The 112,099-nt window shown below is 38.2% G+C and overlaps 8 protein-coding genes across 21 annotated transcripts in view; 2 read left to right on the top strand and 6 right to left on the bottom strand.

The window, feature by feature from the left end:
- The first annotated feature begins 5,113 nt into the window (after nt 1-5,113).
- LOC127364097 (pituitary adenylate cyclase-activating polypeptide type I receptor) lies at nt 5,114-35,124 on the top strand. 4 transcript variants are annotated; one of them, XM_051401291.1, is made up of 16 exons: nt 5,114-5,463; nt 5,582-5,860; nt 9,625-9,855; nt 14,665-14,761; nt 19,711-19,821; nt 19,935-20,038; nt 20,121-20,218; nt 21,334-21,466; nt 22,805-22,958; nt 23,555-23,615; nt 24,203-24,272; nt 24,398-24,489; nt 25,686-25,769; nt 28,150-28,279; nt 29,354-29,395; nt 30,388-35,124. In XM_051401291.1, exons 3-16 carry the CDS (start codon nt 9,814-9,816, stop codon nt 30,532-30,534), a joined length of 1,365 nt encoding a protein of 454 aa, XP_051257251.1. In that variant the 5' UTR covers nt 5,114-5,463; nt 5,582-5,860; nt 9,625-9,813; the 3' UTR covers nt 30,535-35,124. The 4 variants fall into 4 exon arrangements, with proteins under 4 accessions (XP_051257251.1, XP_051257242.1, XP_051257233.1 ...); XM_051401282.1 differs by having other exon boundaries at nt 5,117-5,463; nt 25,689-25,769; nt 30,401-35,124; XM_051401273.1 differs by having other exon boundaries at nt 5,118-5,463; nt 30,401-35,124.
- Nucleotides 35,125-35,320: 196 nt separating this feature from the next.
- On the bottom strand, nt 35,321-67,285 carry LOC127364085 (pituitary adenylate cyclase-activating polypeptide type I receptor). 3 transcript variants are annotated; one of them, XM_051401251.1, is made up of 13 exons: nt 66,960-67,285; nt 65,984-66,092; nt 53,121-53,228; nt 50,792-50,892; nt 48,884-48,981; nt 48,305-48,437; nt 46,262-46,415; nt 42,768-42,828; nt 42,565-42,634; nt 41,543-41,637; nt 38,525-38,654; nt 36,859-36,900; nt 35,321-36,750 (listed from the first exon to the last, which is right to left on the bottom strand). In XM_051401251.1, exons 1-13 carry the CDS (start codon nt 67,074-67,076, stop codon nt 36,604-36,606), a joined length of 1,365 nt encoding a protein of 454 aa, XP_051257211.1. In that variant the 5' UTR covers nt 67,077-67,285; the 3' UTR covers nt 35,321-36,603. The 3 variants fall into 3 exon arrangements, with proteins under 3 accessions (XP_051257211.1, XP_051257201.1, XP_051257221.1); XM_051401241.1 differs by having other exon boundaries at nt 35,321-36,900; XM_051401261.1 differs by lacking the exon at nt 65,984-66,092 and having other exon boundaries at nt 35,321-36,900.
- A 6,510-nt stretch (nt 67,286-73,795) lies between these two features.
- On the top strand, nt 73,796-84,031 carry eef1da (eukaryotic translation elongation factor 1 delta a (guanine nucleotide exchange protein)). 7 transcript variants are annotated; one of them, XM_051401337.1, is made up of 10 exons: nt 73,867-73,951; nt 74,421-74,442; nt 76,098-76,682; nt 77,859-77,982; nt 80,454-80,510; nt 81,611-81,692; nt 81,786-81,880; nt 82,264-82,461; nt 82,644-82,838; nt 83,903-84,031. In XM_051401337.1, the coding sequence occupies exons 3-10, from the start codon at nt 76,129-76,131 to the stop codon at nt 83,939-83,941; spliced, it is 1,344 nt and encodes a 447-aa protein (XP_051257297.1). In that variant the 5' UTR covers nt 73,867-73,951; nt 74,421-74,442; nt 76,098-76,128; the 3' UTR covers nt 83,942-84,031. The 7 variants fall into 7 exon arrangements, with proteins under 7 accessions (XP_051257336.1, XP_051257354.1, XP_051257297.1 ...); XM_051401359.1 differs by lacking the exon at nt 76,098-76,682 and adding an exon at nt 75,331-75,366 and having other exon boundaries at nt 73,877-73,951; XM_051401348.1 differs by lacking the exon at nt 80,454-80,510.
- Nucleotides 83,778-90,109, bottom strand: LOC127364064 (E3 ubiquitin/ISG15 ligase TRIM25). 2 transcript variants are annotated; one of them, XM_051401213.1, is made up of 7 exons: nt 89,476-90,109; nt 87,914-88,000; nt 87,577-87,810; nt 86,117-86,276; nt 85,967-86,017; nt 84,715-84,780; nt 83,778-84,625 (listed from the first exon to the last, which is right to left on the bottom strand). In XM_051401213.1, the coding sequence occupies exons 1-7, from the start codon at nt 90,058-90,060 to the stop codon at nt 84,093-84,095; spliced, it is 1,716 nt and encodes a 571-aa protein (XP_051257173.1). In that variant the 5' UTR covers nt 90,061-90,109; the 3' UTR covers nt 83,778-84,092. The 2 variants fall into 2 exon arrangements, with proteins under 2 accessions (XP_051257173.1, XP_051257182.1); XM_051401222.1 differs by having other exon boundaries at nt 84,715-84,774.
- A 314-nt stretch (nt 90,110-90,423) lies between these two features.
- On the bottom strand, nt 90,424-95,220 carry ftr67 (finTRIM family, member 67). The gene is made up of 7 exons (XM_051401322.1): nt 94,533-95,220; nt 93,761-93,856; nt 93,335-93,568; nt 93,083-93,242; nt 92,894-92,995; nt 91,728-91,826; nt 90,424-90,947 (listed from the first exon to the last, which is right to left on the bottom strand). The coding sequence occupies exons 1-7, from the start codon at nt 95,127-95,129 to the stop codon at nt 90,880-90,882; spliced, it is 1,356 nt and encodes a 451-aa protein (XP_051257282.1). The 5' UTR covers nt 95,130-95,220; the 3' UTR covers nt 90,424-90,879.
- Nucleotides 95,221-97,329: 2,109 nt separating this feature from the next.
- Nucleotides 97,330-100,419, bottom strand: LOC127364212 (protein THEM6-like). Its single transcript, XM_051401591.1, has 3 exons — nt 100,313-100,419; nt 99,278-99,782; nt 97,330-98,682 (listed from the first exon to the last, which is right to left on the bottom strand). Exons 2-3 carry the CDS (start codon nt 99,776-99,778, stop codon nt 98,575-98,577), a joined length of 609 nt encoding a protein of 202 aa, XP_051257551.1. The 5' UTR covers nt 99,779-99,782; nt 100,313-100,419; the 3' UTR covers nt 97,330-98,574.
- Nucleotides 100,420-101,590: 1,171 nt separating this feature from the next.
- LOC127364203 (protein THEM6) lies at nt 101,591-104,026 on the bottom strand. The gene is made up of 3 exons (XM_051401578.1): nt 103,870-104,026; nt 102,094-102,601; nt 101,591-101,972 (listed from the first exon to the last, which is right to left on the bottom strand). The coding sequence occupies exons 2-3, from the start codon at nt 102,595-102,597 to the stop codon at nt 101,865-101,867; spliced, it is 612 nt and encodes a 203-aa protein (XP_051257538.1). The 5' UTR covers nt 102,598-102,601; nt 103,870-104,026; the 3' UTR covers nt 101,591-101,864.
- Nucleotides 104,027-104,804: 778 nt separating this feature from the next.
- LOC127364035 (uncharacterized) overlaps nt 104,805-112,099 on the bottom strand; it is a 14,364-nt gene continuing 7,069 nt past the window's right edge. For both annotated transcript variants that reach the window (XM_051401128.1, XM_051401137.1), the window contains exons 11-25: nt 112,058-112,099; nt 111,508-111,650; nt 110,596-110,707; nt 110,391-110,454; nt 109,913-110,116; nt 109,648-109,793; nt 109,391-109,509; nt 108,550-108,671; nt 108,335-108,432; nt 107,404-107,540; nt 106,966-107,090; nt 106,661-106,806; nt 106,070-106,172; nt 105,841-105,977; nt 104,805-105,572 (exon numbers count right to left, since the gene is read on the bottom strand). The exon at nt 112,058-112,099 is cut by the window's right edge and continues 109 nt beyond it. In XM_051401128.1, coding sequence (XP_051257088.1) covers nt 105,458-105,572; nt 105,841-105,977; nt 106,070-106,172; nt 106,661-106,806; nt 106,966-107,090; nt 107,404-107,540; nt 108,335-108,432; nt 108,550-108,671; nt 109,391-109,509; nt 109,648-109,793; nt 109,913-110,116; nt 110,391-110,454; nt 110,596-110,707; nt 111,508-111,650; nt 112,058-112,099 — 1,813 coding nt within the window. In that variant the 3' untranslated portion in view covers nt 104,805-105,457. The remainder of the gene's footprint in view (nt 105,573-105,840; nt 105,978-106,069; nt 106,173-106,660; nt 106,807-106,965; nt 107,091-107,403; nt 107,541-108,334; nt 108,433-108,549; nt 108,672-109,390; nt 109,510-109,647; nt 109,794-109,912; nt 110,117-110,390; nt 110,455-110,595; nt 110,708-111,507; nt 111,651-112,057) is intronic.

The following is a 112,099-nucleotide window of genomic DNA, read 5'->3' as shown; positions in this document are numbered from 1 at the left end:
ACAGAACGTTTCGTTGAGCTGCTTTTTTCTTTCTCTGACAACCTGCAATTATATCAGCACGCTCTGCGGAGTCAATCCGCACTGCCAGCCACACATTAAAGTCAATCAAAAGCTTTTGAAGAGACTTGTCAGGAACAAAATGGAGGTCCAGGCCCTATACTGTTATACTGACACTGACAGCTTAAGAAAAAAGACCCTTTAACACCATGAAAGTCTGTGTGTGTGTGTGTGTGTGTGTGTGTGTGTGTGTGTGTGTGTGTGTGTGTGTGTGTGTGTGTGTGTGTGTGTGTGTGTGTGTGTGTTAAATATTAACCTCAATATATCATTCTCAAACTACTAGTTGAAGAATCCTGGAATAATTAGGTTAGAAAAAACATTACGTTCTGCATCCATGCTGCATCCAATCCTTCCTCCAATTCACTGGCATATCTCCACATGCATTTGTTTTTAAGTGCAAGAAAGAGGGCGAGAGCTCATAACTGAGAACTGAGAATTTTCCATCAGCCTTTTGCTCATCTCACCATCTGCCATTGCGAGAAAACATTAGCTCCTTCTGTGCTGGAAGATCAGCAGCCCTCCTCCTCTTCCTCCTCTTTCATTTTTTGTGCCATAAAGCAATCCAGCACACTTCCTGTGAAAGCTTAACCCGGTAGCACATGAAATGTAGCGGACAGGGCCAGTTGAAGCTGCCAATCGTCTTGGCGGGGATCTCTTTGTTTATGGCAATTATTTTAATTTATCAAAATTAATGGTGGTAATGATTTGTAAAAGTTGAAATGCTACACACAGGACCTTAAATATTTAGAAACACCCATTCTAATGACACTGAACACAGTCTTGTAAAATAGGTCAGCAATAAATAAAAGCAGCGATGAGAGCAAACTTAACCAAAATTGATGGACAGATGAACCTATAGAGGCATTCAAATATGTGTATCTTCACTTACAGCGAGATATTACATGTTTATCATTAACAATGTGGGTAACGTTGTGAGAAGAATTCCACTTGGTCAGCCACGAAGCCTTTATGAACTGCAGAGGCTAATGCCAATATGGAAATTAATTTTATTGGAAAACATGCCCTTTTCTTAACAACTCCAGAAACAATAGTGGTGTGATGTACTCAATATTAGGAGCAATTTCTAACCCTGTGGAGTTTATTTTTGCAACGTTCATGTTTACGCTCAGTGTCACTCAACAAAGGTCTAGGTTGAGCTCTTACAAACATGTTGAATGCATGTCCTTTCTCATAATACATTTGCAGAGCTGATTTTAAATCCTGCAGTGCTCGCATTTGTGTTTAGGGCTAGCATTCTTCTTCTTCACTGACGTTTTTGGTGCATTGCTGCATTTCTTTGCTAACCACATGTAAGTACAGGTCTTCTATGGTCTTGGACTCGTTGGTATTTGCACTTGGACTTGTCTGGGACTTGGCCATTGGTCTAGCCAGATATTCTAGTTGATCTTGACTGAGTCCAGTAATGTGTGTGTTTTTTTTCTGAAGTTACTTCCTCCATCCAACTAAATCCATTAATGAATGAATAAATGCTTTTTCAGAAAGGGGGTACTGGTTTAGTTTAAAATCCATCTACAACAAGGATTGACATTGGCAACTGATATTTATTGGCATCAGTGTCACTCATAATTGTATGCCTGGCTGTCAAAACTCATCTCATTGGCAATGGCAAAAGCTTTTTTTTTTAAACGGAAGAAATAGCCACCAACATATCACAGATATAAGAGAGTGATGATTAGTGAGTCATGATTTAGAGTTTGGAATGGGCAAAACCAACTATTTCAGACCATTTATGGACAATCTTCTAAAAATAAACCTTTTGGAGTTTTAAACTTGCCGCAGCAATGAATCCAGGTAGGTATGCACAAATTATGCACTATAATTTGATAATCTCTGTATTTTCTGTTTTCTCTTGCTCTTGTTGTCTAATAATCCTAAATTTTAAAAAAAAAAGGTAAAAACTGGATGTTTTTTAGTTTTCCCATGTAATTCAAAGGTTTTTATTGTAAGTTCCACATTGTTCCAACTGTTGTGATATACTGAAATTATCTTTTTATTTTGATACCCATTTCTTCATCAAAAGTACATCAATTAAATGTCCATTGCACAACTTTACTGAACAAATTACCAAAAAGAAATGTAAACTCCCCTATCTGGTTTAGTTTGGCTTGAGTAACAGAGGAAGTAATCTTGTCATTTCACTTTTATATCTTGCTCTTCCTCCCCCTTATCTGCCTTTTCTAATGTGCATAGCTGGTTGATTAATCCTCCACAAGTGAGACACTCAGTGGGAGACAGATATGTGGGAGGAGATTGGAGAGGGAATGGGGGGTTAGGATGAGGTCTTGCCTGGTTCCCCACAGCGTCCTCTTTGAGATGAGGTGGGTAGGTGGGTTTAGCACTCAAACACTTGATGCTTCCCTCCCACATTCGGTCGAAGACGAGTCACCATGGCAATCCGGCAGTCTGATTGGTGCATGATGGCAGAAGAGAAACAGACAGAGAGGGAAATATGTCCTGTGGAGAGCCTCATTGAGTGGCAGTGCAATGGAGCAAACACACCTTCAAGAGACTGTTTTATCAATAAAGCAGCTGAAGAAACAAACACACTCTTCTCATCTGTTTGTGGGCTTATTCTCAAATTCCTGTCAAATCTATTTGTAACTGCGCCGAGTATAACATAACAGGTTAATGCTATTATCTGTGTAGAGTTTAATACTTATCAATGTTTGTGGTTTCTGCCATTTCACACTAGGAGCTGACAAGTCAAGGGAATAGCAGGTAACCAACTGTTTATCACTTATTAAATATTCAGCAAAACATTAGGAACGCTGACCTAGAGACTATTCAACTTTTTTTTTTTTTATGGAGGGTCAAGTACATGAAGGTTATTTATTAATTTGTCCATATCTGAAGCTTTCTAGGTTAGAAATTTTATTCAGGGACCTTTTCACAAGAAATGATCACTGAAGCTTACAGTGATCATTTAAAATGTCTAATCTTAGACAGACCAAAGAAAGACCATAACTATTTGAATTTCGTAAGCAGAATTTATTAATACTGAAAAATAAATACCAGTGAATTTACAGCATTGAAATATTTTGCTGTGGAAACCATCTATCTGAATGTAAGAGTTTGGACTTCCATGTGCAAAAATGTTTTATTCTTCACCTGAACACCCCTTTCTTGAACAGAACATAACCTAATTGGTCCAATTTTAATAAATTATTTGTAAAATTGAAAGCTATTTACAGCTATTCACAAAAAAAATCGATCCCTGAGCCTACAGCTTCTCTTGGCAATATTTATCTTGGTAAAATGGGTTTTATTGCCATGTTTATAGTGTGAACAAAATAACATATTATCAATTCATTTATCCATCTACAATAAAAAAATTCAAACAATCCTCCTCTACACATCCATTATTCCAAGGGAACTATGTTGAAGATTTCGATTTGATTATGTGAAATAAGCAGCTGTAGTATTCAGTTGGAGTCAAAACTCATGAACACAGACTTGCCCTGTACATGGGGTGGTGAGGCTATTTAATAGCCAGAATGTTGGGTGTTTGACCCTTGACACTGACAGACATTTCAATCATGGTACCCACCATCAATGTCACTGTGTCCTTGAGTAAATGTCTGAAACCCTAAATCGTTTATTTTATGCAGTTACCACAATGTGTGACACTGTCTGTGTTTCTCTCTTACTATTCTGATCACACATAGTTGTAATTATACCAGCAGCATAAGACAGTCTTTGGCTCAAGTTCATAGAGAATTAGAAAACCAAAACACAACGTGAGTGTTTTCCATGGAAACAAGGCTCAAATCATGTCTTACCTGCTATTACGCTACAAAAATAGCCTACAGAATGCTGACTGCAATAACAGAGAATTTTGAAATTTCTCTCAATGGGAGCATTTCCATGGATGTCCTTGAGGCAGGTCCAGTAACAGTGTTAAAATGTTCCCGGAATGGCAGGAAACATGCGTCATACTCTTCATCCAATCAGGTGTTTTCATGGATTTCCCCCCCCCCAACATTTAATATAGTTTGATAGGGCTGGTGTCTTCAAGGCAGTTATTGCAGCCTCTCCTATTTTCTGATTTGTTTTTCTGAGAATATCCATATCATGGCAGTGTTTAATTCTTTTTATGCGTCATTGATTTATGGCCAACCCATCAAAAGGTCCCAGCTGGGTGATCAATTACCCCTGCACTCAAAACACTAGCCTGCATAGCTGCCACTAGAAACTGTCTAGCCTGAATCCAGGGGTGGGTTTATAAACTTGAATTGGGAGAGAGGGCAGACTGCACTGTCTTAAAGAAGGGTACATTTTTAAAATGAATACAAATCTAATACTCGTATTTAAAGCCCTAGTTCTTGGCAATAATAAGCTCTCTGGTTCATCGTTTATCCAGTGTGACAAATGAATACAAAATCACTTTAAATATTCTAATAGGAAGTAATATCAATAGATAGCTGCTGATTGTAACTCCAAATATCCTGTCATGGACACATAATGATACAACAGGTGCCTAGCTACACATGTTTAAAAGGCCACCGACCCTTCCTAAAAGACTATGGGTCTGTTTGTGGTCTGTTTTTGGTCTGTTTTGCATCTCTTTGTAGTTGTTGTGGGTCTCTTTGTGGTCATTTTGTGGATGTTGTGCATCTCTTTGTTGCGATATTGCATCTTTGTGGTCGTTTTCCCTCTTCCCGAAAGCAACTACAAACACTACGGCTGCAACGTTTGTGTCTCTTTGTGGTAGTTTTGCATCTCTTTGTAGTTGTTGTGGGTCTCTTTGTGGTCATTTTGTGGATGTTTTTCATCAGTTTCTGGTTGTTTTGCATCTCTTAGTGATCCTTTTGCATCTCTTTGTAGCTGTTTGAAAGACTAACAATAAATGTTGACAGTTGTTTAATACAGACTCTGTCCACCCCCTGCCTTGATCACAACAATCTCGTTGAGATTTAATTAGAGCAGCTCCTAGTATTCAGACTGAGAAGGTTGTTTGGGTGCAGATATAATGTTGTAATGGGCTTTAGTTGAGCCTTTGTTTTGAGCCCATTGATGGCCTGAGGCGGGTTTTTGGTCGCTGTCCGTGGTTCTGAAAGTAAACAGGAATGCCTGTGGACACAGAGGCCATAACAGATCACTTCCATGGGAATATAGCTGCTTTTTGGACTAACATGCCACAGCAGGATACAGCTTGACTAACCAGCGTTTTTGGATATCTGTAGAGCACATGCGGGAATTCAGATGTTAAACTTTTGACTAAACGTGAGTCACACTCATCATGGGAACCGACTCAGCGCCTCACAAATTGCACCCAGCAGGGAACCGGACCTTGTGCCTTTAGGAGCGCAGGCGCAAATGTCAGACAGTTTTATGGCAGAGTTTTGCTTCTGGAAGTACAACGAATGCGACGCACAGACACATTAGGTGATTTTCCAATCAGTTCAACATCCCAGTGTTGAGAATTGAACAAATCTATCTCTCTCCTCCGGCCACATTTGTAGACTAAACTGTTGTGTCACTTTTGTTTCCTCTGTCTGATGAGGTGCGAATCCCGAAGGAACTGACACCATCCTCCTCCACCTCCTCCTCTTCCACCTCGTTGTGGTGCCGCAGCAGCAGACAACGCGGCGAGTGCGTCCTGCAGCAGCAGCAACAACAGCAGCAGCAACGGCACCTGTCGTTTTCAGGACGAGCTGATACACGATTTAGGAGTAAAAGAAAGGTGTTCTCCGAAACAATTCCCAGCCACCAACACCGCGGGGTTCCGTGAATACCGATGGCTTCATGTGTAGATATTTGCGCCTCTCAAAATTACGCATCGGTAAGTTCCTTTTGACTTGTTTTCCACGCCGAGTGCTGCGCGCTTTTACTCACATCTCTGGCATTTCGCTGCGGCTGATCAATTTAAGAAGCATTTCACCGAACCCGAGGGTAGCCTTGTATGTCGAAAAAAACATAGGCTACTTCTTCTTAAATGACAGCAGGGGGGGGGTGCATTTCGAGTGAGAGTGTTCAGTGAATAAGCGGTGCTTTTTCCTGCTGATGTTTTTTCTTGTGCAAAGCGAAGGTCACCCACATGCATTGGTGAATTAAAGGTTTTACGAATGCGGGAATAAAAGGGAGAGAGGCTTGGATAAATTAACCCATTGATTCTGCATCACCAAGGGAAAAATGATTTGTCCCTGATTGGTTTTAATAAGACAGTTAGCCATTTTTTCTCTCCCTCCGATATGCCCATAACCCGTTTGACATTTTGCTTAAGATTTAAAAAATAAGAAAAGAAGCGGTAGAGAACAGTTGTTTCTGTAATGTATCCTATATATCCTGTATGATAAGGGTACAGGAACATTAGCTGAACATGACAAAGCTGCCAAGAACTAATGATTTTGAATGGCTGCGTTGTAGCACACTGACAGACATGCAGTCCCCTGTCACAGACATTGACAGACTAGTATGTGGGTTAAATGAAAGCGTCCCCCTGTCTTACTGGGGTCGTTTCAAACTGAAAATGAATTATTAATGCACCACGATGTTCACAGGAATTCAACACACATGAGGAGGAAGCTAATGTGTTGAGACAGATCTTTGAAATTCCCATTGCAATCGGAATAAATCATCAGGGAGGGTGCACAGCCCTTTCTCTCTTGTTTTTCTCTGTCTGTATCTGCATCTGTAGATACACACACACACACACACACACACACACACACACACACCTACACACACTCACACACACACACACACACACACACACACACACACACACACACACACACTTGCAGTTGTGGGGTTGATTGACAACCTAGTGGTCCCTGTGCTAATTATAGCCAATGTGGTTCCCAATTCTTCCTTTCAACAGTTAGTTCATTTTCTTTTTAGGGTGTTTCTTGCCAGTTTTGGATCAAGTTCAGTGCCTTACATTTGATTCAACCATGATTTATGACTGGAAATCCTCATGAAAACTGTTCCATCCTGTTCTGTAGTGTGTCTTGTCTTACTGGGATACTTTGAGAAAATACACAGTGCAATCGGTGCTTTCTGTAAACCCTCTATTTTCATAGGTACTGGACTAAACGCAATTTGATTTTTCCTCACTATAAAGCTCCACAGATTTCTAAGTGACTCACATGCATCCAGTGCTGAGCAAAGCAAAGACTCTATTGCTTTCTTGCCCTCAGGATAGTTTGATGTTTAGCCCTTATGCTGTTCCCTGCACCATTGCTTCCTCAACACCAAAGCCATATGGATTTGTTCTAAATACCAAGCTCTGTTTTTTAACTTCATTTAAAGCCTCCAGCAACATGGATGCTGTGACATTTTGGGTTAAGGAGATGGAGAGAAATTGGTCCACGTCTGCCAAGTTGTCATTGTGTTTCTCTCTGCGTCTTTCTTGTGTGTTTTTCTGTTCAAATGTGCATCCCGACAGTTTAGTTTCAGCCCTGCTTGACACATGTTAGCCCTCGTCTATATCTCCAGGTTTTTCCTCTGAGCACGGTCTGTCCTATTACTTGATAAAGCATCTGAGAGATGCTTTAGAGGTAATTGGATTCGGTACTAGAGAGAAGGAACACAGAGCGGAATTTGTCTGTGTGTGTGCCTGAATTAGCTTAGGGTGAAGACGTGTGTGTGCGGTTTCTTTGATTGTATGTGTGTTATGTGTCTCTGCTGGCCAGTGTGCTTTGTGTTTGCAGTGAATCATTGTGTTTTCAGGAAGCTGTGTGGATGAGTAAGACATGAAGGGAGGAGGTTTTTATCTGCACATAAATTGTATTCTCTTAAAAGAAATTTATGCGTTCCTTCCGATTTTTTTTTACCTTCGGTAATCAACTTGTCCTTCATGAATCTATGCCTTTCTTTCAAGTTTCTGCTTTAATTTAAGATTCAGGTGATGACATATCTTCACCAACCAAAATGTTGCCTCTGTGAATTGATCAAGGTTTTTTTTTTATGAGTATGAGATTCTGTTGGGATGAGATATGAAGTGATACATACCCACTGAAGTGGTGTAACATACAGTATATATCAATTTTCTGAAATAAAACTTTATTTATTTAATTAAAATCCAGCTTTTAATCAAATTGTTTGCACTTCTTTTTTTTGTAAGGCTGCAGGCTTTTCTTAATCAATTGATTTGTTTGGTCAATAAAATGTCAGAAAATTGTGAGAAATGCTCACCACAATTTACAAACTCCCAATTTACTGTCATCATGTTGCTTATTTTGTCCGACTACAGCTCCCAACCTACAGATACTCATTTTACTGTTACATAAGCCAATGAAAAGCAGCAATTTCTTACAATTACTTAAACAATTATTTGAAGATCAAAATAGTTGTGTACAGTCTAGACCTGCTTTAAATGAAAAGTGTCTTATTTTGATTTTGTGCAATACAAACAAAAATACAAAACTTAATTGAATTGAAAAATGGACTAATCAGTTAAACAATTGATTGTTTCAGCCCCAGTTTTATTAAATTTACTGTGGCTTCTTTTTCACCAGTTTTACCAGTTTGACATTTCAAAAGCACTCTATTTGAGACATGGTTATTTAAAGGTTAACCATGATCATTAGTGATGCCTGAAAGTAGCAGGGTACCACAATAAATGTACTTATTTATTCACATTGTTGTCCTCAACATGTCTGTAAGGCAAGGCAAGTTTATTTGTATAGCAAATAAGAAGAAAGTGCTGTATATAAGAAATTAAAAGGCCCAAGGCAGAGGACAGAGTAGAATAGAAGATTAAAGATAGAACTCTTCTCTGTTTTTTAAATGACCACTTGAAGTTGAAGAGATTTACTGACAAAATATAAAGTTACAGGTTGTTTTTCGTTCCACAGACGCACTGACTGAAAGCTAGTTGTGTAGTGGGAGAAGCTATTTTGGGTGTTTTTCTCATAGACTATGTTACGTGACTTACAACTGGAGCAATGTTTGGATCAACATACCTCAACCCTCCTAATGAAATATCAGTGCAAAAAAAGAAAATGCACAGCTGGGTCAGGAAAAAAAGCTAAAGATCCAAACCTCTGTACATAAAAGCTAGAAGTTAGCTACAACTCCCATGGTGCATTTGAGCAAGAAACAGTTTAAAGTGGTGTGACAGCGGGTGGAAGCTAAAGATTATGGTGTTGATAAAACTGAAATTAAATGAATTCAGACTTAAATTCTGGATGAGTTCAGCAACTATGACGCCGCGTTTTGTTCTCAACTGCCCCGATGCAGCTGTTTTAATTTCACTACCGCGTCTCTGACTGGTTGATTCTCCATGGCAACGGTTGCGGAGGCTCATGGGTATTAAAGTATTTTGAGCCATCCGCGCAATTTCTTAGAAACAAAGTTTGAAAAGCATGTGACATAATGCAGCAGATTCTTGTTAGCAGCAACAATTATTCTATAATCAAGCTTCCAAAACACATTATAATATCAACTAATTGTAAAGAACTGAAGCTCGGCTTATTGCTTTTCTTATGACTCTTACTAATGGAACAAAATAATAGAGCGAAATAACACAGTGATTACGCTCTGTTGTTATGTTGTTATTGTTTGTTCTATTACAGCCTTTTTCCTCTGTGTGTTGTATTTCAGAGCCCTTGATGCTCAAGTGTGGTGACGCTGAGGGGAGCAATTTCAGTGCATCCCTGTGAACACACACAGCCAGACAGACAGACACACACACACACACACACACACACACACACACACACACACACACACACACACACACAAACACACATATTGTGGAGACTTTTGGATACAAGTGCTTCACAGGAGACAATGAGAGGCTACCTGCTGACTGCCATCTTTCTGCTGCCCTTGGTGAGTAGTTTGTGTGCATGCATCTCTGTACAGTACACATGTGTAGGTGTGTGTGAGCATACAGGAATGCGTAACAGGAATGTTGAAGCATGTATCCATGTACGGGATTGGGGGTGTACATGGGTCTTCGTCATCTTTCTCCTCAGCTTTCAGATTTTGATTTTCATAAGTACACTCTTGAGGGTGTGTTTGTGACAGATGCTGGAAGCATGGAAATATCCATATGCAGCATCAGCACATCAGCATACGTTACAGGTCCTGGATCAGCTGTTTTAAGGCGACTGGTTGCCTGTTAGAACAATAACAGATGGCCCGGCTGACCGAAGAGCTGCCTATCCATCTGCTGTGACTCACTTTTATAAGCGGGTCTCATTGAAATAAAAAGCAGAATGGAAGAGTTGTGCAAGATGTGTGGGAGGAAATATATTCAGCACACTGATGCAGCACAGCAGCAGTTTCCTTGGTGAAGCTACACAGATACAGAGATTGTTTTTTGGTTTATGTGAAAATAAATCATCCTGGGTATCATCCGATATCTAGGATTTTGATGCTTATGTGCTACCATTTTATAATTACCAGTAAAAATAGTAATAGTAGCAGTATTAGGGAGGTTAAAATTAAATCACAATGCCATATTTTCTAACCTTTCAGTTAACACTGCCCCCTAGCATATGTGAAGTGTTTGTCCAGCATCTTTGCACAGTCTCAAGCTGACCTTCTGCGGCTGATGTGGCAGATCAACTGTTGTGATGCACTTACAATATTGCGTGTCAAATGGGTCTGTACAGTGGGCCAGTGGTCTGCGATGTCAAATTGGAGTTTTATTATCTGTGCTGTGCGGTGCTGTGGGGAGCTCCTGAGTTATCTGGTCCTCCAAAATAGCCTTGGGGAGGGAAACGTGGTTCTGCAGCTTCAAAATGGGCGGCTTATCTGGACATACATCTGTCGAAGGGAGAGGAGAGGAGAGGAGAGGAGAGGAGAGGAGAGGAGGGACTGGCGAAGGCGAAAGAGATGCACACTTTCATTGCCCTATGTTGTCATGGTGCCTGTTTGAGGTTAGAGCTTTTAAACCCTCAGCAGTCCTCAGTTAACCTGGGTTGAACCATCTCTTGGTAAACCATTAATAAATTGGTGTGTCAAGTCTTTCCTAATTTTCAGTTTTTACTTGCTAATTTCCAACTAGGGATTTGAGTAAATGTTGCACCATTAAAATCGGAATAATTTGACATTTTGGTAAATATGCTTTTTTGCCTTCTGGCAGAGACTTGGATGACACAATTAATACCACTCTCATATCTGTTAGCCTAGCTTAATGACTAGAAACAGGATCAAACAGCTAGCCTGGCTCTGTCCAAACCTTATATACTCTCAACGGTCCAAATGTAACAAAGTCGGCCTATCAACACCTCTAAAGCTCGCTAATCAAGACGCTATGTATTTTGGTTAGAAAGTAATAATTATAATAACAATTATAACTTTATTTGTATAGCACTTTGCCTAAACAAGATTACAAAGTGCTTGACAAAATAAATGAGATAACAAAACAACAAAATGACAGTTGGCCGCAAATGTGCGGAATTATTTCTTGGTTGAGAACATAAAAAATATGGACGTCGCATCTCCACTTCCTCCCACTGTACAGAAATGAAGTCAAAATATATCACTCTATGACAGAGACTGTGCAGTAGTGATCAGGGTTAGCGCCACGGTATCGAAGTCCCGCCCATACACATGGCAGACTCAATGGCGAGCAGGGCTCAGCTGTCAATCATGATGTGAAACCCCCTTTTCATAGCTTTCATAACACCCTCATAAAACAGCAAACTGTGATTTTTACACTTTAATTTTAAAGTAAACTAATTAAACTAATGAGATATTACGTGTTAATTAGTAAGCTGTCAGATTTTGTTTTGTTGACAGAGCCACCCGTTTCCCTGTTTAGATTCTTAAGCTAAGCTAGGCTAACCTCCAATCATGAGAGTGGTATTGATCTTCTCATCGAACTCTTGGCAACAAAGCCCAAAAGTGCTTTTCTCAAAATGTCAAACTATTCTACTGCTTTAATAAATGTCTCTAGAAGCCAATCCTATGTAAATGAATGTCTTGGTGTTATATGTAGAGAAATGTTGTTTCTAAGTTAGTACTAATCATGCAGTTTAGAATGAGTATAAAAGGTTACACAATCAGATATTTCACAAACTAAAAGTCTATATAGTATAACGTAAGGTAGTCATATGGTCAGATGTTGTTGGCGTAACTTTTTGTAATGCAGTATATCACAATGTTTGTGTGACATGTAATTGATATGTTTCCAGTTTAGTTCATCATTATTAAAATGCATTTGATCTGAACATTCACTTTGTTGGAATAGCTGTTAGATACGCAGTTGCAGTTACTGGCTGCAGACATTTATTAGCAAAGAAATAGCTCTTGTGGCGCAACCTGTTTTAACACATTAACACAAAACACCTCAGCCAGTTTTGAACTTACTAAGAGCTGGTGTAACCCACTCCAGAGGATTGTGTGTGTGTTTGTGTGTTTGCTTGTCTGTTAACTATCCAAATCAATTTCATGATCCTTCAGTGTGGGAGGTGTGTGACAGAGCACAGCAGGAGATGTGAAACGATCATACAGCTAAGAACAACAGCACATACACACTTCTTTACAACAGCTGCTCCCTCTTTAGGAATGTGTGTGTGTTTGTGTGTGGTAGATGGAGGTGTAAATGCAGAATTATAGTAAAATAAAAACCAAATACCAATCCAGCACAGTATCATGCCCTGCTATCCAGGATTTTATATAAATAAATTAATGAATAACACATTTAAATCTGTCATCTTACATGCCTGTTTGCACTCATGCCAAACAGATATTAGTCATCTGCATCCAATTATTTCTCATTTCTGGGAAGCCTTGCCCACAACATGTATTGGCTCCTAGCTGGTTACCTGCTGCTTAGCAACATGGATGCGTGCTACGGATGAGGTCTTCCTTTCATACAGAGCCAGTGTCGGTTTTGATATCAAACACTATTGACAACATGAAAAAGTTCTTTAATATATTTTTGTTTTGTTTTTTGTTTAGGTGAAAAATGGAAAACCCTGTAGAATTGCACTCAAAACTAGATGGAAGATTGTTCCAATGATGTTTCACATAATTCATGCAGTGTTTTAAAATTCTGCCCACGTGGAGCACGATAAAGAAAGGAAGTGAATCCTAGGATGTCTTCACAGTCGGTTGATGCCCTATCTTATCTAGGCAGCGAGGCCTGACGTGAATTCATATCGGAGGACAGAGGTAGAGTGATGAGTCAGCCATGGCTCAGAGGGCTAGGACATATTACACCTATCATTTCACAGTGAGAGAGAAGGAAGGGGTGCAAGAAAGCTAAGGGTGCAAAGCAGAGATTGGCCTTAAGAGAGTGAGGGGAGAGTTATAGAGACATACAGTAACTACAGTACTACCTCTGGGTAAAGTTTCCCTGCCTGCACTTTGGAACCAGACTTTAGTTACTCCACTATGTTCTCTTCCTCGGCCGCTTATAGTTGCAGTGAAATGGCATTTAGAGCATCTTTAGCTTTAGTACTTGACGTATTTCCAAGTGAGGCGGAATATGGAGGTGGGATACAAATTTAAAAGGGATCAGAAGAAATTGCTCAGGGATTTGATTTAATTGCTCAAAAGTTGATGTGAAGTTCTGGAGAACCACACTTTAGAGCCTCCACTTACAACTACCTCATCCACCGCCTTGTTAAATCAGGACACGCAGAACAAGAAAGATAAAATTAAAAGTTAAAAAAATAACTTTCTGCCAATATAATGACGCAGACACCTTCGACCCATGATATTGCTTTGCATTGCTACTGCAACCCACAATCTAGAGGATGAGTCATCAAAAATATTTTAACATTTTACAGGAAGAGAAAAAAAAAGAATTTAGTATTAAAAAAGACGGCTATTTGACCAATATTTGACACATGCAAACAGATAGTAACAATTCTTTCAGAGACAAGAAATACAGTGCATTCATTTTATTTTACCCAATGCATTGACATATTATAGCTCTATAAAGTTATGTTATGATATAAATGTGTTAGCAAACAGTTTCTGATTTACATATAGACACATTAGCATTTGTCATATTTCTGGCCACCTGAGAAACATTCACCTCCTTTTAATTACCAGTGTGTAACATTTTGGAGGATTGGCAGAAATGGAACGTGTATTATCATCTGAAAATAAGAGTCATTGTGTTTTCATTACCTTAGAGTGAGTTTAAGGAGTCTGCCATGTTGAATAGGTCGTTTTTCAGGAGTTTCGTGGTCACTGTAGTTTCTCAGCCCGTTCTCATTCCCAGGTTGTCAAATACACATGCGAGCAGTGTTCAGTTAGTTGCAACCTGTAACTTCACCACTAGATGCCACTAAATCCTACACACTTCCCCTTTAACTGTTTTGGTCTCCACCAGCTCCTGAGGGAAATACTTGTCTCTTTGCTAAATTTTCCACTATGTTCAGCTGGAAATGAAGCCGAGCACAGTGAGTTGCCGGCTGTGGAACCCATTTGAAGTTTTATTGGCCACTGTAACTACCAGACATCACCTTTTTCCAACAAAGCTCTGCCCACTTCAAATCAATGAGAACACAAATAAAAATATATTTTAACCAGTATCATGGCAGATATTACATGTGTTGTACCCCCTTGGCATGAGCAAGAAGCTGGTTAAGAAAAAGTCCTTCAACACTCTTCTCTATGGTACAGTGTATCAGTATGGTCATTTTGTATTTTGTTTTTGTTTATTTACTCCAGGTGGCCTCAGAGTCCGAGCACTGTATAATCAAGCGTGAACATGAGATATGCATGGAGAGGATCATGCTGCACAACCCCAGCGATGACCTTGAATTAGGTAAGTGAGGATGTGTGAGTGTGTGAGTATGGGTATGCATGTGTGTGTCTGTTCCCGCATCCTTCTGTGTGCATAATTTGGCATGAAGCCACCGGTTTTAATGCCTCTGCTGTGATTGAATGGTTTACGTCTTTGGTTCTTCAGAAAATACAGAACTGCTGATGAAAGTCATGTATCTCCTAAAAAAAACTAACTTTCCGGGAACAGATACAAAAAAAACAAAAACAGGCTTGTTTTTATACTCACCGATCTGGCATTTTTCAGTTTATACAATCAGTTTTGAAAACGTCATAGAGGGATGTAAGAATGAATGATGAGTGCAGTTTTATTACAAATACATCTCCCTGAAAGGCAGCTCGCTATACAGCACAAATAATCATCCGGTGATATATACAGTTCACAAACCAAATGTCTGCCTGTAATGTCACACTGAGCTGCTTTCACATTTTTCCCACATGTCCTTTTTCCAAAAACACAGGAAGCTTGGTATGTGAGTCCTGGAAGCAATTATTTTCTTGGCTACGGACTGTGGGTTTTCATTAGCAACTGCTGCAGGCCTCCCGCTGCTCAAAAGTTGTCCAACAGACTGCATCTCCCAGACTGCACTGTGACTCACGGCTTCGCTGACAGCCACCGGGTCCTTGAAAAAAACATGAAACATAAAAGATTTAGAGTGTAAGATAACAAGTTTAATGAGGAGGAGAGCTGTAAGTTCAGCTCGTATTTCATCCGTACATCTTGAAGGTCGGGTTGCTGCTAGATTTAAAGAGCACATGCGGTTTTCTTTGTAAGTTTTGTATTTTTAAATCTTTATTTACAACGTCTCATGCTCAGATGAAGGTTAGACCACAGGTTTCATTTATAAATGAGAATTTGTTCACCCTTTTCACCCCTATAGTTCAAAATCAAGCAGTCTCTTATTCTCTCTGCATTGAGCTATCCATTTTCAAACCATGTAGTCACACGTGTTGACCTTCCTCGACCCTTTAACTGATCCTTGCTTCCGTCTGTCCCTTTCAAAAGGAACCATTCTGTGTTTCTGCTGACAGCAAATCGTTGCAGAGGAAATAAAAAAGCCTGGTTTGCAGAAATCTGACTTGGGGCTTTAGAAAAAGTAAAAAAGGGGAAAAAGAAAAATGAGAACAGGGAACCAATAAGTAAAAAGGAAAGGAGATATGTGGTGGTCTGTTCTTTTTTCTGATTTATTAAGATCCATTTCTAAAAGCATATTTCATGATTTATTTGTTATTATATTTTTAATTGAGGTACTCTGGCCTCAGTTTAGACTGCAGGCCGTGTGAAATTGCTACATAATGATTTGCTGTCTGGTGCAATAATCACCGTCAAGCTGAATTTAGCCAGTGCAAAATGAATAGTTAACATTAATTAGCCTGCACAGTGTTTATTATTTCAGAACTACATCATCTTCATTCAACAGTTTATCTAAAGCTGAATGAGAATGAATTTTATTGAATTTAGTGACATTTTAAATGAATTTGGACACCTAAACACAACGAAGTACAATTATACACCCTTGTAGAGTGTTTTAAATTTAGAAAACTAATTTGTTTGTTGATACATTAATTGACAGAAAGTTTATCTGCAGCTATTTGTCATTTTTCAAGCAAATCTCTAGTTTTTACAATGTGACAATCTGATGCTTTTCCCTGTTTTATATTATTGAGAATAGTTGTTCCACTATTTTCATTTCATCATCGTCCACATTTTGTAGACCAAACAATTAATCAATTAATCAAATAAAGAGTCAGAAGACAGAGTAATGAAAATAGTTTCAGCCCTATAAATTTGTTTGACATGTTTGTCCTCTTTTAGCCATATAACATTCTCAAAAGAGCAATGGATCACACTTAGATCTCTCCAAGAGCTTCATGACATATTTTTCCTTTCATACCAGTGTTTAAAGTTTAATAAGAAATGATGAATGAATGCTTTTGGCTGAGTATGCCACTACAGTCGCACCCCATGACTCAGAAGACAAAAAACAAATCTCACCCAGTTGTTCAATAAGATCAGATTTAATAAGAAAAAATGTATGTCAGTGTGTGTTCACGTACTCTATACTATGCATGTGCAGTATATGTGTGGATACTATGCAGCCTAGTGAAGATTCAGTAAACTGTGGGATTTTGTGTGAGCTAGCCAGTGATGCAGACAGAGTGCTTTATTAAGCCGGTTACCTCTGTAGCTCAGTGCGGCTCATTTGGCTCAGATTTGCCCTTTAAAAGGTAATTGGCTTCGTGTCCGGCTCACCAGACAGAACCAAAACAGATTAGAGAGCCAAACAGAATAGAGAAAGGTCTGCACACACACACACACACACACACACACACACACACACACACACACACACACACACACACACGTCCAGGAACACACACAGATGCATCCACAAAAACACATTCAAAATGCATGCGAGCGAACGCACATACAATCAGATTGTACCTGCCTCTGCAGCACTATAAAACCACCCAAGCATAAACAACGTGGTAAACCTAGAGAGATGCAGAAAGAGAAAGGGGAGGTGCTAAATATAAAGGACATGGAAGCAGAAAGAAAGAGAGGCCCGAGAAATCGAAGCAGTACTGGGAGCAGTACTGAAAATACAGGATGTGTGATTTTATAGTGAGCATGAGTCAGGTAATGAGTGAGGCAGATGAATGGAAGGAGATCAAAACAAAAGAAAAACAGAAGATGGAACTGGGTTAAGTAAGATTTAATTTCTGCTTGTTTGTGATACCAGATGGGTAGATAGTATCAGATTAAATTGACAAAAACATGGATGAAATCGACCGTCAGATGCACTGCAGTGATTTGCTAAACCCTCAAGTAATTGTCAAACACACCAGCCCTGCAATAAATCCTACATCCATGAACGTTATGTTCAGTTTCTGTTACAGAGAGGTTTTGAATCAACTTGATTATCATTTTGGAGGTTTGGTCATGTAAAATCAAAAACAGGGTAAACCAATAAGTTCACATAAGTAAATGTCGGTAGTTTTATTTTAGTTCCAGTCTGTTAAACAGGATCAGCCATACTCTGTCTACAGTGGGTTTTTTTTTTTCCATTGTTGGTGTGATCTGGTTGTGGTGTTGTTGGGGATATGGGATAGATCAGCTGCTGAATCAGAGAGAGCAGCAACATGTTTGCCTCATTAGGTCTTTTTTCTATTGATGTGAATTAATGCCACCTTCACCGAAGAAGAACAGTACACATAAATTAAAGCGGCATAATTCTATCTCTAATATTGTTGTTATAACAATGTTTCAAATGACAATGTGAAAGCTTGTGATGAACCTATAGAAATGTATCACTTAAATCTGCAGTTCCTCTCAGCTTTATGGAGCTATATAGTGAGTTTCAGCTCATTGTTTAGCAGTCTGGCCCACAACTTTTCTGTTTGGTTCGGTCTCAGTGCTCTTATAGAGTCGTTTTCCGCTGCAGCAGATAGGGGCTTCTAAAAAGACATGTGCCCCTTACTTTTATAGCTTTCTTCTTATTGTAAAACAGAAAGTGCTTTTTGAAACTTTTTTGCCCTTGCTTTTGTTTCTCAGGCTTCAACACAGGCTGCTGGGTGCAACTTAAAAGCAATCTCTGCAGACCTTACTCAAGGCTGAAAAAGGCACTAACAACTTCGGGGCAAACTCACAAAAGAATTATGCTACTTTTGCGGCTGCTAAACTTTCACAAATAAGACAAAAAAATCATGCTCCTCTTACTGCGCTGCCAAGAAAATAGCGTCTCGGTGCTCCAGTACTTTTTGGAACATTTATGCACATTTATGAGGGGTGCCATGCCCTGACATGATTCCAGTGATGATGACAGCAGTGACTGTAGCCTGGTGAAGAAATCACAGTAATCATCAATAATATATGCACAGATGGCACAGACACCACAAACCTGATATTCACTATGAGGGAATGAAACTGGAAAACAACATAAAACCTATTGCTGTGAGAAATGGAAACAACGGTTACGCGCTGGAGAGGAAACAGCTCTCCATGTGCCCAGAGGCATGAGGGAGAGTGCACAGTTAAAGTGCCCCAAATAACAACGACTGTGACAAAACACACCACAAAGCTTGTGTCATAGTAAAACGAGAGACATCCCACAGACAGAAATGAATGAAAGAGCAGGGCAGATAATATATAATCAGAATATATATATATATATATATATATATATATATATATATAATAAGTTCTCTTTCAAATCAAACATTTTAGAATATGAGTGGAAAGTATTTTTCTTGCAACTAAATTTATAACTTATAACTTCATCAGGCCCCTCACACTTTTGAAACCAAACCTCCACCAAACAACAGACAGGCACAGTTAGCGAATAGATGGTGAACATAGTGGAAAAATCTAGCAGCTAAAGAGCCAGATATTTCTGTCAGGATGTGGACAATGGACTCCAAATTAATGATAGTGTTTCTCTGTAACTGCTTGATGTATAAATAAGCAGCTGTTTGCAAGTTCACCATACAATAAATCTTAAAAGGTCATATTATGTCAGTGCTGTGTTCACAACCTTCTTCCAAAAGTAGCCAAACAAAATCCGTTATTAAGTTAAAGGAAGAACTGTTCAAGTAGAAAATACACTGCATTTTCATCACATGGTTGTCAGGTTTTCTAGCTGAAATTTAAAGTGTTAATATGATCTGACTGAGATAGGTCAAGAGATGTAATAAGACTTGCAAGCTGCTTCCATGTTAGCAATAGTTTTGGGTGTCAAGAAAATGCTGGATATCACTGGAAATTAAACTCTATTACCTCCAATTCAATTACGTTAACTTGAATTTAATTCAGTTCAATTAAGTTCAATTAGTGTCAGTTTCATTTCATCACTTTTATAACAGCAGTAATGCTGATAGGAGCTTTACCCTGACCTCATTGTGTTTCTCTTTCTCTTGTTCTCTGCTCCTCAGTGTGTCCGTGGCTGTGGGATAACCTGACCTGCTGGCAGGCGGCCAATGTTGGTGAAGTTGTGGTAGTCAACTGTCCAGAGCTCTTTCATGACTTTATGGGCCCTGACGATGGTGATTAGCTGTGTCTCTCATTTGATTTGATCTCATTTGTATTTTAAAAATTCCTTTTATTCAGCTCAGTTCATCCCAACTCAGTGCAGGCATGTTTTTTTTTTTACTTTCAGAGATGGGAAAGGTCAGTCGTAACTGTACGGAGGATGGCTGGTCTGAACCGTTCCCTCATTATGTGGACGTCTGCTTATTCTATGACAATACCACTAAACCACTTGTATGACCTCTTTTACCTTATCTAAAATTCCTATTACATTTACCAAAGACACACATGACTAACCCTCTGTCTCCAACATTAGGACATGTACTACGCCTCAGTCAAGGCTCTGTACACAGTTGGCTACAGCACATCGCTGGTGTCTCTGACTACAGCCATGGTCATTCTTTGCAGATTCAGGTGAGCGTTACAATCTGACCTCCAAAGTCCTGGAGGAGCATAACTGGTCAAAGATAAGAAAATTATTTTCTATCTGTCTATCTCTGAATTTCCTTTAAACATTTGCATGCTGTCAGACAAAAGTCACATTTAGCCAGAATGGAAAGAAAAGCATTAGGAGTGAAAAGGTCCATTAAAATTAGCATGTTTTAATCAGTACATTTAATTACAGTACTGAGGCATCAAAAGTCATATCATGATAATTAATCGTCAACATTTTTCAAGCAAAGCAAACATCACCTACTTCCTTTCAAAGTATTTGCTGCCTTTCTTTGTCTTGAGTGATAGTGAACTAAATATCTTTTGGTTGTTGTTTGGACAAAATAAGCTAATTGAAAATGTCACTTTGGACTCTGGGATGTTTTCCATCAGTAAGTTAGTTGCAGCCCTACTGACATTCTCCTCTATCCATATACACATACAGATGTTTGCTGTGTGTTGAAAACCTCTGGATATATACAGTCATAACCCAAACAATTTGAATCTGTGATTATTCTTTTTCTATAGGTCCTTCTATTTAGCATGTATAATAATATTTAAATATTTAATAAAGGGTTTATAATACACTATAATGTATTCTGTGGGTAGACAATAAGTGAAGCTGGTGTATGTACTGATAATGAATGACAATAGAGTAAAACACAGTAACAATATTATCATACTATCATTAATCATAGTTAATTGTTGACAAATACTGTGCATTAATAAACAATTACAGATTTAAGTGTTTGTAAGTGCACTATAGTGTGTACAACAACATTATAGTGTTTAATAAACCATTTATTAAATGTTTATGCACTGCTAATAAATGCTAATGCATTTTTCAGTCTCTCTTGTAAGTTAGAAAAGAATTATTAATCATGCTGTAACAACTACAAAACAAAACTGACATGGAACCAATATCGATTTTTGTTAATATCCTTCGTACGTAATAATGGTCTTAAAAAGTCTTACATTTTATCTCTTCAACAATCCTAAAACCCTGGGTTAGACACATCTGCATTAATTAGTTTTCTTATAATTAACTTACAAGAGTGAAAACAAGATGAGATGTGATTTCTCTGTCTTCTCTCCAGGAAGCTCCACTGCACCAGGAACTTCATTCACATGAACCTGTTTGTGTCTTTCATCCTGAGAGCCATCTCAGTCTTCATCAAAGATGGCGTGCTGTATGCTCAGGAGGACAGCGACCACTGCTTCGTACACACAGTCAGTAACAACAACAATGTGGCCATGTTCTGTACAAAAATACACACATTATCTGTGGCTGATAAACGACAGGAAAGAGGAAAGAAAACAACCATGACTGCTTGTTTGGTTATTAATTAGTGGAAAAATAAATGGGTTATTTTAAATTCACAAGGCTAATGATTTCATTAATTCAAATTTGAAGCAGATAATTGCAAAATGAGGCCTTTATTAATCTAATTGATCCCCACTCTGCCAAAAAATAATCACTGGCAGGTTTTGAATCAGTACAAGAACTTTGTAGAGTGTATTGGCAGTAGCTAAATGTTTTCAAGATTATTGGAGAGCTTTATTAAAGGATTTCATCGAAGTGCAGCCACGCGTTTTCTAAAGGAAAGCATGTGTATAAAATATGATCGGGCCTGTTCTGTCTGAGATACAAAGACAGAGGGCTTGAAACACTTCTCCTTCAGTCTTTCCCATTTAATATGCACCTTTGAAGGAACCTCAATCACATGCAAATTTTACATAAAGCAAACACGCTATTAGATGACTAATACTCCCTGATTACAAATGCAGAACAAGCTCTTAGCCTTTGTCTGGTAACAACACATTGCTCACTCTTGTTAAGCAGGCATGATAAATAAACCTAATTAGGTACGCTAATGGCTTCAGCAAGGCCAGTGGAAATCTTCTACTAGAGTCTCATTAACATATCAATGGGTACTTTGCCCTTTTTGTCAAACAAACTGCTTTACCGTTGTTGCTATGGCAATCACAGGTCACCATCATGGCGTCGTAGTAGCGGGAATCAGATCAGTGCTGTAATTGGTTGACCCCACTCAGAATATGGACCCTTTAATTAACATGATGTCATTAGATTACCTTCCACCTGACTTGTAGGTGGGTCCCTACCGCCGGCTGTGGAAACATTTTTAGTCCACACATCGGTGCCAAATGCAGCATTTTTAGGGTAATTGCAGTGTGTTGCAACCCTGTCGCCACAGTGACAACGATCTCTGTTCACACTGTGATTTACAGGAAAGGGTATGTTTTTATTTGGTCACTCTGACATCTTTTGTCTTGAGCTTTTCAAAAAAACAGCCGACCATTAAACATTCATTTTACATTTTGAATCTACAACAAAATGCTTTTAGTGTACTTAAAATTGCTGATACTGTTTACACTTTTAAGGAATTGGCACTTGCTTCTAATTGAGATGATAAGAAATACAAAGTTCTTCAAATACCCTTAGAAGGATTGTCCAACATCAGCAATCCAGATGTGAAATCACTGATAAACTAGAGTTCCAATTGTTTTTTGCCCTACTAATGCACCTCCCTGTGTTTCCCCGTGCAGGTGGCGTGTAAAGCTGTGATGGTTTTCTTCCATTACTGCGTCATGTCCAACTATTTCTGGCTCTTCATTGAAGGTCTGTATCTCTTCACTCTGCTGGTGGAGACTTTCTTTCCTGAGAGACGCTACTTCTACTGGTACACCATTGTAGGATGGGGTGAGTATATATTCCTAAACGATTACTATTAACGCCGGAATTATTAATGCAACTTCTCTTTCTGTTCATGCTGTGAATTCAACCATATAATACATAATTTCAACTTTCAAAAGTCAGAATGATTAAGATTTTACTCTCATATTTGTTTCATGTTTAGAGTTTCGAGAGAATAGAGATAGGGCGATGAGATACAGTGTTACCTACACAGTATGTCTTTATCCTGGAGGTCTTGTTAAATTTGTTTATTTGCCAAGGCGCATGAGATTTCAGCCAAACTTGCCGATAAATGTTTTTTTAGATACACAATAAAACAGTAGCATTTTAACATTGTTTCTCTGCTAATTATGAAAAAAGCATGTAATAGTTACCTCTTTTATCTGATATTTATATAGATAAATACAGTATAAACCAGCTTACAACCACAAAAATACAAACCTGTTGTTACACTATATGTTGGTGTTTCTAAAAGCATGATTATTGGACTAATTCCTTTAAAAGAAATAGTGTAATTAACCACATCTATGACATGATACGTTTTAATAATTGTACTGTATTTTTATCCAGTATTTTAGTATTAATGATTACTGTTATTACAGGAACTCCCACCATTTGCGTCACTGTCTGGGCGGTTCTGAGGCTCCACTTTCATGACACTGGGTATAACTCTTCTTCCAACTTTAGATTTAGATGAGACCTAAAGGGAAATTACTCCCTTCATTGTTGACACCATTGATAATTGGTATTTATGCTGACAGTGTTTTTAAAAAAGCATTGAATAAATCCAGTCTTTTTTTATTATATTATTATTATCATATGTTTCATGGGGTTAAATAACTAAAATACTGATGTTTTAGCACACACATGTTACCCTTTTGGAGGGTTTCACAAGCTTAACAAGCTCCTGTTAATTTCCCTGTCTGCGCCTCCATCTTTAGCTTGTTGCATTTCTTGTCCACAATACATGATGTAGTATGTGAGTGTAAGCAAACACAAAACATTTAGAATTATTAGACTGATCTGTCTGAGTAGGTTACAGTAAATCATCATGTTTATATTATTTTGTTAGGTCTGCTTCCATTTTAAACTCTCTACTCCTCTCTGACCGTCGCCTCCACCTCTCTCACTCTGCAAATGGCCACTTGATTGGCGTATTTTATGGTGCTATTTATTACCAAGTGTCGAGAGAAAGTGAAGGAGAGCATGTCGAATGATTATTGAAATGCATTGTTCTCTTCCTACTTCAGATGCTGGGATACAAATGAGAACACTGCCCTCTGGTGGGTGATCAAAGGACCAGTTGTGGCCTCCATTATGGTATGACAGATCCTCATGTTCTTTCAGTTTTTCTTGCGTATTAATTTTTTACACGTGCTCAGTCATTGCTTAATTGAGTGGAAGGTAATTTATAATTTCTGTTATTTGGATTTTGTTTTTCTCAGATCAATTTTGTCCTCTTTATTGGAATAATAATCATCCTGGTCCAGAAGCTGCAGTCCCCTGATATCGGAGGCAACGAATCAAGCATTTACCTGTAAGTCACAATCAGCAAATTGACTAACGCCAATGTTATATCTTCAGAAAAAACTTTAAACTACATGTGTGTGCATGACAAATAATGTACATAAAAATCTATGAAGTAAATTAACATGTTTTGATCTGTGGTACACTGTGCATATAAACAACCCTGCAGCCAACCTTGTTATTCACTGTTGCTTAAATGAGGCAATATCTATATCTTTCTTAATGTAAATAAATCCCATGAGAATACTGAAACCACAAATTAACTGATCCCACTCGTAGTATTGCCTGTGTAGCCAAAACCTGATATCACTTATTCCTCAGGGCCATGGAATTGTTGTCTAAAAACGTTAAAAAACATGTCCCTTCATTATGATGAACATGGGCACTGCAGTTTATTTTGAGTCAATCCCACACAAACCGTCCTGCTGCTGTAAAAACCCACTCGAGCACTTTGAGTTATTCGCTAAAACTACAGCACTCAGCTTGTTTTTAGGAAATTACTGAGCCTTTTAATAAATTAAATTATATATTTGTGACCTGTTTTAAAGATTTACAATAAGAAATAATGGGCTTGGGACCGAGACAGGGTAGGGAAATTGGAAGGTATTGAGAGATGGACTAATACATTGTTGGTTTTGGTGTTTTCATGGGATAAGCTTTATACTTTAATCGTACACACAACACCCTGGACACAAGATGAAAACTCTGGCCTTTATTACCACCACTGTTTTTTTCTCTGTGGATCACTGGGCATTGTCCCTTACACTATCTAAACATGTTTTTATTCTGGAGCCATGCATTTATAAATGAATGAATAAATGAATTCTTCTGAACAGTCTTATTTTCAAGTTTTTATCATTAAAGCTCTGATGTGTCATCCTAGACACTTTTCAGAATATATTAATTTGTAGTACCTGTTGGCAGGAGGCTTGAGCCTCATTATGGAGTTGTACTGTAGCCAGACATCACTCCTGTTCTGCTCCCACAGGATTGTGCCTTTTGAGACCCTGCAGATAATGTCATTCTCATCTGTTGCTTAGACCTGTGCGTGCGTGACCAAGTGTGAAGGTGTGTGTGTGTGTGTGTGTGTGTGTGTGTGTGTGTGTGGGGTGGGTGTGGGTGTGGGTGTGTTGTGTGAGACTGTGTGTCTCTGTCCCTAAAGACACTGTCTTTGTTGTATTGTTGTGTTGTCTTTGTGCTGTGTAGCAGCTGTGCTCAGAAATGCTTCAGTGAGCCCACACAGGCTGTTCAGCATTCGTGCAGGATGTCAGAGTTATCCACCATCACACTGTAAGTGTGTGTGTGTGTGTGTGTGTGTGTGTGTGTGTGTGTGTGTGTGTGTGTGTGTGTGTGTGTGTGTGTGTGTGTGTGTGTGTGTGTGTGTGTTTGTGTGAGAGAATTTGTCCACCAACACACGTGTTTAGGTGTGTCTGTCTTGTGTCTACGGCATGTGTGTAAGTATGTGTGTCTGTGTGTGTTTTACACCAGGGGTTCTTAGAGTTTTTTTACTGGTCTGGACTCCCAAATGCATACTCCCTCACACACACACACACACACACACACACACACACACACACACGTATACTCACATAGGTACCTCTGTACTTGTGAGGACTGTCATTGACATAATGCCTCCTCTAGCACCTAAACCTTTACCTTTAATGATCACAGCTACATGCCTAACCCTGACAATTACCCTAAACTGAACCTTACCCTAATTCTAACTTGAATCTTAAAACCAAGTCTTAGGTCGGTTTGTTAGTTTGTGTTAGTGTGTGGTGTTTTAACATGTTATTTTGAACTCACCAAAGTTACACAATAACATAAACAAACTAACCAATGAAGGCAGCAATAGACCAGCAACTCCCATGGTTTCCATGCAACATAAAATTACTGTTTTTTTAAAGGAGTCTGGTGGCTTTGAACAGCTGATCAAACAAAAAGGATCTTACTCTTTAACAAAAAGTCTATCTCTGTAGGGATCCTTTCCATTATGTTGTCAGACATTTATAATAACAATCTGAGCCTGTCAGTGCCAAAAACAAAAGCAGTTTTAGTGGACGTATATTGATGCGCAATTATCTCAAAGGATTACACATTGCAGGCTGTTTCACGGCTGCTGGCTGCAGCACTATTGCTCAATACTGGACCAATTTAAAAAAGAATTCCCCTTAACCCTCAAAAGGTGCTTTGAATGTCCAACCCAAAGTGAGGACGGCCAAATTGTCCTCACAAAGATAGACGTACAAGACCACACAAACACATACACACAAAACTTTGTTAATCTGCTAAAAAATAAAATAAATCAAAGTTTTTAGATTTGGTTTAGTTGTTTTGCTGGTGCAAGTTGAGAAACAGTAGCCTAAAATGTTACATCTACGTTTTGATCACAATAGTGTTTCATATAACATTAATGTAACATATCACAATTTAACTAAACTGAACTGAGTTCAGAGAATACTGGTTTTGTTCTGCTCCTTAAGGACCCCTGGGAGTCACTGGACTGCACAGTAAAAACCACTGTGTTACACATTTGTGCCTTCTATTATTTTAAGATGCCATATGACGTGTGTTTCTGTGTATTTCCATTTCTTATGTGTATGTCAGACATTGTGTTTTGCTGCATGATACATGCTGAACAGAAATAGTCTATTTTACTATATGATCTATTGCACATGTCAACAGTTTTGTGTTTCTTATCTCAGTCTCAATCTTGTGATAATTTTCACCTATAAATAGATTAGAACACTAAATCTAACCTCAGTCCTAAAGGATAATAATACGGCTGATTTTATTCATTATTTTTCTTATTGTCAACAAATCCTATAAAAGTGCAAACATACAACAATCACACCAATCTCTAAATACTTTCTGACTTCCCCACTTTGTCTGTGGTGCACATCCCCTTGTCAATTTGTTCTTACTGAATATGTAAATCTATAAAACTGGGTAATAAATGCGTAGTACATTTTCTAGTAATTTCCTAGAATGCTGGTCACTGTAGTTTTTAGCAAACGTTACTCAAGCAGGAAATCCAGATAAATACACATTTGATGCTCTAGTAGCTGCGAGTATTCAGGGCAGCAGGATGGTGTATGTGGGATTGACTCAAAATAAACTACAGTGCCACCCAGTGCAATGGTGCGGTTCATTTACATGTTTTTAATAGTTTTTGCACAACAATGGAGCTCTATTGCACAGAGGAATAAGATCAGCCTTTGGCTACAGAGGTAATACTTGTTAGTAGGATCAGTTCATTGTTGGTTTTGGTCTTTTTATGGGATTTGTTGACATTTATCTTTAAATGTGAACACTAGAAATAATCATAGAATTGTGACTGAGCCTGCATTTTAAAACAACACTGATGCCTTGACTGAACTTAAAGATTAAGAGTGATTTCACTTCTTTGTAATCATTCAATCAAACTTTTTTTTTATTTACACAAAAATTGTGTGTATAAATGACCAAGGCAGAAAATCTGTCATAACATTGCATCAGTAGCCCTGATGTTACATCACATGCAACTGACCATCACCAGTAAAACATGACATTGAAGTGTGATTGACTTACACTGCAATCTTATTAAATTGTGTGTGTGTGTGTGTGTGTGTGTGTGTGTGTGTGTGGTGTGTGTGTGTGTGTGTGTGTGTGTGTGTGTGTGTGTGTGTAGGCGTCTGGCACGTTCCACCCTCCTGCTCATCCCCCTGTTTGGTATTCACTACACTGTGTTCGCCTTCTCACCTGAAGATGTCAGCAAGAGGGAGAGACTGGTCTTTGAACTGGGACTGGGATCCTTCCAGGTACGCTTTTTACAGCTCTTACAGCTCCCTGAACGTCCGGATTCAATTAAAGAGAAATACCAGATGATGAATGAGAGAACATAATGGGATAATAAATCATCTGAGTATACAAGGTACAAGGAGGCTCTTTGAGAGAGTGTTAGTGATACTCAAAGCTAGTATTCTGCCCACACTATCTACTGCTGTGCAGCGAGCTAAACACACACACACAAAATAATTGAAGGACAGCAGCTGGTTTCTTGGCAAATGTGAAACTATGAAAACAGTATTGGACAACAAATTCAGTGACAGTGAATACAAGTCAGAGGAAAATCCCATAAACAAGAGTTTAAACAAAGCTACTTTACAAAATCATAGACTGGCTGTCAAATTGGGGACACAGTCACCGATTGGCTCTAGTAAGCACAGTAATAAACACACACATTGTGTCTGAACTCAATTCACTGATTCACTACTCCTCATTATAGATGGGCAAGAAAATGTGATAGGAATTTTAAACTATTTTCTTACTTTATATAGACAACGTGATTAATCAGTTTATTAATCTGCAGATTAATCAACACAAATTATCTTAAATTGCAGCCCTGAATGTTATGCTTTAAATTTTTGAATGCACTAAATCTTCTATAGCTGGTTTATGAAAAGATACACACATTTTCCAGCATAAGCCATAAAACTTAGCCGCAACAAATGGATGAAGGAATGTCATGTTGTTCTACTCAAGACACTATATTTTTGTCAATTTGTATAAATAACATAATGTGGGATTAGTGTGGGATTTCTTAAACAACAGCTCTATATTCTCTCATGTTACATGAAAGAATATATATAATCAAGATACACGACACTGATGACACAATTCCTGAATAATGAAGCTGCAATATTTCAAGCAGCTACTTTCTGCTTTTCAGAGCCGTCAGCACTCACTGTTTTGTAGCTTTTAATGGTTGAACATTTTAGTGTATCCATGACCTTAACCTGTCTTAAACCTTTGCTGATAGGGATGCAGTTGTTTTTAAAAATGAAAGCTCAAACAGTTTTTATCTTATTTGTTGTCTTCATTCTCCTTCTAAGGGCTTTGTTGTAGCTGTGCTCTACTGTTTCCTCAATGGAGAGGTATGTTTTTTTGTCCCTGTTCATAAACACATTCACTTCACTTCTGACGCACATTAACACCAGGAATGCTCTTAATGCTATTTTTCAGCTTTTTTTATGCTAGACATCTCTAAATATGAGTCGTAAATTGTATATATGAACATATTAAATGTTTTATAACATACCTTAATTTGGATGTGAGTAAATATAAGGATATTTAAATTGTTTATTAATGTGTCAACAATTACAACTTCTCCTAAATACAAAATTAATTAGTGTTAATGAATTAATAACACACTATAACATAGCTGTAATCATATTTAATGAGGTATAATTTAACAAAAACAAAATAACAAACAAATCCTTGCATTAACTGTTTGTACACATGAACAAAGTATTCAGTTAAAATGGTCTATAAATGTGTTCAAAACTCATAAAGACATGTTCATGGTTCACTGTTGACCTCAGAAATAGTAGCATGACAAACACAAATATGTGGCCAGAAACAACAACAAAAACAACAGTACTTTCATTAAGCCATAATTAAAACTGCTGTGTGTGTGTGTGTGTGTGTGTGTGTGTGTGTGTGTGTGTGTGTGTGTGTGTGTGTGTGTGTGTGTGTGTGTGTGTGTGTGTGTGTTGTGTGCGTGTGCGTGTGCGTTCGTACACATTTTTGTATATATTTACATAAATTAGTTGTTTTTGCCAAATGAATATTAAAATAATGTGCGGCACACAAATTGCCTCACCTACTAATGTAAAAAACTAATTAAAAGAAATAAACAGACAAAATATATGTAAACAAAATACAGACCTTTCATGTGTAGGTCTGCATTCTGCAAAAACAAACAAACAACCTAATTGCTGACCTCTGTTGCTGCCATTTGTTGCTATATTATATTGTCAATCATTAGCTAACTGTTAAGTTAAGTGTTGCCCACACAGTTTAAGTGTACTGTACCTTTTCATGGAGATGGTACAGCTTAAAGTACATTAAAAATGACCTTGTGAAGTTTCTCCCTGAAGGTGCAGTCGGAGATCAAGAGGAAATGGCGCAGCTGGACGGTGAACCGGTACTTTGCTGTGGACTTGAAGCAGCAAAGGCACCCTTCATTGGCGAGCAGTGGAGTGAACGGCGGGACTCAGCTGTCGATCCTTAGCAAGAGCAGCTCCCAGATACGCATGTCGAGCCCACTGGCGGAGAACGCCAACATCAGCCTCCCCACCTGAGCGTCTGATTGGCAGGAGTCAACTTCAAGGTGCCATTCCTCTTACGTACATCCAGACCAACCAGAACAGACCAAAGTGGCCCCTCACACCTCTTATATTTTGTAGTTTGGCCTTTAGATAATGAGATATTTCTGAAAGAGATTAATTGGAGGTGCAAAGCTGGCTTTCATACTTTCTAATTTAATTTGAATATACAATATAATTGAATTTATCTGAGCATTTTAGTTGACTCTGTGGATTGCAATTGTTTATGATTAATGATGCACTTAATATTTTTACGGATAACTCAAATTACACTCCATTAATTACAACATGAGCGAGACGATAGAAATTCCCTTCCTACCAATTGTTTTATTCAAAATGTAGCCCCTGTTATTGTTTTATTTGTTTAGTTGGTGCCAAAAAATAGAATAGTTGTAAAAACAAAACAAATGTAGGGGGTCATAACTGGCTGTTGGTGTGTAAAGTAAATGTGCTTCAAAGTGCCATGCAGGTTGCCTGACTGGATCTGATCTCATAACAGTCCAAAGTTAAATATCAACCAAACGTTCGCCTTGCTTGTACAAATGCTCATTGTTTAAATGTTTCATCTTAAATTTAAACATTTTTCTACAATCAGCCGTAAGTACAGAGTATGTCAAAAGATATATATATATAAAATCTAAAAAAACTCATGGACTTTGTAAATAGTTACTTTTGGTGTCTAGATCAGAATTTCTTTCTTTTGCTTAATGCAGTATTGTAATGACCTTTTCAAACAAAAGGAACTGGAGCCCAAATCTGTAGACTTCATCACATATCCTGAGGACCCAGAAGATCCTGCCCACTATATTCTGAACTATTTGTTTGTATTAAATATAAACACACACACGATATCTATATATAAGAACATAGTGCCAAAATGAATGAGCAGTGGTTCCCAACCTGAAGGTGACGAGATGAATCTGAGGGGCCGTGAGATGTACCATGATGATAGTACAACAAGTTTGGAAAGAGGAACAATATATTTCTGCTTCATTAATTTCTGTTTATTTTCAGGACATTCATTTAAGCTTTTTGTCTTGTAAATGACCCGATAGTTACACGTCTTTAAGCTTCTAGAAACATTCATATTAAACCATCTGAGAATGTAAAATCACTCTTTGGTCGAAGTGCTCACCTTTGACTTTGGAATGTTTTAAAGAATGAAAAGACCAAAAAGGTTGGGAACCACTGCTGTAGAGGACAGCACAGTAGCCTACACAAGGGAATACAAAATTGAATAAAAAATGAAATAAACAAACTAAAAATCCACACTCTGAACTGATGTATCCTCACAGATAGTGTCAGTGTTGAGCCTCCAGATGCACTACAGTAGTTTCCTCCAGTTGGTTTTTCCCTTTTATAGACATGTTCTTTGCAGACTTTGAACATAAACAGTACATGTGCCATTCAGTGGATGCTTTTATCCAAAGCTCCTCATAGTGCCATAAGTTTATATGTACAGCATTTTATTTTAGGCATTGAAAATCAAACCCCTCAACATACTATACTAAGGATAAAGATGTTCTCTTTTCTCTGAGCCTCAAACCATAATGCCATATTAAATTGCTCTTCATTTATTTATTCTTTAATTAATCATCTCCTATACTCATATTCCAAAGTGCCTAGTCAGTCACAAATAGCTATCATTTTTATTTACAGTGCAATGAACAGATATCTTAAAGGTGTAGAAAGAGTAATTTCTTGCAAAGAATGTACAGACTGGTGTGTTTTATTGTGGATCACTTTTTCAAAGTTATGCTTCTTCATAGATAAATATTTTATCCATTTGTTGGTGAAATTCTTCTTTTTCTCTTTTTAAATTTCTTAGACATTAAGTGAAATGAGTCCTGCTGTGTTTTTTTCTTTTGAATCATGACAATTTTTTGACAAGACTTGAGTTACAGCTCTACAGAATCGCTGCTTTATTTAGCCTCCTGGTTACAGCTATCATCTATTCAAGATAAGTCCATTTCAGTTCAGCGCCAACTTCGAACACATAGACGGTTTCAAAATAGAAACAGTACATGTTATTACAGTCGACACAAAATGCTTTAATGTGACAGCTCTTGACAATCGCGGAGTGTTGCCCATTTTCTTTTTCTGTCTTTTTGTTTGTGCAGAAACAAGCTAACAAACAATAACTGTCCTGGTGGGGAAATCATTTAAAGAGACAAAATGTGAAATGATTTGTACAGGAGGATTTATCCACAATATTTACTCAAGATATTTATTTTTTGTATTGTTATCTGAGTGCATTAAACGAATGTAGAATCTTTAAAATGGATGATATTGTTGAACAGATAAGGATGTATATTTATTTTCCATAAACCACTGACATGTGAAATGACTCAATGTACAGTATACATGCTTTCTTATGTGTCATTTAGTTATATGTCAGATGTATAATTTCATTACATTGACTGATGTTGACTTTCTTGGTCAAAGTGCCATAAATGTAGTGCCATAACTGGGCACAGTGGGAGCTGTGTGACACAAAAACAAAAACATTCAGAGGAAATTGCTGTCCAAAGCTGCAGAGGATATTGCGAGTGATAAAACACAGCTTTAACCTCTAAAAAAGCTAGATAAAACACACACTACTGAAGAGATGCATCTGTTTTAATGCATCCGCTTTGCTGTTTTGGGACAAAACAGTGTGTGACTGTGAAACATGTCTCACTATAATCAGAGATAGGCTAGAGGAGTATTTATTTTGAATTAGGGGTTAGAGTTTAGAAGGTGGAACAACTGCGACAGATAAAACACAAAGTGTGTACTAGGGTGTGATAAAAATCACACTGCTGCTGCTTACGTGTTCTATCACCAGCCGTCACTCTGAGTCTGAATCGGCTCAGATGGAAACGACCATGTCTCAAAGCTGTTACTGTCTGAAAAGAAGAGTGGAAAACTCCTTACTTGACAATGTCTGTGTTGTATATTTATCTACCACAAGGTGGCGACCAAGTGTAAGAATTGTAGTTTGATAGTTTAATAGGGAGGGGACATTTGACTGGCATCGGTTTTGCTTTTTGAGCCTTCTACTTTGGATTTTGGATGAAACAGGGGTTGGGGTGGGGCATTTAGGGACTCTTACGCCACATGCTTAACATTGTTCACATCTACTTTTTGTATTTTTTCTTTACACAAATCAGCAAACAAGCCTACAAATGAGATGTTTCTAAATGAGGCCTGATGTGCAATTTTGAAACAGTTTGAAGTTGGTTATTTTGTTATATTTCCCCCTCTCAATCCCAAAATGTCCTCACTGCTTACTTTAGTTTCAAAACCAACTGTGAACTGTTTGAATTTCAAAACATTTACTGAGATGGGAGGACATTTGCCCTTTCGAGTGCTAAAGCAAAATCAGGCAGTGTAACTTTGAGCTTAATTTGAGCTAAAACTGACCACACCTTTCTTCTCACACACACTCTTCTTACAGTGAATTTAGCATTACAGTAACACACTAATCTTTATATATGTGTGTCAAAGCCCGACATGTTTTCTTAAAGCAATAGTCTGACATTTTGGGAAATATGCTTATTCGCTTTCCTGCTGAGAGTTGCATGAGAAGACTGACAGTACATTCGACTGTGGGATATGCTAAATATGAAGCTACAGCCAGTAGCCATTTAGTTTAGCTTAGCACAAAGACTGGAAGCAGGGGGAAACAGCTAGCCTGGCTCCGTCTGGCTTTTTGTAGGTTAATTAATTTGTCAATTAGTGAGCTGCTAATATCCACTAGCTGTGGGTAAACAGTTGCTTTCCCCCAGCTAGGAGATAAAACAGCTAGATATTAGATATTAGTTAATATTACATCTACTAGCTACTTTTTCCCCTCATTTTTCAGTCTTTGCGGTATCAATCTTCTCATCTCTCAAGAAAGCAAATACTTTGTTTAGCTGATTTCCTAAAATGTCCTAAAACTATTCCTTTAAATGTAACTATTCTCAGTGTGGCGTATCTCTGTATTTAGATGCCTTTTCTTTGACGGTTGTGCGTGTTGAGCCAGTTTTATCAAGTGTTGAGTGTATGTGTGTGAGTTCTATTGATTGCCAATGAATTTTTTGAATGTACTGATGTTGCTCAGCTGCTCTTAAATGTCGCCTGCTATCAATTTGCCATGGTGTACAAATGATGTCTTTTCTTGATCATGTATACAGTACACTGTATATGGATATTTTTGGCACACAGGTGGACCCCTTGACGAAGACCTGTAATGTTTGTGACCGTGTTTTTGTATGTTTATGTAACTGTCTTCAGAGTGTGTGTGTATGTGTGTGTGTATGTTTGAAAGTTGAAGAGAGTGTAGTCTGTATGCATGTGTATGTAATGCCAAGCATTCATGAGGATATAAGTAACTTAAATGTCAAAAGAATATCTATAAAGCCCATATTATGTTCTACTTGTGACAGTGTTTTATGTATGTGTTCTTGTGTCCAACATTCATGTCCCAGGTTGTGTAAATTTGACTGCAAAATAAATCTATCTGTGGTAAACTCTTGTGTGTGTTGTATTTATTTTGCTCAGCTATCGTGTGCAACAGCCAAATTTTTCTCTTTTCTAATTTGTATCCTTTAAATGAGCTTTGGGGCACCAAAAGATTCAAATTAAGGTATCTGGAAACCAAGTTTACAAAATGTGATGAAATTCCTTACTAATTGCTATTGTCAGACACAAAAACAATGCAGTTAATACCTCTCAAACCACATTTATTACTGTGCCTTTTCCCTACACAGGCCCAACAACAATGAAAATACAGTTTATCCAATGCATTATAAAGTGCAACATTAAATCATAATATGACAGTCAAAGTGCTTAATGGTTCAGTTCCTACAATGCGTTATTTATGGTCTATAAAAAAATAAATAACAAAAAAAAGCACAGATCTGACTTTTCCTCCATAATCAAAATCTGGGCAACTTGTATATGGGTGAAATGTTGAGCTTTAAAAACATCGGATATAAACACATAGTGTATCTTCAGACACTACCACTGTGTCAGTCATACAGTACCATTTTGATGCCATTTTACCATTTAAATGCTTGGCGCCGTGTCGCATTGACACATATCGATCAATTTGGTATCTCCATATAGTGCAACAAATGTGCCAAGAAATTAGGATCATCACATCTGATAACAACATGAAAACTGACAGATGAAGAAAATACAAGTGTATACATTTTCACAAATGTGTTTTCAAAGATGGCTCATCAAAGCAGACGATTCCTCAAAATAAGAAGTCCTTCAAGAAATGACGTACCAATATGTGGCAGCCTCACACACACACACAAGCAAACACACAACATTTAATACATTCGCTTATAGGCCCTTCTGGATCTTCATGATTGAAAAATTCTGTCAAACAGCAGGGGAATTTGCTACACAGGAATCCATTAGCACATTCAGTCCAGATCAGTCCTGCATATATTTCCAACTGCTTCTGTTCAGTGCAGCACAAAACGTTTAAACAAGTCAAGCTTGTTTCACACAATTTAGCCAAGTTTAAACATCCACTGTTTCCTCAGCTGTGTCTACATAATCCCTCAACATTTGCTAATTTTTGTGCTCGTGCAGTCCAAACTGTACACACAACCATGTGAGATCATCCTTCTACGAGCTCATGGTGAGCTCTGTCTCCACTGTGGTCTCATCTTTCCAATGTCACCATGACTTAGAAATCAAGCACCAGTGTTCTTTTACTTTATAGTATTTTTTGGTTGCAACAATTATAGAAGGCGGGCCGCACTGATTAAGCTCAGAAACGTGTGCTGTCAGGGTCGTAGCGGCTGTTGACACTGATATAATGCATCCTGGCACATCATTTCCTCAATCACTCACCAGCGTTCATTATGGCCGCCTTCTGTCAGAGGGGTTGTTGAATTAATGTCATCAGCAGGCTGAGCTTTGAGGACTGCCTCTGATACTTTGTTTGACATTCTCACAACAACTTTTCTCTCATGGACGGTCTCTTAAAGTCATACTGAAGAGATGTTGCCGCTAGAAGGAGGCCTCCCGAGCCCTCCGCGGGCTCGAATTGTGATCTGGGTAATACTTTGCTTAGCTGGGGTGAGATGATTTTGATTGTGACACTTCCACAGCCACCTCCGCAGCTCTGTTTGGACCTGCAGACAAGCACATGCATGCAGAGCTGTACGGGATACAGAAATTGCTTTTGATAAAGTCACGTACTGTACGCCACGCGCGTACAGTTCAGGAATCCATTCACTTACCTCGCCATTCATGAAACAGTAAAGCAGTGCCACAACAAAACCCTGCAACACAAGAGACATGGTGACTTTTAAAACATAATTCTACAATCGTATATGCACATTCCAATTAAAGCTGCAGTAGATAACTTTAATAAAAATACATGGTACATGAGACGGATAATATGTGAAAAAAATCAGGTTTCTCTGGCTCCTCCTAGTGCTCCTATAGCATTTGCAAGAGTCCCCCATGTCTCAACAAAAACAACCAATGAGTTCTAGGAAAGATAGTTGATTGTCCCAGGTTGTCAAACAACAACAGTGTGATTTGGTGGCTTGAAGATAGTTGATTGTTGAGTCGCCTGAGAAAGAGACTCAAGAATTAACTGTCTTTCTGGTTTGTTGTTTTCGTTCAGAAGCGGTGGATTCAAGCTGTTTTTTTCACAGATTATGTCTCTCATGTACTACAGTTAGGATTTAGTGAAAGTTCCAGCAAATGTGACAAAAATGTATTTTTGTATAGTTACCTACAGCTTTAAATTAGTCAATCCACACTTAACATTCACACATAGTGCTCACTACAGTGGACAACTATTCAAAAGCAGTTTTCTCGTATATGCAGGTTTTGATGGTATAGTTGTGAATCAGCCACCACAGTGGAGCGCGTGATCCCATACACTGCCACCCACTGGCCAGTGCAACACAAATTTCTGATTCCAAGATGGTCGACAGAAGGCTAGAAATGCTGAGCAGTTCAAGAATATCTAACCAGGCCTTAAAATTTCATAACATCAAGTAACAACTTAGAAGTAATACAATTATTAAAAAAGTATTTGTATCATGTTAGGAGAAAATTAAGATTAATCATCTGTTCACTATATTGGACATCATGCTTTGCTGGCTATATTTCAACTAGCCAGTGATTCATGCTATTACTCTGACTCTGACTGTGTTCTTGAATAATCTTCATCTGCAGTAACTTTTTAGGTTGTAAATTAGTTGATTTATGTTATGAAATGTAACTTTTTGTAACAAAAAACATATTTTGTTAGTTCAATTATGTGAAGTAACCGTTAACATCTTTATGTCTATGTATATTTATGTGTGTATATATGAACAGGTTCATGAGGTTGTCATAGTTCATGCATGAAAGGGTTAAAAGACCTTCATCCCTTCACTCGACATGCAGTGACCAACATATGACCTTTCTTTTATTCAAATTGTATTAAGACATAAGTATTGCCAGCTTAAAAGGCTGTTTGAAATATTTTTTTACAGTAGATTTAGGTTTAAGGTACAGACCATAAGCTGGAACATCCCTGGTCAAGGTTTGGTCTTTCCCTGTCACTTCCTCCCTTTATCTTCCGTCATATCGCCACTGTAAAATCTTGAATAAAGACATACAATTTCCCCCAAAAGGATTTGAATCCCACTAGGCCCTTTCCATGGAAGACATTTTGCATGCTGGCTCACTGTCATGTCTTACTGAGACACTTAGATAGAACAGATCCATCGGTAATGTTAGTAGTTACACCCGTGCTTTTCCTACTAAATCAAAATGTCTTCTGTGAAAAGGCCTATTGAGAGCATTCTTCTATAAGCAGTTCACCTTTGGTCGCTTTTAGTGATATCTCAATATAGTTTTTTAAATCTGTCCTTTTTGTTCTGCTCCCTCTTTGTTGTTCAATACCTGAAAGGATCCCAGTCCCAGCTCGATGTACAATCTGGCTGCCACTCCAGTGTTCTCAGGCAGGAAGGCAAATACTGTGTAGTGCATCCCAAACAGAGGGATAAGGAACAGGGTGGATTTAGCCAGCCTCCTGAGGGAAACAAATAATAGAGGAATAAAAGAAAGAAGAAAGACTGAACATCAGTCCAGGTAACGTAAAGGCACAACCTTGTGCTAATCCGTATAAAGGACCTGAAAACACATTTTCTTAATCAGCTTCTCACTCTGAGAGATGGGTCCTACATGAACATTTGCTAGACATAAAACAGTAGGGTGGTTACACATGAGAGATTTGTCTTTTTTTCTCTTTTTTTTTTTAAAATCGGTGCTCTTCTTTTGTATTTTAAAGTGTGTGGGGCTCGGTTTAAAAAATGTGATGCCACATACTTTAATCAGGATTTAGCAACTTTGAATCAAACTGCTCAAACACATAATCCTCAGTGTTAAACTCTTGAGAAATAATAACAGAGGATGTTTCTTTTTACTCTGACTTTGATTGTTGCTTATTAATATTTCATATTACAAGTTTTCAGGAGCTTTAAAGAAATGTATCATCTCAACAACAAAGTAATCAGAAAATGTAAGCTAGTAGTAATGATGGCCTTTCAAGTTTGAAATATTCAGCTTTATCAGTGTCGGTCTTATCAGTGTTTTAGTTTCTAAATGCCAGGATACAAAGGCAGAATGCATCATTCAGCCAAGTTTCATCAGAGGTAGACCGGATGTTGCTGATATCAGATCTTTATTAAACAAACTGACCTTTAAAACAACTCTGTCCTCAAGCCAATCAGTGAATAGATTCAAATGTCAAAATACAAAACCCAGATGCATTGTGCTCAAAGCTTAGCTCAAATCACTGATGTCTAAATATCATATAAATGTTGTTTTATTTTGGTGATATTACATTACATTACAAGTCATGTGGTTCAGAAAACAAAACCTCCACCTCTTTAATACATCCCACAAAAATCACAAAATCACAACTAACTAGCTTAGCTTTTTATCTTCCTTTTTTGTTGTTGTTTATTACTTCATGTCACAGTGATGATAAACTATCTGGGCACATATCTAATGATCTAGATCACAGCTGAATCAAAACATATTTAATTTATATTCTATCACAGATCAATAAACCAGGAGTTCCCATCGTTTCTACTTAAAGAAAAGGGGTCCTTTTTCTATAATTTAGTATTTAATGGATCTCAGTAATTAAGTAGTTTGTGTAAAAGGAGTGATTTTATTTTATTCTTAATTGGCTTCTTTTTTTGATAAGTTCAGTGTTTTCTTGTTCCTGATGCTTGGTCATTGTTCAATTAGACAATCTACCTTACACTTGACTTTTCTTCACAGAAGTGAACCAAACGCTGAGATATAGGCGAACTGTGTATATTTTTAGTTATATATATTTTAAGTTTTCCAGCACGCCTTAAACTCCAGAAGGCCTTGCAACCCCCCCAATGAAGCTTTGGCAACCCCTAGTGGGGAACCCGACCCCGAAGTTGGGAACCACTGCAATAGACAGCAGTTTAAATCCCAAAAGAGATGTCTGCACATGGTCTTGTTCTTTGATCGTTATGTCAGATTTAAGTAATCTAAATATTCTAAAAAACTAAATAATCACTCTGATCAGAAATAACATCACTGCCATGGCTGCTGAAAGATTAAAGATTAAGAAAAGAAAAAAAACCCATCAGATTATTTTCAAGCCCATAATAGGATTGTGTTTGTCTTTTGTCACACCTGAGATTTGTGCTTTTGTGTTAACGTCACAGAGCTGCCTGAAGCAGATTGAAGTTTGTAAGAAAGAGATGAAGCTTTTGAAAGTGAGTAACATGCATTGAGCTGGTGGAACAATCCTGTCGCACGGCGATAGAGGAGACGTCTATTTCTGGTATCCGGTGCTATTTTTATGTGCTGCGCTCATTCTAAATTAATTCAGCTGAGCTGGAATCTGCACCGACCAAAATGTCAAACGGAATGAGGGATTTACTCCAGTAAAGCAGGATTTCTGGGCTCCCAGAGTAGATTCATAGACACAGCAGTTCAGCATTTTATCAAGGGATTTCATCAATTCACTCTCCTTCCCCTGTAGTAAATTCTCCAAAGAAACTGTACCAACAACATACCAGAACCATTTCCAACATCTTAAAATTTCTCACTCAGCGGTTTTACCTCAGCACTGAACAATTGCTTCATAGTAGAAAGAAGCCATTAAGACTTTTCTAAACTTTTCAACAGTAACAAACACAAACTTTACATATTATTAAAATGACTTTTTAATCTCATATGTATATCATAAAACTAGTACGTGGCATTACGTAATACCAAAATACCGTAAAACTCCCCACATAACAGTTGAATTCTTTAACCCTCTGTGATAAATCATTCATTCCTCATAATTTCTTAACAGGTCAGGCATTAAAATCCTCAAACTTCCTAAATATTTAAATGCCAGAGAACTGAAATTGAACTAAAATGAGCATCAAATCTGAAGCAGTTTGTTAGTTTCAGGAAGAGCTCTGAAGTCATGCCTGCATTAGCTTACTGGCATCAGCTGCTTCTTTCATCCGACACAATCAGTGGTTTATTCATCAGCTGTTTGGTTACCTGCTGGGAGGTAACATCCAATCTCATTATGAGTTGCACAAGGCAGCTTTTATAGCCTGACACTTCTCACTAGTCGCTCTGCTGATCTACACTCTTGCACTCACCGTTCGCTGCTGCAGCTCCCTTAGTCTCCCCAAACTGTTTTTACATTTCTATTGTGTTGAAGCTTTTGTTATTGCTGAGTTTACCGAACTATAACATTAATATATTTGCAAAGCTTCCTCAAAGAACAGTGACTTTTCCACCAAAACTAACCATGTAACAATTTAGAAGGTTAAATTCCCTGACGCAAGTGCCTCTGAAGGAACTGTTGTTTGTACAAGAACAACTTTAAGGTCATGGTCCAGTTGTTTTAAAAAAGTTGTGACTTACATAAAATGTCCTGTGTCATTGTTTCCGGCCATAGCTGAAGATTTAAGCTTTTGAACCAGAATCCGGATCACGTTGATGAAGATGACTATGTTGACCTGGTAGAAATACATGCACACCAAATGACAAAATCCACACAGTAAGATAAATAAAAAACATACTACTTTAATACAAAAAGATCAATTTAAACCCACTAAATTCCCACAAAGCTCAAAAGAGAAAACTTTGATTTATATGTTAAATTCATTGACATTTAAGGATTAAACAGAAACTGATTGACCATTGGCTAAATCCTCCCCCGAACAGAAATTATTTGATTTGTATTCCTCCACATGTTGATGTGGTGTGTATTAGACTGACTGTATTAAGAGCAATATTCTGCAAGTGTTTAGAGGGGTGTGTCCTTTTATTTAGCCTTTCCAGACCCAAAAACAAGTGTAAGGAATAGATTAAACAGTGTGTTTGTCTGCAAAGCTGCAATGATGGTGTTTTCAACTGGTGGAGGTAGTGTTAGGTTAATTAGCTAGGCAACTAAAACTAATAAAGTCAGCCAGCAGTGTTTAAGTAGCGTGGGAGCCACTGGGAGTTAAGCTACCATGAAAGCAGTAAAGTCATACATCTGTGGGGTCCCTAATACATTACCAGAAGAAGGGAGCGTGCAATGAGATTACATAATTAATAGAGCACCAGTCAAACCTTAAAAGGAAAAATTATGGCATTTGTTTTACATATTATTTTGAGGAAAGTTACAGTCTCCTCATCGCTCCAGACAGATCTGACGTTTTAGTCTGCTGCTATTTTTCGTCTCCACAGTGGACGTTAAGGCACATGCCAAAATGCACATAAAAAACAAATGATGGAAACTCAACCAAGTGACAGTCAAGTGAAAAGAAGTACCCTTCGTTTCAAAATGAACTATGAATTTTGATAGTAAATCAACCATTTTGACAGATGTAGTAACTGTAACTAAAGGGGGCGGGGCTTAGTGAACAGTTAGTGGTACAGTGTCGCTGCTCTTCACTCACCAGTAGCGAGGCTGTTATTGGTCCTTTAATAATCCACCAAATACCAACTTTGTCCGTGTCATCCCAGCAACTGCAATTAAAAAATGAAAAAAATTAAATTAGGCATTAAAATGATTTTCAAGTTGAAAATGATTAGCCTACAGTGCAGTGAAATATTGAGAAAACGTAAGCTGCTTTGCTGCGTATCATGTAATATTTCGTACCCTTTGTTATCAAAGAAGAATCTGGTCAACACCCAAAGTATAAGAACTGTTGATGGGAGCCCTGAAACATAAGAGCAGAGATGAATTATTAATGCTTTGTGTTACTGTCAAGTAAAATTAGTCTGAACAACACTCAAATCAAACTGCATTTTTCATGAAAATATTATCAGGCATATAAAACATTGTGCTTACTGAGTATATCAGACTTATCTGTCTCCCTCTTGCATCTCCATGCTATAAGAATAATCAGACACACACTAAAAAGCAGGAGGCAAGATAATACAAACCAGAAAGAACCTGATAAGACACATGAGAGGTTCCCTTGGTTCCTTGTCAGGTTGTAAAAACATAGATCCTCGGGTCAGAGATAAGTTCCTTAGCAAGAAGTGCATAGTTTAATATTTGAATCAGGTTTGAATGTGTTTTGATGTGGTTGAATGGAGTATATGTCATGTATTCTAAATTAAATTATTGAAGAGAGACAGTCAAATTTGTGTACAATTTAGATTAGGCATTGCTAATGTTATTTGAAAGTAATATTATAAGACAAAAGGAAGATATTCCAAACATCCAACCCATATTCCAACCCTTCATCATCTCTCTTCATCAGTACAGGAGGGGATATCTAAACCCTGCATGAAAACAAGAGAGTCTACAGTAATAGCGGCTCTGTAAGGCTGTACTTCCAAACAGCAGTGCTTTGAATAAATAATTGAATGCCAACATCAGCACAATGACAATGCTAACAAGCATAAGCCACACTGTTTGTTTGTTAATATATACAGTATGTTAATGCTAAGCTGAATTAAATAATCTTTTTGTGTGTGTGTAGCATGAAGGAACTGCAAACTTTAATTTTGTTCTACAAGCTTCTGTTGTATAATGATTAATACATTTCCACAATTCCTTGATAAACCTAGAAGGTGCAAGATAAAAGGTAGAGGATGACAAAATTTCATGGCAATCCTTTCAATAGTTTCCAACTGACTGTAACCCCCAGAGCAAAGGGGGAGACAAGGAAGACACCACTCCCTTCACCGTCTCCCAGACCAAAAATATAACTGGTTCAGCAAACCTATTGTTCAGTCTTCTTTCTAAAGGAGGATACAATTAGTTTCCTGTGGAATTTCTACAAACCTGTGACATGAAGACTGCACCAAGACTTAGATTTAGAAGAACCCCAGTCTTGCAGAATCTATTTATCTTCAACACGGATTGATGGACAGAGGCAGAGGGTAGCTTTTTCGAACTTCTCCCTCCATCGTCCTCCTCATTTTGACCTACAGTATGTTGTCTGGTGATTTAATTAAAACCATTTTATTGTACAGTGTGGCTTGTCCAATAACTGCACTAAAAACTACAAATCCTCCAAAATTGAATGATCATGTCTGCCTGAATGCTGCAGCACCAACTATTCCTTAACGAGACTGCTGAGACTTGATTTGAGCATCAGTCCTGCTGTCATTCTTCACCGCATTCTGCCATTAGGTCCTTCTAGCTCCTATTAAAAATACTCTATTACAAAGTCTTTTTGACTCTGACTACAAAAGGCCCAACATGCTCTCCAGAAATGTTGTTTCATCAATTGTAGGTTCTGTTGGCTAAAAGTTTCAGGAAAATTTCACAATCTGTGTCCACAACATCATAACAGGTATGCTGCTGTTGCACCTTTACTGCTGTACTAAACAGAACTGTTGGGTGTCTTCTAAGCCTGTACTTGCTCAATTGCACTGAAACATTCTGGTAACAGTACTGAAATGATACAGACAAAGGCTGTGGAACTTCACTACAAGCACTTGAGAGTACAGACTTAAACAGGAAAATACACGGCAAACAAGAAACCAAAAAAGACAATGGGATAAGAAAGGGAGGATAACGGAACAGTTGACTGAGCAACACACGATCACACAGAGGGAAAACTCTTAAAACATCCGCAGAGAGCTCAGGGAGGCAAAAGATAAGGGAGAAAACACAGGAAAAACAAGGGCACGTTCAGCTGCAATAGCAGCTCAGGCACTGCTATTGTGTAAATAAAATGTTGCCACGTTTTTGGGACTGAATTATTGTCTGGATTTACTGTAGATTTCCAACCCAAATGTGAATATATTGTGCAATAACAAAGGGTGTGCATAATAACAGGAGAACCTTACAAACCATTGCACTGTAATGCAACACCCCAAATGAATGGGATCAAAAATTACCAGCTGAATCACTAGCTCTCTGTCTCACAAAGGACTGCTGTGTTGGATAGAATATTATTATGGGTTTTTGTTATTATTAGGATGAATGTGCTGTCACAAATAACCAGCCAACCAGATGCTCAAGTAACAAAGAAGCAAAGTGAAAAAACAACTGCAACACAAGCTGACAGCACACAGTGTTTGTCATATAGTGTTTACAGAGTGTGTAAAAAAAAACAAGCTCCACAGCACATACACCAGTGACAGGATTGCAGGGCAGTCAGGGGGTCTTAGCTCCCCCAAAAGAGAGAAATGTGGCATGTAACAGTGAATGGAAAAACACAATTGATGTGCAAGGTTTTTTATGTATCATAGGCTGCTTCGCCTCTGTGTGTTATTGTGCATGGAAATAATGTCAAATCAGCAGTTCTGCAGCGTACCTCCTGAACATCGCCATACAAAAAGGCTGAATCTTTGTCAGTTATCCAATGAGAATAAAACACGTACAGTAGATGGACAGCCTCTAAAAGACACTAAACATCTAACACATAAACTAAAATCATCACACATCACCATTACATCATGATAAAATATTGTGCACCCAGTATTGTGAATTAAATCATAAGTTGAGTGTATTGTTACATCCCTTATAAAACTCTCTTAATGCATAAACATTCATTCATTGTCCTTGGATTTAAGCTTCTCACATTGTAAATCCATTAAGCCGCTTTAAGTTTCTTAACTTTGTATTTCATATCACAGAATGCGAATACAATTTTTGAGGTTGCATAACTGTGTACAAAGTCAGTGGAAAAATGTGTTTAGATGCGGGGCGACACAAAATTGACGAAAAGATGCATCTGTGCAAGTCGATATCCAGGGTCCTTACGAAACTACTTTATAAACTTACAGACATGAAAGTGGAAAAAAGGAGAGACTGGAGGAAAATAACAGAACGAACCAGAGTTTCTGATGAGTTTGAGTTCAGTCAGGTGCTGAACACACCGTATGAAAGTTAATGTTTCCCCCTCTGCATCCCTGATGAAGCTTCTCGATAGCAATACAACAAAAATTGCCCATTGTCTTGCAATTGAACTCCTATCATCGATAACCATGACTCCATTCCACATATATGTAATTTATTGAGAGCTGATCATATGTCACATGTTTTGTTCCTTAGGTAACTTCCACGCTGGGATGGTTTTATCAGGCGTTTGTATGTGTTATGAATATTATATATCCAACCATCACTTGATTGTCAGTCTGTCATGGGCTTGCCATCCTCAGATGACCTTTTCAGGCATCCCTACTCACCCCATCCAATCAAGATGTACCACCAGAAGTATTTCCTCTGAGAGACGAAGGTCAGGGCCAGCAGGGTCTGCAGATACATGCCCTCCACCAGCAACCAAAAGTAATTGGCCAGGATGCTGAACTGGAAGAAAGCCACGGCTGACTTGCACGCCGTCTAGAGAGGAACACAACAAATCAGAGTTATTTAATGCTGAATTAACACGCACAGTTTTGGTTGAGGAAGTACAGCAGTAAGGTCCAGATGACTCATTAAGAACTTTTTCTCATGTGTCAAAGAAGTCTAGACAAGTAGAGATTAAAGTTTTCCTGTCCTATAATAATATATTATCTAACACACCCTTTTCATATTCCATTCTGTTATGAACAGTAAACAGTATAAAAGTAAACCCACAGCCCCAAAATTTGGATTTTATTTATTATCTCACTTGCTGTTGGAGGTTGTTTATTTTTGTTTATATCTTGAAATGGCATTATACTTATAGTTACGTGAAAGTTGTGTATTTGTGTATTCCTATTTGTTTTTAAATGTACTACAAGTTGTTTTTTTAACTGGTTATGTCACAGTTTAATACTAATGCCTCTATATGACCTACATAAGCAAACACAACTGGCTTTTTCTATATTGGTATTTTTAATGCCTGCCAGCGGGTCAGATTAGGTCACATTCCCCTAGAAATCAATTAAATGAGGCGATAGAAACGCCACGTATAGTTCCTTGTAGGGGCTTTAAATGGTTAATTTAGTTTAAGATGTAGGAGGATTTTCTCAACGCATAACAGAAAGATTAAACAAAACCACCAAATTTGGGGATTCATGGTGGACAGCAATGATATTACACATATGGTCTTTGTCTTTATATTTCCTCATGTGTCTATGAATATGCTTCGCCCTTCATCACTGCAGCCATTGCAGCACAAATGTGAGCATATGAAGAGTTTGTGTTTCTAGTTTATGACTTGAGAAGATTGGGTTCTGGGATGTGCTAAGATGTATCTGTAGAAGGAAAGAAAAAAGTTTTTGACAAGCTTGCAACTCGTAAAGCATTTCCTCAATGACTCTGGATCTTTTTATCCAAACAAATTCTGTTTTACAAGAGCCCAAATGGTTTGTTTCAATTTGACATCTTTTTTGTGCAAGTCCTCAGAAGAAAATATACTGTTACTGTTATATTTGTGACTTGAGTCATATAAAGCTTATTCTTTGTTTTTGTCATTTTGATTCACTGTTTCCATTAGGATCTCTGGTCCTTCAGGGAAGTTTAGTCATCTTGCTTCTGATTTAAAAAGCAAAGCCTTCAATGTTCAGGCAATTATTGCATGTGTATTCTTCATTCAATGTCAGACCACTCTTACAGACATCCTGGGGGGATTGGTTGGCTGATTATTGATTGAGTCTATTATTGTTTGTTTTTTTGTGGTTTCACACAAAAAGCAATTTTCACCACATTGTGTGTAAGACTCTTTTGATTATGGATTACAAACATATAATACATATGTATCATCAGTGACTCAGATCAATGCACAGAAGACAGAAATCATGGAACATGGAAACCTTTTGAACCTGTTTGATGAGGAAGGACCATGGCAGTGCAAAGGCAATAATGACTGAAATACTGAAATATTGAACACAATTTTTAAAAAGAGTCAACATTGATTTAGAACAAACAAAGAGGAAAATACTACAGGCTGAAAGGATGGCCCTGCCTCTACACAAACACAAAGGACAAAAAAGTCACTACAACAATCTAGTGTATCTAATTATAGATTGGGGGAAAAGTTCATAATTTCACTTTGTCAACACTTCCTCCACAACTTCAAAAAATAAAACAATTTTGCAGTTTTTTATGTGTTTAAACTGCATTTAAGAATTCATCAATCTTGTCAACTAATGAAAGGAATTTGCTAAGAAAAGACAGGTGCCATTCATCAGTTTGCCACGTGTCTCCCCCTCTTTCCTGTCTCTGTACATAGTTAACTCAATCACACGGCAGATGTGGGAATCTGCCTCATGATGGGAATGTTATTGAATAATTGGCACGCTCACCGTGGACACGGAGCAGTGGTCCAGGGTTTCATCAGCAAACAGCACAGTGTCTTTGATGAAAACGGCGCTGGCTCTCAGGACGAAGGAGGAGAACAGGTTGATGTGGATGTAGTTTCTGGTGCAGCGGAACTTTCTGAAAGAAGCAAAAACAGATGGAAAGGACAACAACATACATGAAAAACACTGCCTTTCAGTTAGAAAACATCAAGTAAAGAAGCATCCTATGCCTTCCTCCAACAGTTTATGTGACTTTGCCCAACAGTACTTTATAGATACTTTTTTTTGTATCTATAATCTTGGGGCAAGGGACATTTTTGTTCACAGACATTCATCCCCTTCAGGTAAAGAGTAAACTTCCTGTCCCACTGCTGCATCACTTTTTCATTGTAATTTTGTCAGCAAATCTCTACAGAGCCTCCAGGTGAATTTCACCCTCATTTGCACACAATTGTCAACTTTTGACCCCAGTCTAGGCTCTTTACTCCATAAATGTTGGCTGAGTAAGCATCCTAGTTCTTGTCCTTCATTGCCCTCTGTTTGTGTGTGTATCTGGGACAGTGTGTGCTGTCCTGGTCTTACCTGAAGGCTGTGAACACCACAATGGCCGTAATGAGGGAGATGAGCGAGGTGGCATAGCCCACAGTGTAAACCTGTCTGAATGTGGAGAGGTAACTCGTCTGGAGAGAGAAACAGAGAGTGGTCACATGTATGTATGGGAAATGGCTAGATGGAACTGGATCTGACTGGGATTGATATAACTACAGGTTGTTATTATTATTATTATTACATTTATTCTTGGAACAAAAGTATTACAAATGCATGTTGGCTTTGCACTAAACCAATGTTAATAATTGCACTGCTCACCAAGCTTTAATTGGCGGCTCACATGGCAGCTAATAATCATATCGTAATTCAGCCAATACACATACTTTCTAATATACTCAAAACAGCTACACAAATCATACACAAGATGGTAGTACGGCCTACAAACATGGGCCTGTCAAAACCTGCTCACACCTACTTTAACTCAATAGTGCAGTGTTGCCAGTTTTGGCAGCCTTGTGGAGCACCACAACAGCTAAAGTGCTGCTGGATGGCTCAATAAATAGTGGGCTTGTGAAAGACAATTAGATTGTACATGCTGCAGACTGTAGGCATCCAATCATTCTATGTATATTCAGGTTTTTTTTTTTTCAGAAACAGAACTTATGATGTAGTTATTTTTTGACTACTGGGAACGTATTCTGTTATTACCGGGTCTGTATGACCTACTTAGTAATAATCTGGACGGCTGTGGGAAATTTGGAGATATATGATACTGTACTCATTATTTAATTACTGGGGACCTATTCCAAGTACCAGACCATCCAGCTGATCAACTGATCAACTGGAGCTTTGCAGCATCTGACTAAGTAGGTCATACATACCCTGTAATAACAGAATATGTACCCAGTGGTTAAAAAATACTATGTAAGTTCTCTATTACCCCCTTATTCCATAACTTCACATCTGGTTCGACAGTACCTACATATATGTACTGGTACGTACTGTATTGTTACACCATTAGTACTAAAGATTACACTGTAACTACTTAATTACCTTTTTTTCTTTCTAAGGATGAGGAAGTTCGCCATTATCTGTATCTTTTCAATTAACTTAAACCTACAACTGTATTCGTAACTGTACTCAGAGTGGGCTCTGATGGTGCTCAGACTGGAAGCGGGTGAGAGACATTAATTTAAGCCTGAAATTGATATGGGTTGCTCAGACGTTAGTATAATTATAAGAAAATTAATAGAAACACAAGAGAAGAGAACTACTTACAGAAGGTTTTTTAAATAACAAGTTGCTACAAATATGAGATAGATATTGACACATTTTATCCAGATGATACTTGTAAAAAGAGCATTATCTGTACAGGTACTTCAGCTCAGTACTCGCTCAACTCTAGTTTTTAAATATTGCGACTGAACTGCTCACTTGTGCAGAAGTTAGTTGGCTATGGTCTCATGCTATTAAAAATTTTGTGTATGAAAACTGAAAATGGATCAATGGATTCTAATCAAACAAAGTTGCAAACCAGTTAGTCAGAGTAAAACAAGACAGATACAAGCCAAACACAATGACCATAGAAAATTTCAAGAAAAATGGAAAGAGGATGTTTTTTATTTGTCCTACATTCATGCGGTCCTTTGTGTTTAATATGAAACCAAACCCGTTCCTTTTTCAAGCAAAGTAACCTGGAGTACCATTTCCAAATCACACACCCAAAATTGCATGGTCTTTGATGTGTTGCAGTAAAAGTGTCTCTGCTGCTATTGACTGTGTCCTGTCGGTGTGGCTCTCATGGAAAAAATTATGAAGACCAAAACCTACAAACAAGTCTAAACTGAAAATGAAGCAGCGCGGGGGGAGAGTGGAGAGGAAACAGAAACAATATGAATAAGCTTAACTGATTGGCATGATTACAACAACATGTCTTTATACCTCAGATTCAGGCTCGCTGTCATCACTGAATGCACAGGCCTCCTCGTAGGGTGGATACATTTCTGACCAGCCGTCAGCAGTACAGTTCCTGTAAACAAACCCTGATGTGGGAGCAGACAGCAGAAATTCAAACTGGATTCAAGTGAACTGACCATTGCAAAGAGTTTCACAATACATCTTTGATTTAGAAGCTCAACCAATCTGCTCTTCTTCACTTTCTTCTTAATCTTCATCTTCATATTGTCTTAACTTGATCTTCTTGGAACAGGTAGTTTTATTAAAACATGCAGTATGTAATTTCTGCTGCTACAGTAATGAAGTTTGATGATGTGAAGTTGCGTGGGATGATGGGAGTTGTTGTCTTCCCCACCACTGCAGTCAGATTCACCCAGTTAGGATTCCTTCAATGTTCATCGCGCACAAGGTTTCTACAGGGAGTGGAATTACCCACAGAGGTCTCCTACTCTCCAAAACAATCATTAAAACCAGTAAAAACACTGAATAAAGCAGTTTCACGTCAAAAATTAGTGTTTATCTGACGCCGTTAGAAGAACGTCCTAGGGGGCCAATCTGCGCTAATGTTACCTCAGCTTGTATTTCTGATAACTTCTGATGACTTAAATCCTTCATTCAGTTAAAATATATATTTGAAAATTACCATGATCTAAAAAAAAAATTGTAAAAAGAGTATTATAGTAGTATAGACCACAATGCTGATGCATGTGCAAAGGGGACATGACACTATTGACAGACGACCAGTGAAACGCTTCCGAATAAAATCACAGATTACTCTGTATTTGAACAGTGTTAGTAACATAATGTTAGTACACAACTCAACACAATATATAACATAGGTCTAGTGTTAAATATTATAGTTTTAACTGTGATGTGAAATGCTGGTGTAAATTGCTGGTATTGTGTTGTACCTTATTCCTTTGCTTCAGGGTACATAAGTTATAGTCATAACATTTAATTTGTAAGATTCTCAATCGTTTTGATACATTCACACATAAAACCTCAAATCTTTTTCAATCTTCTTTAGGATTACCAGGTCTAGAAGGGAAAAAGGCAGCAACACTGTAATAGGAAGCTGTCATTCCTGTGCACTGAAATATCAGCACATTTGGACAACTTCACTGACATTTCCTCTCTTGGACCATTTCACTCCATTAGTGCTTTCAGTCAGAAAACATCTGACGCTTTCATGTCCTTCAATTCCACTGACATTTAGTCCTGGTGAATGTCCATTTGGAAACAGCAGGTGTCAGGAGGAGGTTGTCAGCTGGATCACTTTCTGTGCGGCTATGTTTGTGGTGGGATTGTTCAGCTAAGTCTGTATGCAGCAGGTAGTGCATGCTAGCATTAGCTGGACTGTTGGAACAAAGACACACAGAAATGCATGGCAGTGGGTTATTCCCCTTGTGCTGAGCAGATGGAGACTAATGCTGCCAAATGCACTGCTGAAAGCAAATGCTGTGGTCTGTTTGAGCGATCTGCAATTCAGATCATAATGAGCCATGATTCCCATCAAGGTAAGAAGGAAAGGACATTATTCCCTAATGATCTTGACCTTATCTTCCTTAATGATGCCATCATAATGACTGTTTGTAAGACAACATAAACAGCCCCACATTTTTTTTATTTACACTGTGTGTGTGCTTTTAGAGTGAAAGACAAAGGCTCCCATATTTAAAAAATGTATTAGCTGTCCTATAAACACTAATATACAGATGCAAACGATTAATAATGGATTCAAATGACTTATTACATAACTCTTTTGACACCTTAATTATTTGTGGAATGAATGAATACATTAATAAACACAACATAAATATATTATTTCAAAAAGGATATTAACTCTAAATATAAAACCTCTTTTACTCAACAACACTCTCACGACTACATTATTAAAACTTAAGAATATTTCGCTCTTGGGGTCATCAGCAGTATCTTTCTTGAAACACAAATCCTACAACAGCCCAAGAGGATGTCAGACTGTGACGTATGAACCCTGCAGACTAGATTTAATGTAATTTCTTCTGCCAGAAACTTCCCAGAGCATAATATATATTCTTGCCAACAAACATACATGAATAATTCATACTGTGCTCCTTCATCAGAGTGACTCCAGCCTGCATTAGCGCTGCAGATTATACAGTACAGATAAAAATAGTGAGTAGTAGTAGTGACAGTGCACCAGCAGAGAATGGGACTTCCATATTACCTTAACGAGTTTATTGATTATATGAATGGAATTGTTTGTGTGTGTGTGTGTGTGTGTGTGTGTGTGTGTGTGTTTGCTGGGATTGGGATTGACATGGAAACCAACCTTGGTTGCTGGAGAAATGCTGGAAGACTTCAGAGCAGGATACGTTGACCACTTGCCCGATTTCAGCTCTCAGCCAGCATCCGATATCGTCCCACTCTGTTTTACATCCTACAAACACATACAGAGGGTCAGTCAGTAAATGTGTTTACATCCGTTTTTATGCACATTTTCAGTCTGCACATAAAATGAGTTCTACTTGGCTAAAGTGGAAAAACAAATAAATGCCATATTTTCATCAGGTTCTTTATTAGTAGGTTTTGACTGCTGCTTTTTTAATTACACCCTGTTATTCTGCAGTGGTTTAATGGCCCCTAAATGGAAAACTCAAATCATATTACCAACGTCTTATATGTGTGCAGAGGGGAACCTGCATTTATTTTCAGATTTTCTGGATATCCGGTTTAAATTTGTGCTACACAGAAACCTAACTTTTCACATCCATCAATCTGTCTTCTATATAGAGGGAAATGTTAGTTTTATAACCAGCTTCTTAAATGAAATTATTATATTAAATATTAAAATATTTTTGACCACTAGAGACAGAGACAAACTCAATATGTCAATTTAACTAACATGACCATTCTTTAAAATTCACATTTCCAGCCAGTTGATTGATTAAGTTTGATATTTTAGGTCTGTTTTGTTCTTCATCAAGTCTTAAGCATGCTGCGCTCAATTTTCTTCACCACACTGTTGTTTACTTTGTCTCTTTGTCATTTCTGAGCAGGCAGAATATCACAACAATGAGTTAAATGGTGCTAAAAGCTGCAGTGTTCATTCTTAAGAGCTTTTGACACAGTGCAGAATTTCATTTTGATTCAATGTAAATATGATATACAACTCCCTCACATTTTAAAGGGCAGAGTGAACCCTTCAAATCACTAAGTAGAAACTACGGTGGCCACGAAACGCATAAAGAACTTGAACGCCCCTATTTAGAGCCAGTGTTTGGTTCGTCCCTACTGTAGAAACATGGAGGTTCAATATAACAGACTCCATGAATGGGGACATGCAGTGCCTGTAGATAAAAACAGCTCATTCTAAGGTAACAAAAACTTATTTTCAGGTGATTATACACTAATAAAAACATACCTACTATTAGATCCTCCTAAATGTTACACTTAATTTGCAAGATTGTAAAAAAAAATTATACAACTGCATTTATGAACAATTCATGTATACCTCATGTAAATGATTATTTCATAAGACATTTAGAAGAAGACAAACAACTGCATGAATTAGCTTCTGTATGATGATTCATGAACCTTTATATTTCAAAGACTGTACTGGGACTCTACAGATCAAACAGTCCATCATCTGGATATTTTTATGTTAAGATTTGTTGCTGAGAATCATTCCAGACACTCATCTCTACCAAATATCCTCTGAAGTCCTCGTGATTTTGATCCGGCAGACAAACCTGTCTTTAAAGTAAGAATATCCCCCAGGCTTTGTTTAATGTTACTTCCACGAGCTGCATACATATGTTGATTTCTGGTCACATTTCATTGTCTACAAAGAATGGATATGGATCAGATGTTATTCCGGTGACCTTTAAGTTATTCAAGACATTTCTGTGTTTTTCTCTCAGCCGCTCTACACATTCATAGCGGTTAGTGCTTCTTTCATATTTCGGTTGTGTAGAGTTCATACTCTGTCAGTCCTGTGTCATCACATTAATATCAGTTGATTAGTTCTGTCTGCTGGACTGAAGCTGTCACACGCATTTCTTCAGAGTAAAACATGGAGACACAAAAAGAGAGACATCAACCAATTTTCTTGCTGCTTCGGGCCCAGACTATAAAGCTTGTGAGTAAATGCTTTTCTGTTTCCTGAAATGTTGTTGTGTTGTCTACGGATAGCAAGGTTGGTCTGTCATGTATGTATTCCCATGACAACTGTATGGTTCCTGTCTCCTGTCTAGCGTCATCACCAGGTAAAAAAAAAAGCTAACTTTGTTTAATACTTTATGTACAAATGCCTGCACTGACATGAATATTATCCCTATGCTCTTTATGTTTATTGCTATTTAACAAATGTTAGCATGCTAGCATGCTAAACTAAAATGGTGATTATGGTGATGATGTGAAACTTGCTAAACCATTGGTTCCCAACATAGGGATCGGCCCCTCCAAAGGACCACCAGATAGATTTGACAGCTTTTGAGATGATTGATGGGAGAGGAAAGAAGAAAAAAAATCTAATATATAAAGATAATGGATAATGTGACCCCCTTGGCCCTCAGACACTTATTTAAATGAGTTTATAATGGAAATGTCTCTTTATTAAAACAGCTAACAACTCATAGATATCTGAAATGTGACAACGTAGACGCTGTGTCTTTGTTAGAGGCCACAAGCCGAAAAGGTTGTGAACTATATAAACAGTCAATGTTTGAGAACCACTGTGCTAAACTATTACATTGTCATTGTAAGCATGTTAGCATTTCGCTCAAAACACTGCACTACAGAGCTGCTGGCATGACTGTAAACTTTTATTCTTGTTTGAAATGTTTTCTGCAAACAATGCAAGTGTGTGTGTTTATTTAATTTTGTGTTTTGCATATCAGGACAAACCCCTGGATGATCCAAAGAATATTTTCAGTTTATAATGGGGAGCAGCCAGTTTATGCATTCACATAAGCAGCTTAAACAGACGATTTCTTTTCCTACAGAAAAGCACAATTATTGTGTTATTGTGATCCGGCACTGTTCTGCATCAGTCAAGTGCTTCATACAGTGTTCCTGAGACGCTCTATGAAATTCAAATAGTCATGCACTCCAGCAAAAGAATGATGAGTTTCTCACAGCATCACAGACCTCCTGCTGTCATATTTATTGGAAACATTTAGTCTCACCTCGCCTTCATCGGCACAAATTCACCCACATCAACCACAGAAACTACAGTACATACAGGTGACCTGATAACCTACTCACATACTTCTTCTCATGTAATCAAAAAAGGATATTTCTGTTAATCCTGGCTTAATAAATCTTTACCAGTGCATACAACCAGCAGAAAGGTTTTATCTGCAGTCCAACGGTGTTTCTGTAAATGCATTGCATTAAAAGCTTTTGCTTAATGTCACACATGCCAAGATTTTCCATCTACTGTCCATATTCTAAATAAATCTCAGATTACTTACGGGTATATAATGGACTAATTAACATATCAAGAAGGACATGGTCTCAGGAGGCGAGGTGACAGGTTTGACAAAAAGGGAACAAATTATAATTAATAGAGTTATTCCACTCTGATACATATGAATCACAGTGATAGGCCTTAGTGTGTGGTGCTGCAAATATATGGAGCCAATTCCATTCACAAGCAGTACATGTCAACAGAGCTGATGGTTTCTTTTTTTTTCCTTTTTTTTTTTTACAATATAATGCAGTGACTTTTTTCATTTATCCCCAGGGCGGAAGTGAGACTTAAAATAAATGTCAAATACGTTTTTAGCAAGAAATCTCTTCCCTTAAAAAGTTTAAACGCCTCAGGCACTCTAAGTTTCGAGGAACAAAATGTTTCAAAGAGCTGGGAGTGATTTCTGACTAAAACATAAACACAGTCTGCCTGCATGTAAAATGTACTCTGAGTGTCGCCGAGCCACATTTAGTGCATTTATTTATTCATGTTTATTTGTCTATATATTTAACATTTTCTTGATTAGAGTGTGGCAAAACTCAATTTTAATGTAAAGCACAAATTGGAACAGAAATTAACCAATAATGTCAATAACTGTAATATTAAAGGGACACTTCACCCATTTGCATTAAGCTTTGTATCATTAGAACCCCAGTCATATTTTTGAATGGTCGTGCATCATTCCCTCACTTTCCCTGAGAGGGGAGAAATAAGGATTTTAGTGTTGCACTTCCTGCTTCCAATGATGTAAAAATCGTCATTTTGCATCATTGGAAGCAGGAAGTCTCATATCTCTGTAGAGGGGGTGAGACTACAAACACTACTTCCTCATTTTTTTTTCACTCACGCTACAGACCTATTACAGATCAATGGGTGGGACTTGCAGAAACTAAAAAATAGTTCGGAAGCTAAGCGGAGGCGCTGGCGATGTCAGACTATGGTAATCAATCTAATATGGAAGAAATTTCGTATGATGATGTTCGTGGCTACCTTTATGAGCCGCAATATAGCGAGCAGCAGCTGAGGCTTCTGCAGCCGAAGCTGAGGACCTGCCTGTTGCGGACGAGGAGCCCGGACTGGCTCGAGCTGGGGCGGACTGCTGGTGCCTGTGCTCTCGCTGTGCGCCTACGGACACACGGACGTCTGACTGTAAAGTGAGTGTTTCTATTTTCTGTCTTATAACAACGTGGCATGTATGTACACAATTTGTTCAAGTATTATCACAAAGTTATTCCCGGTTAATACGTAACGTCAGCCAACTGAACTAACGTTACCTTCTTTACTGCACAAACAGCTTGTGGCACGCTAAAAACAAAGACCATGCATCGCTAACTGTGTGCTCAATGTCTTGTAGACAATATCGCCTAACAGCCTTTCTGGAATGGGTCCTGCAAGGCGAGAGATTGGGTCGAGGCGTCGTTTTACCCGCTTATGTGGTGCAGGCTATCCGACAGAAATATCCAGCTCCAGATGGCCAGTGCTGCGGGCACCAAGGAGTTGAGGACGCTCAGGAGGAACTATAACTGTCATTGTTAACATATTTATTTTTGTTGTTGTTGATATATTTCTGTAAATAAATGGTTTACATTCACGTTGTTGTAGTCCTTGATAGTGTTAGTGGGAGCGGCTTGCGGAGCTGTGCATTGTGGGAGTTGTTGTCTTTAATACAAATGCGCCCTAAAGTCACTTTCTGTCTTTTCTCGGTCAAATAGGCACCAAATTCAAAATGTATGTTACATTTCAACTACATATATAACCTACTTTCAATAAATATTAATGTTTCCACGGGTGAAATGCTCCTTTAAACCACCTTTTGATGTAAATGTCTTAGAACATGTAATGGCTCACTGGAAGGTACTTTAGCCATCAATGTTTTTATTATAAAAAGACTAAAGTTTAATAAGACCTTATTATCCTTTAACTCAACAAAACGCAACATAAAAAGTTTTATTGTTCAAAAGTATGCAATTTCACATTGGGCCCATTCTTTAATTACCTATCCTTGAAAATAAACAGAATAAAACTGATCACAATAAAGAATCATATGAGTCATCCACGGTGGCTGGTGACATTAATCTGAGAAAGAGCAGCGACTTACAGACAGCAATCTGTCCAAGTGAAATATCAATGTTTTCTCAGTGCTTCATTTCATTCGTACAAAGAAAGTGTATCTAATCGATTATCCTCCTTCACCCGTGTTCCCCTATCTCACAAAACCACTTGCATCCAATCAGGTGGTCTGACGAAAATGATGTCACCTCCAACGTAACCCACGGAAACGATAGTGGGGCAGCGGTGCACAATTATTCACGGAGGAGCTGGGAGCTGGAGGATTCACGTCAGCGTCTCCTATGTTGCTGTCGGGCTGACTCAGACTGATATTCCTGAAGCTGAGGATCCAGGAGAGGCAGAGGGGATTGTGTTGAAGTGCACCTTCAGATTGTCTGTCATCTCATTGAGTGTTTGCTCAATGAGTTGTCATGTCAGAGGTGGTGCTATAAAATTGTGGGGATTTTACACTGCGGGTAACTCAAGCTCCAAACATGTAACACCCTCATATTTGAATCATTTATTTATTCATTGTGGTTTGTATTTGTTAGCGTGACTGCTGCTGTAGCACATTTACTCTACTGCTACATACTATACTGTTAAATATATGTATGTAGCAGAATTTAATAATTGAATCATTTTCTGCACTTTTTTTAAATAATGGTTGTGATATTCCTGCAAAATGTGACTTATCTAAAGACTCCTGGTACATACATCCTCCTATAGGTTTAATGCTACCAAGCAATGTATATATCAAATGTAATCCAGGATCCTGGATTTAATTATCATTATTGATCCTTGATTTGAAATTTTAACAGCAATCCCATAGACATTAAATGTATTTAATTGTAATTGTTAGTGTATATGGTACAAACTCCATATCTCCCACTGATCAAATGTACATAAGCTCATTATGTACAATTTCTTTTTTATTATGTTTATATGTTATATATTGCATCAATGTCTATGGAGGCACATTCAGTCCCATTGTATTTACACCACAGAACCTGTATTCAGTAGAAACATCAAAATACTCAGTGTTGCACCCTGATGAAGTAAAGTTAAGTTCCGTATGATGACATCTACAGATTTATATTAAGTCTACTCAGCACCTGTATACAATACAAACTCCACTGGTATTTGAACGTTTTAAAGGCCCATTCATTGCATCCTGTGCTGATAAGTTGATGTTTATATGATTACTTACAGTATATGATTTAATGTAACTTATATTTGTCTTTTTTCTGGTTTTGTTTTTATATTCTTCTTTTGCACTCTCTCTCTCTCTCTCTCTTTTGTTGATTATTCAGCTCTTGTGAAACACTTTAATTTCCTCTATTTGCATGGCATGTGACATATAAATAAAGTGTGCTGTTATTGTTAGTAGTAGTATCACTAATTGATGTTGTTATTGGACCAATCCCTCAGTTAAAATCACAAGTAAACTCTGCCAGGGGAGAATAACTTGGCTTCAGTCTGCGCAAGAAAAACATCATTGTATTTCTGCTTGTTCCAGTTTGTCTCAGAAAACAACACAAATGCTTTATCATATCTTAGAAAATAAATTATTTGTTTGAGGCCAGAGCAGTGTGAAATTAAACTATGAAATATTTACAGATACATATTTGGGCACCACAAAAGTAATTTTAGTAAAGACAAATCTGGAGCCATGAAAGCTTGTATTCTAATAGAAAATCTTTACAGAGGACATGTTATAGCCCAGATGTAATTAATAACATAAATAATGACTGCATTACAGTAAGGTCTATCAGTTCCTGGACAATGTTTACTGGCTTACTATAAGATTGAATTACACCGGTGCTTTTCCTGCTGAAAAAGGCCAAACTATCTGCTGTGAAAAAGTGACTCCTGTCCTCTTTAGGGGGCTTAGTTGAAACTCTTGGTGTGGCCATGTCCGCACTCAACATAAAGGACATTTCTTCTCTGTTGTGGGCTTCCATCCCACACTAAGCCACAATTAATCACACCTAAAAAAACAATGCATTTTAAACCACCCCCTTAAGTGCATCTTGTTGTCAAGGGAGGAAATCCATTGTGGATAAGATGATTAAAGTAGTACAGGCTTGAAAATAAAGGATGTGGTTACAAGCTTGCAGTTAACTATCTCTTGGGGTTTAGCTTAGGAAGAGTTTCTTTATACAGTGAGAAAATAGATGTGCTGGGGTAATTGGTATCAAGGATTAAGAGATTTTATTCGGCAGTATCGTGGTTTTCTTATTTCACTGTGGTTAATGCCAGATTTGGCTGTTGGCTTCTAAATTTTAGATATGGTGAGAGGGGAAACATCTTCTTAAGCATGTTGCATGTGGGAGGATCATCTTCAGGTTTACACAGATGGGTTTAATCCAAATAGAAAAACAAGCATCTATTCACAAGAGGAAACTGCTTCCAAATAGTATTTCACAGCAGACACGGTGCACGTTTATTGGCACTTTGGTGGGTGAACAAACAAAACCAAACAGCAGTGTTATTTGTACAGACCCGGCTGCAGAATTGATGTCACCGAAGGACAGGAGAGCTCAAGGTAGACGTGATTTAATTACTGAACTGAACTTTAGGTGTTGCTCTATAAAAATCTATCTGGCGGGTTGTACGGTTGGATTTAGCTCATGTTGGAGGAGACGGAAATAATGCAGCAGATAAATTAATTAAAAGTATTAACTCCATCAAAAAGGTCTGATGATAAGGTGGCAGACTAAGTCGGACAAAGTGCATCACACACCAGCCCTGTTACATAGTGTTGCATTATTGGCCATCAATTGACCCCCGCAGGACACACTGGATGCTCCACACTTCACAGTGGCCAAGATGCCAGAAGCAAATGTGATAAAAATGGCTGCTTTCCTGGAGAGTTGTTGCACACTGACGTTCAGAATTAACACAGTATATTCTGACATGATGACAGTATGTGGGCACGCATAGAAAATAATGGCTGTGGGTGTTTTGATGTGCATCGTATGCTGTTGGTTTGTGTTGCCCTTAATTTTAAGAACAAAGCTGGTTAGTTTTGCATGGCATTCTCCCAATTTGTTATTTAACACAAACAATGTTGTTTTTAATTAAGAGGAAGGTTTTTCTCCCACTGGTGGTTGGCATCAAAATGCTGTCATTAGTAAAAAAAAAAAAATGTTGTGGCAGGGACTGTGCAGGTTTTACTGTTTTTTTCATTGATGCCTTTTTCTGAAAGCCTTGCACCTGAGTGATGTACGTATGACTTTCTTACTTCAACGGTAACTGTCGATTTAACATCTACTCTGCCAAAAATGAAGAAGATTAAGATGATAATGATGATTTAGCTTTAGTCAGTCAGTGGATAGATTATTGCCATAATATTTGCAACACACACTCATGTCCCCCCGCCTCAGGATGGATTGTGTTATATTTTAAATCTAGCACCTTCACATTGTTATTGTGTGAGCATGTAAGCATGCTGACCCACCTCCAATGTTGTATCCAATTCTCCTTTATACATCCATGCTTTAGATTCTTCATCTTGTTTATTATTGTTTTGGTGTTTAAGTGTGGACTCTTGACATATATAAAGATGGATGACGTATCTCCACTTCTTCCCACTGTAAAAAAAGAAAATGACGGGCGGAGGGAGCCGCAGTATCAAGGTCCCGCTCATACACTGAGCCGACTCAATTGTAGGCAGGGCTCAGCTGTCAGTCATGACATGAAATCCACTTTTTATAGTATTAAATAACTAATTAAAACTAAAAAATTTACATTTGAAGATATATCGGCGTGATAAGAACTAGAAGGCTTTATGACCTATACTACAACCAACCACCATGGGGCGATCAAGATATTTTGGCTTCACTTTCGGCGAGCTGTCATGTTGTCCATCTTTATATACAGTCAATGCTGTGGACAAAACTTAATGCTGCTGCATACCCAAGCCTTTTAACAGATCAGGTCCTTTGCACTGTATCTGAACCAAAGGTTATGTCTAGGTTGTTTGCTTCAAGCTGTTTGTTGGATTGCTCTTAGTGCTTCAAAGTGCAAATGAAAGTTTTACTGTCTGTCAAGTTGTGGAATAATATTCCCACGAGGGAGTTCCTGCTCCTCTGCAGTTGAGTCATACAGACACTGAGAGTGATGTGACAACTGTGATTATCAAAAGATTTTATTTTTAGCCTTGAGATTAGAGGTGCCAAAGAAAGAGGCACAATTATATGATCTATGTTAAAAGTAACATGTGGCCCCATTCATCCATGTAACAAAAGCCACAGTGAGTGCAGTGAAAACCATGAATTATGGAAACTTACACTGTTTTACTGGGACATCTTTGTTTTGGGCTTAATCATGGGGAATTTTGAACTACCATGGGGGGAAAACCATAATCCTATATTTCCTGGTGTGTCTAGCTATTCATGTCAAGACGTTAATGACAAATTTCAAACATTTCCTTTCAGATCAACTAAAAGGTTTTGTCACCCACGGAGCAGTTCTCTATTCTTAGCCCTTAGATAGCTCTAGAGGAGGCTATACATTCAACCACTCAAATGGCATCTCATTTAGGCTTAATAATGACGTGTGAAATTACTTTGGACACAGAATGAGTGACTGCACCCCTGAGGGAGGAACTGACGCTTTGATAAGGAAGCAACCAGCATTTAGTTGAGACTTGTGATGTTTAATATGCATCTGGTTGTTTCAGTTTTAAACAGCTTTACTTTAAAACTACTTCTATTCTTATATAATTTCTATATTGTGAAAATTACAGGTATCAAGAATTGTATTCTTTTCTGGATAGGAAGGCATTTGAAGCACCATTTTAAACTACTTGCACCTGGAATAATGTCACAAAAATCCTGTCTAGCTGTATAAAATCCATTAAAACCTTCAGCATTCAAATTGCAACATTGCAACGCTGAATTACTACTGAATAAATACTGTATGAACAAATAACAAATGATAAGATTTTACAGAGTTGTAATTATGCAAAATATGTCGTCATAAGTGAGGCTGTAACTATAAAAACCCATTTATTGACAAACACTTTATTATAACTTATAACTGCATAATAATGTGGTTTAACATATGTTTATATAATGCTTATTAATGATAAATATGGATGGTTTATGTTAAGTATTGCCATCAGCACCAATTTTATTAATAATAATAATAATAATAATAATAATAATAATAATGTCTTAACTAACTCTTTCAAGTAAAAGCTAAAAATGCTAAAGTCAGCATGCAAGCGTTCGATGTCTAGCAGGTATAATGTTTATCACGTTCATACACAGCCACAAATGTAAAATATCTGCTGCAGGTTCTCAAACACACCCTCATGTTTGTTTCTACTTTTCTCTATTATATAGGACGACTTTTATAAACTGAATATCTTTTGGACAGTTAGTCAGACAAAACAAGCTGTATTGACACATGACCTTCTTCCACTATTTTTACTTACATTTAATATGCTAAACAATTCATAGAAAAAACAATCGACAGGTTAGTTGATAATGGAAAATAATTGATAGTTGCAAGGATCTAGAGATGTGTCTCCAGTTTGGTGTCAAATGCAGTGTTAAAAAATGGAAATAAACACATATAACTTAATTATCTATTATGACCACATTTTAGACTACGTGTCTTCGGGCTAAATAAAGTAATTTTTTAAGCTAAAATATATTCATTTGGGGATTTTTCCAAGCAAATATTGACATATGTGATTGTGATTAAATCAGCATATAAAAGTCTCCTTGCAACCTTCTTGCCACCCCATTAATATTTCTCTAGATCCACCCCTGCCCATTACCACCAGGAGTGATGATCATTTCTCTGCATGATTACATGTCACCTGCGTGGTTAGTAGCACACTGATGGACGCAGAAACACACTTACTCCGACAGAGAAATCCATCAACAGACTTTTATCTGCGTAATGAGCAGCAGATAACAACTTTGCACCATAACGCTGTGTCGCAGAGTCATCGGGGGTAATTAAGATCAAATTAGTCTGGAAATGTTAAAGTTCATCACTCTCGCTGAGGGGAGTTGTCAGAGTGTTGTTATTCTAGGGCAGTTTCTGATAAAGTGGAGAAGAGCTTGGCCTCAGTGGCGCAGTCCATTATGAAGACATGCAGTGTGGCCCTCTGGGAGACGCCAGGTTCAATTGTATATAATGAAGTAAATGAGTCAGATTGGAAGGACAAGCAGGTGAAACCTCACCAGGGGGAAGAACTGGTGTCATTGTGGGTATTAGATCAGTACGATGGAGCCTACAACACAGTGTTCATGCACATTAAAGATCTAAGTCATTCTCTATAGTCTTTTCAAAATCAGATAAGAAACGTTATTGATCCCACACAGGAAAATCAAAGTGAAATGGGGGGTGTCACACAGTTGTTCTGCTGCTACAAGTTCAGTAACCTTAGTTTTTGGACACCCACCACCCAGCAGAGGTGGGTGAAGTATTCAGGTCATTTACTTGAGTAAAAGTAGCAATAGTATAAAAATACTCTATTACAAGAAAAAAAAAATCTTTTTCGTACTTAAAACCTCAAATATATCTTCTTGCAAATATCTCAACTTAAATTAAACACCAGAAAAGTGTAAAATATTGGACCTTTAACTATGTGTATTGTATTGTCCTGTATCTTTTTTTTTTTTTTAAATCCATTTGTTTTTATTGTTTGTTTGTTTTGCTATTTTTATAGCAATTGACATTTCACCACCCGCTGATCCACCTTCAGTAAAACGGTGCTGCATTTAAAAAATTAATAATAATATACTTCAATTTCAATATCTAATAGGCTATCTAGAGATTCAGACTCCTTGTCTTTTTGGTCATTTAAAAAAAAAGCCCTCTTGTAAGTGAAACAAACTGTTGTTTAATCAATTTTGATCATATCATGCATCTATTTTGATAATCGATTGATCAAGAACGGCAAACGGTCACTGGTTCCAGCCTGGCTGCTTTTTTGACATAATAGTATATATTTGGGGATTTTGGACAAAACAGTTCATCTGAAGATGTCCCCTTGGGTTCTGAGATGTTTTGATGGACATTTTTCACTGTTTTCTGATGTTATATAGATGAGTTGACTTACTGATTAATCGAGAAAACAACTGGCACATTAACTGATAACAAAATAAATTATTAGTTGCAGCTCAACCATCTTGTAAAATTAATCAATGCAGATAAAGGCAGATTAAATACAACAGAAACTCAAAGAATGTGGGAGGTTAGAGGTTGTTTGTAACTTTAAATTAAGCCATTGTAACTGAATTACTATCTAGTAAGTCAAAAACAATTGGAGTTTTTGTTAAAGAACATTTTGACCTCTGGCAGACATTGAAGTCATATGAGGGTTTTTATGGTCATATTAATGTCTCCTGAATGCTGTCAATCGTGACGCTCAGAGAGTCAACACCTGAACTGAAAACTTAAAATATCACACCACAGAGGAAGCACTAACAGGTCCTTCAGAAAGTTTAACCTAGATCATTTCCCTTTATCTCTGCCTGTGTGTGTTCTCCAAACTCTTCCTCTTTTGAAGTTTAGCCCACATTCCTGTCTTTAAAAAAAAAAAAAAACCTCTGGCACTGCACCAAGGCGTATACGCTCACAAAGTGTGTGTTTGTGTGCGCAGAAAACACAACAAAGCAACAGCAGCACATCACACATGAACCCACCGCTGTGCTCGGTCTGGTTTTGCGCTTCGCTTCTCCTCGTCTGGCTACAAATCTCCCGAGCCCTCAGGTGCTCTGAGATGATGGCGCAGTCCGGGTGAATCGCTTCAGCCTGAAAAGATAATACGAGAGCACGTAGTTATATAGACTACAGTAAAGCAGACGCATGCACCGCAAGCCAAACGCACCTCGGCTTGTTGCTTTGGTGGAGTTGTGATGCGTGAGTGGGTGTCGCGATGGAGGCTAAACGTGGAGGGACAAAACATCATCAACAACAGACCCACCTCTTTGGATAGATCACTTCTCTGTCGCTGTCAGACGTCAAGGTGTAGCCTATATTTTTCGAGAAAGAAGATGCTCAAATTTCGAAAAGTCCCAAATTAATATAAATATTTGCAGTTCCTGCTTTTAAAACATTAAATCTAGTTAAGTTAATATTTTGCGCATCAAACAGTAACAATTTTGATAAGAATTTAGGAAATTTCTTGCCAATATGCCTTTTGCAAATACATGCTCCAAGTAACATCTGGAGCAGTCACCCAATTTTAGCCTCTTTTATTATTTTTATTTCTTACCCCTGTTTCCCCCTGTTGATTTTCTCTTTGATTGAATCCAGACAGATGGCGGTGATAGATGCAGGTCGCAAAGCCTTGATAATCACTAATTAGTGTCAGCAGCCTAATGAGGACATTTGGTGTCCAATTGTGTGTGTGTGTGTGTGTGTGTGTGTGTGTGTGTGCTCCAAAGAGCCAGTGAAGGACAGAGGATAATAATGGTAATAGCACTGCAATAAAGATGTCATTAGACTATAATTAAGTAGATCGTTTCCTAATTAGCAGTTGTTTTCGGGTGTAAAATGCAGCAGCAAGAGGGTCAACTTCAGCTGCACTTTGAGCCGCTTTTAATCAGTCTCATGGATGAGAGTATTTTGTCCCAGATAGGAAGACTGTATAAATGATAAAAGAGACATGTCACTTACTATTGGCCCGTACCACAGTTGGAGGTAAAAGATGAGGAGTATGAATTTCTCCGGTCGTCCTGGCAGCCCTTTATAACACATTTCCATGATCTTATTTGTCTTCTTTATATCCCTCATCGGATGCTGATGATGATGTGAGCGCAAATCCAGGTTATTTGTTCCTCTGTGCCTCTTAAAGACTCTCTTCTTCTCCTCCTCCTATGAAAATGTACTCTGTCAACCTAAAATAGATGAATCCCCGAGCAGCAAACTTGCGGGAGTGAAAAGCTGCTGTCGCACATCTGCCTCTCTCTCTCTCTCTCTCTCTCTCTCTCTCTCTCTCTCTCTCTCTCTCGCTCTCAAAATCAGGTGAATGAAAATCTCCATTCAGAGAGATGACAGTGGGTGCGCCAGATAAAACAGCCAATAGCTTTACTTCAAGTCAGAAAATGTATTCTGTGAATGTTATTGACTGCCAGACGCCAACCGTACTGTCTCAAAAAAAACTTTATTTGTATACAGCCTGATGCAAATGAGTTGCAGGTTAAGACTTTACATACAACACATATGATACATTGTTGTAGATAGAAAGAAAGAAACTACCCAACAGTGTATCGGGATGGGAATCAAGAACAGGTTCCAGTTGAGAACTGGTTCCAAATTGTCCAATTCATCTGAATCGTATGCCTCAGAGCTTATCAATTCCTTTTGTGTTTTGTGTGTGTTTCTCTGACAGTTGCGCTTTGCAAAAAAAAAACTGACATTAAACTCCTGCCTCTTAACTGCTGGAAGACTTGAAACAATAATGAGCCATGGCAGAGAGGAAGAAATAGTCCAAAGTGTGGCCTCATTTCACAAAGAAAATCATTGAATATTTGGGGGTTTTGGACTGCTGATTGGAAAAATAGGATAATGTGATGGGCATTTATCACTGATTGCTTATGTTTTATAGAGGAGATGATAATCAATAAATAGAGGAAATAATCAGCAGATAAATCAACAATAAAAATAATCACTTGTTGCATCAGCTAATTATAACACACACATATTATTCCAATGTAAGAGTTCTGGTAAACCTCGATGAGAACTTGGATGTGAGGCCACTTACACACTGAACAGAATACAATTAGGGGGTCAATAGAAGCCAGACAGCAAATGTTTCAATTATAATTTGGTTTGGAATGATATCCACTCCTGTGATGTGGCTTTTTACCACCTGATCTGTGATTGCTTTACATGATGAAAGACCAACAAAGGAACGAGATAAATAAAACATGTGAAGCTGATGAGTTTGGGTTTCTATTTGCTGATAAATTTTCATTCATGATTAACTTTCTGGTATTGAGACCCCTGTGCTGATGATGGGGAGTGAGTTGTATCTGTGTCAGTTTTAGGATACATTTTTCAACCCTTAAAGGAGCACCTAGTCCTTCAGTTTATCACAAACGTTAAAACTCGATTTGGAGATACATGGTTTTCAAGGGATGGTAGGAGTGTGAAAAAATGTTAATCTGAAAAGTAACTAGACCTGTGAGACAAACGTAGTGGAGTAAAAAATACAATATTTGCCTCTGAGATCTAGTGGAAAAGTAATAAAAGTATAAAGTTGCACGTATTTGTACTTAAGTAACAGTAACAGTTGAGTGAATGAACTTACATTCAACCACTAGGCATGTAATGAAAGGATAGTTTTTGTTTTCTTTGCCCAAGGAGGTCTCCTGCTGTCAGTGATTAGTTATTTGAAAAACGCAGATGATGCCACAGCTAAAAGCGGTGGAGCAAGGTGGGTTGGGATGATTGGAAGGACAGAATGATGTTATCACTACGGTATCTTTGAACATATAAGATACATTTCACTGTTGCTCCGCTGGAGCTGGTTTATGGTCAGTAATTTACAAATGGGGCCATGTGTTTCCAGGTGTGAATGTAGAGCAGGCCAGTACTAAAAAAGCAAAACCCTTCCCTACAGAATACATTCCTAAGAACAAGAACACAGGATTCAACCTTCAAAAATATTCCTTTATTTGTCCCACAATGGGGAAATTCCAATGTAACAGCAGCAAAGTGGATAAAAAAACAGTATAAATAAACAGTAAGAGTAGGGAAAATAATAAAAACACTGTACAAGAGAAAAAACAGTAAGAATCATCAACAGATAACACAAATAACACAAAATGGGCAATAGATTGCAGAGTAATTATTGCACATTATTATTATTATTGATGCCAAGATGGGGGGGGGGTTACTGGGAGCAGTGCTGGTTGTTAAACAGTCTGACAGCAGCAGGAAGGAAGGACCTACGATATCTCTCCTTCACACGTTTGGGGTGAAGGAGTCTGTCGCTGAAGGAGCTGCTCAGTGTAGTGATGGTGTCCTGCATGGGGTGGGAGACATTGTCCATCAGTGATGAGAGCTTTGCTATTATCCTCCTCTCTTCCACCACCTGCATTCAGTCGAGGGGGCAACCCAGGACAGAGCTGGCCTTCTTAATCAGTTTGTCGAGTCTCTTCCTGTCGGCTGCTGAGATGGTGCTGCTCCAGCAGACCACTCCAAGCAAGCATGTTATCAGGTTTCAGTAATCACTGTAGCATGGGCATTAAGCTAACCTAAAACACCGTGACCCATTCACAAACGCAGGGTAACAAAAGGTTTGTGTGATACACTCACGCCTGTTGGCTAATGGCTTATTTTTCAAACATAGTAGCTGTTTGCAGTTAAACAAGGCTTTTAATGTCCTGTTTGATCACTGCTTTCAATTTTATAGAGCAGGGTTGCCTATTTATCTACCAACAGTAAGGATGTTGTATAAAGTGAATACAGCTGTGTTTGATCGCCTCAGGAGCTAATGTATTCAGGCTCCTGTTTTCACAGGCTAGAACTGGTTGTACTGTAAGCATGTCAAAACTGAACAAAAGCAGGAAAAAGCAGAGGTCAGATAAAGCTAATGGTCGATACTTGGGCTAAAATAACATTTTCATTATCCATTAAACTACTGATAATTTTCTTGATTACTCAGTTAATCGTTTGGTCAATAATATCTTGAAATATCTTGTTTTTTCTGACCAGCAGTCTAAAACCGAAAGATATTCAGTTTCACTATCATTGAAGAAAACACAAAATATTCACATTTGAGAAGCTGGAACCATTGAATGTTTGCCATTCAAAATGTCACCAGATTTTCTGTCAGTTTATTAATCCATAATCGTTTCAACTAATAAAGATGAAACAACTGAATAAATACATGAAAAAACACAATTAGGTATGTTTCTCCTTACCCTGTACACAGAAATATTATACTTTGGGAGCCTTAAAGGGTGGCAAAAATAAACCTTTTGAAATTTAAGATGTAATTCCCAGAACTCCTGTAAACATGACATCAGTAAACAGCGCAAGGATGCTGTTGTTTAAACAACCCACACTGATCTGTGATTGCTTTACATGGTGACAGACTAACAAAAGGGAGAGAGAAGCAAAGGATCTAAAGCTCTGGATTTCTGTTTGCTGAAAGATATTAATTTATGATTTCCAGTACACAGAAAATACCTGTGTACATACATGTGAAAATCCGAGTCAAAATTGGGGTCAATGTAGCACAAACATAAAAATAATTGACCAGTACCCAGTACAAGGGATTGTTTTGACCCAGTATTTGTGTTATTTTTGGACATGACAGATGAACATTGACAGATATGAGACAAAGATATGTAATGTAAAAGGCCCCCGACCCCTTCTACCCAGGAGCAACACCCAGACTCTTGGTCTACAGTCATTGTTTGTGTCTCATTCAGTTGTTTCCACCTATTAGAAGTACTTTGCATCTCCTTCTTGTTCCTTTGCACCTGTTTGTGGTTGTTTTGTGTCTTTTTCTGGTCAGTTAGTGTCTCTTGTTTTGTGTCTCTTTAAGGTTGTTTCACATCTCTTTATAGTAATTGTGCATTTCTTTCTGGTTGTTTCTTCTTGTGTATCTCTTTGTGGTCCTTTTGCCCCTGTTTGTGGTTGTTTTGTGTCTTTTTCTGGACAGTTGGTGTCTCTTGTTTTGTGTTTGTTTCACGTCTCTTTGTAGTAATTGTGCATTTATTTCTGGTTGTTTCTTCTTGCGTGTCTCTTTGTATGTCCCTTTTGCCCCTGTTTGTGGTTGTTTTGCATTTCTTTGTAGTTGTTTGATGGACTTTCCAACAAGAAATGTTGCCACTTCAAACAGAGGCTCTGGCCCAGGGCCCAAAGTGGGCCAGTTCAGTGAACTGTTATAATTTACTCTTTTTAAACTTTTTAAACTAAAATAATATGTGTTAGCCTATCAGTTTTTAATGTTATATCTAATATTGTTTTGTACAACTATACATTTGTGACAGTTTTAAGGTGACTCTTGAGTTTGAGTGTCAAACACAACCCATTGGAAAAGTTGACCCAAAAGTTGGATACATTTTTACGGCAGTGACTTTAAGTGTGTACTCTGTTATCTAAACTAAAAAGATGAATGACTTTTGAAAAGTGAAGATTAAAAATACTACTTTAGAGTTTGGTAATTGTCACATCATGAGACTATGCTGCAACGATAAGTCAATTAATTGATTAGTCAATTGAAGGATCTGCATCTATTTTGACCATTAATGTTTTCAAGCAAAAACTGCCAAATATTCTGTGATTTCAGTTTCTTCAACCTGAGAATTTGCTACTTTTTTCTGTCTTATATGATTGTAAATGGAATATCTTTAGGTTTTGAGCTGTTGGTCAGACAAAGCGAGCAACTTGAAGATGTTTCGTCGATTAATTGAAAAAATAATCAACAGATTGATTGATAATGAAAAAAATCATTAATGTAATGTTCTGCGTAAAGGACACTTAATTGGCTGTCCCATAAAATGTGTTGTGTGTCAGTTCTTGCAGCTATATGATGTTTCTGGTTCACACCTGTTAGCAATGCTAGAATATGACCTTTATTTGGGTTGACAGCTGAGCTTAGCAACCTCTGATGGCTCCACAAAGTGAGTGCCTCATCTGTAGTCAGTGCAGCACATGCTAATTTTGCAGCCTAAAGACTTAAAAAATTCAAGGTTTCTCTGATGTGACTGATGCACATTCATATAGTTAGTAGTTTTCACTTCTGATGTTGAGTTAGATAATATTATATCAAAGGTTTATTTAACAAATCATCAAACTTAAAGTTAAAGGAAGTCACTGAACTCTTTACATCCTGTTAGATCAGACAGATGTGCACTCATATATCTGGAGATGGCTTTGCACTCAAGGGGTTTCCCAAATGAATTGTATATGTGTAATACTGACATTAAAACTCTTTAATCAATATACAGAACAGAAGCCAGCAGACATATTATACTCTATCACTCAGATATGGGAAATACATAATGCACAAGAAATGCAATCACAAGTAAGTAATATGAAACTAGGGCAGGAAAGTAAAGGAGTAATAAATCAACCAATCAGTGAAAGTAGTGTTGTTGAACTCCTTCCAAGAACACTAGTAAAAGAACAATGTTTTACGCGTTTTAATTATGCAGATTTGTCCTTATGCCCTGGAGATCTACTGTAAAGGATGAATCATAAATTGTCCGAGCTGCAGTGTACTGATGCCTTCATTTTGGTACAACCTAAAGCCTTGGCTTTAATTTGAAAGAGTGAAGAGAAAATATAGAGGAAAGTGTTAAATTATATGTCAACCAGAGTGATTAAATGTAAAAAAAAAAAAAAAAAAGATGTTGGTCTGATTATGATGTCCCTGTGGGTTCAAATCTTCTCATGCTTTACTTTTGCACAAGTCAGATGATAAGAATCTGCCCTTTATGGATGGCAGAGAGGTCCAGTGTACTGTTGTCCTTGTGGGTTTGATCTCTACTCCTGGTAGTGTAGACAGTAGTTTATTACCCCTGGTGAATTGAGTTATGGTGACATGACAAACAAACCTTGTTTTTGTGTAACTGCAATGCCTGCACTGTATTAACTTGGGATCAAATGCTTTTATTACTTACTTATTACAACTGCTGCTCAATAATTTTTCCCAGAATAAATAAAGCTCTATCTTATTTTATTTTACATTATACAGTCTTTAATCACCTTTACCTCTAACTTGCAATTACGATAGTAAGATTTGTAAGTGTTAACCTGTAAACCTGCAAACAACAGTAAACAACATCAATACTATTATTACTGCTCCTTGTGATAATAATAATGATAGTCTTATATGAATAAATCTAAAATAAATCTACCAAAGTCACACTGAAAACCAGCTAAATTAAGATGAAACTGAAAATATATCAACTTAGGTCCACACAAGTGATCTAGTCTGTGTCCTGGTCAATTTAGTCTTGTATAGTTTTAATAATTATAGCCTATTATATAATTATAATTATAGTTTATTTTTATATTATTTATTGTCTGTTTAAATTAGCTCGATTAGTCTGCCCTCTGCAGGACAAGGGAGAGAATATCTGAAATTTAAACCTGAACTAAACCTTAAAAGTTTGACATATTCCCCCATTTTGTTTTAAGATATGTAGTCAGAGAGGTTAATTTGTCAAACTGGAAAAACAAAAAACAAAATCAACATTGTTTCATTATTCAAAATAAACACATACAATCACATCATATGTACGGGTCTGGACCCCACAGCCTGTCATAACATCATGAAAAGGACCACTCACAGCTCCCCGTTGACTGCCGGTCTCTTTGAATCATGGGAAATGAAGTCTTTAGCCAAAATGGATCATACCAACGTTAACGTACGATGTAAATAGCAGCGAAATCACGGACCTGTTTTTATCTTCAGTATCCATAACAAATAACTTGTTTTTCTGTGTGTTTTTCTGTTATTATATTTTTAATAAACGGTAATTAAACGTGGAAATCGTTGATAAAGCCGTTGTTCGTCGCCCCCCTCTGTCACTGAAGAATACAGGCGGTCCGACACTGCAAGCTCTCTTCTCCCGTCGGATTACAGCCGAGGCAGCACGCAAAGGCACAGTTACCGAGCCATAAAACGTCGATTAAAGCCAAGAGTAAGTGTAAAAAAAGTTGCGTTTTTCACCACCTGTAACACAAGAAGTGTAGTGTCTGTAAAAAAACAATAAACTAGTTTGAGTTTGTAGTTTTCAAGCGCCACGTGGTCAACGGAACTACTAGTTGCCGCGGCTGTCAAAAAAAAAAAAAAACTCCTGCAACTAACTTTAGCTGGTGTCAGGGCGAGCAAGCAGCAGATGAAACACAACACGAATTTATACTGTCATTCATTTTAACTGCGACAAATAATTCAGTATTATACGTGAATTATTTCCGTGAGTCTCAAATTGTTAGCGTCGTGTACAGTTATTTGTGTCTACCAGTCTTAAAATGCCATTAATCGATATATGTTTGCTTTGAGGTCAACTTTACTCGACCACAAACTAAATCCAGTGGTTGTTCTTGCTGAAAGGGTTTGTGTTTTTATAAGATTTGTTTGTATTGTCTCTTATTCCTGTTGGGCATTAGCTTCCCATTCCAGTTACAGAAGGTGAGTGTTGATATTGAAGCTGCTTTTCAGCTGATGCCCTAATACATGCACTGGTTTATTGCTCTCTTTTGGTGGAGTGGAAGTATTTTAAACTTAAGTTGCCAGTTAATTATGTTCACTCAGCTAAAAATAAAGCAGTATAATATAGCAAACCTGCATTAAATCCTACATTCATGAAGGTTGAAGTGTTTCAGAGAGGTGGTGATTGAACTTTATGGTCATTTTGGGGGTGCTGTTGAACTGAATTGCGATGTTTCAGGGAGTAAGGATGCGTCTAACTTTATTTTCTTGAATAATAAATCTTTTTGTCTCTAAAATGTCTAAAGTTTTGTCCAACCAATGGTTCAGAACCCACATATATTTTATTGACACTGTTATAAATTAGAGAAAAACAGAAAATACTCTAATCTAAGGAGTTTGTGCAAGCACATATTTGTCATTTCTGCTTGAAAAGTGACCTAAACTATTCATTTTCTGCTAAACAACTAATATTTTCATCTCTAACAAGAGGACAAAATAATAGAAACTCTCAGATTAACTCAGTACAGTCCAACCGGCCCCACGATGACCATAAAGTTGAATAGAAATGACTGGTTGCTGTATTAATCTGCATTAGTTTTAGCTAAGTGTACCTAATAATAAACTGACAACTGTGAGTATATATCTGCACTAACAGAAGGAATATTTTATTTTATTATGTGTTTTTTTTTTTTTTTTATTTCATGCATGAAAATGTAAATAGCATCTTTTGGTTGTGATGTTTGCCTGTTTGTTTAAAGGCAGTTCTGCTTTTGGAAACATTTTAATTGTCATTAATTATATTATTTTCAGTATAATTCAAACTTATGTGATTACTTTGAATTATGTAAATATTCCATTCCACAATAGGTAACGTACATTATCCTGCAGCATGCCAAAACAAAGGTGAGCCAGACTGTGTTGAACAGGTTGGTTTTTTGAAACGAGACATATTGACATATTTAACACTTAAACAGTGTTTCCTTGTTAATTGGACAAAGCCGCTGTCTGTTTGAAGAGATAACCTTGTTTTCTACTACATCTCATATGGGAAATTATCACCCTGTGTGATTCGGGTTAATATTGTAATGCTTCTTAATAAAAAATATTTGTTATTAAAATGATTTTCAAAGATAAATAAATATGGAGGAAACACTGCGAACACATCCTAAACTAAATGTTGTCCATCTTCACCTGTCATTTGTGAAAGCCGCGTTACCTTTTGCCTTGTTGTTTTTGGCTTTGCTTTTTAAAAGTCCAATGTGAGATTGATCAAGGAACTGTTCAAACGTTTTGGTGGCGTTATCCCATAATCCTAAAAGCACAAATGAGGCCCTTCGCTTTCTCAGGTTGAGTCTTCTGTTCCATACAGGTTACATCTGAACCTTTCGTGTAAAAAAAGAAATAAATAAGTGAATAAAAGACGTGGCATTTTCTGGAAAATTGAAGCTTTTTGATCAATCCTCCGTCTCTTTGCCCTCAAGACCACATTGGCATCACATATTGGCTGTTTTATGAGCTTTCTCTGACGCGTCTAACTAGCAAAGTTCCTTTGTGACGCTAACTTCACACTGAACTAATGGCTCTAGCTTCCACCTTTTTGCTTCCTTTTTCTCCTCATAAACCTGACATTAAAGTGAGTAGAGAAGAGACCCCTTTAACCGAGAAATGGATCAGTCTGTGCCAAACCGTCAGCAAGGAGGAGCCCCTCAGCATGCTATACCAGTGGGGGCCTTCAGGCAGGGTAATATTCCCAGTAAGGAGAGAGGCATCATCAGCGGAGACCAAGTCCAGTTTGGGAAGCTGCGCCGGCCCATACGTTTGTCCCAGTCAGAGAGTTCTGGGGCTGAAGAGGAGAGGTTGAGCACCTCCATGGAAGCGCGCGGCTCCTTTGGTCGAAGCCCCGTCCTCCAGGGCATGCAGGCTGAAGGCAACTACCAACGGCGGCTCGCCTCTAATGGCAACGGGCCGTTGTCATCATCTCCGAGGAGTCCAAATACCAGAGGTTACTTGAGCTTCCAGTCCAGACGCACCCATGGTGAACAGCAGGATCAGGGGCACCCAGTCACCACTGTAAAGGCCTCTGGGACCCCCCACCGTCAGTACAGTAGAGGCCGCAATCGCACCTCCTCTGAGACTGAGCAGGGGGGCAAAGGCAGCAGAGGGCCGACCCAGAGGAGGAGAGGCCTCTCTGAGACGGAAAGCAGGCCTAGATGGGACAAGTATGGCACCTCGCACACAGGGAATGGGAGAGACATGATGTGTGTTTTCGGTTTATTGACCCACTATGATGTTTTTCTTTATTTGTTGTCTGTCTGCATTTCTGTTTGGCCTTTTTCAGTTATGCTAACTTGTGTATTGTGTGTAATGTTTGATATGCAGAGTTATAGATGAGACTGACCTTTTGAAATAAAAGTGGCACCCTCTTTCATATAAATGAGGTCAATCCCTTGACACAGCAGGGATGCCAACACAGAGTTAAACCTCGCACAATTTTCACACTAAAGGCCGGTTGATTACATGCACATTCCTGGAAGATTACTTTGAAATATGATTGCTGTATTTCTACGGTTTATCTCGCGATCATTGTGGTGAAAGATACAACTATTTTCACCATGATAACTTTCCAGAGTTGTAAAATACCGTCTCAAGAGTATCATAAATTCCTGTCCACTGTACTGGTACCTGAAATAACACCCCAATCAGTGCAGCCCCTTGCTTTTTTTTTTTAATACTTGTTAAGGCTGGCATTGTGTCAGTATTTCACAAGTATTTGTGTACAACATGCAGCCAAGTACTATGTATAGTGAACTGTCTGTGTCTGAAATTCATACAGCAGACCTCTGCTGGACCTCTGCTGTAACTAGGGGGTTGTTAGTGGGCCACCACCCTTTTGTTTGATAATCCAGACTTTGCAGACCCAGCAACTGTGTTTCACTGAATGAGGAATGTGTGTCTGCTGCAGTAACACATCAGCAAAATGAGAAGTGAGGTGATGCATATATGCTGTCGTCTTTTTCACCCATTTTTAAAAAAAAAACCTAATCTTTTTTTTTTAAATAGAAACTGATGCCTGTTATTCTGCCTTCATTTACTGTGTACTGTATGATAAACTGTCTTTGTTACGCTTGGGTTTTGTCTCTCCCTGTTCCACCCACAACTCCATCTGTGGCTCTGCATGATGTTGTAATCTGTAATATACGGTGTCCTGGTCAAGCATCTAATTTAGCCATGTCCCGTCACACTTTTCTTGTCATTTGTTGTGCTGGCTGTAAAGATTTAACACGTGGTCATGGCTGTTGAGTAGAAATATAGTTGGATGTAGATCAATGTTTAGTTGTTTTTGTGTTCTTGTTCCTGTATCTTATTTGTCCTCAATTTCTGACTTCGCTCCTCAGTACCAAAATGAGTGGACTGCAGTGCCTCGCCTCAGAGAACATCTGGTTCGACAAACACAGCTACGATGAGGCGGAAAAGCGCTTCTACGAGGGAGTCAACGGACCCTCCACACAGCAGCAACAGGTAGAACAAGTACACATTCTGTTAAAGTCCAAAAAATTCAACTTCTTTTGAAAGGTTGACTGACTTTTATGCAGCCCAAAAGCAAAGCTGCATTGGTTTTGCGTACCCAGGACCTTGTTTAATAACCAGATCATTCTTGGACTTAAACAAATGCCCTGATTTCTATTTCCAATCTTCCTCTTGTCTCTTGCTGCCATCTTTTTGAAGTTCCTTTCATCTCCTGCCTCACACCTCCCCAGCTCATGCTGCCCTGTCACTCACCAGCCTTGTAGATTAAGCAATAGTTACATCATCGTCAGTCACAGCCCTTGGCAGCCAGAGCAGCTGTGTGCATGTGAGTTAAGCCATTCGATTTAGAAGTGGCTCGTCCTAGTGAAGAGGGGTCAGGTGGTTTGGCAGCTGTCTCTGCTGCTCAGGCCGTCCAGGGCTCAGTTTTTACACAAGCCTGGGAAACAATGGCGAGATTAGAGTATGATCACTTCCAGGTCTGAATGGGTCATTTCACCCAAATCACAAAAAGCCACTGCTCACTTAGCCCTTGTGATTTCAAGCGATGCAGAGACTTTTGGTGTTATGTGCTGAGGTTTTTGCCTCTGCTGCTGCTCAAATACAATAGAAACTTTACAGAAACAATGTGTTGGTTACGCAGAATAATCCACAGATCACACGGTCAAGTTTTTATTTTGCAGGGCCTGTTTTTTTGGTGAAAAGTAGTACCACTGAAAATAGTTCACGTTTCATGTACTCAACTGGGAACATGACAGCTGCACCCTTAGAGTTCAGGATGTCATCCTTGGTTTGTGTACCATTATGCCTGCTGCCAAATGTTTGTAGCCTTTACATTGCACAACCACATAAGCTTGCTTTTTATTTGCTGCTTGCAATCGGAATGTATAATAACCTTGTTTAAAAGAAGTACTCATTTTCAAATATCAAATATTTAAGAGTCATCTTAAATGTTGGGTGTATGTGTAGGTTATCTTGCTTTTGTCAGTTTTGCATGTTGCTTTCTGTCTTTCTCACTGCTCCTGCTTCATCACCACTTCACCTACACATACCTGCAGGAGAGAGAAGTTAATGCCATCATGCGGGACATTGCTAAGTCCCGACAGAGTATCCAGCAGTCCCTAAGCGAAGTGAGTACTGAATTACAAATGAGCTGCAGGCACACCCCCAATGTAGTGGCAGGACTGTACTCACTAATGTTTGTGTACCAGCCCTAAGACAGGGGAATAGCTGTTCAAATGTAAGATGACGGTTGACAGGAAGTATTTGGGGATATTTTAGCCCCCCAAAGCCTTTATCCTGTGTTTGAAAAGTGCTAGATGCATGCTACATTTTCTGTGACAAGACGCTTATTCCCCCTCACCTCTGGTTGCTTCTCCCATCTTCATTGCAATCTGTCAGCAAGCTGTTTGTGTGTTTGTCTTTTACATCAGTGGCATTTTCTTTATTGTTAGCAGTATGAGTGTGGTCATTTATGCATTAACAATTATTTTTCTTATTAGTAGATACTTAAATGTTACCCTTTTTTTTTTTTTTTTTTAACAATAGGCTCTCATTTATTAAGTTTGTCTAAAAACAATACTTGCATGCCTAGAATGTACATTGAAAGCATTATCTTAGCTATAATAGTTCCTCTTGTTCACACTGACTGCAAAGAGATCCCTTCCTAAAGCAATTTAAGTAAAATGTGATAAGATCCATGTTCTTGTGAGAAAAATACACTCAAAAGCTAATTTGACGCTTCAGCAGCCTGAATTTGACAAATCACTGCCGCTGTCTTTTTAGTACAAAATTTCCTCTTTGAGTAACTCCCCCCCCAGGCTTGGCTCAGCATGCAAACACTGTGGTAGCGACTGAGTTTCATACTAAAAGGACTCAGATACTCAATACCCACGCCATTTAGCCAACTCGTATTAACTTCAGCTGAACTTCAGCAGTCATTTTTGCAGGGAAAGAACACTGGATTTTGTCCCCCATGCCCTACATTGAAATTGTCTCAAGAAGTGATGTCTTTGCTGTCAGTATGGACAGTATATCTTAACATGTACGTGGATATGTGAGTATCGTGTAAAGATGCACTTTAAAATGTGAAACTATCCTTTTAAAGTCAAACAAAGAGCTCCTGCGTGGTTCGCTGGAAACAGCTGTTTTGAGTGTCATTTGGTTTTACAGCAGACACCATAAAAGTGTGGTAAACAGTTTAAAAGGCTCTGTAGAGGATTGGTTGAGATTTCCCATTTTGGCGCTACTAGTTATTTGAGTTAGTGTTGATAATAAAAAGTTGATTAAGGCAGTTTTAAAATAATAATTTATCTGACAATTATGGAATCTGTTTCTATCCAGTAACTGACAACTCTGAAGTTGTAGCATGTGTAGTATCCAACTTTCTACCTACAACCACTACTTTTCTTTTTGTCTTCGTGTTTTTCCCCTCTTACCTTCACCCTGTACATCACCGAGTGCAGGTGAAAACGGCCCTGCAACAGGCCAAAGGGCGCCAGCAGAAACGGCAGCACAGAAATGTAAGTCCTCCTTGTCCAGCTTTGCTGCTCAGGCCTGTCTCAGCCATGCACGCTATTGCTGCATGACAGCCGAGGTGTGCTGGCTGTGTCTGCTGCTGCTGCTGCCTGAAGTGGAGTGTGCTCCTATCATCACAGCACTAAGATGTCTTATCCTGTGCCACCATCCTGCATCGTTTTAGAGGCGTCACGCACCACTACTGACTGATTCAGACTATCATTTTGGGGTGGAAATTATGATGTTGACGATGATTTTGCTGGATGTTGTGATCATGATTATTTAATACTATTAATATTCTAATGACTTTCAGAAATCAAATATTTAAAGTGATCAATGATTGATTAAACGTAAAGGAATAGTTTGACATTTTGGGAAATATGCTTATTTGCATTGTTTTGGAGATTTGCATCAAAATATCAAGACTAATATCTGTCCAACTTATCAGTAAGACTGGAAACGGGCAAACAGCTACTCTGGCTTTGTACAAAGATATGTTAAAAAAAATCCACCTATCAGCATTTCAAGTACTTAATAATAATTTACACGTGATATTTCATTAATTTAATACGTACAAATCCTCAAGTGGCGTGTTTGGTTGGTTTATTTGTTGTGGACACAGCCAGGCTAGCTGTTAACCCGTTTTCAGCTTTTGTGATAAGTGAAGCTAACCGGTTGCTGGCTGGAATATATTTAAAAGACATTTAACAAAGAGTGGTATTGATCTTATCTGCGCAGGAAAGCAAGTACATTTTCCCCAAAATGTCGAACTATTTCCTTTTTTTATTTTGGGATTAAAATAAAAGTTCACATGAAGTGGTGTCTGTTTGCAGGTTTGTTTTTAAGAGTTTGTCTGCATGCTGACATTGTAAACATTAAATACTCTTTATTAGGGATCGGCATTGTATGTGTGAGGTGCATCCAGATCATTGTTGTGTAATAGATGTTTGCCTTTGCATGTTGTTGGGTTTTTTTTCTTGTTTTGTGCATTTTTTGTTTTTTGCTTGCTTCTTCCTTCAGGTTTGGATTGGATCTCCACCTTACAATTTGAACCCCGACCTGCAACATGACACTTATTCATTCATTTGTGTTAATCTTTCCGCAGTCATCCTCACATGCAGGAGGAGACCAGGAGCTCGTTTCACGTATGAAGAGCCTGGAACTGGAGAACCAGACTCTGCACAAAGGTGTTTGATTTGAGTTTTTCATATCTTCCTGAGCTTTTGCTTACTTGTTGCACAGCACTCATACTAAACTTCCCTATTGTGCTTGCTTGTTAGTGGTGGAGAACATGAGAGCAGCCATGCAGAAGCTGGAGTCCAGAGTGGCTGTGCTGGAAAAGTCCCCTGCAACAGCAGCTGTCCCATGTGCTAAGGTAGATGACTAAGAATTGAGTAGGCATTTATTTTATTTTTTTTTAGGTACAGTATATTGTGTTCACTGTATCTATAAACAATACAACAAATACAATATGTCATCTACTTTGTGTGTTAAGACTCAACTGAAAAACCTTTTCATTTACAGTTCTAGATAACATTGTTTTGTTTTTATTTGTTTCTTTTGTTTTTGATTTTAAGATCTTATGTTTCTCTTTGCTTTGTTTTGTCTGATTATGATTATACTTAATTATTTTGTATTGTGTCAAGTTCTTAGGCTTCCTTCCTCTTCTGCACATATCTATTGATGCTCGATTAATGTATTTATTTTTGTTTTAATAGTTTGACAGCTATGTTCCTGTCCTTCTCTCGTTTTGACCAGGCTGCTCCAGTCAAGGCTGCTCCAGTCAAACAGGTGGAAAATGGCGATGACGACGATGACATTGATTTGTTTGGCAGTGATGAAGAAGATGACGAGGCAGCCCGCCTCAAGCAGGAGCGCCTGGATGCGTATGCAGCCAAAAAGTCCAAGAAACCCGCCCTTATCGCCAAGTCCTCTATCCTGTTGGACGTCAAGCCTGTACGTGTAAACTTCATCATGTAGCTCATTAATATGCTAGTTCCTTTGCAGTTGTGTTCTGATATAGGGAACCAGCAGATGTGGGAAAACACTGATTTCTTGTTTTTAAAAAGGTGAAGAAAAAACACATGTTGAATTGTCTTTTTATGGCTTTAAGTTGATGTCTGTCTATATTTCTGTAGTGGGACGATGAGACAGATATGGCGAAGCTGGAGGAGTGTGTGCGCTCAGTGCAGATGGACGGGCTACTGTGGGGAGCATCCAAACTGGTGCCAGTTGGCTACGGCATCAAAAAGCTGCAGATCAACTGCGTGGTTGAAGACGACAAAGTTGGCACTGACATTCTGGAGGAGGAGATCACCAAGTTTGAGGACTTTGTAAGTAATTAAAAAAAAAAATGAAGGGTCAGAAAACCTTTTTTCCCCACTTATCGAGTAGTATCTAGTCATGTGCATTAACTTATCTGCTGAGGTTTTAAGACATCAGCTTTACTTTTCTGCCTCCATCCCAATGCTATGAGCTGATTGGAATTTCATGACTGGTGCTCAAAGAATTGGACAATTACAGTACAAGATTTAACAGAAAAATTAATCATTTTACATCCAAACAAAATTGTTTTCATGACAATAGAGAAAACTGACTGTGACCAGATCACTTGATTGCATGTAAACACACTGACTTGTACTGTGTACCTCACTGAATAGATGAATAGTCCCTATTAAAATAGTTCATTCTTCCACTGTATTGTTGTGGAGATATTGTTTCATCTGGCAAAGCTTGTGATTTGAACCAAAACTTTAAAAGCTCAAAAGAAATCAGGAATCCAGGAGAAATGGGGTAGTTCATACCTCAAAACCTTTTTATAAGATCAGCTTTTTGATCTATAAGCTCATTCGCTTACTGGTGAAGATTTAAATGATACCACTAATGTCTATCTGTTAAATGCAAGGCTTCAGACTGCAGTCTGTTATTTTACCACAGAAACTGGAAATGGGGGCAATAGCAAACAAATTCTGCCTACCAGCACTAGGGTTGTGTCTATTTCTTGTCTGAGAGCAATTGCACACAGACCCCTGTAAAAAACACATTTTCAAGTTTTTCAAGCAAGTTGTAACATGTTATCAGGATATAACACAGCTAACTTTAGGAGGTGCTGGTAGGTGGATTGTGTTACATTTGGACAGAGCCAGGCACGCAGTTTACTCATTTCCAGTCTTTGTGCTAAGCTGAATAGACTGGGTACGAGAGTGGTATCCATCTTATCTCTGCTAGAAGGCAAATAAGTATTTCTTGAAATGTGAGGGAGGGTCTGTAAATCTGTATGACATTAAATGCTTTATTGATTTTAAATAATACTTTTGACACACAATCTGTCAACATATAAGACCATAAATATGTTCAAATAAATATACACTTTGACATATTTTTCCTTCCTTTGTAGATCCAGAGTGTAGATGTCGCTGCCTTCAATAAGATCTAAGCTCCACCAGCTCTGTACCGGCTCCACCAAAGTGTTGCTGCTGCTGCTCCCGGCTTTCACAGTTATTAAATGCTAAGTTTTGAGCACAAACCTTTGTCTCTGTTCATGATTATTCCATTATAAGTATTTTGAACCCCATACTTGAGAGCTGTTATGCTTGATGAGAGCACAGCTTCAAAGTAGAGCCCAACCCCACCCAAAATCCTGGGTATACGGGCTGGTTGAATGTAGTCTTGACTTTATGGAGTAAAACCATAGTATCAGAAACATTATAGAAAGACAAAGTCCCACCCCTGAAGTCCAGATACACTCCTATCTTGTTGCTGCAGGGAGCAGCGACGGTCACACTCTCCTTATTGTGCTGAAATGAACAGACTGCGTAAGAGCAGTCCAGGCTCCAGGATTTGGAGTTGTGTCCGAGCTTGCAGTCGCTCCCCCCTCCACTCCTGCCCATGTTTTTGTAGCAGACACCGATGGAAACCCCTCCGTTACCAGCCCACTCTACCTCCCAGTAGCAGCGTCCGGCCATCCCAGCTTTGCACAGCACCTGGGCCCAGCTGGTGAAGCGAGACGGGTGATCTGGGTAGGGCTGTGGCTCAGAGCGCGTGGTCACCCCTCTTCGACTGTCAGAGAAGCTCAGATAGGGGTTGGCTGTGTTTGGGTCCAGGGTTATATCATTGTGATCTGGACACAGTAGATGCACATTGTCAGAGATGAAATAGGTCATTGGTTTCATAAAGATAGATGTTAGTGAGGTAAATAATTGCACTCACATTGTAGAAAGTCAGCTCTTGTCTTCGGCTCAGAGTCGTATGAGGTGTCTGTGTCTTTAGCTGTTGCTGTTAGAGAGATGTTAAACAGAACAAAATAGAGTTGCAATGTGCAAGAAGCTATTGTTTGTCATCAGTGTAAAAGATAAAGCACTGTGTTAGAAAACATCTGGTTCTCCGTTAAAAAAGGTAAATGTAGAAGCCTGTGTACATTAAAAACTTCAAGGTAGATGTTAACTACAATTCCCAAGGTGCATTGCAGGAAGAAACGTCCAATCACAAAGCTGGAAGTTGAAAACAAAAGCTGCGCCTTTTTTTAAATCTGTTTTAAATTCTGTGTCTATTGTGTGTGAATTCAGGAACAATGCGGCTGTGTTTTGAGCTTTTTTCAGCTGTAACAACAAAGCCATGTTGACTTCGCTACCGCTCTGATTCACACCTCCCACTTCTCCATGGCAACAGTGGCTCATGGGTATGGTAGTAATAAGACTTGTCCACCATGCCAAAATTATGGATAAAACAAGATTTTCCCAGATATGTACTGTAGGTTTATGTCATGACAGAAACTCATGGTCACAACATAAACCTACAGGATCATTACACCGCTGAGTCCTGTTTTTTGATGAGGATACTGTTTAAAAAAAAAATAGAAAACACGTCACCAGTTGCACGTTCCAACTCTATTATTGACTAAAACTAAAAAGAAACATGTTAAAACAGCTTCAAAATCATTTTGATGATGCACTTATTTGAAACTGTAAGTCATTACTCTTTTCAAAAGTTATATTACGTTTCCAACAAAATTGGTAATTGTGTTCCTTCTTCCCAAAATTCAGACAGTTAAAATCCAATTTAGTTTGTTAAAATAAAAGTAATACAATTTGTCCATCTTCCAAACTAGTTAAGATTACAAAAATTCATCCACGGATGTGATTGGATTGTTGAAATTTAAAATGAGTAAGGGGGTGCCAACAAATGTAATTAACTCATTATTTTTGGGGGTAAATGTAATATTACTGAAATGTATTTGTAATTAGTTAGTTATTAATGAGTTACTGCCCAATACTGTTCTCAGTACTCATAACTTTACTATATATGGAATACCTATGACACTGAATTTGATGAATTAAACCTAAAGCCTTACAGACCTGCTCTTCCATAGTTACGGTTGCTAAGCTATGATTGGACAATTGCTGTTTGGGGGAGGAGTTTAGTAAACTGTCAGAGTGACAGCTAAAAGAGAAACCTCACATACCTTTAGTCTTCTCAGAGGTATTTTTATTGCTGGTTTCCTTCAGTGAAACAACTAAAGGTGCAGACAAGAAAGAAAAGTCATTATTTCCTGTTCACAATTTCCTAAAAGCAAAATAATCGTCTTTATGGCAATTAGTTACAAGAGACGTACCCTTATCAGAGATCCTGGTGAATTCTCTTTCAAGAGTTTGGTCCAGACTGTCTTTGAGATCTGCCAAGGCTCCTCTAATGGTTTTATACATCATGTATGGAAGTGCGTCAGTGTTGGGCATCTCCACAGTCTTTGTAGGGAAGTGAAGGGACTTGGACTTCTGTAGTGATGTGCAACACAACCAAATTAAAAAGGACAGTATTTGAATGCAAATGCAACAACCTCCACAAATCAGGAAGGAATCACTTTGTGGGTCCCAAAACTACATTAAGTCCAGACTGCACTCAAAATCATATTGGCTGGGTCGATCAAGGAGCATGGATGATGATAAAAGTTTTAGGGAAGGGAAGAAATTAAAAACAAGTGAAAATGTAAAAGTATAAAAGGTACATTTTATCTTTACGCTAGAATAATATTGTTCTTCCAAATGATGACCTTTTGGAATATGGTATTGGATTAATATGTCTTGAGACCTGACAGGTATACAGATTTGTAGGTCATATAAAGCACTGGTTTCCATCCTGGGAGTCCCGACCCCACTAGGGGTTGTCATGGGTGCTCGTGAGGCCTTCTTGATTTTAAGAGGTGTAAGGAAAGTTTTTTTTAGTAGGCCTATATCTCAACATTTCATTCATTTCTATGAAGAAAACTACTTTAAACTGTTAAATTATTTCAAATATAATGTTAAAAACAAGTCTCAGGATGAAGGCCCAGTGAAGACCTGAACACAAACTACATTCACAGACCCTTCACTCTGTTAAACAACCTCGTCCTGCATTACAAAAGTACACAGTTAAAACAACCAAAAAGCTAATAGAACAATGGCCAAATGTCAGGGAGAAGAAAACTGAATTTGTCCAAAAAAAAAGAGAAGCCTATTAAGTATGTATGATTGCTAAAAAATACATAATACAGACACAATTATATAAAAAGTTAAAAATAACAAGAAGACTCAATAGTTGCAACATTCACAGGAAATTATCTGCTCACAAATCATCCAAACTGCTCATTTTACACGAGCATACTGCAGTTATTGCGTTCATTTGGGTTAATTGAACAGTTTATTTGTGCTGTATTGTTATTGTTATGCACTGAATACGATATGAAATATGCATAAAATATGTCAGTCAAAGGTTGTCAGTTTACTCAGTGATATAAAAGAGGTCCCTTAAGGAAACACTGATAGAGGCATCAGTATTTAATTCACTGTTTCATAACCAGTTAAATACTCAATGTAGCAAGGTTGCCACATTGAGTATTTAACTAAGTATTGCCTCTTAATTCAGGTTAAAAAAGTTCTCTCTCTTCCCCAAGTTAGGAGGCTGTTGCAATAGTCAGAGCTTGTGGAGATAAAGCCTGTAAGATCGTCTGTGTGTCTAAACATTTTATTCATTCAATTTCCCAGTTGATAAAAAGTCGATTGGACCTCTTCCCACAACACTGTCTCTTTTGTTCCATACCTGAAGGAAGTGGATGTGGTCCTCAGTGCGAGAAAGCTTTTCCAGCTCAGCATGAGTCCTCCTGAGCTCGCCTATCTCCCTCTGTATTTTCTCCAGCAGCTCCTCAGCCTGACTCACGGCCGCTCTCTCCTGGACCCTGATCACCTCCTTCACCTCGCAGCTCTGTTTCTCGATGGAGCGGATCAGCCTGGAGAAAATCCTCTCGCTCTCCTCCACTGCCGCTTCCGTAGAGTGCTGTGGAGGATAAGGTTTTCCAGGAATCATGCACACCGCGCTTTTAAGTGCAGACAGTATGTCAACGACATATTTAAAGCTCCTATTGAGAAGAGACACTCACCTTGATGTATCTGACAACATATCTAAGTTCCTTCTCCGTGTCCTTCAATTTCTGCACGGACTTCAAAGAGGTTTCTTGGAGCTTTTTCTAAGAGAATACAAAAAGATGAATATCACACATTGCGGTCCCTTAGGCTGCTCAGTCGAATATTTCTTTCATGCTTGACTTTCAAGATGGCAAGTTTTGATTTTACAATCAAAAAGGATTGGATTGCACTGGAAGGCCTTTGGTCTATCCATCTAAAGTTTTGCCACAGTAACATCAGAGCACAAGATATTGCTGCAAGTCCAGGGCACACACCACACTGCCTGTATTCAATATTTGAAAGCCTTCACACCCGGCAATAAAAGACATATCCTTAATATCAGTCACCAGACATACAAATTAGGCCCGTTTATCAGTGCGCTCAGCGGTTGGAGCTGCTCATCGAGGCAATTAAGGAACTTTAAAACCTTTAGTCAGGCTCTAAAAAGACTGCATTTTCTCATAACTCCATAGTATCACTCATTAAAAATGGTAAATACACACATCTTTCAATCTCCACAACCTAGTTCGTGATGCAGACTTTCTGTCTCCAGTGCCGTGTTCATGTTGCATATCATACTTAGGGTAGTCAAAGCCTGAGCAAACTAATGCAAAACCTCCCGCCTCTCTCTGCTGCACTAAACCCACACAAGTTCAACCGGCAGCAGAAGGAGTCCGTTGTACTGCAAAAAAACAGCCAATAGGAATGCTCTCTCTCTGGAATGACCTGTGATTCTGAAAACAGAGCCAAGAGGAGGTGCAGAAGGCTAGTTTTTTTTTCAATATGCTGAAAGGTATTTATGGAATGTTTCCCCAATGATGCTGAAATAAAAAATAAAAACTTTAAGGGTCCAGTGTGTAGGATTTAGTGGCATCTCCACAGTGAGGTTACAGATTGCAACCAACTGAATACCACTCCTCTCACCCTCCTCTTCCAAGCATATGAGGGAAACTACGGTGGCTGCGAAACATCACGACAGGCCCTATCTAGAGCCAGTGTTTGGTTTGTCCATTCCTGGCTACTGTAGAAATATGGTGATTCAACATGACGGACTCCATGGGAGAGGACTGGCTCCCACTGTAGATAAAACTGGCTCATTCTAAGGTAACAAAAACACAATGATTCTTATTTTCAGGTGTTTATAACTATTACACTAATGAAAACATACCTATGAATATTTTATTCCATTATGGTTAATAGATCCTCCTAAATGTTACACACAAATACATTTCCCAAAATTAATAAACAAATATATAAAATATTATTATAAGTATCAAAGGCTGAGGAATACCATCTATGACTAAATCAAACACATACTGGCAATAGTAAATATAGGTAATGGTCAAAATTTTGGTGAAAAAACTTGTGATATGCAAAAACTATATTATTTAAAACCACTAAAATAAAAAGTAATTTAATATAAGTTATATAAAATAAGTTTATCTAACTGCAACTCAAGCTGCTCAGAAACACATGAACAAAAAACAACAACGTTTAAATGGATAATTTCTGCATCTTAAGAAAAACTCACACCCACCTGTTGCATTGCTCTCTCATCCACCACTGAGACAGCATCATGGCTCTTGTGTCTGTCTTTCACACACTGGGAACAGACGTACTGCTGGTCAGTGCGACAGTACAGCCTCAGTAACTTATCATGCTGTGGGCACAGCTTCTCTCTCGACTGCTCTAAAGCTGGGATCAATTTATGGGCCTTCCCGTGAAAGCGTTCTTCGTGGACTCTCAAGTGAGCCGCACAGTAAGACTCCGAGCAAACAAGGCAGGATTTAACAGCTTTGCTTTTTCTCAAAGTGCAGACACTGCATTTCACTTCTTCAGGTTTAGCCAAGTGTTGAGCTTCATCTGGAAATCCAGACCTCTGAAACTTTTCCACCACCTCCCCAAGAACTGTGTTTCTACTCAGCAGAGGTCTCGGATGGAACTCCTGCCTGCACTGAGGGCAGCTGTACTGGCCTTTCTGCTTGGCCCGGTTCCAGTAGTCTTCAATACAGTCCAAGCAGTAACTGTGTCCACAAGGGATCGTCACCGGGTCTCTTAAAACCTCCAGACACACTGAACAACAAAACTGGTCTTGTTCAATAGAGATTGTTGCTGCTGCCATTTCCTACACACTCCGAACAGAAACTGGCAGGGACAAAGAGGGGCGTGGCTCACAGGTGTGCTCATAACAGCTTCTCAGGTTTCACCTGCTGCAGCCTGAAGCCTCCAATCACAGCAGACAGGCTGTCCTTGATAAAGCCAACTGTGCAAAGAGCAACCTTCTATTGAAACTGCCTCTCCTAAATATACATTAGATAAGTTCATATTCGATGCACTGACCTGTGAATGCACCGCAGTGTTTGTGTGCGCAGTCGACCTGTTTTTCCACTTCTAAATCAGACACCTTATACCCTTATTATTTCTTTTTACAGTACAATGAAATGTAAACCAGCCCTCATGCATATAAACACCAACCTTGAGAAAGTTCAGTTTGTACAAGTGTTTGCTTTTTAATGTCAGCAAGTCACGAATCACAATATATTATTACACATGTCTGTAAAGCAAAGTTATTGTTCTGTTCTGTTTTTGGTTAAAAAATGCAAAGTAATTATAAAAGCATAACAGTGTTAAAAAATAACTAAAATCTCAAGGCAATATGTTGTGAGTTCAGTCCTGCCTTGTGCTGCGTAATACAATAAGTAAGCAGTGTCAATGAGGTCTCCTGTGGCACTTGCAAATAGTTTCCTCATTTCATTTCTTGTTCATACTTGGTGAAAACGAAACAATTAAATTAATGTCAAGCGGTGAATTATTAAATGTACAGTTCATAAGTGTCAGTGCACATCTGCAAGAGGAAACGGAGAAGAAAGCACTGAGGTATAATGACATTCAGCCCGTGCAGGTGCATGTGAAATGTTGGTTTTCGATGTCCTCTACAAGTCTATTTCCTCCTGGTGTGAGTGCGTCGCTGGATGTGTCTCTGTCTGGATCCTGAGGAGAGTTTGGAGCCTGGGCAGACAGAGGAGGAATTATTAGTCTCCAGCACCCCGAGGCAGCAAAAACGTTATGACAAGGAGAGCGCACAAACATGTTCCTGGACTTAATCTGTACTGGACAGATCATAAACATAACCATTTAACGGTAAGATGCAATGTTATGAGGAAGCGACTGATTTACAGTTGTTTTGACGAGGTACGACAGATGCTATCACTCAATTTGCAGGTTTCTCGGTAAATTACCACGTTCATGTACAGAATACTCATCTCAGATCTTCTGATTCATTACACGCACGCACGCACGCACGTACGCACGCACGCACGCACACACGCATGCACATTAAGAGGCTGCTTTCTTCTTAATCGTATCAGTATTTATATAATTCCAGTAATAAAACTCTGACAGGGTTCATTCTGTGGCTTCATGAGTACATCACTTATACTTTAAGTACATTTACTGCCAGTACTTGTATTGTGCTTCTACTTTAAAATTATGAATGCAGGGCTTTTATCTGTAATTAAGTATTTCTATGTTGTTGTTTTTTTTAATTTTAAGTAAAAGGTTTCAATACCTCTTCTGCCGTTGCAGAAAATATGTTACCCTGCTGAAGAGTGGCAGGAAAGTAAAGGATAAAGAGGGGATGATATGCAGCAAAGGGCCACAAGTTGGAACTGAACCTGGGCCGCTGCGGTAAGGACTCAGCCTTTGTGCATGTGGTGCATGCTCTACCAGGTGAGATACCAGGGCGGACTGTAAATATTATAGTAATATAGTTATTAAAGCCCTATTTACCAAATGGTGAGAAGGCAAACGTGGGCAGAGGAGGTCCTGGAGGGAGGAAAGGGTTGAGATGGTTCACAGGACTTTGGTCTAGGCCAGGTGGGAGGGTCGCTGTAAGCACAAAGAGAACAAACACCGTTACTGTAGAGCCTCGCCAGTCCACACTGTCAGAATCTGCAGCACTGTCGTCCTTCTACTTGTGCAGAAAACTCTACTATAAACAAAATGTGCTGCATGATAATGTGGTTAGGATGGGAAGGGTTTCTGCAGGGTTCAGTTGGAAAAAAGCTAAATGCAAAACTTTTTAAATGTCACATAGGATGCAATCAAAGTATCAATGTAAATAAGGATGGATGGATTTACCAAGTGCATAAATGTATCAATATATTCACATCACATGTTGTCAGTACTCCCTAATAATATCACCAATTAATATTTAAACACTATCTGGACCTAGATACACAGATGGATGGATTAACCAATTGAAAAATAACTTATTTAAGGTCACACACACACACACACACACACACACACACACACACACACACACACACACACACACACACACACACCATATTTTGAAACACTATGACACTATTTTGAAAATCAATCATTTTAGTAACTTTTAACAAATATTCATTGATTTCAGCTCCTCCAATCTGATGATTTGCTGCTTTTCTCTGGTTGATATCATTAAAAATATAATATCTTTGTTGCACTGTTGGAAAAAGCAAACCGTTTGAAGACTTCACTTTGGACTCTGACGGACATTTTTCACTCCTTTTTTTATATTTTAAATCAATTAATCTACAACACAATGGACAGATGAATCAATACTGAAAATAACCATTGGTTGCAACCATTTTAATTTTGTTCATATAACCCCAAACCATAAATTTGCTTCAAAAGGGCTTTACAACATAAAGGAAAAAGCAGCTGAGTGAGAACATCAATTACAGTACAGAATATATGAATCCTATACAGTTAGACAACAGGTCTTTAAATATGATTGTGAAGGTGCATTTACATTTACACTGAGCTGCATAGGTTGATAGATGCATCCCTGAATATCACAAGTTTTGGGGGCGTTTTAACACCTGTAATAAAAGCTGAATTTTTGTGACAGACTCACCCAAATCCCATTTTAAAGACGAGCATGAACCGGTTTAAAGACTCACCTAGTTGTGCTTCCATTTGTACACCTTCTTCACCGTCACTGGGCTGTGTTTTGTCTTGCTGTACGGACGGATTTGGAGGACCTACAATGACTACGTCTCTCACTGTAAAAGAGAGGAATCACATAAACATTATAGCTCACGGAATAGCTTGTATCAAATAAAAACACTAATTTGATATTTTGTGTCTACCTCTCTCGTAGATGGAGACAAATCCTCCCTGGCAGACCTCCTGCAACAGTCCTTTAAAGTCTGACACAGCTGTCATCACTGGGCCAAAGGTGAGGCTGGAGTCAACAGTGACTGACGGCAACACTGACAGCACAGGTGGAGCATGGGAGGACTGACAACTCTGCGAGAGACAAACCAAGAGAGGCCAACAGTTTGAGTTGTGTGTCCTGGAAATCAGAAGAAAAAAAAATCTACTAATCTGAGCAGCTCTACCTGAAGGAAATGGATGTGGTCCTCAGTGTGGGAAAGTTTGTCCAGTTCCGCCTCGTTCTTCTTCAGCTCAGCGATCTCCTTCTGGATCTTCTCCAGCAGCTGCTCGGCCTGACTGACGGCCATCTTTTCCTGGGCTTTGATCAGCTCTCTGACCTCAAAACGCTTCACCTCGATGGAACGAATCAATTCAGTGAAGACGGCGTCGCTGTCCTCGGCTGCTGCGCGAGCAGAACGCTAGAGGGAGACAACAGACCGACATGTAGTAGGCTGTAACAGAAGCTACAAGAGAGTGTATCTGTGGGTTTGGGCGGTTTTAAGGGGGATAAAACGGTAAATTATGAACTGTTACCACGACTCTGGTAGAGGTAACATCTATGTAAAGATCTAACATTAATGCATCAGGTCAAACTGGGTGATGGGGCTTACAGTGAGAGAGAAAATGGCTTGTCTCAGCTCCTGGGCCTCCTTTTCCCTTTGATGAATTCTTATCTGAGAGCTCTGCTTCATGTCACCAAGCTGCCTCTGAGGAAAAACATCAAGAAAATTGGAAATTAAAGTCACTTTTAGTTCATGGAGATGTGTATCATCGTTCAACTCCTCAAACCATCAAATGATTTTGCTTAAAAAATGGTTACAAAAATAGTTTAAGCTTTTTGGTGTTGATATCTTAGTGCTCCATATGTTTAGAGCTTCAACAATTCATTGATTCATCTTCAATTATTTTGGTAATCAACTAATTGTTTTAAGAAATAAAAAAGAAATGTGAAAATTCTCTGATTTCAGCTTTTTAAATGTGAATATTTCCTGGTTTCATTACTCGTCTATGACAGTAAATATCTTTTGGTTGTGGACAAAACAAGACATGTTGGGGCTTTGGGAACCACTGATTGACATTTTTAACACATTGATTACTTGATAAAATAATCAGATTAATCAATAATCACTAGTTGCAGCCCTAATGTGTTCTGCAACCATTAAAGTATTTAAACTCTATTCTCAAACCCAAGGTATCATTATTACTGTACTTTTATATTAATTTCTTTTTATTATGCTTTTCTAAAATAATTTTTAAGTGGGTCGGTTTGACTCTGAACTGTGTTGTACAGCACCTTGAATCTACCTTTTGTGTTTGAATCGTGCTTTGTAAATAAACTTTTACACAACAATCTTAATCCACTCAATCAGACGATGTGATCACCTGTTTCTGCTGTACTTCTGCCTCTGCCAGCACCGTGTCGTGTCCTTTGTGCTCATCAGTCAGACACAGATAGCAGATACACTGTTTGTCGGTGCGACAGTACACCTCCAGCAGCTTGTCGTGTCGACCACAAATGTTCTCTTGGAGCTTTTTGGAGGCCGACGCCAGCTTGTGTTTCTTGAACGCGGCGGACTCGTAGTGGGGCTGGAGGTGGACGTCGCAGTAGGAGGCCAGACACACCAGGCAAGATTTCACAGCTTTGTTTTTCCTCCCGGTGCAGACGTCGCACTCCACGTCCCCGGCCTCGGCAAAACTTTGGTTTGAAGGCGTCGTGTCCTCCTGGAGTCCAGTCTTTTTGAATTTCTCCACCACGTCGGCCAACATGGTGTTTCTGGCGAGCAGCGGCCTCGGGCTGAAGTTCTGCCGGCACTGTGGACAGACGAAGACCCCCAGGTAGTCGTCCTGGTCCCAGTAGTTCTGTATACAGTCCGAGCAGTAGCTGTGTCCGCACGGGATGGTCACAGCGTCCCTTAGGACGTCCAGACATATCGAGCAGTTGAACTGGTCCTTGTCCAGGACCACTCCGGCGTGAGCCATCGTCGATAACACTGGAGACTGTGTCGAAAATAAGCGAAAACACAGGAATCTGACTGACAGCTGCTGCTTTGTTTACGGGAAGTGAAGGAGAAAGGGGGGCGTGGTTAGAGAGACGTCACCGGAAGTTGAAGCGGGGGGATTTAATATTTAAAGGACAGCTCTTGTGTTTTTTGTGCGCATGCTGATGAAACTTTAAACCATTTGTTTTTTGAAAGTAATGTCACAATGCAATTTTGGTCAGACTTGTGTTCTCATGTCTTCACCCATGTTAACATGTTGTACTGTTTTCCCCTAAAAGATGTTATTTGTTATTAAGTGTCTTCAGTATTTAGTTATTTTTTTCATTTTATTGGGAAAATATTTTATTCATAAGCAAAACTGTTCAGCCTCCAAGCCAACCTTTGATGATGAATTTAGCTCACTTTATAAATCCTTAGCCCTGGTTAAAAATAAAAAGAATACACAATTTTTAGATAACTATGAAAAGATATTTGATGTACCCTCTGGCATTTAATGAAATTTATGATTGGAGATTGTTAAATACATTTATGTGTTGACATAATGATATTGTATTAGCTATTAGTGTTTATTTATTTAGTTTTTTATTATTTAGGTTCTACCTTATCTGAGATCTCAGGAATGTATTTTGTAAATTTATTTATTTTATTTTTCGACTATGTTTTTGTATCTGTGAAACAGCTCATATGTATTGTGTTATGTGTTAGTGTTTGACATAATTTGTAAATTGAAAATTTAAATAAAGTTAATACTAAATATATATATATATATATATAATATTTAAAGAACTCTTAATTTCAAAATGTCACTTTTAAATATGTAATAATAATAATAATAATAATAATCACTAAATCAGAAAATAAAGGGGAAAAGTTGTATTTTATGTAAGCTATTAGGTTGTTTGTTTTTCAAACCCACAATAACAAACATACAGGAACTCATGGAGAACCAGAAATACTTTATTAATCCCAGGGGGAAATTGCTTTCGTTACATATATTCCAGATGTAATAGACATACAATATATTAAGAATATAAAGGTTAAATGTACAGTTTAAAAAATACATACATGGAATAAACATGAAAAGAAATGGGGGATTTATAGAAATAAAAACATGTAGAAATATAAAAAATGGACAGTAAATCTTAATCTCCAGCAAAAATAAGAAGCAAATTCAAACCATGAAGAGGGAATATTAAAAAAAAAAAAAAAAGGGTGACAATCAAAACAACAAGAAGTCTGAAAAATTATTTGAAGTCATTTAAAAAACATACAAATGAGGGTTTGCTATTCCTCCATTTGTTACAGTGGATATATTTACCCATAGGAATGGTCATATTAATCATGCCAGGAGTAGACGAATTTGAATTGTCTGTATAAAATAAATGGCGTTACATTACGTAATTCTTTATTTCTGACCAAAATCTTCGGGACACAGGACATGAGAAAAAGTGCATTAAAGTTTCATCATCAGTCGTATTACAAAAGGTACCAGGATCCACTTCAAATTTAAACCTTTAAGAAATTCTGCAGCCGGGTATTAATAGGGGATTTTCATGTTGAAACTGATCAAGATGGAGCTATGGAGTTCAGTTGACTTTTAATTAATGCTCTTTTGTAGTTGCATGGAGATGGTGCTTTTATTTTGACAGATTTTGATGTATAAATGTAGCTGCATTCAAACTTTCTGGATGATCAGTATTGTATTTATATGTAAAATTCATTTGTAATGTAATTTTACATACTTTTTAGGCTTTGGGGTAGTTTGCCTCTGTGGGGCAGTGAAGTAGGCATATAAAGTAAAAGAAAATGGAAAGTAAAAGCATCTCAAAATTGTACTAAATTACCTTACTTGAATAAATGTAGACATTACACAGCTGCCAAAATCTATTCACTACACCCTGAAAAAACTGTTATTTATCTAAAAGGTACACACTAAGATCCAGTTTGACCGACAAAGACGACAAATTCTTCAATCCAGAAATGTCAGTTTAACTGCTTTTTATATTTTTTTTACAATTGCCTAGAGCTGCTTGTATTGAATAGACCTCTGTTTCATTTTGTTGAGTTCCTTTAGCACATCATTTACATACTGGCTGTACTGGTATCCAGTAGCGTCACCGAGCTGTAAATAATTAGTGAGGTAAATAAACACTCAATATAGGACCACACAACACAGTGCATTAGTAGTCCAATGCATTTTTAATTTAAAATGCCTTCAAATAAATAACAAACACAATAAATAAAGTTTGGTACATTTATCAGTTTCAATAAATTATATATAAGTTGAAAATAAAGGACAGTGCATATCTTCAAACTTAAATTAACTGAACAGGATTTCTTGGATTGGTCAGTGCATTCACAACATAAATAACAGATTAGACATACATCTTTATAAATTGCTTTTGTTTCCTCTTCATTCAGAACGATACATTGCTTTGGTCACAAACTAAAGCTTAGATGCATTAAAGGGAAGGTTCAAGACTTGAAAAGGCCGTCTCAATAATAACAAGACATCATCCTCACATCAGTGTTTATCGTGCGTTGCAGGTTCTGAAAAGTTGCCAGCAACCTCGTATTAGCATTTGCTTATTATGCCTGTTTATTCAGATTCAAGCGCTTCCTCTTACAATTACATGCTATTCCAATCAAGAACCCCTCCCTTTAAATGCATGTATTTTAAATTCAGTAAAAGAACGATACTGTACTGATAAAAGGATCCTTCAAATATTCCCTTTCAGATTATTGACAGGAATTCAGTTTGTCTGCTCTCTTGGGTTACACTTTGTGCAAAATGCTGATGGGAAGATTAAAAACAATTGTCAGTGTTTACATGTTTACGATGTCCCTTCAAGTATTTCATCACACCTACATTTTTTTTTTTCGTAAAAAGTTATAGATCTCTGAAATTGTAAGTGTGAACTACGGCTAATCAAGAGAAACAGGCACAAAGAAAAATCTTGTTTGTTTCAAAACATGCATTGATGTCAGTGGAAGATTAACATTTTTTTTTCTCTACATGCTTATCTGAAGTTTGCTAAATGAGAATGAAGATGTCTAAAGCCAGTCTATTCGTAGTCAACTGCTGAATAAGCTGCAAGGATAAAGCTACGTTCTTGTATTACTTTCTTCTGAGAGAACTTTCATTATGATCCCAATGCATACAATAAATTGTGTTTTAAAACATGGAATACCTTAGACTTCAAGTTTTCATATTCAGCTGTCCCAAGTGCAGTATTTCTATTCACACCATACAAAAATACACAGCAGGCAGGATCGACCCAGAAACAGAAAGATAAATGGAATCTTGTCAAGTCAACTAAAAACTCTCTACGATGTTTAACTGTTCGTGTGCATGTATGTTTACTGTATGAGTGCGTGCAATTCAAATGATATGTGGGACTACACTCGTGACACATGGTGTGGCTTCACTTGTTTTTCTCTTCCAGTCCACTCTCTGCTCTCAGGGCCTGGCTGCTGGCTGAGATGAAGCTGATCCAGTGTTTGAGGTCCTCGGGAAACTCGGGGCACTCGATCTGCACACAAACACAAAATTATCAGAGTGCTGAAGAAGAATGAAACCACAGTCTAGAGCTGAAATAATAAGTCAATTGATGGGCAATAAGTTGGCAACAATTTTGACAATCAATAATGTTTGTGTTTTTTTTTGTTGTTTTTTTTAAAGGTAAACACACATCTCCTGATTCCAGCTTCTCAGAATGTGTGGTTTGAAGACATCACATTGGGTTTTCTAAACTTGTGATGGACATTTCACAACTTGTTTGACCAAATGGTAGAGCTGAAATAATCAATCAGTTGCAGGACAGAAAAATAATTGTCAGCTATTTTAACAGTCAATTATTCTTTTAAGTCATTTCTCCGACACAAAGAGAGATATATTCTCTAGTTCCAGCTTCTCAACTTTGTCTAATTCAATATTAAACAGAATATATATATATTTTTTTTAATAATTTGGATTTAAGAAACTGTAAAGGCCCCATTTCAGGATTTTTTAACAACACAATTAATCGAGAAAATGATCAGCAGATTAATTGATAATGAAAAGGATTGTCACTTGGCACCCTACCACAGTCATACCCATTCTTTTCTCCACCTCTCACTATTCCTCACCTTCCTTTTGCAGACGAACTCGATAATGCTCTCTGGGCTGCAGCGCACCACATTCTGCCTGCAGAGCATGATTGCAGAGACAAAACCATCTCTCTTGGACACAAAGCGCTGTTCCAAGTAAAACGCCTTCTCATCCCATCCCAGTACTTTGGTCCGAATCTCAAAAGCCTCACGGAAAGCCAGAGAGCGCCGGTACCGAATGGTGGAGGCCCCTACCACCATTTTGGCCCCCAGTTTGCGTGAGGCCATGAACAGCCCGTTTCGCATGTAATGGTGAAAGCGGGCAAAGTCACACTCCCTTAGATACCGAGAGTTGTTCATGTGGCCCATGTAGTCCAAATCATGGGGAAGGACCATGCCATCGATGCTTTGCTCAGCTAGAATGTCCCATATTCGGGGTTGGAACCACGCCTGGAAGAAGACCTGGGCCCCCCGTAGGAAGTACCATACATCCAGACTGCAGAAGAGCAGGAGGAGGGCACCCAGCACCAGCAGCAACATCTCTCTGCAACAACAGTCCACATATTAGAGACAAGCACCAGCATGGATCCATTTCAAGGCTAATTATAAGCCACATATCACAACAAAAACATCTCCACATGACTGAAACAGCTGAAAATGATGACAGTCTAAAGCTATTTCCTTTTCAAAGCAGTTTCCACATTCCTGATCAGATCAAACGATCCGTTGACCTCATCAATGTCAGTGCAGGTTGGAAGAAAAAAACAAACAACAACAAACAAGAAGTCAGTGCTTCTATCAGTCGCTGTACTAACACTAATGCTACAAACAGGGAAGCAGCATATTTCCTAAAGCAGCCAGCACAACCTTGAGGCGACCAGGAAGCTAATGCTGCTGTCACAGCCAAATCTGTTAGCTTAGCTGCTAGCTACGAGCAGCTGCTGGCCTCTGCAGAACAAAGATCACCTTCTTCACACGTCAACTCGGGTTTTTTTTTTACGTTTTCTCGATGTCGACATTTAAATAAGAAGCACAGACAGAGTGAGGGTGTCTTTTTATGAGCGTTTAACTCACTGTGCGTCCGGGAGAGAGCGCTACCATTGGCTGCGATGTCGCCTGAAGAAACCGGTAGATTGAATGAACATGACTTCCGGGTGTGTGACGACACGTGCTTCTTCTTCTTCTTTTGGGGTTTAAGTGGTAGCTGGTATCGTCTGTGGTGCACTACTGCCACCTTCTGGAGTAAATTGCCTCCTACAGTCACTATTACCTCCTATAAGTACGGTGGCCCTGGAGTGCAAATCACAACAGCAAATCAGAAAACACATAGATATGGACTATTGGAACCGCTGTTTCTACCTCTCTTAGGTATCCCACATTAACATGGACGTGTTAATACAATATTTTCCTTATTTAGTGGTTTGAGTTTTCAGATTTGGCAACTTGAACGCATAGGTCTGGCGGTGTTGTGTTTCCGGTTCAAAGGACGGACCAGTTCTTTTGTCCAATCAGCGACGAGGGTACCTACCTTTTCCGGTTTGGTTAACGTCGTTGTGTTTTCTGATTTGCACCTCAGGGCCACCGTATGTAAACCTGAATGAGATTAAACGTTTAATCGATCATAATTGACAGCATGAAGTTTCATTGGCTGCCTTGTTGCCATGGGTTACATGGATACATGTTTTCATACTCAATGTTTGACGTTATTACTCTTTTATGTTCTCTATCTACATTGATTCATCTTATTTCTGTTTATTATTATGTTTTATTATCATTCATTTATTTATTTAACTTGATTGTCGGCTTCTTTTTCTACTCAGAGACACACATCAAACGTGTAATGGCTGTCATTTGTAAATCCATTTTTTAATTAAAACTTTTTTTTAAAAGTTTGTGTTGTCTAGTTCTAAGTCTTATTCTGTTCATAGCATAGTAAATGTTAAGTTTTATACATGTAGAGAGCTCAGCCAAAAAGTCTGTTTCAGTTTAACATCCTGTTGCTATAGTAACCACTGCTGTCAGTGTCAATGTGTTAATGCAATATTATAGCTACTGTTAATGTCAGGCATTTTATTTTTCATGTAAAACTGAGCAGATAAATTACCTCGTACTTGCTGTGGGGTCGCTCCGTCTCTATCCCACTATAGAGAGACAATGTGACTGATGTGACACTCTGTACTGTACTTCTTCATTATCACAACATCTCGAGTCAAATTCTGATTTGTAACCAGAATCACTGATTTCACTGTTTTTGACCAAACTATTCTCATAGTTTCACATTTGCTCACAGAAAGACACTAAACTAAAGTCTTGAAAGTGCATTCGAAGAGCTTAAAAGTGCATAAAGAGGACTTCAAAATGGATTTGTTTTATTGCTGTCATAGTACAATAGAATACAGTTTATACAATAATATTACTTTCCTATTGCTCAATAAGTAATCCATTTTCAGCCTCTCCAAACAATGTAGTGAGATAGTTATTTTAGTGTTGACATAGGTAAGTATTCGGGGCTAAGTAGAGCTCGTTTTCAGAAGGCACATGTGTGTTCAAGTAAACTCATTGTAAACAGAAGAAAAAAACGTCTCTCTCTGAGGCCTTATTAACCCTGAGTGGGTAAATTAGTGCCTTATTTGTTCTTCTCATCAAGTCCACTCTCTGCTCTGAGGGCCTGGCTGCTGGCGGAGATGAAGTTCACCCAATGCTGAAGGTCCTCTGGAAACTCAGGGCACTCCACCTGCAAGAAGCAAACCATAGACTTAATGTCTGTAAATTACCAAAAGGACTTTTTTTTTTTTTTTTTAAATCACCTTTCCCAGTATAAAATCTGAATGCATGTTTAAACATCTGTTCCTTACCTTCCGCTTACACAGGTGCTGCATGATCTTGTCTGGGCTACTGCGTATGACACTCTGCTTGCAGTACATGACGGCACACACCAACCCATCTTTTGCTGACACAAATCTCTGCTCCAGGAAAAAGGCTTTGTCATCCCAGGTAACGATGCGACTCCGCAGCTCGTAGCCCTCACCTATACACAGAGCCCTGCGGTAACGGATGGTGGTGGCCCCCACGACCATTGAAGCTCTGAGGGCTCGCACTGCCTTGAACACACCGTTACGCATGTAGAGAGAGAAGCGGGCAAAGTCACACTCCCGGAGGTAACGGGCATTGTTCATGTGGCACATGTCGATGTCATTGGGAGTGACCCGGCCTGTTAGGGTCTGCTCTGCTGTGACATCCCAGATCGGAGGCTGGAACCAGGCTCGGAGAATCACAACGGCAGCCCGCAGGAAGTACCACACATCAAAACTGCAGAAGAGAGCCAGCAAGGCGGCGAGCACCCACAGCACCCACCACATCTCTCTAAAAGGACAGACATGTGGTACAAAAGCAGAGGAAGGGAGTGGGGTTATTATTGATGTGTACAAAAGTTAAAGCAAATTTAAAACAAATCAATTATACAAGAGGTTTACAGCTTGTACTAATAATATTGCCATCTTTCATAACAGAAAACAACAAAATAATCTTAAAAACAAGCTACCATTAATATCCAATTTGCTTTGCAACGTGTTTTAGCTTTTGTTTGTTCATGTGTTATTTTAACTGCCAACTGTAAATGAAGATTTCTCAGGAAAATATGCATTTATGTACCTCTCAGTAAGAGATGCATTCATTCAAATGTGTCTCAGATTATAGTTTTTCTGCCTGAAAAACTATTTTTTAACATTAACAACAATGTCTATCAGCAGGGAATTAATGCATACATTTTCCTCTCTGTATTTAATGACATGCTGGCAAAAGAGAGAAGAAAGTATCGTGTTTATCTACCAACACCTGCAGTATGTTGGTGAGTTTTAATGGGTTTAATCCAGTGTGTGTGTGTGTGTGTGTGTGTGTGTGGTGTGTGTCCCACCCCTACTGTTGACATAAAATCTGTGGCCCTTCTGTAAGTAATTCTACTATCATGTTACAGTCCTAACAGGGAGTTACACTACAGACAGACCCACTGTGATTCAGTGCGACTGTTTCAAGACGAGTTTCAGTGTTTCCACTCTTTAGGATGCCTGTGAACCTTTAAACAGGTGTGAACAGGTGTGAACAGGTTCCGCAGGAAAGTCAGGCTACCCCTCTGCAGAAACTACACTACAGGAATAGTTGAGAGTAAATCAAAAGATCACCACATTTAAAACCCTATTTCAAATTATTGTCGACACTAATCAAACATATTGAAGTAGCCGTTGCAAATGCTAGGCTAACTCTGAGATCATGGCTAACTAACAAAAGTAATCAAAAGCGATTAATAAGTAAACTAACGTTAGTATCATGACTGCAGAAGTAATGGACAATTAACGTTACATTTAGTGTCGTTACTACAGTCTGAGAGTACTGTTTTGTCACACGTGTCATTCACAAGAGTTAGAAATAAAGACATATAACGTTATAACGTCAACATTTGGAGACTTTAAATTGAAGCTAATGTTTTTACCGCTGAAGACAAACTAACTAACACACCTGTTAAATTAAATTTAGCTCTATAGTCTCACTGGAAGTTGAAGCGACCGTGAGCAAAGAGATAAAGTAAATATACTAATGAATTAAACTTCTGGTAGAAATCCAGTAACAACACTCACCTGCTGTCTGATTCCTCCTGTCTCACTCTGGACGAGCCGTCTTCACTCAATCTCACCCTAATCTCGGTTTACGCATATATATGAAACATTTCCGGCTACGACCTTCAAAATAAAACCATTACTGACCGCAGTGTACGCCGGTGTTTTTGACGTTCAGCCAGAAACAAAACGTACAAACATAAAAATTATATCATTAATCTCTTTAAGGAATCAGTTTTAATGTCGTGTATTGGCCTATAATGTATTAAATACACATTTTTCGAATTCAAGGAAATTTAGTTTGAAAACAAGAGTGATTATTTCCTTTCTATCCATCCCTCTCCAGCGCGTGCTCCGCTGATGCATCGGGAAGTACGGATGTGACGTAGGGCAGAATGGGCTGCGGTGATTGGTCCCCTGGCACTGAGGTAATACTTTAACAATATCAATAATGATGATCAATAACTAAATACACGTTGGTGAAAGCTGTAGCCTACAGTATCTACTGAAGATGGAAAATACATTTACTCAAATATTAATGAAGATTTGTGGCTTTAATTTTAATAGTAACAATAATAAAATAATTATTTAATAATTCTAACAATTTTTATTCTATTGTTTGGGAAAAAAGCATAGTCAAAGTGTCACTTTGGGCTCTGGTGATTGCGTTTCTAATTATTTTCTTAAATTTTACAAACCAACCAATAAATTGAGAAAATAATCCACAATGGAATAATCATTAGTTTCAGTACTATAGAAAAACTGCACCTCAACAACTACAACAGTAAAATGTTGCTCACACACAAATGCATGAGTAGTAATAATCTAATGGTATAACAATGTTAGTCATAGAGGCAATTTTAAAAAAATGTAAACAAATTAATATAAACCTTAAAGCCTTTTACCTTTTTTATGTTTTTATCTTCAACAATGTTGATAATAAGCCAAGACACACCGGTTTTGCAATATCCTTTATTGTCACATAAGGCTATCCACCCAAATTCAATTTGCATGTTCATAAACTTAAACTCTGTTCCATGAATATTTCAACTGGATATTGTATGTAAAAGTGTTAATTACTCTTAAAAAGATAAAAAAAACTATTCAAAAGTTGACAAAAACTATTCTTCAACTTCAAAGTGAAAGATAGTAGTTACTTTATTTATTTAGAAACATCAGGCTATGGCATGACCGCATAAAAACAACTAGATCATCACAATACATCAGATTTAACTGGATGACTTGAAGAAAAGATGTTTCAACATCGTTGAAAATGAAGAAGTAAAGCTGCATCCATCACTCAATCCCTCTTTTCTTCATCCTTTATTGTTACACTTATGAGTAAGAGAAATGCAATAAACTTTGATTCATTATACCCAATAAAAAGTAAATGTATTAAATAAATGTATGAATGATTGTTGGGAATAATATGTGTAATATGATTATGAAAAGAAACTTTGAAATGTACGTTATGAAACATTAAATCTAAACTTGTAGTATGAACAAGCTTATCAAACAATTATCGAACGTCTCTTCAGAGAGATGAATTTGCATGAAAGTACTGAGGTGTAGCTAACTTTCCTCAACTTCAAAATGTTTCTGCTCTGATTCACTTAATTTGACGAGAACGATGATCCATCACCATTTTCTTCATGTCCTGGTCTGCCGTGATGTCACCCATTTCAAGCTCGTGTCCTGGGCCAGCCAACGGCTCGTACTCGTGTCTGCAAAAGAGCGTAAGATCAACTGGGGAAATACATGGGAATGCTGCCAATGTTTGTTTTTTTTTAATGAGGTGAAAGCTGTTTCATACCCCCCATATTGTGTCCAGACATTAACCTGCCTGTGTTTACTAAGAACTACAAGTACAAAATGAAGATGTCTTTTCACTTTGTGGTGTGCTCAAAAGTTATTAAAAGATGTGTTCATATGTCACTTAAATAACTATTACCAGGAACTCACTCTATTGTCAACAGTAGTAAATGAACTCACTGTTTCAGGTGTTCCTCAATGGCCTTGCGTTCATACACGGTGCCGTATATGGTTTTCACAGGATCAATAAACATCTTCTTCGTAAGCGGACAGATCAGATGTTGGGGTACGAATTGTGGCACAGGATCCACCAATTTCTTTAAAACAAAGACAATAAACATTATGAAACATAATGTTCATGCAATAGAAGAAAAAGGTAATATCCACCACAGATGTGTTCAGTATTTACTTTCTCCATGTCATCCAGTGAGTTTCCTGCTGTTTCCTCTGTATGTTTCTCTGCTTCTCTCTCATACGTCTCACGGCTCGTCAGGAATTCTTCGGCCAAAATGCTTCAAAAAGGAAAAAAAAGATAATATGCAAGTCAAATATGTCACATTTTTCAACAAGTTTATGTAATGTCATCACCTCTCTGCCATTATAATGTTCAGGGTTTTCTGAGATTGGGTCAGTACTTTTTCTAAAGAGCTGCTGTATTGAATTCCATTTTATTGTACAGGTGAGACTGTGACTGTGTCCAACCTTCTGGGTAAATGTATTGTTTAGTATTAACTGGACAGTTTTTGTTGTCAAAATAGCCTTATTCTTCCAAGATAGTAAAAAAAAAAAAAATCTCATCCACGGCGAACTTCTTAAAAAGTCCCTTCGATCAAATAAATCAGCCTCGAAACAGAATCACGAGTTCAGAGATGCTACAGATTTCCTCCATTCCTCCAACAGAACTGACTGAACTCTGCTTAAGACATATCCATACCATACCACAGTGTGTGTGTGTGTGTGTGTGTGTGTGTGTGTGTGTGTGTGTGTGTGTGTGTCTCACCTGTCCAGTGGATCCTCAGGCTCAGGGATGATGAGCAGTCCATACACAGCTTCTAGGATCTCTCTCATTGTGATGTGAGCGTTGTAGTTGCGGTCAAATATGTTGTGGCAGATGCGACCCACACTGTTGACATTGCAGTGGTACACCTGTCATCGTGTTAAGGACAACGTGTACATTGCTAACAGATAACATTACTTTAATAGTCATGAACGATACTTTTGCAATCACAGCATGTGGGTCTCTACATATCATGCAAAAAAAAATAAACACATAACTTTTCAGTTGTTTGTATTTTGGCAGGATACTTGTGTGACAAAGCGGACGAGTGGAGGCTTCACTGGGTAGTCGGGACCAAACTGGCAGTACAGCTCAAACACTCCTTTCTCATACGGTGTGTCAGGAGGACCCTCCATGAGAATCTTCCAGAACGCTGTATAGAAGAAAGGTTAAACCCTTGTTGCTTTTAGAAACCTTCAAGGAAGGCCAACATGCAGCTGATGATAGCAATGTACCTAAAAACACAAGGTATCCACTGCCCAGTGGGGAACTTTAGAGTATCAAGACAATTTTAAAAGCTAAAACAAATAATAAGACGACGCTATTGAGACAGAAACGGTTGTTGCGATATGCAAAGTAAACCGTGGAGCCTGTGTGCCTTCAGGTCTGTATGAATTAAGGCATGCTGTGTTTGGCTTTAAGCATACAGACAGAAAAAGACCCAAATGAGAGAACATGCCACTTACTAAAGTCTGACTCTGATGGAAAGACCCTGAAGAAGGGATGCGGGTCACAATGTAGGCTCCTGAGCTCCTCAAGGATACGTTTGTCCTTCTCCAGAAACCAGCCCTTTTTTAACTCCGATATCTTCTTCTTCAGGGTTCTATTGAGAAACATCAATAATGCTTCAAATGTAATGCAAACACTTGTAGTAAGTAAATTTGCTCCAAAGATATATGATTTTTACAGTTTGAAATAGGTCTAAGAGGCTATACCACCTCTCTTTTTACCAAGGACATTATTCTCAGGCCTGTTGGTTATTAACTTATCAAAAAGTGAATGAAAGTTTGTCAAGATTGGATAGTACATTTGTGTGAATGTTTTGGCTAAATTCCCAAACAATACAGTAAAAATGATTCTCTCTTTAACTCGCTCTTTAATTGTTTTACAACATTAAATCAGAGCGGATTTAAGTTTTATTAATGCTGACAGCATGATCCCCTATTTACTCCAAACTGAGATATCTCAACAACCATTGGATGGATTGCCACAAAATGTTACCATCAGCCATCATCAGGTCAAAACTGATATCTTTTCAACACTTAGGTTTGTGACCAAATATCTGAAAAACTAATGATTTTCCCATCAACCTCAGCTCCACTTTGTGCTTGCTGCTAAATATGCAAATGCAAAACATAAAACTATATTCATGAAGATAGTAAACATACCTGCTTGCATGTTAGCATTTGTTGCATTTAGTTCAAAGCACCGATGTGCACAAAGTCTCATGGCTGCTAGCTTGGCTCTAGACTACATCTAGCCCTTCAAATAAAAATTAGGTTATGCTTTCAAACTGTAGTAATAGTACATTGATCTATTTGTTTCTCAAGGTCCTAACAACCTCACTTGACCAGGTTGATTATCAGCCTCTATAGAACGGTTGCTTCTCTCACTCACCTCTCTGTCACTGTCACTTTGCTGTGTATCTGACTTGGCAGGGACGTCTCTGGGTATTCGTCATACCCTTGACTAGCAAAGATGCTTGACAAAATATCCTAAAAAAAAAAAAAAAAAACAACAAGGACAAATGATTTTGCATGTTAAGACAATGTTCAAATTTGTGGCATCTCAATTTCATTTGACTTCCAACAGAATGATCTACAGTAACTAACCTCACTGATGGAAGATGGGTCCAGTTTTTCCTTGAGTGTCCTCTGCTCCAAAGACAGAACGGTCTCAATCTCAAAAAGCCTCAGACCCTCTTTGGTTGTCTGTGGTTTGAAACAGCAACCACCTGGAAGCAATGTGGATGTGTAGTGGAGAGATTAACAAGAGTCTGAAAAACTGTGTCTGGATACAGTTTTTGTTGCGAAGAAGAGTCCAGGTCGAACTCATAATTTCTCCGTCCCTGGTGGCTGAGGCTGCTGAATAATGTCACTTGGGCAATGGTGTAGTAGCAGTAATAGTAGGAAGTGGGTATATATAATGTAAATTCTGCAGACTCAAACACACAGACACACACACACACTCACCTATTTATCTGGGACATTTACAGTATGGGTTTTCACCTTTGTCTGGCCCCATTCTGCCTTACAAAATGTTTACTGTAAAGTGAAGGCTAGTTTCACTTTATAGTCACTTGTAAAACACAGATACACACATCTACTGTAAATGTGCTCTCCACAAGCTTTGGAGAGACAACATGATCTACTACTACTCTCTACTACTATAAGTTTAGGACTTTCAGCCGGGAACTGCAATTTAGGAGGACTCCTGGCAATAAGCTAAAATATCTTTTTATTAAAAGATACACCCTTGAGGCATCTGGTATCAAATACCTTCAACCTTGTCGTGAAAATAAAATAATGCTAAGGGGAAATAACAGTCAAGAACATTAGACTACAGTGAAGAGTTAGATGAGAATTTGAAGATTGTTTGACGGCATTTCTTTAATGGAGCTTGATTGAGTAAGTATATCACAGGGATTTAAGGAAGCAGTCAAATATGCCGTACCTGTTGCGTTGCTGATTCCATGCAGCATATTGTTCTCCACATTCCCGAGAAGGATTGAATCCACAATGATGTCAGATTTGAGCAGTCTGGCTGTAACAGGAACTGGCTCTATGGAGGATCTATGGAAAGAAACAAGATTATTAAGTCAGCTCACATAAAAACAATTTGAAGTCATTGTTACTCACAGTAAGACATGTAATGTATGTACTAACAGGTAAAGTATAAACTAGGTAGCAATTAGAGAGAAATAAATGTACCCAGAATCATTCCCATCAGTGAGACACATGATGCGAAGTCTACAATCTGGGAACCTCGCCTTGACCTTTTCCAACTCGGATGCCCCGCGTCGTAGGGCGTCATACAGCAGAGTACATCCACTTGCCTCAAGGTTACGTATGTGTTCCTATAAATGTAAAGAACAACAACAATTCTTTACATCTCTATTCAGGTTTTTGTTTTACTGCATTACACCCAAAATAAAAGGACAGATAGGATGGACCTAAGATCTGGATCTGGATTTACCTTGAACTTTTCCAGATTTTCCGTAAATGTGTGGAGAGTTTTCACCATGGAGTCGAACTTCACGAGGCCAATGATGTGATGGAAATCATAAGCCATGCTCCTTGTTGCAAAGTTGTCAAAGAGCTCTTTCACCACATTAATTTTCTTTATTTCACCACTTCCGTAGCACTCTTCCTCCATGGATGAGCTTGTATCTATCAGCACCTGATGAAAATGAAGTCAAAATTAATTATATTAAGTTTGCCCTACTGCGAATTCAGTAGAAACTTATTTACATTCATTTTCAAATGGGTTTTTATTCCCTTAAGTGCTTATGATGTGAAATGTATGACAAACAATTCATTATTTAAGATGCATTGTACTACAGAAACTGCTGCAGGTACAGCGGCTTTAAAAGTAACAAAGGCAGCTCTACAACAATCAAGTAAAACTAAAACGTTCATCAGAAGAAATGATCAGACGAGACAAAAAGTTTTACCAGTATAGCTTCTTTTGGACTCCTTGTTGTGACAAATGTTTGGTCATCTCTATGGTCACCAGTCCTGTGTTAAATGCAGGTGTGGGATGTAAGTACATTCACTCAAGCACTATACTTTATTACAAATTTACTTGAGTATTTACATTTTATACAAATGTATAGTTATACTATACTTAAACTAGATACAATATAAAAAGGTACTCACTTTGCTGCCAACAGATTTACATCCACTGACTTTGTTTTACCATTCAAACAATCAAGCACTTGGATCATATCTGGGAGTCCTTTTTCTTTATACAAACACACACCAAGGTTGTCTGATGAAGAGAAAAAAACCCCACTTTTACATTACAAAGCTTCCTAAATGTAGCAACACCCCAATGTAAAAATACACTGTTAGGATTAAGTATGGCATCCAAAATTCTACTTTAGTTTTACCAGCGAAATTTACTTAAAAGTATCCAAAGTAAAAAAGTAATGGAGGTGCATAACGTCCCTGTTCAGGTTGTTAAATTATGAAGCCCTCAAGCTCCTGAAATGTGTGTTTTTCTTTTTTAAAGTAATTAAAGTTGAGCCATATCTTATTTTTATCTTATGTAATAAGAATATAAAAAAAAACCTTTTCCATACTTCAGAGGCTCTGAGAGGTAGCTTTGTTGAAAATTATCATAAGTTTTATAAAGCGCAAGGAGTTTTGCATAAATCCAATCTGAGCTAATCTAATCAGTCACTCTGAAAACACCTGTACAGATATGCATGACATAAAATAGAAGATGTGCTTTTAATCTATATAATATAAATAATCTAGAAATAAAATATTTAATCTATAATACTGCATCTTAGTCGTACATATTTTGTATATAGAATCAAAGTAACTATAGCTATCAAACAAATTTTTTGTGTAATTTTTTGTGTGTAAAAAGGATATTTTCTGAAGTAACTCGAGTACAATAATTGTAAGGAGGGTGCATGCATCAACACCACCAGTGAATTTATTATATAAAAAACATTTAAATGAGCATCATAAGACTCCAGTGTGTCTTGCTCTGTCAGGCGCCAATGCCATTTGTTAGTGTATGCACAAGAGTGTTGTAAAGATAGTGATTTAATGTCGTACCTTCACTCAGTAGAACAAGGCGTGCCCCACACTGTCCTAGCTCCTTTAAACGTAGAGGTGGGGTCACATTGAGGTTTTGATTGGAGGGAGATTTTAAATTTTCCACCATACTTCCAAAAGTCTTCTCCATCTTTATCTGAAAGCTGTCATATCAATTGTACAGGTTGAAAAACAAGTAAAACTGCAAAAGTATCACAAGATAATATATTGACCATTCAATGTGGTGGTGGCAGGGGTGGAAAAGACCAAAAGTATTGCTTGGAAACAGTTGCATAAATTGTGCTTTAAGACATCAACAACCAAAGACACTTTGGCTTTTTGGTTATGGGGAATCTGTGGTGGACAAAATTTTCCTTTCCTATATTTGGAATTTTCTTTCTTGCAGGAGGAAATATCTCCTTATTGAGAATTTCACCAATGCCCAGGTAACGGGAAGGCTTCAAACGGCAGAATTCACGCAGTATGCCGACACCAGTGGATATAAATGTATCTACATGGACAACATTGACATTTTACTTTTATGGAAAGCAAAAAAATTAATGATACATACTTCTGACCAGTCTTCTTGTCATGATGAATCCAAAGAGGATAT

This window comes from Dicentrarchus labrax, unplaced genomic scaffold, assembly GCF_905237075.1.
Source record: "Dicentrarchus labrax unplaced genomic scaffold, dlabrax2021, whole genome shotgun sequence".
Classification (NCBI taxonomy): domain Eukaryota; kingdom Metazoa; phylum Chordata; class Actinopteri; family Moronidae; genus Dicentrarchus; species Dicentrarchus labrax.
The sequence above is the reverse complement of the archived record's forward strand: the minus strand, read 5'-3'. Positions and strand labels throughout refer to the sequence as shown.

Excerpts from the sequence above, each read along its gene's own strand:
- LOC127364203 (XM_051401578.1), bottom strand. The coding sequence starts at position 102,597 with ATGTGGTGGGTGCTGTGGGTGCTCGCCGCCTTGCTGGCTCTCTTCTGC. Across the intron at positions 101,973-102,093 it reads AGCACCTGTGTAAGCGGAAG|GTGGAGTGCCCTGAGTTTCC; the intron begins GTAAGGAACAGA and ends TGCTTCTTGCAG.
- LOC127364097 (XM_051401273.1), top strand. The coding sequence starts at position 9,814 with ATGAGAGGCTACCTGCTGACTGCCATCTTTCTGCTGCCCTTG. Across the intron at positions 9,856-14,664 it reads CCATCTTTCTGCTGCCCTTG|GTGGCCTCAGAGTCCGAGCA; the intron begins GTGAGTAGTTTG and ends TATTTACTCCAG. Across the intron at positions 28,280-29,353 it reads TGGGACTGGGATCCTTCCAG|GGCTTTGTTGTAGCTGTGCT; the intron begins GTACGCTTTTTA and ends TCTCCTTCTAAG.
- ftr67 (XM_051401322.1), bottom strand. The coding sequence starts at position 95,129 with ATGGCTCACGCCGGAGTGGTCCTGGACAAGGACCAGTTCAACTGCTCG. Across the intron at positions 93,243-93,334 it reads ACCACATCCATTTCCTTCAG|AGTTGTCAGTCCTCCCATGC; the intron begins GTAGAGCTGCTC and ends TGTCTCTCGCAG. Across the intron at positions 92,996-93,082 it reads TGTCTCCATCTACGAGAGAG|TGAGAGACGTAGTCATTGTA; the intron begins GTAGACACAAAA and ends TCTCTTTTACAG.
- LOC127364212 (XM_051401591.1), bottom strand. The coding sequence starts at position 99,778 with ATGTTGCTGCTGGTGCTGGGTGCCCTCCTCCTGCTCTTCTGCAGTCTG. Across the intron at positions 98,683-99,277 it reads AGTTCGTCTGCAAAAGGAAG|ATCGAGTGCCCCGAGTTTCC; the intron begins GTGAGGAATAGT and ends GTTTGTGTGCAG.
- eef1da (XM_051401337.1), top strand. The coding sequence starts at position 76,129 with ATGGATCAGTCTGTGCCAAACCGTCAGCAAGGAGGAGCCCCTCAGCAT. Across the intron at positions 80,511-81,610 it reads AGAAACGGCAGCACAGAAAT|TCATCCTCACATGCAGGAGG; the intron begins GTAAGTCCTCCT and ends ATCTTTCCGCAG. Across the intron at positions 82,839-83,902 it reads TCACCAAGTTTGAGGACTTT|ATCCAGAGTGTAGATGTCGC; the intron begins GTAAGTAATTAA and ends CTTCCTTTGTAG.
- LOC127364064 (XM_051401213.1), bottom strand. The coding sequence starts at position 90,060 with ATGGCAGCAGCAACAATCTCTATTGAACAAGACCAGTTTTGTTGTTCA. Across the intron at positions 88,001-89,475 it reads ATGAGAGAGCAATGCAACAG|AAAAAGCTCCAAGAAACCTC; the intron begins GTGGGTGTGAGT and ends GTATTCTCTTAG. Across the intron at positions 84,626-84,714 it reads AAGAGCTGACTTTCTACAAT|ATCACAATGATATAACCCTG; the intron begins GTGAGTGCAATT and ends TACTGTGTCCAG.
- LOC127364085 (XM_051401241.1), bottom strand. The coding sequence starts at position 67,076 with ATGAGGGATATAAAGAAGACAAATAAGATCATGGAAATGTGTTATAAA. Across the intron at positions 53,229-65,983 it reads AAACCAGACCGAGCACAGCG|GATGTAAAACAGAGTGGGAC; the intron begins GTGGGTTCATGT and ends ATGTGTTTGTAG. Across the intron at positions 38,655-41,542 it reads AATGACACAGGACATTTTAT|GAGGCTGGCTAAATCCACCC; the intron begins GTAAGTCACAAC and ends TGTTTCCCTCAG.